The sequence below is a fragment of the Perna viridis genome, chromosome 4 (assembly GCF_037379345.1).
Source record: "Perna viridis isolate PV_CMFRI_1.1 ecotype Kerala chromosome 4, ASM3737934v1, whole genome shotgun sequence".
In the NCBI taxonomy this organism is placed as follows: domain Eukaryota; kingdom Metazoa; phylum Mollusca; class Bivalvia; order Mytilida; family Mytilidae; genus Perna; species Perna viridis.
In genome coordinates, this window is record NC_142448.1 from 7,162,833 (window position 1) to 7,307,011 (window position 144,179).

At 34.1% G+C, this 144,179-nt stretch overlaps 6 protein-coding genes and 1 non-coding gene across 20 annotated transcripts in view; 3 read left to right on the top strand and 4 right to left on the bottom strand.

Moving 5' to 3' along the window:
* Positions 1–2,318: 2,318 nt before the first annotated feature.
* On the bottom strand, positions 2,319–21,591 carry LOC148618684 (ras GTPase-activating protein-binding protein 2-like). Of its 4 annotated transcripts, none has more exons than XM_088577834.1 (12): positions 21,559–21,591; positions 18,762–18,877; positions 17,671–17,752; positions 17,028–17,129; positions 15,669–15,852; positions 15,226–15,313; positions 14,213–14,376; positions 7,684–7,852; positions 6,224–6,399; positions 5,858–5,916; positions 5,075–5,134; positions 2,319–4,666 (listed from the first exon to the last, which is right to left on the bottom strand). In XM_088577834.1, the coding sequence occupies exons 2-12, from the start codon at positions 18,854–18,856 to the stop codon at positions 4,421–4,423; spliced, it is 1,425 nt and encodes a 474-aa protein (XP_088433960.1). In that variant the 5' UTR covers positions 18,857–18,877; positions 21,559–21,591; the 3' UTR covers positions 2,319–4,420. The 4 variants fall into 4 exon arrangements, with proteins under 4 accessions (XP_088433960.1, XP_088433958.1, XP_088433959.1 ...); XM_088577832.1 differs by having other exon boundaries at positions 5,843–5,916; XM_088577833.1 differs by lacking the exon at positions 21,559–21,591 and adding an exon at positions 21,213–21,364.
* On the bottom strand, positions 12,062–12,160 carry LOC148618685 (small nucleolar RNA SNORD16). Its single transcript, XR_015921879.1, has one exon. It is a non-coding gene; the product is annotated as a small nucleolar RNA SNORD16 (small nucleolar RNA).
* A 5,257-nt stretch (positions 21,592–26,848) lies between the features above and the next one.
* On the top strand, positions 26,849–36,390 carry LOC148618686 (uncharacterized). 8 transcript variants are annotated; one of them, XM_088577838.1, is made up of 4 exons: positions 26,853–27,027; positions 30,205–30,287; positions 31,719–31,887; positions 33,607–33,765. In XM_088577838.1, exons 1-4 carry the CDS (start codon positions 26,932–26,934, stop codon positions 33,616–33,618), a joined length of 360 nt encoding a protein of 119 aa, XP_088433964.1. In that variant the 5' UTR covers positions 26,853–26,931; the 3' UTR covers positions 33,619–33,765. The 8 variants fall into 8 exon arrangements, with proteins under 8 accessions (XP_088433961.1, XP_088433964.1, XP_088433967.1 ...); XM_088577836.1 differs by lacking the exon at positions 33,607–33,765 and adding an exon at positions 34,747–35,412 and having other exon boundaries at positions 26,854–27,027; XM_088577840.1 differs by lacking the exon at positions 33,607–33,765 and adding an exon at positions 33,965–34,108 and having other exon boundaries at positions 26,854–27,027.
* A 4,886-nt stretch (positions 36,391–41,276) lies between these two features.
* LOC148618687 (sodium-dependent organic anion transporter-like) lies at positions 41,277–63,382 on the bottom strand. 2 transcript variants are annotated; one of them, XM_088576894.1, is made up of 4 exons: positions 63,276–63,382; positions 45,427–45,830; positions 44,786–44,990; positions 41,277–41,757 (listed from the first exon to the last, which is right to left on the bottom strand). In XM_088576894.1, exons 2-4 carry the CDS (start codon positions 45,816–45,818, stop codon positions 41,335–41,337), a joined length of 1,020 nt encoding a protein of 339 aa, XP_088433020.1. In that variant the 5' UTR covers positions 45,819–45,830; positions 63,276–63,382; the 3' UTR covers positions 41,277–41,334. The 2 variants fall into 2 exon arrangements, with proteins under 2 accessions (XP_088433020.1, XP_088433022.1); XM_088576896.1 differs by having other exon boundaries at positions 63,212–63,296.
* A 15,129-nt stretch (positions 63,383–78,511) lies between these two features.
* On the top strand, positions 78,512–81,823 carry LOC148618688 (uncharacterized). The gene has a single exon (XM_088576865.1). The coding sequence runs from the start codon at positions 78,512–78,514 to the stop codon at positions 81,821–81,823; it is 3,312 nt and encodes a 1,103-aa protein (XP_088432991.1).
* Positions 81,824–90,492: 8,669 nt separating this feature from the next.
* The window catches only part of LOC148618689 (protein flightless-1 homolog), a 55,787-nt gene continuing 2,100 nt past the window's right edge, over positions 90,493–144,179 (top strand). Inside the window, exons 1-35 of one of the 3 annotated variants that reach the window (XM_088577844.1) lie at positions 90,493–90,590; positions 94,982–95,092; positions 96,138–96,290; positions 98,513–98,598; positions 101,390–101,466; positions 101,962–102,046; positions 102,864–102,967; positions 104,525–104,641; positions 105,143–105,201; positions 105,891–106,048; positions 106,477–106,561; positions 108,418–108,571; positions 109,331–109,413; positions 110,828–110,907; positions 111,611–111,693; positions 120,331–120,381; positions 120,821–120,844; positions 123,381–123,493; positions 124,214–124,399; positions 124,887–124,943; positions 125,876–125,991; positions 127,651–127,777; positions 128,686–128,770; positions 129,719–129,806; positions 130,763–130,876; positions 131,155–131,263; positions 132,775–132,858; positions 133,543–133,639; positions 134,263–134,443; positions 140,467–140,683; positions 141,746–141,783; positions 142,103–142,226; positions 142,782–142,871; positions 143,305–143,397; positions 143,941–144,054. In XM_088577844.1, coding sequence (XP_088433970.1) covers positions 90,528–90,590; positions 94,982–95,092; positions 96,138–96,290; positions 98,513–98,598; positions 101,390–101,466; positions 101,962–102,046; positions 102,864–102,967; positions 104,525–104,641; positions 105,143–105,201; positions 105,891–106,048; positions 106,477–106,561; positions 108,418–108,571; positions 109,331–109,413; positions 110,828–110,907; positions 111,611–111,693; positions 120,331–120,381; positions 120,821–120,844; positions 123,381–123,493; positions 124,214–124,399; positions 124,887–124,943; positions 125,876–125,991; positions 127,651–127,777; positions 128,686–128,770; positions 129,719–129,806; positions 130,763–130,876; positions 131,155–131,263; positions 132,775–132,858; positions 133,543–133,639; positions 134,263–134,443; positions 140,467–140,683; positions 141,746–141,783; positions 142,103–142,226; positions 142,782–142,871; positions 143,305–143,397; positions 143,941–144,054 — 3,606 coding nt within the window. In that variant the 5' untranslated portion in view covers positions 90,493–90,527. Of the gene's footprint in view, positions 90,591–94,981; positions 95,093–96,137; positions 96,291–98,512; positions 98,599–101,389; positions 101,467–101,961; positions 102,047–102,863; positions 102,968–104,524; positions 104,642–105,142; positions 105,202–105,890; positions 106,049–106,476; positions 106,562–108,417; positions 108,572–109,330; positions 109,414–110,827; positions 110,908–111,610; positions 111,694–120,330; positions 120,382–120,820; positions 120,845–122,132; positions 122,157–123,380; positions 123,494–124,213; positions 124,400–124,886; positions 124,944–125,875; positions 125,992–127,650; positions 127,778–128,685; positions 128,771–129,718; positions 129,807–130,762; positions 130,877–131,154; positions 131,264–132,774; positions 132,859–133,542; positions 133,640–134,262; positions 134,444–140,466; positions 140,684–141,745; positions 141,784–142,102; positions 142,227–142,781; positions 142,872–143,304; positions 143,398–143,940; positions 144,055–144,179 lie in introns of all 3 variants that reach the window. The other 2 variants (XM_088577845.1, XM_088577846.1) reach the window with 2 other exon arrangements.
* On the bottom strand, positions 112,293–113,644 carry LOC148618690 (uncharacterized). The gene has a single exon (XM_088577848.1). It carries the CDS (start codon positions 113,566–113,568, stop codon positions 112,318–112,320), a length of 1,251 nt encoding a protein of 416 aa, XP_088433974.1. The 5' UTR covers positions 113,569–113,644; the 3' UTR covers positions 112,293–112,317.

Consider the following 144,179-nt stretch of genomic DNA (forward strand, 5'->3'; position numbering starts at 1 on the left):
TTGAAATCATGTGGTCATATCCTGATGGCCATCTTGTTTAATCAAGAGGAACCAACATTTTATCAGTTGTTTACGTCCTCCCTTCCATTATTTCTGCAAAGTTTGGTCACGATTGGCTTAGGAAAAGCAAATATATAAGCAAAAATGTGTTTCCCAGTAAGGTTTCAAGGGGAACTTTGAGTGGCCGCGGCCATCTGCTGAGCCACACAAAAAGTGGATCGTTTGAAGAGGGCATAAAAATAATTAACCCTATCAAGTTTTAAAACATTGGCACCTGTGGTTTCAGAGGAGTTGCTCTTTGAAAATTGGCCAATCAGAAGCTTAACTGGCTACTGTCGGGCATCTTGTTAAATCAAGCAAAACCAAAAGTGGATCTTTTGTAAAAACATTTGCATGCATTATTTCTGCCATGGTTGGTTAAAATTGGTCAAGGGGTTTTTATGTAGTTGAGCAGAATGTAAAAAGTCTACGGACGACTGACGTCACAAGCAAAGTGATTGCATATGCTCGCTGGGACCTTTGGTCCAGGTTAGCTAAAAAGTCAATTTTTTGGGGTTGTGGACCATTTGACCTCTTAAAACTCGGAAAAATGTCAACCCTTTCATTTTAGCCTTGAATTGTAAATAGTAGGATAGTAGTGTATCTACACGATTTCTCTTAATATAACCGCTTTCTAATCCGAAACAATTTGGTCTGTGACCTCTGGGGGCCCTGCTTTGTCTAAATGTAGTAACATTAACATATCAATAGAGTAAGTTATAAACACTACCATGGCACTGTGGTAAAATTTACTGTCGTGGAACACGGCTTGGGGTTCAGTGTTACTTCATTAAGTCTCCCAAATACATTATGATCCATTCAATTAATGATCGTGATGTCATATACCCGCATTGACAAAGTGCCGACGCGGTAAATCCAAGCCAAGATGGACTGGGTTTTAAGTCCCTCGGATGGTGTACGTATGTCACTAGAGTTAAATAACACTGGGTGAACGATCGGACTGGGTGTAAGAACTGCAGTCTTTCCTTACAATTTCCAAATGGCTAAAGCAAAGAAAGTTCCCTAAATAACTGTCCGCTATATGTTTAATTTGGTTACAGAAAAGCATATATAAACTCTGCGGAGCCTACCAATCCTGATTATGTTGAAGTAGTTGGGATGTAGTGTTAGTGTTCGGAGCAAGAAAAAAACATTCACGGTCCAAATTTTGGGCTTCTTTTTTAAACCTAGAACTCCTTGTTCTCTCTTCTCTGATATCGTATTTCTTTACACTTGATCATGTCAGTTGTTCGAGCATTTGGAACGTACGCAAAAATAGTCATACGCAGAAATTACCCCTGTTCCTCATAGTGCTGTGAAAAAAGTTCTCATCTCATTTAAAAAATTTGAACAGTTTCTGAAAAGAAAAACATTTCTGTACATTTTGCTTCTTGTGATGTGAAGCCTAATCTCCATGATTTCTAAATATACCCCTATCTTGTGAAAACACTGGGATTTCCCATGCTATTTATAGACACTTCACTTCCGGTGACCAGTACTGCACTGCAAGTCTGCTAACACCACATACCATTCTGAGGATTGAGAGCTGACACGTAGAATCATGCCGATATATAGTCGTCTGCAGGTTAAACATCAGAGAAGCCACTGAATATTGTGAAATTAGCATAGAAGCCTATGGGAAGTGGAATTAGTGGTTTCTAGCCTTCAATGATTGTTGAAGATATTATAGTTTTAGATATCAAAAGAAAATATCCTATTCACAAATGACGAAAATCACTTTTTTTTACAGAATGACGGCCATCTTGAAAATGGCCAAATTTTAAATACCAAACAAATTTTTCTAATCTAACATGGGCTGAGGAAGCTGTATACCAACTTTGGTGCTTGTATCATTAAGTGAAATATTTTTTGCAGCTATTCACTCCTCTATAAATAGATTAAGATATATTAACATTATATAGCATCAATTTTTGTAGTCAAATGAAAAACCTTGAAACACCATCAAAATCAAAATTCACTCTGTATCCTTGATAAGTTTTTTCTTACCTGCTAATGTTTGGATGTTCCATGATGGCTTCTTTTATTCTTTTTTTTTAAATTGAAAAATATCTATTAAGTGTTTTTTTTTTGCAACTTTTAAGGTTTGTGTCTTTAAGTTTTCTGATTTAATTACATATATACTTTAAAATTCAATACATTCATACATTTGTTCTCAGTCTCTTATTTCTTGCTGAGTTTTTGTCCTGTCTAGTTTCAAATTAATAGTGCACTAACAGTTTTCCCTACTGTTGCTTAAATGCACAAAATATACACAAAAATAGTTTATCTTTTTTATTTTGAAAACATGTGCAGGGGAGACAATACAAATGAAACTTTACAAGTAAACTGGGAACCTATGATGTTCTGTACATTACATCACAAAAGCAGCATGTTGCTGCCATACAAATCTTTATTATCTAGAGCAGTAGAATTTGATAAGTGATGGAATTTCTCACAAAATTGTAATACAATGCAAGTCTAAAAATAAGATGAAAGAAAAAATACAAGTATTTTTGTTCAGTAATATATGCCTGTTGTTGTAAATGCTATTAAATAACTGGCAACAAGTACTAACAATTTATAAGGAAGTCTTATAAATTTCCATTTTTTGAATCATTGACCTTGGTGAAAATTATGATATATTTAGTAAAATTCAAGTGATTCTTTTTCGAAAAAAAAAAAAAAAAAAAAAAATTGCTTTATTTTGCTACTAACACCTACTGCCCTAGATATATAATATATTATATTCATTAAATAATGAGATTTTCAACATGAAAGACTAATGGCATCTCTGTTTTTTTTTTACGTAAAAAATATTGTTCCATTTATTTTTCATATCTAATAGTCTTTGGCAAACACTGGTATAAGATGCAGCATAGAAGCTGGTAGTAGCACTATTTCTCTGTAAGTTTTGAGTCATATAAATAAGGAGGGGACTGAATATCACAAAGCAGATTCCCTGCTAAGATGTACATGAGAGAAGAAAAATAAACTGAACAAAAATCCACAGACAAAATCAGTTACTGCAAAGTAAAAGAGTACAAACAAAAAATAAGGAATTGAGCCAGTAGAAGCAATACATCCGGCGACCCCAACCCTGCACAAATTGGGACTAGAAAACCAGGAATGTAGCCATTTCTTCACAATAATAAATTACAATAGGTATAAAATACTGTGAACAGTTAATGAGGTATCTACAAATGATAAATAAGCCTATGAGAATGGAACAGCTAGTATTCGTGTTTCACTTAGTAAATAAATTAACCATTTGATATATGTCAAAGACTCCACATATGTATATCAATACAGGTTGCCTTAGTCATAATCATGGAGTTCCAACAGCAGATTTTATCTGACAGTTTATTGAAAATAATCTAACACTTCTTGTTTATTATACATGTACTTACATTAAGTACATATGACCATTTGATATTATGCATTTTGTTATTTTCCTAATAGGAACACAATGACACTATTGAGCTTTTAATTAATCTATTGCTGTTATCACAAGGATGAATAGGGGATCAAGTTAATATAATCTAAAATTCTTTACCTTTAAAGAATACATTCAACATCTTTGTCTTTTGTTATCATGATGAGTTGAAGTTCCTGGACTTTCACATTAAAATTGACAAAATTAAAAGTCCCAGATTTCACTTCATCACAAATTTGAACCCCAATTTCTTGTGATTTTTTTGGTCAATCATCAGCTGTTCACAGAATTTTTGGACCTCCATATCTAGTCCTTGGACTGTTGTACACATAATATGAACAACCCATGATTTATTCAAAATATAAAACTTTGCATAGTTCTTGCACTGCTATTGGAAAAAAACTAAACAAAATTGCAATATTTTTTTTTCAATTCTTAGTTTTCCTCATAAAAATAAACAAATAAAATAGAACAGAGAGAAGGATTTACTACAATCGTGATTTTATAACTTCTGCATTGAACATTGTGTGTACCACATTCAATCAGCAATCATACCATCTGAACACTAAGAAAATATGCAATTCTGTTTTAGATACAAAAAGAAAAAAAAACAAAAACAAAAAAATCAAATAAAAAAAATTATGGCATTACCAATGTGTTACCAACTGAGACCCGTTGTGATGTTGCCTATGTACATAAGTCACATATATTGGATAAACATTGATGAGACCATTATTAAACAGGAATGATATACATATTTATAAAAGTCAAGGTCATGGGAACCCCAGCCCAACATTATCATTACAATAATGCATCTTCACGATTCTATAAATAATACACAACCAGCCACAATGGACTAAAAAATCACACAATGAAGTGCTAGTACGATGTTTTTTTTAGTCAGAATTGCATACCTTCTGTAAGCACCAAATAACTGATTAGAAAAGTTCATCGCCTCGGTCCAGACATACCCCCTCGTCCCCCCATGCTGCCTCTGTCAGACCTAGGTCCTGGCCCAAGTCCTCCCCCACCCCCTCTTATGCCACCACGACCTGCATTGTTGAAGCCTCCAGTTCCTCTTCCTCCCCCAAGACCACCTCTAGGTGGTCCTCCTCCACGGGGTCCACCAAGAGATCCACCTCTTGGTTTCTTCTCCTCTACATTTAATCTGTGTTCACCGTTGAATTTGATTGGCTATAAAGGAATAATTTTTAATGAATACTTTATCTATATATGTCTTTAATGTAATATTGATCATTTTGGTTAAATAACCATTTCTCATGATAAAAGACTTGGAAAATAAAGGTAATAACAAAGTTTATGAACTAATAATCATATTTGGTGGAGAGGGGATTTATTTAATAGTATATGAACTGGCAAAATCAATGATACACTGGAAAAATTAAATTATCCACTATGTTGCTGATTTGGTACAGACATTCCAATCCAGGTATAATGGCTAGCCAAACATTCCATAGTGATCATGATAGTTTATGTGTTTCCTTCCATTTTCTGACAGCTTTTTCATTCAAGAAATGCATGTTCTATCCTTAGTATTCCTATTTATAAATGTGAAAAAAACATAACACGTTTATTACTCACCTTCTGACTAAGGACATGCTGAACTGTATCTGGATTATCAAATACCACAAAACCAAAGTTCTATAAAAATATCAACAATCGATGTATCAAAGAGTCAAGAGCTTCCAATGATAGATAGAAAAATGTTATATACATATTGCTGAAATATTATATTGAAGTTTGTACACACTTAATTCCATTTTATTTCCTAAGTAAAAAATACATATATATCTTACATCTATTAAAATACTGTGAATACCAAACATTTTAACATTAAACAACTACACAAATTAAATGATTAAAATATCACTAAGATGAATATGAATGATGAAATGACAAGGGTAAAACGGGACAATTATGTTTTTTTTATAAATCAAAATGCAGTATGTGACAATTAAAACAATATAGACAGAGAATCAAATAGTGAATGTCAGTTGCTTTGTATATAAATTTTACCACTTCTACCACTACATTCCCAAACCCCCCCTCCAAACATTCAAAGATTCTATCACTATACTAGAGATACAAATATATCAACACAGATATTTTTGTTTTGCTTCTGGCCTAAGTTTGGATGCTTTTGATAATTTCACATATATGTTAGATTTTCAACTTCAGAAAACAGTGGTCTTCCATAGTGAGCCTTCACTTATTCTAGTATTCTCCAAAGTTTTGCTGAATCATTAGTAAGGGAAATAATATGGGAGACAAAATTTTAAACACAACATCAAGGAGTTTGATATGATCATGGTATTAGGGCTGGAGGTAAATGATAATAATGAGTTATACCTTTGCACTACTTACAGGGAGTTTTCCACCACTACTCTTAGTATTTATTCGTAATTCAACTACAGTGCCAAATTCTGAAAGAAAGAAAAAGATTACTTTAGGTAGATATAAAACACAAAACAAAACTTAATAAGTCTCTTAGTTAAAGGAATTTCATCCAATTCATTGCAATATACATCTAACAACAAGTCAAAATACTTATATCTTGATTTACAAAATTTCTTGACTCAGAATATTATTGGTCTTTCACCAATTATGGAAGTTATAACAACCTCCTTACAAATAAACCCTTTTTTTTTGGTTAGCAAATGGGCAGAAGATCAGTTAGTCACCAAAATTTTATATTTGTCTTATTTTAAACTACCAGTGAATTAAACTTACTGGTAAAGAAGTCTTGAAGTTCCCTTTCTGTAATATTGTGTGGTAGGTTTCCAACAAACAACTGTTGGTTGTCAGGGAACCGTGATCTTGGGCGTCCACTCTGACTGTCATTGTCTCCATCATCACGGGACATACTAACTCTATCTCTTTCCCTAGGTCTGGTTTCCCTTTGTGGTCTATTTAACAATACAGATACTAGTTTTTTACAGTGTTAACTTAACTATTGAGATTAAGTGCAGCTATGCCTTAAAACCAGGCAGAAGCTTATTATTAGTGATTAACACACATATTAATCCCAAAAATCTTTTAAATAGAAATTCTCTAGAAGACCAGTTTTAAACCTACAAAAAGTTGTGTCCCCAACATATGTCAAATCAATCCCAATTCTTCCCATGAGGGCTTGAGAATCATGGTACATCATAAGTCATTTAATAAGGACATGACCCATGTCATGCCAAAAACTGTGTTTAAATATAGTGCTTTAATTTCTGTGTTTAATTTCCTATGAACAAAACAATGTCATTACCAAAAATGCTATCCTTAATGATTTGACAACAATAAATTGAATTATACCATTCAACAGTTTAGTTTACTTAATGGATGAGTAATGAGCTTTCCTTACTTTGTGTAGAATATTGCCATTAAACAGTGAGAGATAACTGCTTTGCTTCTACTACAGAAAAGGATTTTTACAATTTAACATGTCAAAAATTGGTTCATCATATATAGCAGATCCCAGGGAAATGAATACAGAGAGAGTAGGTTTTAGGATGTTACAAATATATGAATAGTTTCATTTTCTTGAGATATTATAAATCACCCCCTACCTGGTTTGAAGACAGAGCTGTATTTAAAACCCTTCATCTTCATTGTTTTTCTGTATTTTTTATATGTGCAAAATACAGGTGATAACAGTCAACAGTCCCCTATTTACAAGTCATAAATTATGATGGTCACATTAAAAATTTCAGGAGTAAAAAAACCAGAACTTCTGGGCAGTAAATGTTGTATTCTAATTTTCAGCTATGTGTTTACCAGTTTAAAAAGATTTGGCTGATATTTTTTATCACTTAGAAACAGTCAAAACAACTGATAGATGGACAAAAGAATCTCACTAAATCTAAAGATTCAACAAGCACAGGTATAAAGTATCAACAAAAGCAATTCTTCTAGCAAATTTTGGAGTAATGCAAAGAATCATTGCCTACAATTGCCTCCAAGCAAATATCTTATACAGAACAAGAAGTTCTATAGGAGTTTTAGCTATCACAGGAAAATGACAGATAACATGTTTTATGGCATGTAAAATATGCTTACTTATTAATTAGTTATTTTACTAGACAATTTTTCGGATCTATCAGATTTTCAGATTCATTAAAATCCCTTTCTTTTTGCATTAGGGACACCCAGGTATATTACAAGAAAAAATCCCCAACAATCATCACATTATTTTAACTTACCTGGCTTGTCTTTGTGGTTGTGGTCCTGATCCCGGAGATCCTCCCATATCTGTTTTAGCTTCCTGTCTTGATGGCACTGGTGTTTTACCAAATGAAGGGGATGTATTTACTTGCCCAGCACTAGTAGCATTTTTGCTAGCAATACCAGCCCATGAGAAGGTTTTAGGTTCTATTGGAAAGAAAGATCAAATGACAATTGAATAACTTCCAAATGGATGTACACAGTTAACCTGGCTTGACAAGAAACCTTCTATTTTTTTAAATGTGTTTTTTCTTGGATATAAATTCCTTATGCTCAAAACTAGAGAACATTCACATCACTTTTCATCAAATTCAGTCTTTTTGATTCCGAGAATTTTTAATTTAAACAATTTAAAGTAACATTGAAAATACAATAAGGTGCTGAAGAAGTGCAATAACTCAGACATGGCTCAACAGATCAACAGAAAAATTTAGATAGATCTCATCAGGCTGAACATTTTTTTCCCTGCCTGACCCCTATGTTTTGTTTTGAGTTAGGGCAATCATGTTTTTCAATAGATCACAAATCCCCACATCAAGTCTATACAGAATATTCTAAGAAATATTCACACCAATATTGCTTCCAAATAGTCTAGTTTTGTCATAAGAAAATAGTTTTAAGAAAAACATGAAAAAAATAGCAAAAAAATAAATAATAACCCAATGAAAATGGGTAACAACTCCAACATGGCTTCACAGATCAATATGAAAATTTGACAACAGATAGATCTGGTCATATTGAACACTTTTACCCAATCAGATTTTGGCTAAACCAAATGCTTTTGGAAATGTATGAAAAAACTCCTGTCTGACCCCTTATGTTCTATTTTTAGTAATGGCAGCCATGTTTCTTTGACTGTTCAAAAATCCCCCCATCAGTTCTATGCAGAATATCCCAAATAACATTTATAACAAGTTTGGTTCTAATTGGTCTATTAGTTTCAGAGAAAATTAATGGTGATGATGGAAACCAAGTGATGGCAATAGCTCACATGAGCTGAGCTAAAAATACCATAAAACTGATAGGAACAAAAATAGAACTTAGTTTTTTGTTTGTTTGGTTTTTTTTTTTGGTTTTTGGGAATGGACAATAACAACTATTTTTGACAATGTTAGTTAAAAAGATTTCTAATCAAATGCACTGTAGACTCAATAACAGTCAAGAGAACTTGGAAGATATGTGAATATTTCTCAGTAACAGTTTGCTTCAATTAGTAAGGTGGTATAAGACAGAAGGCAACTGTCACCAGACCTCACATCTCAGACGCAAATTACAAACATCATTGTTATTCACAAAACTCCACTTGAAATATTGTAGGGATTTTTAGGCTATATCAAATTTAACAGACTATAACCTCTAGAATTCTTTTTTGCATGAAATCAAACAAAATTTAATTAGGGATCCTTGAGCCTCATTAATAATACATGAAAAACAAATACCATCTTTAAAAAATGATAGCGGACGCATATTCTAGCCTTGTTAATACAAATATCTGATTAAGATTTTATTGGCTCATCAAGTAAAATATTTCCAATTATTTAATAAAGCTAAATCAGTTAAGTTGTCATGATTAAGCATCATGGATGTCACAAAACCAAATGCCTCAGAAAAACTTATTATAACAAATTATATCAAAAGAAACCTAACAATTCAAGGCTAAAATTGCCATTTGCCAAAAAATGAACAGTACATATTTAGTACAGTCTTCACGAAAGTGCCACACCAGTTCGGTAAAATTTGTGAATTTGTGTCAGTTCAATAGTTTAGTTTTTACCATCAGACTGAATGTCAGGCAATTATTTCATATGACACCGGAATAAATTTATTATTTGTACAACACGATTTTATTGGTTGCTAGGTAATATCATCCAATGAAATCACGTGATACTAAGTCAATATACATGGCGGTGTTGTGTGAAATATATTGGGAACCACCACATGAAAATGTAAACAAGCCATGTCTCTTTGTGATTATTTGAAATATCATGATGTTGCCAAGCCTGGGAAAAATGTCCCTAATACAGCAGAAAGAATATGAAAAAAGAAGAAAAATAAGAGGATATGACAGTAATTGGGAGTCGGAAAGGCCATAGCTCGAATATGTCGTCAATGGTAATGTCATGCTTTGTAAATGGTGTATAACTTTTTATGGGGCAGCAGCTAAAAACACACACCCATTTATAAAGGGATCTACAAATTTCAGACCATCAGGATAAGATGATCATGTCAACATGTTGCAAACTGTTAAAATAGAGTCATCAAAGATATAATAGAAGTCAACAATGTGTCGAGCCTAAAGCACATGATTGAAACAAAATTAAAATAGAAACATACATGTACCAAACGAGTAATGACAAAGAACATGTGAAAACATGAACAAAATATAATAGAAATCTACTCAAAAGGTGTTACTGATTGCTTCATGTGGTGTTCGTTAATTTTCCCTCCAAAAGTTTGGTCTGGAATAAATGTGTTCAGTCTGACAAGTTTTATAAGTGCCGGACCGAATGTCCTGCAAGAATTTTCAACTTTCTTAAAGACTTAGTACATGTGTATAAAAAAAATGCTTGTTTAAAGTCCTCTTTGACTCCTTATTAAGATGAGTCATAACCCACCTTCTGTAGTGCAAGTCAGTGATCGATTTAAGGGGAAATACTTGCTAAATGCAAGTTGAAAATCAATTTTGCTAGTAGAAATTATTTCCACTTGCTAAAATTTGATAGTGGAATTATATATGTCATGTAAGTAAAGCAAGCGTAAATTTTCAGTACTGGCTAAATTTAGCTAGTGGAAAAAAATTCTGAAAATCAATCTTTGGAGTCTTTACTCTTGGAGTAGAATTTCATATTAAAGTGATTGGGGATCACTATACTCAGTCACATTAATAGGATACTGTTAAAATTTGAATAAAAATATTTTCAACGACTTAATTGACACAAACTGTCATTTAAATTGTCTTAAATGTCTTGCTCATTCATTTAGCCAAACGATTGAATCGTTAAATTCCAGTGAGATCTGAATTCTCAGTCCCAATATTTATATTGTCAAAGTCAGCCATGCTTAACAGTGATCAGGTTGCTAAAAAATGCTGCTACATTTAAATGGTTTGTCCAAAAACCGAAGAACCCAGAATGCATTTCGACATTTGTTTGGATATCTCAGATTTATTCTACGTGAACAACATACAATACCCAGAATTGATCAAGCAGAAAATTGTCACTGGAGTTCGACAGAACTTACGAACTTCATTTGTAAACAAATCGTCCCGTAGAAACCAACATGGCAGATATTAGTATAGGATTTTCCTGTAAGCATTTGTTACGCACAATTAAAGCCAGTAAGAGACTGGCTGGTACTAACACGTCATACATATATGTGAACTATCCTCAGATTAAATAAAAGAAAGACAGCTCTAGTGGTAAGTCCAGACAGTTTAAAAAGTAGCTCTACAATTTGAAAATGGGCTGTATGTGACCTCGAGTATACATTTTTACCCATATTACTGTCCACAAAATGCTTCTATTTTAAGGCACGAATTTTTCATTTACTCCTTGCACCGTTAACGTCACGACCCTTAATCCTTTGAATTTAAATTACTGCAAGGTAGACAGACCAGTACCACAGAACTTGAAAAATTACTTATATGAGAAAATTCTTAAGTGTTTGTGATGTCATCAATTTTTCAAGACTTCGATTGGGGTAACCATGGAGTATTCTCAGACTTAAGTATTTTTCAAGTTTTACAGTGCTGGGGCCATACATGATGTCATCAATATAATGGTTATCCCACGATTTAAGGCATTAGTCAACAAGAAAATTCATTACAGTTTGCTTCAATTTGTAAGGTGGTATAAGACAGAAGGCAACTGTCACCAGTCCTCACTTCTCAGATCCAAATTACAAACATAACAATCATTCAGTGTTGATCAGCACCTATACATTACCTTTGGAGTTTAAAGGGTCACTGGTGTTGAAATAAAATATTTGGATTTTTAAACTTATTAAAATGGCATTAATGAAATAAAGAAAGTAAAGAATGATAATGAACTTCAGATTAAATCGGTATTGCAAATTAATTAACTTGATCTTGAGGTCAAAATTTAAGGTCAAAGGTCATCAATCATGGTATATGACATATCATCTTGAGCGGGTTTACTCTCATGCCAAATATCAAAGCATACACTAAATGACAACTAAGTTGAAGCCCAGACAAGGATATGTATTGCAAAATCATTAATTTGACCTTGAGGTGAAAGTTCTTCAACCATGGTAGGTGACACATCCATCTTGAGTTGACCTACCCTCATGCCAAATATCATAGTGTTGGGGCCCCAACAAATCCAACAAATTATCAAGAGCTCAGCAACAGTTTGCTTCAATTAGTAAGTTGGTTTAAGACAGCAGGCAACTGTCACCAGCACTCACTTTCAGACGCAAATTACAAACATCATTGCTCCAATCAACAATTTAACAAGACTTGAATGTAAACCTACTGATTCATAAATGAAAAATATGTGTATAAACCTCCATAACCCCTGAAATAAATACAAACCATCTTTCTGTGGTTTGAAACAGTGTTATACAACTTCATAGAGATCAACCAATACTCAAGTTAGGCCAACTTTTTTTATAATCTGTTTTATGGGATTTTTTTTTTTTAAATTGGGTCGAGGGGAGCAAATAAAAATAAAAGATAAAATCTTGGGGAGTCAATGGAAAAAAATAAAAATAAAAGTAATTGTTTTTCATTTATATATTTTTTTTTTGCTATATTCTAAATGTGTGAAAAGTAAAAGCTTTTAATACCAATTTTGATCTACATTTCACTTCTTTAATTATTAAGACTGATTGATACTGTTTTCACAATGAAACAGAGAATACACACAAATTTTTACTTCCGAAAATATTTTTTGAATATTTTTGATGGGTAGATACATTTGTACCCCTTTCCAAGTTTTTGGCAACATTTCGGAAATGTTTTGAATGTGTATTTCAAGTCATTTGTAAACATTTCAACCCTTCTGACAATATATTTATGCCTAGGTAAATACATCAGAATCCATGCAACATTTGATCTTATTGTGACTTATCAGATATGGTTATTATTTGGAGAATCACATTTGTATTATGTCCTAGGTATGACTGGATGTCGGCATCTCATTGATATAATGTGTTTTGATAATGGTTTTATTGGTAGGTGAAATGATCTTGATAAAAAGCTGCAGCTGAGATGTGCAGTGTTATCCATCAATCTTTAGTTTATGTAATTTGATAGTTAAATTTAAAAAGGTCAGTGTTGTTTACACTAATGACGTACATTATTATAATGACCAGAAATCAGCTGCCCAAGCCAGATAAAATGGTAATTATAGGCAAGATGTTTACACAGTACAGTATATAAATGTGATTCCTTTAATTTATCCATAAAGGATAATCTTATCTCTTGGTAGTTAGATAGGAGCTTTTCTAGATAAGATGATTATTTTGAATTTGCAATTGGTATTGAAATAGTTGGTTACATCAGTATCAATTGCAGAGGTGGGATGTTGAACAACTCTTGCTTTGAAAAATGTTAATAATTTGTGCAGAACTTTTTTACTGTATTACAAAATATGTTGAGATTTAGACATAACTTTTAAGCTAATATTGCCCGCTGGTGTGTTGGGCAGTGTACGAGGAAGTGGTTTGGTTAAAAAGCATTTATTTCATATTCATGAAGTTAAATATATTAATCCTTGTGAAGCTGTTTGCATAATAAAAATGTTAGTGATACCATGGCAGGACACTTTTGTTATGACAACCGCAGCTTTCTTATCATCAATCTCAATCTCATCAATTATTTCCTTGACGAATAGAGAAAGATTCACCTTTCTGTATTCCCCAAGTATATAGTAACGAACGCATTGTTGTTGTGGTCAACCATTGACTTTCAGTGTTTTTTTATTACCTAATGATAAATTCCGAGAGCTTCCGATAGCTTACTAAATTAAAACGATCACTGATTGGTTGCTTCTTTTTTACTCGTCCAATGAAAACTTGCAATCTATTTTCTTTAATTTTTAGGATTTTCTCCCAAATATTCCAGGAGTCAGCAGAATTTATGAAGATAAAACATTCATGTACTTTTATTTTTATTTTATTTTTGACTAAAATAGTCGGCAGTCCCGTAAAACAATTATAAAAAATGTTGGCCTTATTGCACATAAACGAAGTGACTACATATGCTGAAGACGACATGGATAAAGACAATAGCGCCTTACCAATATATGACCTCAACTTTTTTGCATTCCTTCAAAAAGGTATGGAATGATGATTGCCTCTCACAGTGCTAAATTCTTTCTATCACATCTTCATATAATGCCCATCCTTTTTTTTTTTTTTTTAAATAAAATTTCATTAAAACCCCTAGAGTAGTTTAGGAAGAGATGCATTTACAAGAAATGTAGAAACATGAACCGACAGACAAGGAGGTACTTATATACCCAAAACTTTTTAGTGGATAATAACCTGACTGATCAGCTTCAACTTCTTCTGGCTCAGGCTCAATAGGTTCTTCACTCTTTAAGTCAAACATTTCTTCGGACTGTGAAACAACCGGCTCATCTTTCATATCTTCTTCCACAGGCGGTGGGGAGGGTGTGTCCACTCTCTCATCTATATGTGTTCCATTACTACAAAAGACCAGTTTTAGTTGTGGTTCTAATGAACCTAAATTGGGGAAAAATCGAATAACCTTTCTGGGGAGGGTGAAAACAAAAAGGGTCAGCAGGAGATGAAAATCTTAGATATTTTTATTTTGGCCGAACAGACAGTGACTGTAGGGGGATATGCATGAAATGGATTTATAAGTATGTTATAGTGATGCTAACGCAACTGCATACTATACAAGATTAACCTAGCACATGTGGTTCATATCAAACTGACCTAATCAGAAAACTTATTTGGCAATTGCAGAGAATTAATTCAGTGGGAAATGAGCACCTACATGACAAGATGATGATGCAGTCATTCTTTAATTTCATTGTTCCTCCGACCTCAAAACTTCAGTAAAAAACAAATGGGCTAATTGGCATATTAAAAATCACACCAAACATTAAATACGAACATCAATACAGAAAGGTATTGATGTTTATTGAAGAGTGGCAAACTGTATCATAGTATATATCAACAAATATCTTTATTTTTACAAGTTCTTAATTTTATTGTTAACCAAGGAAAGACTACAGTACATGAAAAATCCCCCAAGAAGATTAAGACATCTACATTAAAACACACATAATCATAATAATCAAGTAAATGTAATGCAACAATGGAAATTACTTGAATTATGATGGTTATTCTTTTTATATTCTATTATGTATAATATTTTTCCCTTATCCTTATTTTCATAGTCCATTATTTAAAACAAAACAAAGCACCATTTTATGTATTCAGAGTAAACTTGATTTCAATAAAATTCAATATAAAGAACATACCAGCACAAAAGAAGCAATACCCTCTTTTTTTGTTATAAAGCATACCTTAATGTTGGTACAGCATCATAGAACTGTTGGACATTTTGCTCCTGTACAGGATCTGGAGTAACATCTACTGGGTCAATATCTGAATCTACAAAAACAATTACATAATTATTATTTGAAACCATAAAATTTTGACCTGTACAAAAGATCAAGATCCAGGTCATTCAAAGAATACTTGTATGTTTAAGTAGAATGATAAAGTTTGAACAGAATTGAACCTTCAGGGAAAACAAGACAGGCAAAGGCAAATAAACATACATGTAGAACCATCTGACACACTTTTGTTCTGCATGACCTTTATCAAATGAAAGTCTAATCTTAATCCAAGAACACTCATGTTAACTATTTGTGATGGAAAATCTATAGTGACTTAAATTTGTTGACTATTTGATTAACTGTGTGTTTAGGGTATAAATATATATACTCCTTAAAATGATTAATACCTATGTCATCAGCAATGCCTTCTTCACAATTTTCCATGTCACTATCATTATCATGAAAAACTTCATCCTGATAGCGGAAAATGTCATTGTGGACATAGTACTTTTTAGGAGACTGTGGTGCCAGAACAAAGGTTTGCATGAACCTTCTCATTGGCTGGCCACTGTTTGATAGTTCTCCAGTCACCTGTAAAAACAAATCCTCTTTAAAAAGGGATACAACCATGATATAACTATTCTCTAAAAAATTTATATCAGCAATGTTTGAAGCTCTTTAACATATATGTTCTCAATAAAAATACAATTCTTTATTTTAATCAACTCACTATTTTTAGCTTTAAATAATTCCAATCTAATAAGCATATGCCTTTTTCTGCATTGTGATCAGTTGTTCACCTTTCATGACCTCAGAGATAACAGTTTTACAACAGTGTACAAATTTACAAATTGTAAACAACATGGCTACCATCACTTCGACAAAAGATTAGAGCCTTAAAATGGTATTATTTGTTTCCATTTATTTTTGGCATCGTATATTCAAAACAACAATTTTGAAAGAATATAATTATCAGTAGCCAGTAAATACTTTGAATGCTGAAACTGACAACCATTTTACATTGTCAGTTGACTGCTGCATTTGCAATGTCAATTTTGGCTGTCAAATTCACTGAGAGAAAAAAACTATTATTATATTTCAGATAGTTTGGGATTTGAATTATAAGGATTAAACAATGTTTTTCCAGAATTTATGAATGTGTAAAATCTATTCACTCAAAAACCTGACATAAACGTCTGAAGGACTTTGTTTTGTGAGTGAATGGTCCTATTTACACATCAATAAATCCTGAGAAAAAAAAGTTTAATCCTTTAATAAAAAACAAGATTTTTCCACTAATATTTGTATTTACTATCAGATCAATTATGTCGTTCATTTTTATTAAAATATGAATAGACAATTTATTAAAAAGCAACATTCCTTCCAATACTGACTTTCATTGAATAACAATGTTGAATTCAGGATAAAATTATTTTTTATGCACAATCACTACATTCTGTTTATAAGATTTTCACTTCTATATATCCTCCAGTTGGATTACAATAAATATATCGGTATTGCATTTAAAGATTCAGCAACTGACAAGATTTAACAGTTGCCATATAACCCCTGATTCAGAGTCATCTCGTCAGTATTTTACTCACTTTACGATTGTTTAGTCTTTAAGTAGAATAACAACTTAATGCAAACAAAGTACTTTCAATTTCTCAAAGTGTTTGTATTTGTCCTACTCAAGAAAGATAACTCTGAAAACTACTACAATGCAAATTTGCGATTGTCCTGATATTATCAATACAAGTTATCACCTGCACTACAACTGCATTTCCAACTGTGGCTTGGCTGTCAACTTGCCTAATCTTGGCATGGCAATCTCTGAAGTTTAACGACATTATTTTCTTATGAATTTCCTGAAAATAACAGAAATGTACAATTTATTTCGTGTATAACTAAACCAATACATGTCTGGACCTGCTTCACCATCATATGTTTGTCAGCATATAAGTGTCTTCAATATTTATATAAACACTTATTTAGTTAAAAAAAAAAACACATTAAGGGTTCAAAGTTCCATGTGTAATTTCCTAATGATAGCACATACTGCTGAAAAAATTGCTAAGTTCAACATGCTCAAAATGAACGAAAAAATAATTTTAAAGACCTCCATAACAGGAGTGCACATCTTCATTATGTATATACGAACCGTGCAAAGCTTAAATAATATTGCTTGAATACTTTTAGAGTTTCAGATTACAAAAATGTTTATCAAGATTATAGTAACAATGGCAGCAAAAAGAACATTTTTAAAATATCTGTATCAATCTTTTATATAATACTATCTAGTTCAAGCTCTTGTTTATTTAGTAGACATAACTGGATGCCACTTCCAATTTGTATTAAATATAAAAAGCATAACATGTATACATAGCATATGATCAATTTTGTACATACAGCTTGTCCCATGACTGGTGGCTGTTCTTCTCCCGGCTTCTCAACACCTCCATGAACAAAACTTGAATTGTGGCTGTAGAATCTGAAGATGAAACATATATTTGTCCAACTTATACATAAAATTTTGAAAACGTAAAACATGTCAATTGAAAAATAAAGTAATACTTTTTAACATACATGATGTACTAAAGAATTTTTTTTTATTTATTACAAACTAGTAAGCTAGCACTGACAATCATTGTACTTGTCTGACAAACACAAGATCTTTCTCGAGCAAAGGTTGAATGGGACAATGATCTTGCCAAAGGGTGTACATCTTTTCAAAATGGTTAGGCCAGACTTAAATACATGTCTACCAAAGCCTGAATGCTAAAATTGGGTCAGTAGATAGGTGTATATATTTCTTTTCTCCCAAATCTTTCCAAGTTTGACAGGTCATTACATGTTTTTTTGTTGTCCATGTTGTAACATCAATATTAGACCTCTGAATTGACAAAACTCATAGTATACAAAAATCTGGATATCAATAAATACAAGGGAAAAAAGTGACTGATTATATTCTATGTATAATTATTTTTCAGTTATGGTTTTTTAAGTGTCAGATGGGCTGATTTTAATTTTGGCCCTATTGTAAATTCAATGACAAGTACAAATTGGCTCCACTAAACAATGGAAGTTTGATTGCAACAAAAACACTCTTCGGACGAAGCCATTAAATTTTCCTCAGAAATACTAGTCTTCTAACTGTAAATACCATCATTTGTCAATGTTTTCTGACATTTGCTTACACATTGTGCCTAAATCTCTTCTGTGTATTTCGAATTGAAGTTCTAGGGGAAAAGTCCCAAAGTTGGGCTTTCTTTGATCAACTACCTATTTAATTTCACTTTACAAACTGACTTCGTGATGTCGCATCTCAAAAGATCAAATTCCCTAATCATTAAACACAGCTAATTAGTTAAGATAAGGATTTTTCTTCAATTTTATATCCATAAACATTTGACAGATTAGTTTCGATATTCATGACTCGCATAATAACAGTCTTCTCCTTTAAATGATGAATAAATTCCCAGTAATCAGTATTCATTTACCTGTGAAGATGCAGTGGGGCCTCATTAAGCAAGGTGTAGTATTGCCTTACAAATTCTCGGCCAACGCACTGTGGACTTGGGGTTTCCATAACCATGACTTTGTATTATCAAGTAATCTGAAAAGTTACACACCAATGTTTTATTAGATTAGTAGATTCCAACAGACTTCATGCTGTCAGTAGCCATTTTGACACTAGCATGTTCATGGCACCTACTTTAAGGAGTTACAATCATTTTCAATGAGATGTCTTCATACAAGGATACTGTCACTAAGGACTAAAATACAATTTTAATAAAATTAAATAATGAATTGATGTAGTCCAAAGAACTACCAGTTAAAATTTCAAGGTACAGTACAGAAAGAGACATACTGTGACTGATCACTCACATGGTAGTGTACCATTTTCAGAATGGCAGTAAAAAAAAGTTTTAGTCTTTGAATATGTTTTTTTTCCCCATTTTTTTCCGCATTTAAATTGGTGGAGCTTACCACTAACAATACAAAAGAAAGTAACAAAAAATATCTTTTTTTATTGAAAACCACTATGGGAGAGAAATACCACTGTACCAGACTTCACTTTCTGCACTGTATGTCTCTTCCACTATTGGGGACCTTTTATCAGTGATTCAGTGTCATATTATATGATTGAAATGATTGAAAGTATAAAATGTTCAACATGCATGTGCATACAAATACAAAGAATAATCTTCGGCATTATCTTTGTATTAATACAACAAATATGAAAAGTACAGATGCAAACAATTAAATCCATAGATGATTTTAAGTCACTTTCATTCCAGAAAAGTTCTTTGAACATATCAAGGAACTCCTCTCGGGTTAGAAGGCATAAGATTGCAGACCCATCGAAATTTTTTTAAGCACATCTGACATTCGGTCAGACACAAGGTGATGACTTGTCTGACCGAAAAAACTCTGAACAATTTATCGACACGCTAACATTTTTGATGGGGGGTGGGAATCTCCAAGTACATTTTATTATCAAGCTGATTTTAAAACTACTGGGTATGGGCTCTTGAATTTGTTAATTTGTCACCATTATTCATTTTGGCTGGAGAGTATCTGATGAGTCTTCATAAACGAAACATGTGTACTTTGTTTTGAGTTCTTTGTATTATATATTGTTGATTTTTTAAATTTGAAATAAAGTATTGTTATTAAATTATAAAATCTATTCTCAATCTCTGGCATAAAACATAATCATTTCAAAATTCAACATTTCATCTTGATAGTCAAAACATTCACTGTCTTCATAATCATCATCATTGTCAAATGAAAATTTGTTTTATCAGATGTTCAATTATTAATCTTTATCAATCGAGTAGCGAGACACCGGAAGGGACGATATATCAAAGGACGAAATGACGTGTAGCGAATGAACCGGAAGTTACATATTATTGTTTACAATCAAATTGATTGACTATCTCGCTAGACTGTAGACTAATTCACGTAATTATTAAAACGTTCTAGTTTTATTATTCACAAAAACCACTTCAGTTTTGAGAAAATCTTCTTTAACGTAAGAAAAAAACATCGGACACCCGGGCCGACAAGCAACGTATATTTACCGAACCCGGGACAATTTTACCGGACAGGTCCGACGGTCCGGCAGGTTTCGATGGGTCTGAGATTGGGTTACATTTCAATAGGAGCCAAGGGAAAAGAAACTTTTAAGATTTGATTACTGTCTGGTATTTTTAAATGATACATATATTATGGAGTACTGCTGATATTTAAATGTTTGAAGACATTTTCCAAGTAACTGTTACAGTTCTTGAAGCCTTAGAATCTGGTTTCCTTTCTTTGTTTAGTTTAAAACTATAATTCAGTTTCCACCAGATTTGGCATTAATACCAATGTGAAATTCGTAGTTTTTCAAGTTTCGATTATAATAAATTGAGAACAATTAATCTTGCTATTCCTTACATAAAAGAAATGACAGTTTATTTGTAAGGTCAACAGGGTCAGGACATGAAGTAATAAACCAAGCAGGTACATCAAGCCAACGCGAATAAGATTTGGGGCAAACAGACCACGATTCGGTCGCAAGTATGGAAGAACAATCTAGAAAGAGAGCTCTGACAGTGCTGTGGAATTTTCATATTACTGTTATGAAATGGATCTTACTTCCAAATGATTCTGAACGTATCCATACCAAACATAATTGAGGCATGTTACAAGTGATGAACCAGTTCACATGGGTCACAACACAACAGGATATTGATATTTGAATATCTGAACAACACGGGAATATGAATCGGATGCAGGATTAAAATTTGCACGAAAATAATGGGAGAAATCTCAACCTATCGCATGTGTAGCGTTGAAACACTGAAAACGAAAATAAAATCACGGAAGCCATGTCTGAACACACGAGGGAAATTACCGGCATGTTTTTTATCGATAATTCAACTAAACTGAACTAAACTTACCTCAAAAATGATGAATTTTTGGTGATATGTGAATAAAATATTTACAAATACATTAGAAAAAGGAGTATAAGGTTCTTAAAACGATAAAATAGTGAGTTTGTCGTCAATAAAAACTACGAAGTATGCACATGCACTGTGCGCGAAGTTGGTCTGAATTCGTCCAAATTAGCGCACATAACGGGGACACCCTGTTTGACTATATGTGCACCCCATTTCACTTAGAACTATGGAACACTTTCTCTTTGTTTCTCGAAAATAAGTAATTTCTAATAACTTGGTGACATAAGATCGATAAATAGATTCATAATAAAGATACACAAAGCCGCTACGTCTGTCCTGTACTTACCCTTCACCTTCAATGAATATTCATTTTCTCTCTGTTAAGCAGAAGGGGATCGGACTCAAGGATCACACCGGAACTAAGTCGTTCATGTAAATCGCTAAAAAAACTCTTTCCCTTAAAAAGAAAAGAAAAAAAAACGCATTGAAAACATCACAAAATCTGGACCTGTTTTTCAAAAGAATGTCTTCTTGTGTCTGACAAATATCTGTTATAGATAGAACTTTTGCGGACGTATATTTGTCAAGTAGTCTTCTATAGCTATAGATTATTTTATATATAAAAAAATGAACCTTTGCATGGGCACAATTGTTATACATTAGGTTTATTACGTTAGGGACAAATATTACAATAATATATGAACTTATATCATGTAAAGTCATATAATATCATTTAATATTTCTTCATTTGTAACTTTGTTATGGACGATCTCTTTTAGTTGCGGATCCAGAGAATCACCAGAGAATCGGGCGTTATTCTAATCTTACGTCGCTTGACAATTAAATAGCCCTTGTAAAATCATTCACTTTTCTTCGACTTTGCAAGCTGGTTGAACGCCCGACGCTGTAAAAAAAATAAAAAATATGTTGCTGCACATGTGCTTATCAATTACGTGATTTGTTATGGAATGTCATCACCGAAAACTTAGAGTGAACTGTTTTTAAAACTTGATTCATAATTTTTCAGATTCTGTTTGGAAGCTTCCTGATTTTTTTTCATATGGATGACGATGATCTATATTCTTCCATACGACTAAGCTCTCCCTATACTCATGTGGTTCAGTGTTTTTAGTGCAATTCAATAGGTACTCTCGGGGACGATTTGATTCTTGAGATAGCGAGTGCCAAATCTCCCCATATCCTCTCACATTATGTACATTCAATGATTCCTTAATTTGTTTGATTTTTTGTGTATAATTGTCATGCATTTATATGGTCAATACTCATCAAATTTATATACAAATCTCATTTGATAAGGAAATAAAGAAATGAATGACTGAATGAGACCTACGTATGTATTCAGTAAAAATCGTACACTTTATTGATTTCCATTAATTTTAAGAATCATCATATCCATGCAAAGACTGACAGATTTCACCCATCCTCGTGGCACCATATATATATATACCTACTCCCCGATGGTACCATTACATAGAATATATGGACATATTGGAAGTGACACGGTCCCCGACACCTTTATACACATGCACGTATTGGAAGTGACCCTGTCCCGAAGGTACCCATACATAAGTACGTATTAGAAGTGACCCATCCCCTGACGGTACCCTTTCGTTACAAATGCAATCAAGATTTTTTTTTTCATATTTTTAAAAGAATTTGGAAACAACTGACCATTGACGCCACTTTTCTCAAATTAGTCAAGGGATTTATAATGTATTTAACACCAAAAAAGAAATTAAACTAGCGGCGGATCCAGAATTTTTCGAAAAAAGGAGGAGACAAGCATTACGGAAAAGGGCGTTTAAATGATTTCTTTTTTTCTATTTAATCAAACACCCCTGGGATATCCGCCTATGTAAACTTGTCTGAATATATTTTTATGTTCTCAAGCGTGTTTAATATTACTGTTCTGTCTTTCTAAGCTGACGTGCATGTTTTAAATATCATTAAGCTACATATAAATCTTTCGACAGGGCAATCGGAACTACTGGGCCATTTCCACTACACAAAAAATAATCATTAAGTCATGAAGCCTCCGATGAACTGCCATTCGTTGACCGGGATCCACAGCGGACTATATTGTGCAGCACGTTGACACGATTTCCGACAAATTTTTTTTCAAGAATTTCTCCTTCCTGCATCCGAGGTTATTTTTTAGTAACCAGAAATCCGAGTAATTTTGACAGTGAAAAGGGTTCAGAATCAAATATGAGCTTTCTAAAACCAATTAAAGCTTGCTCACCGTAAACATAGTTTATTTTGTATTCCGATATAGGATATATTTCAGAAAAGCATGACTTAATTTTTGCCTCTCGTAGGGCAACCCATGAGCAAACCGAAACACACGATTAGTATGCAGCTACATGTATACATACTATTCAAATCTTGATCTTACACACTTGTTGTAAGTCTTGACAATATCTGTGTTCCAGATACTTAATACAGTGGGAGATCTGCTAAAAACCCTGAACCTATCAAATAATGAACTGTTATCGGAACTGCATGATCGTCCATTTTTACCCCGATTATTTTTGATCAATTCCGTGGGTATTGCGGGTACCAGTAGGTATATCGGGGACGTAATTGAATATTTCGGATAACTGATATCCTTCTTCAGCATAAAACTCGTAAAACCTTATGAGCATAAGACTTATAAAACTTAATGAGCATAAACTCACAAAGTTCAAGATCAACACAGATTCAGAAGTTGAATCACGTACGCTGTGGGTAATTGTACCTTTATCAAAGGCACACATAAGCAAATGATAAGGAGCCTGAATGAAAATAACAAAGGGGGTCTTTTTACCAAAATTAAAAATAAAATTTAACTGTGGAAAACAAATAAAAAAAGTCAAAATATAGTAGTACGGCGTATAGACCCTTTTGTGGTAAGTTGGTGAGCATGCTCAATATACACTTCCGCGAGGTAGGGCTTGGGTTCAACAAATGAATTTTCCTCGCGGAAGTGTATATTGAGCATGCTGTACGCATGCTCATCGACTACCCCAACGTTAGCATAAAAGGGTCTGTTGATGTATAGCATGTAGTGCTGTACCAGCCTTAGACCAAGACCTAAAAATGGGTATTTTTTCTCGTTTATTCAAAGCTTTCTCGAGACACTCTTTTACATTTTGACCAGTTTTTATTATGTTCTATGATCGTAATGACGATGTTGTGGAGATCCTCCTGGGTGTGTACGGCGGATCTAAGATGGCAACTTAGAGGGAGGTCTGGTTTACATTTGTAGTCACTGCGATGACTATTCATACGCCTGTTGAAAGGTTGTTCTGTTTCGCCAACGTACTGCATGCCACATCGGCATTGGAGAAGGTATAAGGTATTTTCGGTTTTGCAAGTCACGTCGCAAATAATGCTAATGCTTTTAAACGTTTTGGTGTGCAGAATCTGGGTACAGGTCTTACATCTTTTATCTCCACATAGTCGACACTGGCCTGTTGTATTTTGTTTGGGCTGAGATGAAATCTCTTCTCTTACTATGGCATCTCTTAAGCTCCTAGGTCTACAAAATGCCAGGACCGGGGCCCCAGGAAAGAGCTTGGAGAGCTTAGGATGTTTTTGAATGTCTTCCCAATTTGAATGCAGTAGCTGCGAGAGTTTTCTAAAGGCTGGATGGTATGTAGGCACAAAAGGAACCCTTTTGTTCTTTTTCTTAGGTTTGCACTCGAGGAGATCTTTACGGCTGATGTTGTTATCACGTTCAAATTCCCGATCTATATCTGTATATTTATAGCCACGCGATAACAAATGACCACGGAGTTCATCTAGACGTTTGTTGGTAGTATTGTCAGATGAGCAATTCGAAGTGCCTGGCTGTAATGATATGCTTTTAGTACAATGTTTTGGATGACAACTATTGGGAGATAAGTATTGGTGACTATCAGTTGGTTTGCTGTGAAGGTCCATTGACATTTCTCCGTCTTTTACAAACGTAGTAGTATCCAAAAATGTGATTTTAGTGTAATAAATTTCATGGGTGAATTTGATTGATGGGTGAACAGTGTTGGCATGTTTGATAAAATTGTCTAAATTTTGTTTCGACTCAGTCCATTTCATGTCAACATCATCGATGAATCGAAACCAAGAAAGGGGTTTCGATAAAGATGTTGAAATTATTTGATTTTCTAATTTACCCATGAAGATTTTAGCATACGAAGAGCCATTTTCGTTGCCATAGCTGTACCATTGATTTGAAGGTAGTGTTCGTCGTTGAAAGCTAAGTTGTTACACTTCAAAACTAAAGTGGGTAAATTTACTAGGCAGTTAGTAGGTAGGTCCAAAATATCTCGTGATTCCCAAGCTTCTCTGCAGGCTTCTTTACCGTCATCGTGTGGGATATTAGAATAGAGTGAAGTGACATCAAGGGAGACCAGAAGTGTTTTGGGAGGTAAAGGATGCATTGATTCCATTTTCCTCAGATAGTCCGTGGTATCTTTTAAATATGACGGGAGCTTTTGAACAAGGGATCGGAGATGGTAATCAACAAATTCAGAAAATTTTTTCGGTTGGAAGATTTTATAAAAAGCTACCCAGCGACCCTACTAAATCTTTCAGTGAAAAAATTACTTCAGAATTGAACAAAATGTTCAAGGACGGCAGCATTACTGAAGAACAGTTAGAATACTTAAAACCAAACTCCAAGGCAGCTCCAGTTCCGTACCGTTGACGTTCCTCCACTAATTCTGGAAGGGCAAAAGTAGTGCAGGCCTGGAAGAGACCAATGCTCCGGAGTTTGACTTAAAACCAGAGGATCCAAGATCCGGACGTTTTTACCTTCTGCCTTTAATTCACAAAAAAAAGATATCCCTGAACGACCCATAGTTTCTGCTAAAAGTCACCCAACCGAACATATACATATATAAAATATATAAAGGGTCAAAATTGCGAAAAATGTCACTTCATTTAGCACTGTCTTGAAGTTTACATTAAATTATGCTCCCACTGTCAAATATGCAGCCCCATTATAACCTATACTAGTGGGCTAGATATTTGACATTGAGGGCAAGCCCTTGTGATTATTAAGGTACTTTATTTTACTAGTTAGTATTATATAGTCCCTGTTTATTTATGACATGGTTTTCGGCATTACGTTCTTTGAATGCTTATAAATATGAATTATTTGTCTCACTTGTAAACATATCATTTCTCCTCCTCTCCCTCTTTGAGCTCCCACCCATAGCTCTCTCTTTTCTGCAACACCCTAAAATTACTCTCTCTGTTTACCAACCTGGTATAGCAGAAAATAAATCAAAGACAATTTTTTTCTATAGTATTTTATAGTAGACTACATAAAAATCCTTGATTTATACAGGGACTATATAATACCAATATAATGTTCCTGATTTCATAACAGAGACCTAACTAATTTAGAAATATAAAGTTTGATAGTGTGTCACTCACAGGAACGACACACCGCTCAATTAGAGAATATTGACTATCATCCTAGACCTGTACATGCTATCACTGATGGCACACTGGTAGTCGAATCAAATAGAGCTATCTAATCCGTATCAGCATTATAGCATGCTCAAAATCTTCTAAGTCATTCATATGTTTGGAAGTATTGTAATTTACTCAAAATGATCAAGAATGGTTTTAATTCGTGAAGAAATGTGTGCGCAAGTCAGTTTCTTTGACAACACAGAAGCCCACATCGCAGGTATCGGTCAAAACTCGAACTATGGCAGAAAGTGCATACCACCACGAAGCGCTTCGGCGTCAGAGAGTAATAGAGAGAAAGAAAGATGCACAGAGGCGTTTGATCGATGGTCCACAGGTAAACAATGCGCAAACATGAAACATACCTTTTATCTGCTTTTATTTTGCTGTGTTTTGTCAGCTGTTAGCATATATATGTTTCTCTAGTATTGTCCGTTATTTATTTCCATGATTTGTTGTTATATTATGTTACTCTATAGCTCAGTAGAGCATATGTTAATTATTATCTATTTCATGCCGACTCTAAATGAAACTTATTTATTATTTATTTATTTATAGTTTGTGGGGAAGATACCCCTTTTGATTTTAATCACACTGTCTCGTGTGGGAGATTTGGTCCAGTTGTACGTAAAAGCAAATATTTGATGTAAATAGTACTTATTTTGTATTTTTTTTTACAGAAAACGTTGTAAATTTAACTGAAAATCTCCCAAAAATCTTTCATTTGTATGTGGGAGATTCTTAGTTTTTCATTATGTCATTATGTGGGAGTCTCCCATAATGCCATATTCAGGCTATTGTATGAGAGTTACCTTGTTTACCTGGTCTTCAGACCACCTTTGTTGGTAGGTTATTCTATACATCCACAATTCTTATATTTACATGTAGGTGACAGTTTTTCTTGAAAATTTTGTGCTAGTGGCCTTTTGTATTTTTTTCATGTTGGACATTTTCAGTGTTATTTATGATCTTGTAAGTTTCCACCATATCTGCTCTTAATCTCCTATATTGAAGTGAGGGAATTCCTAGGTACATGTATCTTAGACGTTCTGAGTAGCTTAAATGACTTGTGTTTCTAGCCAGCACATCTGCATATTCTATTTGAATTGCCTCTTTTTTGTAAGTTACTGATCAAATGCAACTTCCATATTCTGGATGTTGTAGGTTACTGATCAAATGCAACTTCCATATTCTGGATGTGGGCATACAGCATTTTTACAGTGTTCAGAACATATCTTTATCCATATAACTTAAGCCTTGTTTTATCATGCCTTTATCCTTTTATAATCAATTACAATCCCTAAGTCTTTCTCTTCAGTAGCTTGTTGTATAGTCTCCTCTTCCATTTTGTACTGGTGATTTGTATGTTGGCTGAAATGTACATGTTTGCATTTCAATTTATTGAATTTCAAAAGCCACTTGTCAGACCAATTTACCAAGTTGTCAACATCCTTTTGGAAATTGAGTCAGTCGTCCTCATTATTTGCTACTGCATATACCTTGGCCCAAAACAGGTATGAAGAAACCAGAGGTAGGTTAAACAATACTTCACCAAATGGCAAATTTGTGTCTAATTTAAGAAGGTGTAAGCGATAAAAAGTTGAAGTTGAATACTGATATATTTTTTTTTAATTGTGGCAGTTGTACGAGTGTTTATGTAGTCAATTATACATGTATCAAGAAATGCAAGATAAGTTCTCTTTTAATTTGTTAAAACTGTTAAAAACATCAAGGATATTTAAATAAAGTTAGGTACATTTTATTTTGAAACTTCACTAAATAAACTCAATGAAAGTTGAAAAAAATGATTTTTTTTATTTGATAATGAGAACAAATTAAATATTCATCTAAATCCCACTCCTTTTGAACCTCTTTGAAAAGGTCTGAATGGTCACATGATTTTGCAACACCATTACCTAAGTGAGTTTGCAGGCAAACAGAGAGAGGGGGGAGTTCAGAGCATAATGAAATGTTTTTCCAGGGGTCATATATTAACAAATATAGAAAGGGAATGGGTAAATTGAGGTAAAATCACTTGGGAAGAATAACTGCTGCATTACTTTGTTTTCAAACATGCAGAAGTACTTAGCACACGGTATACAGTACATGCATGCTTTTTTTGTTTGTGATCACATACTGACTGAAACCATATACCTTCTACACTTTTACGTCAACTAGAATTTATTTTTTTCATAATTATACCCCCCAGCAAACAAGATTTGGGGAGGTATATAGGATAACCATGTCTATCTGTCCACATTCTTTGTAAGTGCAACTCTTAAACAGGTGTAGGGATTTTGAAAGGATTTTGACAAAATTTTATTGGAAGGTTTAGTATCATATGTAGATGTGCGTGAAGAATTATAAATACTGTTGGCATACTCCAAAGGGAGATAATTCAAATTAAAGGTTATACATGTTAAAACCTTATATTTTGTAACCACTCAGAGGATTTTGATGAAATTGTATAGGAAGGTTGGGTATGATATGTGATGTGCATGAAGAAATATAATCCAAAGTAGATGATCTAAATGAAGGGTTTTACATCTTTTGATGTAAGTTTAGAAAAAAAAGTTTTGCATCATATGTAGTTGTGCATGAAAGAACCCAAGTACTATCAGAGGACACCTAAGTGAAATAATCCATATTAATGGCTTTACATGTTTAAACCTTGCTAGCATAACTCCTCCTAAACTGCTCAAGTGATTTTGATGTTATTTAAAAAAATGTTGGGTATCATGTACATGTAAATATGCATGAAGGAATATCATTACTGTTGGAAGACTCCAAATGGAAATAAATCCAAATTAAAGGTTTTACATTTGGGTCCATTAATTGGATTTGAAGCAGGGGGTATTCTCTTTGTGAGCTTGTACCCAGTATTTCTACTTTAATTAAACTTTACTATACATCTCAACTTAACTAAACATTTTGTTTCTGTTAAAGATACATGTACATGTTTGAAAATACATAGTAGAGATCCTTACTCAGGCTGAATTGGTTTATACCTGTGTATGCAACCAACATACCCTGGGTAGATGTAACTTTATTTTCAATAATTTTACCCTGGGTATCATGTTTTGTCTTATGCATACCCTTGTTTTAATGAAATATGTAATCTTACGACAGAAAATACCTCTCAGTCCTTGCAAAACCTCATAATTATGATTGGAACTTCTCTATACAATTCAACCATTCCAAAAATTCTGTGTAGATGTTTGAACCACTGATATTGTTGATATCAGCAATATTACAAAATCATTGAACAGAAAGGAGAACAATGGGGCCTTAAAACATTTTTGGGGTCCATTGAGAAATTTCACTTTTATTTCTAGATAGGAAACAGTTTCAGATCAGATAGTCTTAGTTGGTCTTTCAGTTGTTGCCTTTTTTTATATATAAAATGAATATTTTTCAAGAGTTATTGATTTGGTTAATTTAAGAGGGATATGAATGTATAGTTTTCTCAAAAAGTTTCCTTACGCATTGTAGCCTTCCACTTTCTGTTTTTCAGTGTAATGATGTCCAAGGGAATGGAGATTATGCAGCCAATGATACAATATTATATTCTGGACCAGGACATTTTGAACAAAATAGGTTTGTTGAATTCTTAAGGAGAAACTTTGTGTTTATTTATCTACCATAGACCAAAGAGTAACAACCACAGGATTCAAGTTGCAATTTGTCCTGTTGTCATAAACAACTGAAACTTTATATGAAAAAAGTAATTTTTTTGCATAAAATTCTTAAAATTCGTGTTAAGATCCTAAAATTTTTTTTTTAGTTCCTAACCCTACAACTGAACACAAAAATTAAATGGAAGAAAGTTATATAAATGTGACCAATAGTACCATTAAAAAGTGTTCCTCATGATTAAGGTAAAGTTTCTGTATACACCAAAGAGAGGAAATATTAAGAATTCAGTAATATTATTAAAATGTACATGTATGTATTGGAACATTTTAATATACAATTGATGATAGTTTTGTGCAATTTGTTTTACCTGCTAATTTAAATGCATACTAAGTTTTGTTATGTTTTTTTGCATGACCTCACTGTTTGCTAGTATTTGGTATTGTATCACATAAAATTTTTTAAACAATTCTAAATCAAAACCCAACAACTTTCCTAAGTACATGTATTTCATTGCAAAATTTATTGTTCAGCCTATTTTCTTCTTAGAACAGTATTTTAGAGCATTGAATAAGATGGTAATGTGGTTGTTTAATTTGGAGAGTGCACCTTCTTTGATATTATTTAGAATGGCAGTGGGCCGTTCTTTAATATTCTGTGTGTAAAAAATACAAAAAAAATTATTTCGATGGAACATTTTCAGCTGGAATGTTGTAAATGACTCATGGGCCCCTCAAGTGATATTATTGAGATTTTTTAATGGAGAAAATTCATTGATATCATAATATTTTGATTTAGAATGGGATTGGAATCATCTATATATTGTATTATTTGGGTTATAAATTTGGAATTAACAGCAATGTGGTTTGAACATTTCTTTTCAACCTACATGTATTATATATCAAATAGCACTGTTAGAAATACAAATTATTAACTTAAAAAAAACTAATTTTTAATTTAAGAGTACAAGAAGTGTTAAGTGAAATTTAGGGATAAAGAATAGTAGTTCCAATAGAATTGGTCAGGTATTTTTTAGGGGATGTTGCCTGAATAGGTCAGGTATTTATTAGGGGATGTTGTCTGAATAGGTCAGGTATTTTTTAGGGGATGTTGCCTGAATTAATCAGGTATTTATTAGGGGATGTTGCCTGAATTAATCAGGTAATTATTGCCTGATAAAATCTTCTTTTTATCTCTCTTATGCTATGGTGAATTGCATCTTAGTAATTGTGTGGAGTATAACATTAACATGATAGTTTTCTAAGAAGATAGGTGTAAAATTAAAAGATAAATTTAAATTTGCTAGTTACTGCCAGTATATTTATAAATAAGTTTATATATAATATATCATTATGACCATTGTTTACGATACTTGTTTTGTTATCATTTTTTTAGAAAAGATTCAATGGTGAAAGAACCATTCAGTAATCAAGAGGGTGTGGTTTTCAAGGAGGTGGTTCATGACCCCAATTATTATTATCGAGTCATGGCAGATCAGGGAAAAGCTCCACTGCATGTTAACCCAATATATCGTGTAATGTATCCAGGAGCTGTTCTGACCAATGTACGTTAAGCCATTGCATGCATTAAAAATTTCATTTATTTACAACTTTTCAAAATTATCCATAGACTAACCTTGCTGAGGAGAGAAAATGGAATCATTCATACTCAGTATGTGGACTGCAGTATTTAACACCCAAGTGGTTGCCCAAGGATTTGTTGATAATTGATCTTCAGCTTTTGGGTGACTGGATGTAAACCATTTTATTTACATGATGTGCATGGTGTGTCTATGGTTAAATTTGCTTCATTGTATGGTTTCACGGTCACTTATTTATAAAGGGCAACAGGACATTTTTCATTGTATATTTATAGCTTCACTTGCACTTTAATTAGTCAGTGTTGTTTGTTTTTGCTCAGCTAAGTCATAGTAAATTTTCACAGCTTTTAAGCATGACTATTTGCCAACTGCTAATTACCAACTTGATCTTTGAATTCAAAAATAATGTTTTCTCAAATTAAGGAAATCATGGTGTTTTTTTTTCTTTTCTAATATTCTTTGTGCATTATCCAGTATATATTTGAAATGAATTGAATTATGCTTGATATGTGCGTACAAAGGCAGTTGTTATGATATTTTTCCACAGTTTCATAATATCCTGAAAATGTTTACTAAAAATGTTTTGAATATAATTTGATAAGCATATGGTTATTGAATCAGCTGCATCGTTAGTGTAATTAATTTTCAAATTGATTTCAACTCTCAGATTCTTACAGTTTTTCAGTCATTACCAAACTAAAACTAATGACATTAGATAAAAACTTTTATCAGCTCACTCAGATTTTGTTCCCTATAATTTCTCTTTATTTGAGACAGCATGAGTTTAAGCTGGTTTTATTGTTTTGGACTAATTTGAGATTTTTGAGTGAACAAATGAAACAAAACTTTCTGGTTCAGCAGAAATATAGAATAATATATCACTGAAAAAAAAACAGCCTTGAATAGTTTTGTTTTATATTGTGTTTGTTTTCAATGTAAGTTATGCTACTTGATAAAGTAATTTATACCCCAGAACCTGGTATGAAATAGAGTAAGTAACCAGGCTACAAAAATTAATCTGTTTCCTAATTTTTCACATTTGATGTACAGTTTATTGGAATAAATTATGGGAAGATATAATTTAAGTTTACAGTTCTTGAGTAAGGTTTTTGAAACATTATATTATTTTATTACTATAAATAAAAAAACTATAACCATATAATGTGCTAGAATTTCTTTACAACAAACAGTGGCATAGCCAGGTCCAAATCAATGTGGAAGCCTTTCATGGCAAGTAAAAGTGTGGGAGCAATTTATATTAGTTTGTTTCTATTACAAACATGTTGATGTCTTGCTTCTTGAAATACATTCTAGCTACATGTACTCCAATGACAAAAAATCCAAATAAAATGATGTTTTGTAGGAAACTACATAATTCACATTTAATATGAACAATTTAACAAAAAAAGTGATATTTATAGGGTTTTAAGGTGTTTTTTTTGCACTGTATATAGAAACCTCGCACTACTAAGCTATCTCTGCTGTATTATCTACAATAAATAGCTCTTTATAATTTCCTGAAGTTTTAACAACTGCTACAGAATCTAGTTCACTGTTAATGCTACTAATCACTTAAGTTTCCTAAAAATTAATGCACACTGCATTTTTGCTGCCTGCAAACTTTGTTTAGTTCAGCTCTGAGCACTGATGTGGCTACCATTATTTACGATTCTGCAATTTCAGGGCAGGCATTAAAAGATTCCGACTGCATGAAGATGGTTTTAACATTCGATACCGTAACCGTGCCCATTATGAACCTCATTGCGACAAACTTTATTCAGTTATGTACCCTCTTAAAGAAAATTCTGATTACACTGTTGATGAAAACAGGAATAGTCGTAGGATTAATTTAATGTCAGATAAATATGACATTATGAAAACTGTCAACGGGGATGTTTTTAAACGATAGTAGCAGTTCCAGTGGACTATATTCTGTGTTAATGTATGTCTTGAAGTTTTTGGTGGCTTTTGGTTATAATTAACAGAATAGCTTAAAATAGTTGAACCTGACTAACTTATCCTTCAACCTAAATCTTTTCAGAGAAGATAAAAAAAGTTTTGATATGGGCCTGAAGACTAAACCAGAAAGAAAACCAGTACTGAAAACTCCTAAGCCTTTACCAGACTCAATAAGGAATATAGATAGAGACTCAGTTTATAAAATTTTACATCCTTATGAATTTAAATAATAACTTTTTTATGAATGTAGCTCATTACACAACATGTCTTGTATATTGTCTTTACTTTAAGTCTTTGTCTTACTTTGGTGATCATTTTTTATTCAAAACAATAACCTACTGGAGGAAATATTTTTCAAGCATGGAAATATTTGGTGCTATGCATAATTTATAATTACTCTGTAGAATGATATACATGTAGCTAGACAGAGTAGTTAAATATTAGGAAGCTTGACTGTTTGCCAACTTTGCTCAGTATTATTTCTAACAGGTTTAAAAATATGTGATATTTTTAAATATTCTTTGATAGGAGTCAACTACAATGGCGTATTTTAGCGGAAAAATTTCAAAGTCTTAGTTTGATTAGGTTATGTTTTCAATTTTTCATTGGTACATTATTTAAGCATTTGTGGGATTTTTTTCTGTTATTTTGTAGTAATTTTTGTGTAGTTATATACTAGTCATATTTGTCATATTTAACCATATCAGTATTATTCTTAGGAGATTATGGTTGAATGTCTTTTTTCAGCCAGTGACACTAATACTTTAAACTTGGGTAGCATTAGTAGAACTTAGTCTAGTATGAATTATTCCCCTTCGTCCAAAGCAATGGTTTAATGGGATATCAACCTTATTTCCCTTGCAGATCTGTAAACGGGGAGATGCACAGAATTTATCATAGGAGGGCAAACAACAACCCAGAAGATAAAGTGTCTCCTTTGATTCACCCCAAGGAGCTTCTGCCTAATCGTAAACAACTACCTCCGCGAAAACCACACCTTAAAGTTTAATGAAGAATGACACTACTTTAACAATATTAATGTAACATAATGTAAATAAGTTTTAATGATATAAATATTAACGACTTCTGATGTGTTCAGCTATCTAGATGGTTACCCATAGCTGTTTTATTTGATTTCAATATTTGTTTAGTTGCAATGGTTAGAAAATTTACTGTATTAAACCAGTCTTTATTTCACTTGATTTCTCCATTTCTTCTTAGACCATAACAACATTATTGATAAAATGCAGAATTTTTTTGATATGTGAAAAAAAAACCAAATACATAACCAATAAAATACTGCAGATTTTTTAATGTAAATTGCAACTATAGGATTCATAAACTCAATATATCATAAATGACATCAAAATTATGAATTCTAGGACTAACTACCATTGGTTAGGAATATCAAGGGAGCGAAAACAATATGATCACAGTCGTAATGGCCCAATAATGGCTGGTACGTGGTGTGACCTCAAGCGGGAGCTTAATGGTATAGGACAGTGTCTCCCATTGGCTGGAAAAGGACAATCAATCACCATGAGAGAATTACAACAAACTCGTTTCATAACACCTAGGTCATGATTTGGCAAGTTCTAGTATTTTGGGTTCAAAGGTCGTGTTTCATTCATGTAGCATGTATTTGTCTTCAGTTCTTGATCATTTGGTGCAAACATTCTCAATCAGTTTTGTTTTTGAAAAATTGAAAATTGTTAGTTTTGGTTCATCTTGATAATGGAAAAACAAATTTTTGATATGAATTTTTGGATAACAGTATGTAGCCAAGAAATATAAAACTTCACCATGACCTAGTTGACACGTTTCTATTGAATTCATTTTTTCTTCGTTAGATCATTATTGCAAAATATTTTTGTAATGCACAAGAATTAGATATATATTTTTATCAGTATTGGTGGTTTTTGCTGCAATATTTGTCTGTTACACATGTATTGTTTTTGAAGTTCCACAATGTTTGTCTGTTTTTTTATGATAGAAGTAGTATTTATTAAATCAGTATTACTGTGATACATATGCATATATATAGGCATATTATGATATGCATTTTTTTACTATTTTCCTTTGCCAGTTTGTTCACTTGTAATCATTAGATGGTTCAAGATGATCATGATATATTTTAAGCCAGTTCACCTTAGCCAATCATAGAAAAGTTTAAATTAGAAGTCAAATAATATTCAAAAGATTCATTGAATTATCTTTTATCTTTAAGGCTGGTAATTTTGTCAATTTTTTTTCCAGTTTTATTTGCAAGAAATATGTAACATTTTATGAAGATTTTTAGTTTTATTTGCCAAAGAAAAATAAAGAAACATGCAAATGCAAACTTTTTCTAACAAGTAAATCAAGGCTCATCTCCTGAGTGATATATAGTGTGTTTTTGTTATTGTTATCATTTTTCTTTATACATTTGTTATCTTTTGCTCAATGTTTACTTACACCAAGAAGCATATTGTGATAATTGCTTATTAAACACCTTCCTGCAAGTCTTAATTTGATTTGATGTTAATCTGGTCCAACCAGTGTTGCCCACCAACTTACTCCAATGAGGTTCTAACCTGGTCCAACCAATGTTACCCACTAATTAACCTCAATGGGCTCTAACCTGGTGCAACCAATATTACCCACCAACTTACCCAGTTGGGTTATAACCTGGTCCAACCAATGTCTCCCACCCATTAACCTGAATGGGCTCTAACCTGGTGCAACCAATGTAACCCACCATCTTACTCCAGTTGGGTTCTAACCTGGTCCAACAAATGTTATCCACTTACCTCAGTGAGGTTCTAACCTGGTCCAACCAATGTTACTCACCAACATACCCAATGGGGTTCTAATCTGGTCTAACCAATTTTACCCACCCAATTACCTCAATGGGGTTATAATATGGTCCAATCAATGTCAACACACAACTTAATCCATGTCCGACAACTTATTACAGTTGTTCTAAGGTACAGACCATTTTCTACCGGAGGAGACCTGGGATTTTATTTTGAGTTAAGTTATTTTTTTCCTGCAAGAGCAAAAATAATAGTTTTTTTTAGCTGATGCTGGGGTTAAAAAAGCAAGTTCAAAAACTACACTGTTAAGTAAAGGGGTAATATTGAATCGATTTTGTTGTCCATGGCTGAGTTAAAAAAATGCTTAAATTTGAATATTATTTATTTTTTCAAAATAATCCCAGTCCCCTCCTTCAGTATCAAATTAGTTCGTGCCTAACCTTGTCCAATCAATGTCGCCAAACAACTTACCTCAGTCCGATTCTATTCCGGTCCAACCAATGTCACTCACCCACTTACCCCAGTGGAGTTCCAGGAGATGAAACTATCATTTGTTGGAAGATTAGGCAAAAATGAGCAAATGATAAGTCTGGAATTTTTAAAATAAATTCTGAACCTGCCCATGTACACCTCTTTGTATCAGCTTTGCATCGTTGCTAGAACAAAATAACTTGAACCTCCTCACCATTCAGCCTCGGTTATCTTACGTCAACTATTTTTCGACCAAACATCCCTCAATCAGTTTACTCATTATGCCCCCCACCCCATCCCCGCAAACGAAGTTTTGGAAGTATATAAATTTCACCCTGTCCGTTTATCTGTTCGAACTATTTCCTTAGCATCTTGTAGTATTAGTAGGAAACATCGTTGGATGTAATGTAACCGTATGGAAATATGTACTGTCATGAATTTCTGTTTGAAAAAAAATGTAGAAATGCCTGTTTGAACTTCAGCAAAACTTAGTCTCTTGTGTTGTCTGAAGCTCCTGCTCATCCTCTTGTAGGATTGTTATGAAATTAAATGGTGTGTTAAATTTACCATATTGGGATGTGCATATTGCCAGGAATGAATGTTTAAAGTAAATTTGCAGTTGCAATACCAAAGAAAAAACAAAAACAAAAAAATAAACAGTAGTGATTGTAGTTTGGAGTTGGAAGTTTTAGAAATGGCAGCGAGATAGTGCGTCATAAGTGCAAAGTATATTCCCAATACAAATTGCATCCAATATGAATCACATGTCCACATTTTTCTTCAAATGTAAAGGGTTCAACAAGCTGCAACATAGTCCCGTTTAGGGTAATGTTTAGGTTTTTCTCAAACTTTCTATTATGCTAAGCCAACTCTTACTCCCCAGTAGACTATAAATCAGTTCGATCAATAATAAGGAGACTAAACACAGAGCTGAGTGACTCGATTGATTCAAAATGGACTACAAGGTATCCAGATTTCCAGATCATTCGGGGTCCCGTTGACAGATTTTATTGTAGCCAATAGTGTCATCTGAATTGATAGTACATTCCCTATTACTGGAAGGAAATATTCCACAAAGAAATCTGCTTATTTTATGAATTTAATGGACTGAAATACCACACGACTGAATTGGATGTCCACTTGAAGGTATTTAAAAACGCTTCGATTAAAGCCTGTCGTAGAAGTTTTTTCGGAAAAAAAACACACTCTAGAAGCCCTGTTTGTCGCAGGAGCCCCCGCGTCATTTGTTAGTAGCAAATCAAATGTGTAAGACACTAATGATGCCCCCGCTTGCTAGATTTGCCAAATTAAGAACATGTTTATTTTTGTATGAAGACATGGTTTGCAGATTCAGAAAGGTTATGTACTGTTGGTTGATGCAGTAAGATATTTGGTATGTCAAGTTAAGCACTGCAAAAATACTTGCAGTGAGAAAAAGAGGACTGATGGACCGACTGACGGACACATAAAAACGTTAATACCCCAAATAAAAAATCCCTAACATTGTTGGATTGGGATATATTTCTGACAAAAATTACAAAGTCCAACTATCACCCAGTTCCGTAATATGCCACAAAAATCATGATCCTATGACCTTGCACACCATCATTATGTGTAGAAACATCCTGCAAAAATATTTTAGACGTAGTTAAACTACAGTAGGAGATAGCGGACAAGTCATATAGCCATATTTCTGATGAAAACGACTAAGTAAAACTATCACCAATTTCCGTAATATTTCATGAAAATCAAAATCCTTTGGCCCTGCACACCTTCATCATGTGTAGAAAATCCCGTAAAATATTTAGATGCAGTTCAAAAACTGTACCAAGAGATAGCCGGACAAGCTACGATCCATATATTTCTGAGTAAAATGGCTAAGCGTAACTATCACTAATTCCGTAATACCTGTAAAATATTTTAGATTTAGTTCAAAAATTATACGAGGCGATAGCCAGACAAGCCATATTCATGTGGAATCCGGACGGACAGACAGACACGAGTAAATTAATATGCCCCCGACTGTTTGTCGCGGTGGCATAAAAAACGGGGTTCAAGGTCAACATCAAAGGCTCAAAATAGAGTAACAATTTCTCAATTTATTCGAACCTGACAAAATGTGAACATAGTTTTACCTAGGCATTTCTGCGAAGACTAAAACAGTCAAGTGCTATATTTATTTTTTTAATTGTCAAAATATACCGACGCTTGAAAAACCCAAGAAATTCGGAAATTTGAAGAAAACAAATGCAGTAACTATCGACAGTTTGTGTTTAAGTTTTGTATTTTTCATTTGAAATACAATCAATGGTATAAGATATTTGGTGGAAAGTTCAAATGGAATGCTAAAAAAACAGCATCAAGTGTAACCACAAAATCCCACCTTCAGATTACATGTTAAAACAGAAACCAATACGGTCCGTTTATGTTTTCTAGTTTTACTCTAATTTAAAAAAAAATCTGATCTGCTATCAAAGCCTTTCACATAAAACATAATGTGATATACTTCTGCTCAGATGAATTTAAAAAAGAATTAAATGTAGTGGTGATGATTTACATTCAATTATTTTTGTGTGATAAAACATACAAACGTACCATAAAATTCTTACAAAAACACATTCAATTCTCTCCATGGAACACCTTAAAATACACGTCATAAACAAAATGAGATATCCACTTAAAGAACGCTCGCATTTACTGACTGAAAGCTAGCTCAGAACTTATAAAGGAATGAAAATACCATCAATATTACCAGCATTAGAAATAATCGGTCACTGGAATTCCGGTGGACTGGATTTGGAGTAGTAAAGGGAGTCCATTGCGTTTTGAGGAGGGACTTATAAATTTTGTGGGGTCAAAATATTTATTGTCAGCTTTACTTTTCCATGTTTTTCAATTGGTAGAATATAATTTGAGAATGTATTTATAGATCAGTTGAAAGGTTTCGTGAGGTTTCATAACAATCTCTTGTGCAGAGGGTATATTAGTATTCCTACTTGCGAATAAGTCAAGAGAAGATAGGTTTCTTGATTAAAATCATATCGACGTCCGCTCTGTGAAGTAGAAAAGAAACAGAAAAAATAGTGTCATGAAGGGTTTTCAAGACTTAAATGTTTTGTTTGTTTGTTTGTTGGGGTTTAACGCCCGAGCAGCAATATTTCAGCTATATTCAGGCGATGAAAATGAAGTGGATGATAAAATGAACATGAAATGATGAAATGAAAAATGGGATGGGACACAAGGATAATGGGGTCATGAAATTTTGATTGTCACTGGAAATTGGGAGAGGTGGGTAGGGTCGGGCAATTTAGCCTCCTGTGGCGGGGAGAATACCACAGTAGGGTTCTTTGACATGCGAGGAACGTGGCATCTTTCCCAACACGGTGCACCACTATGGTTTGCGGTCAGGTTTTCCGTATTATAGCCTGACAACCCCAGCATGTAACACGCCAGGGGTACCCCATTCCACCACCTGGGGCACACAACCCAGTTGCTCTGTGGGCAGAGCGCCCTAGCCCCCGGCTAGGGTTCTGAGCACTATTTAGTCGCCTTTTACGACAAGCTTAGTGCTGCTGCAGGCCTATTCTTTTGACACCCGGACCTACATGGGTCTCAAGACTTAATGTAGTAAATGCGTATAGAAATCAGTACCGGAATTCTATATTCTGAAAAGAAGCTGGTTTCATGAAGCAAGGTTCTACCTAGGCCCATATAACCGTAAAACTTCAGACTATATTTGACGACGAAAAAAAGTATGAGCATGTGTGCTATAAAAACAACCTAAAATGCATTTTTCTCTTGCCTTAGGTTAATGCTTTCCAAAATTTAGTTTAAAAAATCATAAAATTGGTGCATTTACATACTTTGAACGGCTGCAGCAATTCTGACCAATCGTCAAATTTTACTTGGGATAAGGGAAGACAGCAATTAGAAATTTTGAGTGCTTTCGGATACACAGAAAGACCCGACTTTGTATATATAATGTCAGGATTGAAGTACACACGTTTTTGCTGGTATACTTTAAGATTATGTTTTGACTCCACTTTTCCAAATGTAACGGGTTCAACTATATTTCCTTGTTTATGTTCATAAAGAAAATTCAAACATCACTTAATTCAAATTTATCCTTTATTAGTACATAAATTGATATCAGTTAAATTCAGAATGCACAATTTTCCAGGTTTATTTAGAGCGAAGAATCATTACTTTGATTGTTTCCCTCACGTAATATAGACCTTCTTTTCAATTTCCGAACATGCTTGACTATCTTGTAAATGAATGTAAAAATACACACAGAAATCACAGAAAACATCCCGAAGATCAGCGAAAATGTAGCTATTTTCATGGCTTTAACATCGGAAAAAGAAACGTATATCAGTGTTAAACTCAGAGAAACATTTTGTGTGGCTATCTCTATTGCAATTGTCCGGGAATGGACATGTGACATGCAAGCTAGCTGGGTTCCTCCATAACTGACGACCAAACCAATGCCCGGCAACATGACGGCTAAGACTACCATCCTCCAGTCCGATTTCATCATGTCGGGATATAAGTATAGGTTTAAACTTACAATGATGAGAATAACCAGAAATCCCAGCAGTCCTCCAAGCTGTAAATACAATAAGCAACCAGTTTAAATTTTCATCGTAATACCCCGTTACCTGGCTCCTACGACAAGCAATTCTGAGTTCCATATATATTGTCGTGTATATTGGGAAGGTTTGTCCCTCAAAATTAATGAAAATGAAAAACTAAAATTAACATAGATTTTTAAAAAGGTATCTAAGGAAACTTCGTATCTTTTGTGGTCACTTTACGGTCGTCCTACATTTTTTTTGTAAATAAATTCTGATCCGGTGTTATTTTTTTGTATTTTTATATTTGTTTTTGCATGTAAATAAGGAAAATACTTTTAACACCGTAAGAACAACGCACAACAAATCGTACAATCAATTGACGAAAACAAAAAACAAAAGAACCAATAAAATGGCCAAGCTCTGTCTAAAAATCAGTGTAATGGTAAGCTATGAGTTGAAAGACTGCTGCAATATTACAATGAAGGAAAGGAAAGTTTACAAGGAGAAATCAAAATTGTATTGTTAAATAAGATCCTTGGAATTATTTACTTTAGAAAAATATACTTGTACTTATAAGTACATTTTTCCCATATGATATTTAAACATTACATAATATCCGGTATAAAAACTATGTGTAAAACATTTAAGTAACTTTCTGAATGCTAAGTAAACATCCCGGATACCAGCTGATATCCTAAATACCCTGGATAACTTGTTACATAAAAAAACCCTATCCGAATCATAAACAAATTGCATTGTTAACCTTTTTTACCCCACAATAATCAAGCACCATATTTGAAATAATGCCCCTAAAGGTACTCTAACAATGTAAGCGGTTGGATTTCTATTCCTACATACCACAACCACTTCCGAGCGCCATATAGACCCTTTTGTGCTAACTGTAGACTACTCGTTGAACATGCGTAGAACATGCTCAACACACACTTCCGCAAGGAAAATTCTTTTGTTCCACCCAAGCCCTACCACTCGGAAGTGTATACTGAGTATGCTCATTATCTTACCACAAATGTTTCTATCGCAAACTGTTCATTCCGGCGTTCTTTGCAATCGGCAGAATTATAGTAAAACATTTAAAACATTGTACAGTTTCTATACTCTAATACGGGAGAATGTGACTAAAGGGAAGAAAAACAAATAAGCTACTTGCTGAGAAAATCCAGCAATCCTGGACTTTGTAAAAGTATTTTAAATGAACTTCGCATTTGCTTTTCAGCATTTTGGATGGGTACATTCGGTTTATAAAATTGCGGATTTTAATTTGCGAAACGAAAATATTAAATTTGATCAACGAATTGCCTTTACCAACTTTAAGTTCGTTTTGTCAAACAATACTGTATTCCATGAAATTAGTGACCTAATTCATAATAGCTGGTCACTTTGATAACTGTCTATATTACAAATGTTTTCTAGGTATTTAACAACAATTTAGGATTTGTATCGCTTGATTTCCGATGGGTTAAACTTCTCTTATATAAATAAAAGACTAAAAATATTTTAAAACACATGTTTAGCTTTTTCATATTTACGGTGGTTTTCAACATGCTCGATGCTAGAGGTAAGGATGGCATCAGTCAGTAAGTAGCTTGAAAGACAACCTCAAGCACTACTGGAGTACTTCAAGGAAACCCTTCCAGATACTTGAATGTCTAATCATGATGGAGTGATAAAATATCATGATAAAATATCTGCAGATAAACTTTGACATTATTTTTTTCCAGTGAAAAGAATTTCTATAAGGATACTAAAGGATGTTCGATTCTTATAAATCTACGGATGTTTAAGTTGATAATGCAGATATACAGATAATATGTCTAGGATTTTTAATCAAATAAAATCAAAATGAAGATATGTCCCTTTATTTTGACTGGAATAATTTGAATTGAGAAGTGTGGACCGATCCTTATTAATGAAGTCATTATAATCAAGGAAACCAAGATTTTAGCGAAAATAAAGAGAATGTGATCCAAGGACAAAGACCAGACATGGAAAAAATAACCAAAATAATACGCACACTCAAAGTAACAAATGTAAATAAGCAACTCGAATTCTACTAAAGAACTGAGAGTATGGGCAAGGTGCATCGGTAGGGTAAGCGTCTTTGCTTTTCTAGAAACACCGCCGAGTTGCTAATAAAAGTCAAGTCCAAGGTAGCCGAAAGAGGAAAGGAAAGTTATGATACGTTGAACAAGTCAGTTTTCATGATGCAGCAGGATAAACCGTAACGATCAACGAGTTCATGATGACGAACATAAAAATTCTGTTATGATGACTTCAATCTTATAGCAGCAAGCCCTGTTCCTAATTGTAAGAAGTCTAGCGCGGTACAAATAGTTTGCATAGTAACGACAAGCTCTGGCATAACGTATGAGTTGTGATATGAAAACTCCATACGCAGGTGCTGAAGGGATGTTGCCACAGATGAAAGGAAAGTTGACAATACGCAATGAAAAGTCATCACGTTTGTCGTATAGTTCGGTCAACAATTTTTCTTAATTATCGATCTTTAAATGTACGTCAAGATATGAGGCTGACTTCACAGTGTCTGTAGTATTCTTTATCTCAAGTTCTTTGAGGAAGATGCGATGTATAAAATCTACGTAACTATAATTGTTTAACGGTAATACGTCATTTATATGGCGGAAACTGAGATTTATCTAGCTACATGATGTTCCTTCTTATGGATCAGATCAGCTATAAAGTTAGCCTCATAATAGTAAAGGAATAAGTCAGCAATTAGAGAAAATAAACTATCATGTCCAGATAAGAAATAAACAATCAAATTAAAGTATTTAGTCAAAAAATGTCATATCTTGAAATATATCTTCTTATCTCGTTTATTATGGTAGATCTACTATAACATATTAATATTACAAAAAAACCCTTTACAGGTTACATACAATACCATTGAAACAAATTACAACGAATCATAAGTTATTTTATGACAAATAAAATAGTTTGCAAACATGTATGTATTTGACCAACATGAACCACATGATTTTTTGTAAAATGGCACTAGATTCACGGAAGAGAATATTTTACCTTTACGATGATGCCAGCAACCTTTGGCAGTTTACGTGAAATGATCATTCCAATAGCAACAGGGACGATAGTAATAACCAGACCAATAATTATCTTGATGTATGGTATCTTGAGATCATCAGTTACGAAACCTCTAGTGTATATCCAAAGATTCAATGGCATCATACCGATAGCCAGGGCTGTTGCTAGCCAAGTCATACAGATGCTAAAAAACATATGAACAGTAATGTTATAAGTGTCCTTCGCTATAAAATACAGTGAGGCAAGGAAATCGTCAATCCCTCCGGCTCAACCTGATTAACTGAAACCGCCTGACGAGTCTCAATCAAAGTTCTTAAATGTTCCTTTACACTGCTTTTCCGTGAACGTTTAATAATTTGTCTGATAATGGCTGATATAGTTGCGACTGATGTTTCATTTTCAAAATAACATACCGTTCATATAGTACTTATGTAGTGTAAACAATGTTTCTTTTTTTTTAAATTCTTTTGCAACTATAATTGTTATTGACAAGTGCATTGTATATTTTGAGATTTGAACTGACTTATACTTTTTGCATCTTGAGCTATAGTCATTACTTCCAAATGCAAGTCGAATTAGCGATCAGGGTTGATCATACAGTGCATTCATTTCAAAATTACCTCAATACCACATCTCCATCGCACCAAAAGGTAATCAGATTCGATAAAGTACCACCTGGGCATGTTGTCAACAGTAAAGCTCCCAGTGCATCATAAGATGATAAACGCAGGACGTGTACCAAACTAAAAGTGAGCAAAGGATACACCACGAACTGGATTAGCATTCCGAGTAAAATGGGGACGGGTTTCTTTATTTGGTCTAATATCGTTCTTGGTTCTATAGTACATCCGAGGGAGAGCATTATAATAAAAATGACAGCTATAAGCAAGATTTCCCATATTTTTTTTATTATAGCTTTTACCGGATCTGGCAATATTACATCATCGAATGTATCACTTGTGTTGGCAAAGGAATACGAAACTTTCAGTTCACTCTCTGTTGTTTGGTCCATTAAGGCTTAGATCTGAAAAAAATGCCATTGATGCCGAGAGTTAGTCGAGACTTACACTGGTAGAATTGAATGGTTGTGCACGAAAAAGGAAGACAAGCTTTAACTGGATTGAGAACAAAATCCGTTTTTCATTTAAGCTGATGTTTATATCTTCACACTAAGATTAGATGATAAAGAAAGATAAGGAATGCCACTGTAATATTTCCTCTGTCTATTTGTCTAGCATCTTATTCAGAATGCACCACCACGTGATTGAGGTTTTTAGACAAGAAAGTACAACGGCTATTCCTTATTGAATTAATTTTTGTATGTCCAAACATCTACCAGGTGTATATAACTATCGGGATTGATGTCTAAAATAAAAGTAAGGGACCGGGCAAAATTTATCGACACATAGGACCAGTGCAAATAGCAGTAGGACAGACACTTTTTTGATATAATGCTTTTGTTGGGACACCACTTTTTTTACTGATAATATCCATAGGACACACGTTTTTTTGTTTTTTTTTACGAACAAATACTTTGATTTATTATTTTTTTATTAACTTGTTATGAAACAAACTATTATAACAAAAATAGTCTACAAAATATAAATGCAGTAAAAATACAACTATTTAACATAATTCATTGTAATTGGAATAACTATATCAGTGGCGGATCCAGAGTTTTAGGTATGGGGGGGGGGCAAAAATGTTTTCTAACAGGATGACCGGTAAGGATCACGAAGTGTTCTGAATTTGCAAGAGGGTTTGGGGCATGGCCCCCAGAAAATTTTGAAATATTAAAACCTTAAATCCTGCATTCTGAGGGTATCTTGAAAAATTTTTCAACAATTTTTAAAAATTGCAATTTTCCAAGGGGGACCCGGGCCCCTCGCCCCCCTTGGATCCTCAACTGCATATGTAGCTTCATATCAATATCTCATTTGTAAGATCTTTAATACACTGTATGTGTTAATATAATATTTTCAAATAAATACTTCATATGAAAACCATGATAGGACACCAACTTTTTTCTTACCAAGTTGACATAGGACATAATTTTTTTCCAAGTCAGATAGCCATAGGGTGGCAACTTTTATTCAGGCTCTTATGGTTTTTTTTTGCACCGGTCTTATGGGCGATAAATTTTGACCGGTCCCTAAATTAAAAATTAAGTAATTCAAGTCGATAAAGAAACAGGGCTCTTTAGGCGACTGATATCTTAAAACAAATCACAAAAGCCTAAGTACAGATTCGTATAAGTAATTATAGACACATGTATACACTAAGAGCATGCATTTATAGCTTAGTTAGGCATTATACAATACAAACATAATAAAGCATACAGACATAAACAAATAAAACAAAACATTAACACACAGCATAAATAAAGAACTATGCATATTATAGCACACAAAAGCAAAAATAAGCAACATTTGAAAGAAACAACATAAAGCAGTAAAAGCAGTTGTAGTAGGCATAGTATACATGAGCTGTTTCGGTAAATTTTCTGCATGTTTTTCATTCAATCTGCTCTCTGAAAGTTTGTATTCTTATAAAAAATATACCACCAAACGAAAAGTCTATCCTAAGTAAATACTACCGCTGGGAAAGAGAAGAAAACTTGATACGTAGACTAGGTACTGCAATACCCTACGGATGCAATGACAACATCAAAAATATAGGAAATATTTCAAGTCAATATAACAATAACGTTATTGTAATAAATATGTTCGGCAATAGTTAAAGATGGATAAGAGTCATGGCTTTTGTCACTATGTATATTTCCATCACCTTAGACGCATGGTGTCTCGATAGATGACCTTCTCCCTTTCATACAAGACTCTCTTGGACTTTACTTTACTCTATACCTATCACTTCACTGCAGAAGTGATGTGTTCTCCATGACGTAGTTTTCTTTTTCTCTACGCCGGAAGTGACATTTTATGAGCAATTCGGTGGCTGTTTCTAGAAAAAAATGCAGAGGATTACCCTACATGTGTATCCGGTCCATGCTCTAAAATTTAGTCGAGTTTGCGTTGCTTATTTTGCCTTTGTACCTTTACATCTTGATGGTTGTGACCTAGGATGTGAACTAACTATTGTATTCTTCTTAAAATTTAATACCCTCCCTTTGGATTCACAAATTACAAAGCCGTGTTTGTTCGATTGGTCAAATATTTCCGTTCTTAAATACACGAAATATCTGCCATAAGACGTTAAACATCAATCAATCAATGCTGCGGATGACAGTGCATTGATCATCAAATACTGAGTTACCTACCTTTTATTTTAGATTTTACACACAATACTCGTCCAAATTGTATATTTTATTATTAATTATCCAACATAAGTTAGACTGGTCCTGTTAGATGAAGAAGGTAACATTGGATTAGGAAAGAGTAACAGAATTTCTAAATGAGTGACTATCGATTCAAAATTTAAATTCAACTTCAAATTTTATTATAATTCAATCATTGTCCCTCAAGGGGTACATTCAACATTAATATTCATCGGATGATAAGACACAACACATCATAGAGACACGCTGTATGATATAAGACGAGCTAATTAACAATTTACATTTTCCTAATTTAATAATGTTTTGTGCGATATTGCGGTATATATTTAAAAATACCACGCCAGTTGAAAACATCTGTTTTTGTACAAAAAAGGAACCTGCAAAAAACAAATCGACAAGTTGACAAATTCGAACTGATAGACAATTCGTACCATCTGTTACCATGGAGAAGGTTGAAACATTATCTTGATAATTGATTGCCATTGGAACAGTGATGCTGTCTGAAACCATTGATAATGCCCGCAGGTAAGGGCGTTATCAGTGTTGAGGGTAATGTCACGTCCCAAAGGCAGTCAATTTATCGATAATGTCATCTATATAAGAAAATATTGTTTATTTAATTGAAGAATCTAAAGAGGGCATTATCACATAATGCCCTTCTGACATTTAAACGCACATTAATAAATATCACATGACCGTGTTTTAACTAAAAAAGATCATCTTTTCTTCTCTGATATGAAATAAATGATAAACGAAATTTCATCATTAATGAAAGATTGTTTTTTTTAAATGTTCATTTTGATACCAGCCACGTTATTAATGACGCTAATAGATGGTTTCTTAAATGATGGATAATAATAAAATTGTTAAAATCTAAGCAGTAGTCAAAGGGAAAGTCCGTATAACAAATGAAAAAAATCATGGTAAAAATCGAAAAGTAAGAAACCAATGCAATGTTCCTTACTTGGTGCAGGCATTTTCAAAATATAAGGTGGGTTAAACCAGGTTTTATAGCACGCTAAACCTCCCGCTTCCATAAGGTTAATTATTTCCGGTATATTTCAACCCAAGTGAGCAGCATAAAATTGTCACCAGTCGAAATAGGTAAAACCAGTAGTCAAAACAGAACAGAAGATGTGAACAATTAGTGAAAATAAAAATAAGTAAGTACAATAAAAATGAGTAAGTCTTGAATTTTGTATGCAAGGACTGCCAACATTTTAAAATACATATTCAAGGTATGCCAACTAACAAAATACAATTGCTATTTTAAATGCAGGTAAAAAAGTAAATTTACAGTACAATAGAGCGACAATAGAGAAAACTTTATTTGAAAAACCTCACTACAGAAAGGTACTACACACTCTCAATGAGGGACTATAAAAATAACACTTTAATGAGGAAACACCATGGGGCTTTAAAAATAACCCTTTAATGAGGAAACTTCAGTGAGGGACTATAAGATGTATGTGACATAAATGAGGGTATGATATCTTTTTTTTTTATAATTTCGAATATACATGACTATTTCTGTCATCAGTTCTTTAAGACAATAAAGTATCACCCCCAAATGATGTATGTTGTCATCATTACTGGACCTTGTATTGACGATTTTGAAGTGTTTCACAAGATCAGTATTTCCACTTTTAATCAAGGCCAGCTTAAATTGTGGAATATAAGAAACTAGTGCGTTAATCAAATGGTCAAGAAGACATCCTTTCCTGATTCTCTCAGAAATAATCCCAAACGGTTCATCTTCCGTCGCTCGCGACAATACACATCTGACTCTGAGATGACGTTTCCATCTTTTTTGTAAATTCATCTCTGGCTTCTTGTAAGATTTTCTTTTCGTACTTGTCCATAGTTGTTTTTGGCAAATCAAAGCATTTATTGACAAATGATACAATGCATAAGAAAAAGATTCATTTATACACACACTAATTATTATGCTTCATTTCAACTAACGGTATGTGTATATGAACGTAGCCGAGATGATCAACTATTTTTGGAAGAGGGGGTTTAATTGTAAATGTAAATGTAATCCATCAATTACACAATCGCAGTAGATGCACTCAACGATGAAAACTGAGGAGTCTAACATAGTAGCAGTCATTCGTAAAAAAATAACGATGAATAAAGTAACCTACTACAATACAATAACATCTTCACAGGTATAAAAAGGATTTATTAATTTGTAGTAGTGTAAGATAATAGAAATGGACAACACAAGACGATGACCTCCAAGTTTGAAAGACATAATTAACTCTGTTGAAACATTGGATGAACTGAAAAAAAGTCTATCGATAATGAATTATTAAATCATTCTTGGGTTCAACAGAATGAAATTATTTCTACTGTTACTAATACCTTTTTCGATGTACCATCTTTAACTTTATGGGCTATAGAAAACAACGTATTAAGTCAAGATGCTGTTGTTAATACACTAAACTTTATTTTAACGTGTTAATGGTGCAGTATCAAATTTAATCTGCTAAGCGAAATACTCTGGCACGAGGAAATTCACCTTTTGTTGGATGAACTAGTCACCAATAACGAAAATGTATATTGTGATATCCAGATTAAACAAATCTCGAACAATGATAATATATAGAACGTATCCCATTGATAGTAACATACCGTTCAACGGCAGTCTTCCCAGACATCGGTTTAATGCAGGAAGAGGTCGTTTTCAATGATGGATATGTACAGAACTCTTCCGACATAAATGAAGCAGAGTTACCAACGCACGACTTTCCGTCTCAATCGAGGAAAGGTGATGCTGGAGAAATCCCGACACGATGATGATTCTATATATCTTAAAAAAGTGGGGAAGACATTTGCAAAAACCTTGGCAGTAGAAACGATATATAAAATGAAATTCACCAATGTATGGAAATGTCAAAAGCTGAAACACTTTTAACACAGATACATGGAATGTTCCAAGATGTGTTAACAAAAGCTCGCGAAGACGATGGTGATCTAGACCACGTCATTATTAATCACCCAGCACTAAATAATCCCATCGGCTTACCTCTTCAGAAATGGTCGAATCTGAACGCCAACACTGTCATGGAAAACATTGAAAGAATATTGAATATTAACAAAAACTTAGCCTTTAGCGACCAGGCCCTGGTTACTATAGGAAATATAAGGAAGTGTTCCCCGTGATTCCAGTAGGGTTCATATCACCAGGTTGACGGGTCCACAAAATGCACTAGCCATTAAACGGTCTGTGGTGTATTTAGGTTACAGACCACCAATTCAACCAATGAGCATTTGGAACGTACGCAAAAATAGTCCTACGCAGAAATTACCCCTGTTCCTCATAGTGCTGTGAAAAAAGTTCTCATCTCATTTAAAAAATTTAAACAGTTTCTGAAAGGAAAAACATTTGCTTCTTGTGATGTGAAGCCTAATCTCCATAATGATTTCTAAATATACCCCTATCTTGTGAAAACACTGGGATTTCCCATGCTATTTATAGACACTTCACTTCCGGTGACCAGTACTGCACTGCAAGTCTGCTAACACCACATGCCATTCAGAAGATTGTGAGCTGACATATGTAGAATCATGCTGATATATAGTTCTCTGCAGGTTAAAGTTAAGGTAAAGTCCAGAGAAGCCATTGAATATTGTGAAATTAGCATAGAAGCCTATGGGAAGTGGAATTAGTGGTTTCTAGCCTTTAGCGCAAAAATTGTAACGTTAACGTCGCTAACATTCCATTATGTTCTTATGACGTTATATTGTATGGGCTCACATATTGATATACAAATATAGATTGAGATAAACGAACATAAAACACAACGCATTGGTTACTTTGCAACCCCAAACCTATACGATCATAGATATTTGTGGTGCCATGTACTTCAAGTGCTCGACGAGAAACTACCGAGAAACAGATAGAACATTGCCATCGTAGACGAGCTAATTACCGGAAATAATGGTTTCACACGTGTTGCAATCATTAGAAACTCTACAGGACGAACGTCACGTCCTGTCGTGAAGCTGTATCTACTGAAGATTCCAACTAACATGGACCGTGATGATTCTACAACGACTGATGACGATGATATACCATCCAAACGAGAGGCTGCTATCCGAGCGAGGGAATAGATCAAGAAATGGACAATGGGTGAATTGAGTTAATTCATATTATAATCTATAATGAAAATTTAATTCAGTGTATAAGTACAAGTGAACATTTTCAATATTTTATTACGTTTACTGATGGACAATAATTCTTTTCATTTTCACATTTGAGATTTTTATACATATTGTTTTAAAGTGATGTTAACATTTTCATATTACATTTCACATTTTTGCCTGCCCGGAGAATGTCGTGAATTTAGCGCGAAAATTGTAACGTTAACGTCGCTAACATTCCATTATGTTCTTATGACGTTATATTGTATGGGCAGACATATTGAGATAGATTGAGATAAACGAACATAAAACACAACGCATTGGATACTTTGCAACCCCAAACCTATACGATCATAGACATGGTCCTTATTGAAAGTATCCAATGACGATCATCTCAGCTTGGCTTCAGCCATTGAGAGTGTTTTGTTGAAACTTAGTAAAATTGTACACTTGGTCGAATGAAAGAGGATAACAGAAAACGACGAATCATGGATGAATTACACGATAAAAGTGATAAAACATAGAAAGACGACAAAACGTTTTTTACAGGCACGTGGGAGATCGTTCCATGGAAAGATATAGCAAACGCATGGCCGACACTTTATGCAGAGAAACCGATGTTCCGACCGACAGACCCAACAACCTATCGGACATAAAAACGTTCGAAGATCTGTAGGATAACATTATGGTGTAATCCTCATAGTTTGGAAACAAATTTTGCCTTGTTGTCAACAATTCTTCGAGACAAAATCAATACCTATACATCACAACAACAGACGACTCGGTCGGACATTTCGGACATTTCGATGAAATCGGAAGCATCAATGGATTCTTTGGCTGTGGATATTTTTGCGAGACATGTCTAAAACCTTACAAAAAGATAATTTCCAAATTTATTTAATACAAAAGAATATCAGACTTACATTGGCCTGTATCCGGATCCGGCATTTGACAGATGCGATTTCATGGAAACGGGAGACAGAAAAGACCTCCAATAGTACGACACCAAACAAGACGAGATTTTCGATTTCTTACGACAAATGTACGAATATTGCGCCTCGGACGTAGACATCCTACGTAGAGGTTACTCAACAGCTGTTGATGGAAGTCACTTCTAAAATTGGATCGACGGCCGTGGATCCTTTCGATTATGTGATCATTGCCTTGGTGTGTCAGGGAATCTATCGCCATTTGTTTCTTGAAGAGACGTACGGAACGAAGGTACTGGATCTTGAAACGGAAAAGTGGATCAATTGCCAAACGATATTCGATGGCGAATGAAACGTTCTGCCGCCCAACAAAGTATGGACACAATCGTCGTCGGTGGACGTTGGAAGGTAAAAGGTCGGGAAACGTGTTTTCGAGTCCCACAGGCATCGTCCCTTCTGAAGGTTACAAAACCCGTGATAATATCACCATATAGAAAATCAAGCAGAGAAGAACCTACGAATATGTCACGCCCTGAACGCCGGGGAACACCGTTGTCCCCGGAACTAAGTACAGGCTAGACGGATTCGATGAGGCCACCAAGACGGTCTACGAGTTCCTGGGTGTGTTTTTTTTTAACTTATGAATATGTATATAATATATGATAAACTTATATATATAATTTGATCCGATGGAGCAGTGTAGCGGACTGAGTCGTCACACTCTGAGACGTTTGTATAATATTGAATTGTTGTGACGTGTATCGTTAATTTGATCCTCTATCCTACATGATAACACCTAGATGAGCTGTCCCGTACAACCATACATCGTGTACAAAGTTACAGCTCTAGGTTAGTCTTACGAGGAGGAATGACCCGTCTGACGAAAGCTATATTTTTTATATAGCCTAGCTGGCCGAGTGGTCTAGGGCTTTGGACTTAGTGCAGGCGGTGTTGCCATAGATGTCATAGTGATAGTTCCGCGGAGGGAACGACCAAAAATTTGCTTCACAACCCTAGAGACAGTTTCTATGGAGGACGCACAAATGCCATCAAGCTTTTTTACGAGGTCAAAGAACCCGGAGAAACCATAGAATATTACAACGATACGAGGTGAGCTTCTTTTTATAAATGCATCCAGTTGTAATTCAATGTAAAAAATGTGTCATCTTTGTTTGAACAAGTATGCGAAATATCCGATAGGACACCCAACCATCATAACGTCTGATTTCAAACATATATCAGAGTACAATGGGTATAGCAAAATTGAGTATCAAGGCACCTCGTCAACTGTATCATCACGTGCTGCCTTATTTATCGAACGAAAAATAGAAATTTTCACCCTGCATAACGTGTGCAGATAGGGAAAACGAAAGTGAATGTCGATATAGTGACAACGAAAGAATATTTACCGGGACCTGGTGTACTCCGGAAATCCAACTAGCCTGTTCAAAAGGATACGAAATCGTTAAGATTTACCAAATTCATCACTTTGAGGAATCGAGTATCTATGACAGTGTTACAAAACCAGGAGTTCTGTTCATGGAATACGTCGATATATTTTTGAGACTAAAGCAAGAGGCTTTTGGCTTTCCTTCCAAGTGTCAAACAAAAGAAAAAAATGAACTATATAGCTAACTATGCAAGAAATGAAGGGATACAACTTGATTTCGATTTGATTAAAAAAAAATCCGGATCTGTGTAGTCTGGCTAGGATCTGCTTAAATAGTTTTTGGGAAATCTGGTCAACGCTTGAATATGAAAAAAGTCCTCCTTTCTATATGAACATGAAGTAGACACGTTTTTCCAATTACTTTCAGACTCTGGAAAGGATGTTCAAGATTTCCATATCGTCAGTAATGAAATCATATAGTTGGAATATTTCGATGATTCGGCTTTTTTACCTTTTGACTTTAAAACTAACGTATTCATTGCCAGCTTTACGACTCTCGAAATAGCTCAAAGGAATTATTTTATGTAGATACCGATTCAATAATATTTCACGATGTAAACAAACAAATTACACAGCGTCTACCGGTGGGCAATCATCTTAGAGAAATAACTAGCGAGATATCCTAAAGGAGAAGGACATATAACGACAGTCGTCTGGCCCTAAATCTTACGCTTACAGAACGGCTTCAGGTAAAGAAGTATGTAAGGTAAGAAGGTTTACCTTAAATTGGACAAACTGTAACAAAAAACAAAAAAAAAGATAAGAGTAAGGTAAGAGGGTTTACCCTTAATTGGAAAAATTGTAACAAAAACGCCTGAGAAACTATCAATCCACGAAAAATATCAAGAATCTCTAGAAAAAAGAAAACTATGCGACAAGATAGAGGAAAGGGAATTTAAAATGGTTTACACGAAGGTTGTTAGACGACCTTACATCTGTGCCTTTTGGATATTGACATAAAAACTAGAAACCCTCAAAAATATACATTTATTAATACAGCATATAATTTGATCAATTTTGTCTATTTTGAAAAAGCATTCCGATGTATGTAACCAAAAAAAATCTTATTGTCAAGCGTTCAATTACAATTACCTGAACAAAAAGATAATCTTTGTTTTTTTATTTATTTCAAAAACAAACAAATTGAAATAGAAAAATTAAAATTTTATCCAACGAATTTGTTTCTTCCTTCTTTTTATGGGTTCTTTGTCTAGTATACCGGGTAGTTCTCCTTTCTTCTTTCGATCTTTCTAATCAACAGTTTCTTTTTTTCTGACTTTTATTAGTAGTTTTGTCGCCTAATCGTATAACAGTGGGTTTGTATGGTTTTAATGCTTTGGCATATGTCTGTTTATTTGGAAACAAACCCTTGCATATATTTAGAGCAATTTCTGAAATAACTTCCATCTGTTCTTTCGAAAGTGTCGATAGCTTTGCATTGTTGTTTGATACAAACGTTTTAAGAGTAATGCATATGTCCTCATCTGACGAATCATTCTGTAAATTTGTGATAAATTCATATTGCACAAGCGTCTTTTAAATGGGTTTGTATACAATACAAGTATCTCCCGGAAAAATTTCCTTTCTTAGCTTGTATTGACGTTCCTCTTGTCGTTTTCATGGAGAAATTTTCGCAAGTAAATATCCATATTTGTAATGAGTGGCCTTCGTTTAAGTCTCCATAAAGTATTGCGTCTGTCTAGGTAGGGTCTGAGATGCAAACGTCACTATCTGTCTTGTGTCTCGCGGATTGCGAAATAATACAAAAATGGCAATGTTTAAAGAAATACTTTTCGAGTATTTGTCGACTGGATAGAGTGATTGTGAAATCACTAAGCATGAAATATTCCTTTCATGTGATGTGACTGAAAAGATGCAACAGTTCTTCCGACTGTACTGTTTTACTTATTAAATCATCCAGTATTAATAAAGAATGTTTCTTGTGTTCTGAAAACTCCTCCAATCTGTCTTTGTGAAAGATGGGATTTTTAAAAATGTTTCATTTCATCAAACATTTTTTTTTATATTCTGGATACGCATACAGAATTTCACAAGGAGCCACAGTAATCATTTTCGAGGCATTCACGATGAGTCTCTTGGTAAACATAGATTTTCCCGATTTTGTTGGTACAATAACAGCAATGGTCGTTGGAGATGAAAATGGCGATACGGTTTTCTCTGAATCACCCTCCATCATAATATGTGTTTCATTAATTAAATGGTTATTTTACTTCTTACATGCCGTTTTATGTCTTCCCCAAAGCATTTAAGTATAACATAATGAAAGAGTCATTGATATGCAGGTTGTTGCCAAACAGTTCATATACGACATTCAAAGGCACGAAAAAACAAATTCGCATCAGTATGAAAAACAAACACATATTGTCCACATATATCAGATGTTGATGACTGTATTTTTTTTATATACGCAAATATTTTTTTACTATTTCCCGTAATAATTTTTTGTATTGTTTCTTCGTAAAATAAGGCGGTATCTCCAAGACTGTCGTGGTACTCTGAGGACGTTTAATAATAATAAAGACAAAATGCAAATTAAATGTTCTCCTGGGTTGGGTATTGAGTCTGTGTTAACAATATATATTTGTGGATAACGTCTTTGAATAACTTTAGGTAATGTGTTTATAGCACATATTTCAACAAAAATATTTCTCAAACATTGGAACGAGGAAATAGCATTCTTCAGTTGAAAATTTTGATGTCTCTTGCTTCATTGCATGTCAGAATGGCTCGGGATTGGTAATAACACATTTTATAACATCGGTTGTTGCTTGATTGAATCTCATTTCCATCCTCGTTTAACCATGCTTGGCGAAATCTTCGAAATCTTCCTCGAAATCAGAAGGAATCAGTAAAAATGCAAGAAAAGTGAAACCTTTGCCAAAATCACTCCTTGATATGGTAAGACCTGCATCTTTATTCCATTTTTCGCATATAAAGTCTGACGTATGCCGCTGTATAATTTCTGGATGCTCCGAAATCCAATTTTTGAGGAGATCCATAAATATCTACACCATTTACTTTCAAACTAACTTCGGATAAATTAAAATGTTGAAAATTAATTGGCAGTGTAATTTCCATTTGCTGTTTTCTGTGAAATTAATCCAAACAGGACTTTCGACGGTAGAGATTTGGGATACATAGAATCCCAGTAGAATTCAATAGAGCCCTTGGGTATAATGTTCTGTGTAACATTGCTTCTATCTATAACGTATATTGCTGGGGTTTCTTTTATCTGTTGGCTATGATTCAGAATGACCTCTGGATCGAGTTTTATTCTCGCCGTTTTGAGTGCTACATCTAAAATTCTCACTTTACAACTAGGATTGCTTTCCCCAAACATTAATACGAAACTGGATCTAAAAAGTTATATGAAAATATCTACTCCATTGATAAGATATTTGTCGAGATTCAAAACATCTGCCATGAGATTTCTTTCTAACTCCAATGTTCTAGATTCTTTTGTAAATTCGTATCGGTTAACGAATCCTGAATTTGCAGATACTGAATTCATCTTTCGTGAACAAGTGACTTTGCAATTGAGATTTCTGTTCGTCCGAACCAGCACATAACATAACCTGTAAATTTGCCTTCCATGAAAATTGTATGCGTTGGCAGAGACCAGTTTATTGTTCATGTACACATAAACCTGAGAAATCTTGGCCTGTAAATGTAAATTTACTATTCCAACCTTCTCTTTTACAGCCAAATTACTCCCATCACCTTTCACAATCTGTAGCTTCACATATAGGCGACTTTTCCACAAATCAATATATCGTTCCCAGTACAAGAAACTACAATTTCTGTAGGCGATGATTTATTTATAATCGAAAATATAGGACGCTCTTTTGTATAAATTTCTTTATTTACTGCCACTTGATTTGGAGCAAACATCGAAAGTTCCATCGGTTGTCCAATTCGTTTGTTATCCTCATTTAAAAAAGCCATCACTTTTTCTTTTTCTTACTCGGTGGCTGATTCTAAATGTTATAGTAGTAATCTGGGTTTAGAGTTCTCTTGTTAAGCTTCCTTACTATTTTTCTAATAGTTTGTTCTTCGATGTTGAACCTTTCCCAAACCGCTTTTTTATGGATTTTGTCGCTTTTTTCTTTTTTATACGTTTTTCACACGAGGTTCATTTTTTCCCTTTCCTCCTTATATTCTGATTTTGTCCTTTCTTCTGCAGCAGCCACTGGAGTCACTAAATCTGTATGCAGTTCATCATTTTCTTTAATAACATGTGAATTTACGGAAATAAGATAGGATCCTCGGTAACGTCCATTGAGACCACGTCCAATTTGATGCCGTTCATGTTTTTTTCTTACATACTGATAAAGACTGTATATTTTTTGCTTTAATTGGTATATAATATGGGTAGTTTTATACTATGTTATTTTGTTCTATATCACTTAGATACACTCTCCTTAACAAAGACCTCGCACCCTATAAATGTATCCTGGCATATTTCTAAACATACAAATAGTTCACTTTTTGTCATCCCAATCTGTTGTGGTAAATTCCGTAACAGATACTACCTAATATCCTTCAAATTGTATTTCCTTCTTTTTAATCCTAAAGTCGTCAGGAGTATTATTTAGATAAAAATTATTTCCGTCATCCGAAGACCAAACCATTCTGAAACTCATGTTGTATAATAATGAACATATTAATTGATGTACTCATTATTTTATCAATTTCACCGAATTCTTTGGTACTTACAAATTATTTTTTTTTCTGGCCAACCCGTCCATTTTACTGATACTTCCGGTTGTTTTCTATGCAGATGTCTTCTTTTTATAACCTTTTCCACTTTGTATACAACGTCATCTGATGTCATGTAACTCATATCTGTAAAATGTTTTTTTGACCAAGAATCTTTCTGTTGATATATGTCTTGATTATCTCTTTTAAATATTTTTCTTAAAGTATTCCATAGTCCATTTTTCTTGAAATCCCATTTCAAAATTGTGAAATGTGAAATTCTAACAAAATCTTCAATCTTATACTTAAATACAGATTTGTGTTTCTTTGTTTTGTTGTTGTTTTTTTTCGTATTCAATGACAACTGTTGATTTTTCCTATTCTTCGATCTCTTTTCCCTGACTAAATATTGAATATAACGAATTTTGTCTTCATTCTTTTTGTGACGGAAGCCGGTGCGATGTTACCAAATGATTGATGTGCTGTATAGTTATAAATATGAAATGAATCCTGCAGAACACTCCAGCGTTATTCGTATAGAATATGTGTATTCTTGATCATATATATTTTCGTTGCTGATTTAAATTCTCCTTCAAATCTGATGCTTTGCGGCTTCCTGTTATGGTTTTTGAATATGTTTTTAAATGCTTTGGCCACCATTTCACTCTTTTTATTTTTTAATGGGCACACAGTTTCATATCTCGAAAATATGTCAATTAAATCTAATAAGAATTTCACTGCGTCGTTGTGTTGTGAAACATTTTCCATCGATGCAAGATCTCCGTCCCACATAGAGTCGTTACCTTCAACTATTACTCTGCTCCTTTTAAATTTCTTTCTTCTTGATTTGTGTAAACCATAAGTTTTTTTTATATAAAATGTTTAACAAAGCAACGACCAATATTAAACTTTCCTTAACTATCTGGTATAATTTGTCAGGACCAGCAAATGTTCCATGATTGCAGGAATTGGTCCGTATTTCTGATAAATATTTTTCTTTGTTTCTTAGATACTCCAGCCATATTTCATTAATAATAATAATAATAATATCATTCATTCAAAGATAGGGTAGTTCAGATATATTTAGTCTACAATTTATAATAACTTTAATAACATTTACATTAATTAATTACTTTCTGATGATCGTTCATTTCAATTATTGTCTCTCAATGAGAGATCGTATCATAATATTAGGTTTATATAGATACCCCTCATTACTATATTAGTCCCTCGTTGAGAAAATATGTTGTTATAGTATCTGTTTATGAATTCTCTCATATATTTTTTTGTTTAATTGTCCATCATTTAGAGTTATATAGGAGTACTTCATTTATGGATATCATACCCTCAATAATGTCACATACATCTTATACTACCTCATTGAGGTTTCCTCATTGAAGGGGTATTTTTATAGTCCCTCATTGGTGTTTCCTCTTTAAAGTATTGTTTTTATGGCCCCTTGTTGAGGGTGTGTAGTACCCTATATGTAGTATCCTCAGGCACACAGGTGTACAAAAGTGAAACTTTTTACTTGAATATCAAGAGTATTTCAACAAAACTTCTTTGAAGTTGAAATTAATCAAAATAAGACTAACCATAATCACTAAACTTGACTAAAACTTAAATTTCTAACATAAACTTTGTATTTATAATAAATGGCAAAGGGAACTGTACAAAATTGATTAACCAATACTTCTTTGGCTCGTGTCGTTCAATTATGTTCCTTTTCCAAAGAAAATGTGTGGTAATTAACATTTCAATTGATCTCTAAATACTGGAGCTGAAATGAAATTTTACGACGACAATAATTGATAAAACGATGATAATAAATCTACATTCCCGGTCTTGTATTATTTGTGACTTGGAACTTTGTATAAGTTCAACATTGTAATACCCCGTAGTATTTTTAACTGTTTCTATTATGTTATAATTACTATATGTCTCTGATATAAGTTTGGCCAATAAATCTACGAGATAATCATATTTTAACTTTTTCCTTCAGTCATTTTATAAAAAAAGGTAGTTTTTTTTCTTTCTGCTCTCTTCCGATATTTAAATAATCTCACATTATCACAATAACAGCTCAGTTAAGTTACTTTTGTGTCCATGTGTTATACTATACAATTTGTCAATGTCCATATTTGTAAGATTTACCATGACAGCATATTTGTGTGCCCTATTGTCCAGTGATGCATCATCAGCAATTAGTCTACATAATAACAACTCACCATATCCATTCTAATTATACATAAAACTGTCATCAGATATATGATTTACAAATTAAAAATAGAATAAGAAATAAAAAATGCCATAACAGAACTCTGCATGTTGAACATTGGCGTTTATAATGTCCTCGTTTATTTGTTGCTTTCTCTTTTTCAGAAAGCTCTAAAACCACGAAAGAAGTTTAACTTTGATATATTTAAAATATAACAATCAGACATATTATCTGTTTTGTATAGAACAGGTTAAAAAAAAATTAGCAGGTATTCTAATACCGATAGTCCAAACCTGGACATTCCATAACAGGAGTTCAAAAATGGGTTTTAGTGTCATTGTATTGTTGGCGCCTCTGTTTACGAATGATTTAAATCAAAGCCCCGATGGCGTTGAACCTCGTAAGTCATGAGATATTCATAGGTTTTATAAAAACTTTATAATCCGCTGTTTCTCGTTCTCCAGAAAGATTAATTACTTACAACGGGATCAGCGCTTTCACTACTAGTAGCACTACACATCCACACAATACTGATGATTTAAAATTTTAATTTAAATTTCGTTTTCTTTTTTTTCTTTTTTGTTTCGTATCATTTCGTTATAATTTTGTTTCTCAATGTGTAATCTTAAAACCTAGTTTTAGTTTTAAACGTAGCCAATCTCGTGGAATCCATATATGGATACCAAAGGCATTAATAAAATATAAACTTCTATTTATGTATTTGAATTTTCCTTTGACAATGAATCATGTAAATATAATTTTCATCGTATGCTGTGAAAACGGGCAATGTATTTATACGAAGTAATCAATTTGATTCATTTGAATATTCATCCGCCAGATCTCTTTCGCGGTGGAAGTACTTTTAAGGCGGTTATCAACCGGAAGTCGTTTTGATTGACATCAGATGGGTTTAGACTCAGAAGTCACGTGACTTCCGAGTAAAAACGGTACACATATACCACTGAATACGAGGAACTGCTTTTACCTTGGTCACTGTAACACCGAATGCTCACATTGATATATATATATATATATATATATATATATATATATATATATATATATATATATATATATATATATATATATATATATATATATATATATCTTATTTGTCTTTCATATCAAAGCAATTTACTTGGACTACCCACTCATTTTCTCAGGAAATGACCTCAAATTAACAAATACAGGCGTTAGAAAAACCATGAATCCGGCGTTGGAACTGCAAAACCTGCTTTAGGGGCTAGTCACCTTGATACAAATTTATTCTCATGTTGATATGAGCCCTCAAATTAAATGTTCACATAAATGATAAAGCAGGGTTGTGTATTGTCTCATGTACTGTTTGATATTTTTATAAATAGTTTAGTACTGAAATAAAAGCATTGGATATTGGAATCGATAATAGATGGTGAAAAATAAGTATCCTTTTATATGCTGACGATATTAAGTCAATTGCAGAAAATGGAAGTGATCTACAAATGTTGTTAAATATTCTTCATAAATCGTGTAGTAATAAATTACTAAACATAAATTTGGAAAAGATTAATATTGCACATTTTAAAAATCAAGAGACTTATCAGAAATTTACAAGAAAAGGGGTCCCTCAACCTGGGTTTATTAGGTGATAAAAATATAATCTTACTCTTATCTCTGCACCTTAATTATATCTAACTGTCGAGTCCTGCTTTATTTAAGGCGAAACTTACATTAGTCTCCTTAAGAATGCACCAAATGTTTAGCATAAAAAGTCATACATCAAGAGTAAACTGCTCATCGTTTCATATACATGTATCATATAAAATGAATAGATCAATCAAATAAGCTCTCCAAATGCAACACGCTGAAAAGAGTAACAGATGCTGACTTGTACTCTACCAATATTGATTTTTAAAGGAAGGCCATAACGCTCATTTCCTTTTTCGTGTTTTAATAAAGCTTTGTCGAGCGTAGCATGATACAAAAGGCATTATGCTGAACATAGGGGCTTACATTTTGGACACAACAACGGGCTTGGACACAATATTACACACTATATACAAGATCATTTAAACCTAAAAAGAAGGTTGGCGTTGATTTATGAATCCAACCACTTTTTGGAATTAGGGACCAAAGAGGATACAAAGAAGTTTTCAAGCTGCTTATCAAATATTTTACCTTTAATCCCTATACCTATGAAAATAATCAAAATTAGACAAACAAACCTTTATAAATTATACTGCCTTCTAGCACGTTCCAAGGAAAAATGAGAAAAAAATAGATAAGTATTATTAATAAATGAGGACGGTATATTTAACCACAACAACCACGTCATGATGTTGTATTGTAAGTAAGAGAATAAAAAAATCTAAAACTGCTTCTGAAAATAAAAATAAAAACAAGTATAAGTTTTCCAAAAAAAAAAAAAAAGCTTGCGCATCGATATAATTTCTATTTCTTTTTAGTGTAAGATTTTGATTTTAACAATGACTGGATGTTTGTGTTCGGTCATTAATGAAATAAATCATATACATGTATTTGGCTTTCACAATTTGAGATAATTTATTATTTCAAATTTTCTGTTGATTAGGAATTACGTGCTTACTTATTAATTGATAGTATTCATAAGTGTACCGCCGGTTTGAGTTATTGAGTATTGTACCTCAAAGTAGTGGTAATGTACTGTTTTGTGCATAAACGAATGGTCGCACTTTCTATGCCGTGATGCCTTTGTACTACCCTTAATTTTTATATATCAAACACACAAGACATGCAAAGCATCAAAAGAATAGCAAAATAAAACACACATAAAACACGTTCTACACAAGATTGGGAAAAAATTAAAATTGCTAAGAATAAAAGTATGGAAAATGGTGAGTATTGTGCGTCTATTGAAAAAAGGACACAAACGTCTTGAAAAAATGGTTAATTTAGGAAATTAGTGAAAAAAGAACAAAAAACCAAAAACAAAAAACAAAAAAACAAAAAAACACTGGTTTACGCCAATTCACGAATATGCAAAAATCAAGACAATATCATGGCCCTTTGGGTGCGACACTAAAATGTCACTCTGTTAGTCTTTTCTAGCTTTCGCAACAAATTTTATAAAGGTCGTTCCCCACAGTGTGGGGGGGGGGAGGGGTATCTTACTGTAATACTTATTATTATTATTATTTTTCTTCTTATAATTGATTTGGATAGAAATGTATGCGACACTTTGTTACGTCAATTAAGCCTATATTTCTGATTCACTAGGACTATGCGTTAAGGACTGGCATGGAATTAACATGTTAGGTCTCACTAACCAGTTCCGGGTCAAATGGCTACCCGCCTATATAGTACCAAAACACACTGAACCTAGACATATGCATTGTAATTGCATTATTTGTGTTTATTATGATTAAAAGTAGTCAAAATAAAGCTGAGAATGTGTACTTCAAAATCATATATGTAATTAACTACAAAAGTGTATGAATATTGTTTACATGTGTGAGTAATTTGCCTCCATGCTGTCAATTAGCAGAACAGGTAAAAATGAAGATTTTCAGTAGTATTTATTCAAATAAATTTTGTGAAGAATTTCTACAATCATCGTACCATTTGCATAATGATTTTGGAAGCCTTATTTTCCAAGCTTTGCAACGGTATGCAACTTTAAGATGTCATTTGTCCTGGGAATTCACAGTGAAACTTTGAAAATTACTTTTTTAACATGTAAAGTAATGGAAACGTTAGAAGTGGTTAGTGAGACCTGAACGGGCTTTGAATTATCTTCCCTAACACTGATTTGTCGTTCTGGTGCCAATAGAAAAAAAACGTTGTAGATAGAGACAATCTGAAAAGTGCATAATGTGTGTCTTGTACTTGGCCAACAATAATGTCCTGTCCGTCAATGCAATCAAACTAAGACTAAGACTAAGACTATTTTTTTGGATAATCAATATTCCTAGAATGAGTTATCTAACTTCTAACCAATCAGTTTCCGTCAACTTTTGTAGTTCGAAAACCGTCAGGCTTAGACTTTCACCATTCATCCTAGATGATACATGGTGCTTCCAAAATGCGTTCTATTATTACATAAACTGTTTCTCAATTAAATGAAACTCAAAACTATGTTTTTGTGGAATTATTAAAGACAAATATTTGATATTGGAGACTCGATTGGTTTTTAACGAATTTATTTTGTGATGCATTTAAAAAATTTTTTTACATCCCTTTAAATATTACTATCATTAGTAAAGAATGTTTTTGATGAAATTGACTTCAATGTTTAACTAAAAAAATGTACTAAAATAATTGTTCCCTTAAGTATTGGAAGTAGTTTTCAATTCTATTGACTTCACATTTTATGATACAAGTAGTAATGTCGGTTTGGTAGTGACTTATGATTTAACTGTGTTATCACTTCCTGTTCATCTTCGGCGATTGTAGTTGCATTACCAACGGGCAGTTGCATAACTACTGCAATCATCTTCAAACTCCTTTTCGGACACCGACAAAAATTTCAAATTTCAGAAACTTAATTACAGCGAAACAGATCATTTTATCTTTTAATGTAAACTTCCCGTTTTACTTCAAGCCAAAAAACAAACAAACAAACAAACAAACAAACAAAACAACAAAAAAAAACAAAACAACAAAAACAAAACAAAACAAAACAAAACAAAAAACACGCATAGGCATGCGTATCATACCCGTCGAACGAATCCCCCCCTTGAAAACCAATAAGCACTATTAAACTCGCAATTCAGATTCAAGTCTGACTATTAAAGTCAAGATTTTAATTGAGTTGATCCATAAGTGCATGAACTGGTACTCACTGCCCACGTTTTTATTGGAGTTCATGTCAAGTGGTTTGTTAAGCTCGGTCATATCGGTAAAATGATTTAGTAATGCCGATTATTTCCGGTGCAGATTTCGTCCGGCATTGATTTACTTTTATATATCACATTACGATTTCCGGTCGATTGCCGAAGCGCAAAACCTTATTTTGGGAAAACATTTCATTCATCAATTTTAAGAACGTATTCGAAAATCTTGCTTACATTAAATCATAAAGGTGTGAAGGGAATACTGTCACACCTAAGATCCTATCACTTCTGTTGCAAGTTCAGCGGAGGAGTTTCAATTACAATTGCAAAAAAAATATAAGACGTTCAACAAGATTTGACATCTCAAATTAATACTCATTGTTAAATATACCAGGACCTTTATTCTACCATTACTTAAGATATGCTGTAATAAGCAGCTGCTAGTCTACTCCTTCTTCAGAGCAACATATTACTAGCATCGGCCCATGTTTATCACAAACCATCATTGTTTGGGGAAAATTTGTCTCATTGGGAAAAAATTAAGCCATATTTTTTATCAATTTAGATCGAAGATCGGAATTGATATAGTAGTCGCCAGAGCCTTTATATTTATAAAGCCTGATAGCATCTGCAAATTATCCTATACTACCGCAGTTAAATAGTCCCCTTGGCATACCCCATTTAGGTTCAATGCAGATAGGTCATTTTTTAAGGTATTTCTATTATATCAAATTCAATTCTACGTTATTCACGCCAATAAACAAACCAAATAAACAATTTTTACTGTGAACTTAATATGCTGTTTAGTGATCCAATTAAAAATAGTTGACATCTAACCTCTTATCGGTACCTGTTTATTTCTAAGCAACCCGTCTTTCACTGTCAACATATTCAAGGTGTCTATTTATTAAGTAGACGCATAATAAACTTTAATGTTTATCTGGAAATGAAAACCCTGTGAGGCTATTAATATTCATTGATCATAGAAATGAAATAAAAAGAGGAATGTCGAAGTTGTCACATCAGATATATTCATGCAGGTCCTAGCGGATCCAAATATTTACGAAAAGGGGGAAAATAGAGGAAGGGGTTCCATGCTATCATTTGCCACTCATTTTTGGGCCAAGTGTTGTACAAAAGGGTAGCATAAATCCCGAAACCATTCAAACGTATCGCTCACTGTATCTTGTATTTTTATTATGATTACCGCCACGTGACATCAGAAGCCCGGAGGTGACAATTAAAAATGAAACATTGCTTAGATGATAGCACAGGAATTTTGATAATGCATTTCCCGGGATGGTGTCGGTCTGTTGTCTAGTGATATTGCTTTTTGTAATAATCATTCTGTTCGGCTTTTTGGTCATGTGTGAAGATAATAGCGGTGCGGGTGTTCCAGGGCATTAAAAGTACATAGCTAGTATCTGCACCAGACATAGTTGTTGGAAGTATATTTTAAGACTTTGGCGTTTATGTTTAGGTACGTGTGTCTGGGACTAGGCGCCTAAGACACTAAGCACTTTAAATGACACATAGATGTCTATGCGGTAACTTGTTGCACCTGAACTATAAGCTTTTCAACTGAGAAATATAGCTAGTTGAGAGGGGCATGTATCCAAGGAGATTAATTATATCAATGATTGTGGCGGCTGAATTTTGAATAATTTGTCAGACAGTTTCGACCTGGAGGTCGATAAATTGAATTTTGTTTTGAAAATTTAGAAACTGGGAAAAGCCAAAAGAGTAGTTTGTTGTTCAATTACCCAGTATATCGGAGAGTGTTATGTTCATTCATTTAAGTGTTTCATATAAACCGACATCAAACCTGAATATATTACGCAAACTGGCGCACTGCTACGATGCGTTATAGATTTGGTGTGTGTTTCTGGTAATGACCTTCGTAATCTGAATGGTGAATTTAAGAATTAATCAAAGAGTTCTATATCAACCATTTACAACAATAAGCTTATGTTTAGATACATTTGAATTCGATCTGTATTTCCTTTCATCACGCCCAATTTTTGCAATTTGACTGTTATTTGCGGCGTGAAAATTCAAACGATCGATATAAATTGATTCAGTACATGAGTACTTTGATTTCAAATTGGGAACTACCTCCAGGGTAAAAAAACTTATTCGGCAGTAATTTAATGCAAACAATATCACTGAGTCAAGTGTAGAATTATTATAATATATATTTTAAAGGTTCTTTAAAGCTTTTAATCAAAAATAAAGTTAAATATGTAAGCTATAAAGTACATAGCATACTGAAACATACAAGCATTACATGATACATTTGAAGGTACAAATGTCAGTGATTAGTTTTATTTTTTCATAACTTTCATTAGTATTACTATCATTTGTCTGTATATGTTAAAGAAGGGTAATTATGTAACTTTTGCATTAAACAACTATATTAGGGGTCATTATAGAATACTGTTTAAACTTTAAAATGAGAATTGACCATTTTCTATGATAATGGGAAACTATTCTTGTAGCTCAAAACCCTTTTTGTTGTATAGATTGCTTATAATTTTAAACAGTAAAATTTTAGTTTAACATGATTATGGATTGTTATAGTTGAGGTTCACTTTTAAGCTTGTAAAAAGCAAGTGTATGGAGTTTTAACCCCCACACGCCTTAAAATATTGAAGTAAAATTATTTAAACTCCCCTCACCAGATTTTTAAATCATATTAGTTTTTGGTGAACAGAAAATTCTGTAATTCAAACACACTTTACACACATTAAAGGAAATCTGAAGTAATCCCTAATTCATAAGCTTAGAAGATGATGTTGGAATAAAATATACTGTATTTACTCATTTGCATTACATTATGAATAATAAATAAAGTTACAAAAATGTATATTGTTGTATTATTGTTTTTTTTAATCCATGTTTAATAGTATATCATTAATGCCTTACATATTTGAAAATTTTGACTTTTTTTGCTATGTTGATTTGCTTAAAACTTTGAAGTAAAAGTATACAGATGTAAAAGAAATTGAAAATTATGTCGATCTTTAAAAAATTGGTTAAAAAATAGGACTTTCTCAAATACAAAAACAGTGCCAGGAAACGGCTAGATTGTAGGATTTTGCACCAAATACCCCAGAGCTTCCCAGACCCCCGGCCGTGAAGGTCGTGCCCCGAGTCAACGTACCCCCCCCCCTTGAACATTCCTGGCTACGGGCATGCGTATGATATGTTTTAAAAGAGGTGTGTTATAGCGATCTTTGGCTCGCTTATGATATTGCCCAGGGTACCAGTTTATGCAGCTGGCAATGAATATTCATAAATATTGTGGCGTGCTAATGTGTAAGACCTATATAGACTTGTAACGCGCCTCAGTGCCTGAATTGGAAACTGGACAAAGCTAACCGATCATGTCATGTAAACTTCCCGTTCTCGAACAAGCAAGAAACACACGTAGAACACGTGTATGATACTTAAGAGGTCCATTTTCATCTAGTATGAAGCTAGAACTATGACGCTATGGCGGTAAACACGGCGAGGATCTGCAGCATTACGTGGGATACATACATATTTATGCAAATCATATGCGAATATTAAATACTGGAATTACGAGTGCAAGAAGTCGCTAACAATATTGCGGCTTAAAAAGGTGCTTTAGTTTTCGAGTTTAATGGGCCTAGAGGGTATACGGCTATATTATATGTCAATAGAAAGTTAAATTAATGTACTCTTTGGATATTATTCTTTTCAAACTGTAAAGTGGTAGAGTTTTTCTGCTATTATGCATTACTTACAGGAGAAGTCAAAGATCAGTCGACCCCAATACACTTTAATTTGATAAGTAATTTAAGTTTAATCGTTCATTGTAGGCATTGGGAATTGGGTAACATGTAAAGATCACATGTATAGAATTTAAAAAATGTTTTGAAAAAATTGTTGCATTTTAGTGCATTTTCAATGATTAAGAGATAATAAAACACCAAGAATTTTACAATGTATATCTACATAACGTTATATTTAAAAGCAATGTCTCACAAGTCAGGGGAGCTCGTCATAACCCAGAGCTTTACCTCATATTGCGTTTCTTACTACGTTGTCAACTTCATATAGTTATTTTACAATCAAGAAAATCATCAACGACGAGGTTTTCACTACTAACCACATTTGCATTAGATGTACAATTCAAATTACATGTCAGACATTTTCAACATTACTTTTAATTTATTAATAAGGAAATCCGGGTCCGAATTGATGATGCCGTTTTCAAGACGAACATCCATAGAAATATTTTGTCATACATTTCCGACACCTATTTATCCAATCTTTCTCCAAAATTCTCTTGGGTTGTCTTCTAAATTGACTATATCCTCTTGAATTTTGTACCAGTGACGGCGCTCGGCACTCTGACAAGCCTTGTCAAAAAGCTTACTAGCTTGTATAAATTCCTTGTGTAATTTGTTTCTACAGCCTTTGGCTTTAATTCGTCGCCTTTCGGTATTTCAGACGTTATTCAACATAACCTTCGAATCATCGATTGTTGCAATTTTGATTGTCTCCTCTAAATTTGAATTAGGCTTAATGTGAAATAAGCAGGATTGACGAAAAGTAATTGTTCGTATTTTTACAAGATTCTACCAAGTCATAGCATTTTTAATCAGTGTGTAGCTCTTAGCTGCGTTGATGAATAAAAAAACTGGAGTGAGAACCACGAACACTACCATCCAACTTTCAAGTTCAGGTATATTAATTTATTACAAAATTTGTCAACATGTTTTCTTGCTTGTCAATATTTATAAGATTTAAATTTAATGTCCTGTATATGAATGATTATATTTCTTACATTGTGTTAGTACGGTTATGGTTGTTAGAAATGCTTGCTCATACAAACTGTCATCCTCCCAAATCGGGGTTTTGAATCCACCTTCGCTCCCTCAAACGTCATCAGTGAAGATGTCTTCCAGAAAAAGGTTGAAGAGCAGAGTCAGGAAGCTCTGAAATGGAAGGACTTACCCATCGGGGTAATCTGCAAGATTATGGAGGTGATAGAGGTGGATGGAAAGTTTGGTAAGTCAAAGATCCTCACCTTGAAGGGCAGACAAGGAGAGAGCACCAAAGTATGGGCTTGCCCTACGCTCAACAAAGAAAAAGATCCCTTGCAAGGAGCATACGTTCAGAGCACGGGATTCAAAGTGAGCAAAAAGTCCAAACAGGAATACCTCTCCTACGACCTGGTGAGGAAGTAAAAAATATAACCGAGGGCTAGGGGTATGAGGTTCGAAATTTCCCAATCCAAATTACTGGATGGGGAAATTTTGTTTTTGGTCACATGAGACTTTGATCTGGAGGATTCTGGAATGAGCGGGGAGCGAGGCGTAGTCGAGCGAGGCGCGTTTGGAAGAATCCTCCCTATGGCGCATGCGTAGTAAGGTCTTCACTAAAAGTGGTGGTGGAAGGTTTTCGCAGCTGCTGCTTTTCGTCGTAGTAGAAGCCAAGACATTTCAAAACCCCTGCAAATTCATATTCACCGTTATCATCATCCTCCAGGGCTTTGCTCACTGCATCTTTGATCTTGGATTGGTAGGATCTGACGATACTCACGGTATCTTCATACTTTTTACGCTTTTTGCGGATGCGCTTGACTAGCATCGTCAATACCACCATCGCAATGGAATTCATGACAGCTAGTGAGCTTAACGAAATGCATGCCACAGCGCCAATCCCCGTGGCGGCGGTGCTGAGGGTGTCGGTGGTGCAAATGGCGTTGAGTACGGCACATGCACCCAGAGCAAAAGACACCGCTTTATCCACTCGTTCATAGGTTTTTGCTAGTTGGACATACTTATGCATTTTGGATTTGAGCTCTCGCTCGATCGATTCAATCCTAGCTTCCCTATAGGATTGCTTCACAGAGTCAAGGTTTCACGCAGCACACTTTTCCACCCTTCTTGAGGTACTATCCAGAACCCACAGCCTTTTGGATGGCTGCACTATCCAAACCGCTCAATGTACCCACGCCAAAAGCAGGTAGCTCGGTTTTGGCTAGCACGGGTAGCGCAGCAGAGGCGAGACCTGCGAGCATGGGGAGGAATCCACCTTCTTTCTGCATGTTATGCCTCACCTGCTTCGGACTTGGAGGGTTGGGTTGAAGCGAGTCAAGATCTGGCTATCGTTCCCAGAGACGATGAAGGAAAACCCATGCTTGGGTTCGGTATTGGTGATGATTTTCAGCAAAAGTGAAGCGTCCATTTATCTAACCTTACTCAGAAGACGACGCTCATCTTCTGGCCATCTAATTCGAATTGGAGGATTCGATCGGAGATGACCAGGGCGAAGGCTTGGGTATTGGCAGGGATCTGGATATCCACCGTCGACTCTTTCAACCGCTCGGACTGATGGCTCATGTCAATGACGAATAGGGGATAAAGATCGATGAAGTCAGAGGGATTGATACCGCCATTGCTCAGCAGACTTTCCATGCTTTAGAATTTTTTGCGGAATTCGGCAGCCTCCTTGTAGACCCTGGCGATGCCGGGGTCGTTGAGGTGGTCGATCTGCGGAGAGTCGGTAGCTGATGCAACGAAAGAGATACATGGCACCGTTATGGACTAGCGATACAAGATCGACCTCGCCATAAACGGTACCATCATTCTTATGAAGTCGGCCTTCATCAAGAGATAGCTTTCGGCGGGATTGAGTCATATACAACGAGTACATGCTAACTGCATTAAAAATTCATGTCATATATTAATATTAGGGGGGGGGGGGTGTTACAGATGCAGCCTGTCCTGTGGTATATGTTTGTTTGTTTGTTTGTTGAACTCCGAGCAGCAATATTTCAGCTATATTCAGACGATGAACATGAAATTGATGATAAAATGAACATGAAATGATGATGAAATGAAAAAGGGATGGGACACAAGGATAATGGGGTCGACAAATTTTGAGTGCCACTGGAAATAGGGAGGGGTGGGTAGGGTCGGGCAATTTAGCCTCCTGTGGCAGAAGCTATGGTTCCTACTCCGGGAGAATACCACAGTAGGGTTCTTTAACGTGCGAGGAATGTGGCATCTTTCCCAACACGGTGCACCACTATGGTTTGCGGTCAGGTTTTCCGTATTATAGCCTGACAACCCCAGCATGTAACACGCCAGGGGTACCCCATTTAACCACCTGGGGCACACATCCCAGTTGCTCTGTGGGCAAAGCGCCCTAACCCCGGCTAGGGTTCTGAGCACTATTTATTCGCCTTTATTTACGACAAGCTTAGCGCTGCTGTAGGCCTATTCTTTTAACACCCGGACCTGCACGGGGCTGGATGGAGGAAGAGATCCTGGGTCTCGATATTGATGCGTATCACTGCGCCGGCATTATTTAGCTGCGCCCCGGCTTGAGGTTCGTATTCATGAACCTGATACTCCTGGAGACTTTCATCAAAAGTCAGTCCTTCGGTGATAGTGAGCATATCGGCCATCATATATTTATCTATAGCGCTGGACGAAGTCGTGGATGGTGTGATGCCCCCGCCCGAGATAAGATTATTGAGACGGGTCTGCTGCTGCGAAGTCCTCTTGGACTTGGTGGATGGTGCTGGAGGAGTCTTCTTGCGGGTCACTCGACGGACGTTGTGGTCCACCGCCTTGGTCGCACCTTTCTCAACGCCTTTCAGGGCTGCATTGGAGGCGGCGCTCACAGCTTTGGTACTCAACGTCTTGGCGGTGGAGGAGGTAAGCACCCGCCCCGCAAGATTGGTGATGGTATCGAAAGGCCTCGCCCGCCAACGGCATACCTTCGGCGATAACCGTGATTCACTACTAAAGGCATCGTAAGTTTATTTAGAGGAGCTTTCGATGCAGCTTCTCGTACTCATGCCTGCTGATATGACCGGACTTCCTCATGACGTCGAGGATGGCCACAATTTCGTTGCGTACCCCATTATTTCCAGCCGGGTAGGCGGCAGCGCAAAGATCGAGACGGTCCAGCAATTGGTGGAAGCACGTGGGGAGGAAGACGGTCGATCCTCCACTCCCATACTTATCCTGCTTATAGAGGTACGAGACGATCTCCTTCCATTTCCTGCTTTTGCTGGCCTTCGGGGTCTGTGAGAGTGAAGAGTTGCCTCGATACATGGCATGGGATGCCCGTAGGATATCACCATACGTATGCAGATCCTCCACCTCGAATTCTCCGGGATGCTTTATGACAATGAGCTCCCATTGACCGGGGGTACCCTTATAGCGCTCGCCATCGACGAAGATATCGTCTCCATCGAAGGTGACTGGCAGACTTCAAATCATAATGGCACCGTCTTCCACTCACAATCCAAAGGTATGGTCGGCCTGGGGAGTCATACTGAGCTGAAGATAGTGGGTTGCTCGCGGACCGAGGTTGGTTCGCAGTGCTTGATCGATGGGTAGTGGGTCGTCGTCGTCCTCGGCGGTAGGCACCGGGACGGGTAGAGCGAGTGGGATATCTTCGATCATTTTGGTGATTTGGGAGGCGGTATCCTTTTGCGTCTCAACCACGAGCTTGAATATCTTGGAGAGGTCGCAGCTGAGTCCGATCCTATCTAGGCGGCGCTGCACATCGCTAGCCTGGATGCTGCGCTTGGTCTCCTGCAAGTCCCTATCAAGCGCTTGAGCAGATCGTACTCCCCCACCATCCTCACTTTTACGCCCGACCAGAGGGTGGTGAATTTGGGTATGTATATAGTCTCCTTGTGGATACGGTGCAAAGCTTTGCCGCGGGCAATCTTAGCACCACACCGGTAGCATGCCTCAGGGAAAAGCTTCGAGTGCCTCTTACATTTATCACTGCCCGATATGGATGGGTACATGCACTGATGGCCGCGGACGGTCTTAATGCAGCACTGGGGTCCTGGCGGTTGATTAGGTTTATGGCGGGAGTGGGAATTATAGGTTCTTCCTTCGAAATCCTGCTCATCGAGGCGCTGAGCGTACCTTTTGACACCGCATCTACTGCAGCCATACCCCAGGATTTCGTAGTGAATAAGCACACGCTCCTACTGGTGCTGGCTTGCTCGAAGAGGCAGATGAAATTACCATTCTCATGGATGGATTGCCGCGGCAGTTTGAAGTAATTTTGGCAGAGGTCCACGTTACTATGGCGACCACACACGTAGTAGTCTTCGCACTTGTTCTGCTCGCTTAGCATCAAGTCGTCGAAGACCATGAGGTTTTTGCGGGTGGGGTCGAGCTCTCGAGGATCGGGCACGTCACTCATCTGTCCGAAGAAGAAAGGTTCGATACCGCTGGAAGGGTGGCTTCATCACATCCACTACGTCGACTAAAGAGTGGGTGTTTAGAAGACAATTATATTTTTTGACTTCAATTTTCATATGTTTTTAGATAACGTTTTTTTTTAATTAGTTTTATTTCTTTTCACTTTTAATTTTCATTGATAATTTTACATAGAAATCGAATTGTAACCTTGATCTAGTTAAGATAAGATAGTCGTTGTTTGTCTGGTCATCCAGTACTTGGAACTAATTAATTATTTTGATAGCGGTCAGCTGTTTAACATATTTAATGATCTGTATCAGACAGACAATGAGAAGGTAAAAGTTCAAATTGGTAATTTGGGGAGTTACATTTAGGTTAATTGGGTTTATTTGTTCAGATTCGGCACATAATTATGGTCAGTTAGAAGTCAGAGTTCGATCGGTAAACATTGTATTCAAATATGTGAATGTATATATTATGTAAATAAACGTAGGATTAGAAAGATCGTTTTTAATCGAAATCATGGTCGTAGACAAAAGTTATAGTGCTCGTCGTCTAGCTTCCCAATTACATAATTGAACAAACAATCGTTAAATCGCTTCCACTGCGCAATCACTCTGCTCCATTTTCTGGTAGCAGAGCGTGGTTAATATGGACAAAACGGACTTATCGAAATCGTATCGAAATTATAATTCATAATCGGAATTAATATTGACATTTAGTGATCGTTAATCGAAAATGAGCAATTGGGAGCTAGATCTTAGAAACGAAAAAATGGAAGAGACAATGATCGACTAACAAAACGAAAAAATCGAGGATATTAAAAAGGACAAGGCAAAAGCTAAATCGGCCTTCACAAAATTGAGATATAACCTTCTCCAGTTAATCGATGAACCGGGCGAAATTCCAGATCGTGATATCATCAAAGAAATAAGACAAAAACTAACAGATGCAGAAGAAAATGCTATGAACATTATGCAATTATTATATGACGAATATAAGAAGAGAAACGAAATATTAAATGTACGGAAAACAGCTAATGAACTAGAACAAATGGAATCAGAATTTTCTGAAGCGATAAATGAATGTCAAAACTTTTTGATAAGTACAAAAGACAGTTCTAGTGTTCCATCGCGTGCATCGAACTATAGAGAAGAAATAGATAGACAAAATGTTCCAGTTACCGACGATAGTGGCGATAGACGTGAAATTAAAGATGACATTGGACAATTACCAGATCGGATTAATCGTGACATACCAGTTGAAGTTCAAAGTGACAATCGTATCGAAATCGGAAATGACATGTGGAAGCAGTTGAAACGAATTGCGATTCCAATATTTTCGGGTGACAAACGAAGTTATGAAGCATGGAGGGCCGCCTTCATGTCGTGTGTGGACAAAGCGCCGGCTACACCTGAATATAAACTTTTACAGTTAAGACAATACTTATCAGGAGAAGCATTAAAAGTGGTTGAAAATCTTGGATATTCGGAATCAGCGTACGTGGCTGCAAAAGACAGATTGGAGCGTAAATATGGAGGTAAACGACGACAGATCGCACGTTATATAGAAGAGTTAGAAACTTTCAAACCAATTCGAGTGGGAAATTCAAGAGACATTGACAAATTCGCAGATTTAATTGACGTAACTGTTGTGAATCTAAGGGATGCCGGTCGTAGTGAAGAACTTGGTAATGGATCGTTATACAATAAATTACAGCAAAAGTTACCCGAGTCTATGCTTGCGCAGTACCATAGATGGGTATTCGAGAAACGGAGACCGGAATCAGTCGAATCGTTAAGGGAGTGGATAATTCAGGAAGCGGAATTCCAAACTATCGCGAGCGAAACTATCCGAGGATTAGACAACTTGTACAACAATGACGTCAGGCGTCCGAGACCGGGTACAAACAGAACTTTCGTCAGTAACACTGAAAACACAGATAGAAATGCTCGTAGACGACTATGTAAAGTATGTAATGAGCCGCATGGTGTGTGGAACTGCGAAATGTTCAAAAGAATGGATTTGCAAAAAAGGTGGAATGTTGCAAAGGAGCATAAACTTTGCTATCGTTGTTTAGGAGATAATCACCTCGGACAAAGGTGTCCAAGAAGTAGAACGTGTGGAATCGATGGTTGTAGGGAGCTTCATAATAGAATGTTACATTATGAAAGGATTAACAATTTTAATCAACGCAGGCGAGTGGACAGTAACAATGTGCACAGACATTCAGAAATATTCAAAAGTGTTACAGAGCCGAACACTGAAGGGGAGCGTCAAAACAGAACGATGATCGCTAAAGACCGAGAAAAGGTAAATAATGTAATTTTAAGAACTGTACCAGTAATTGTCAGAAGTGGTAATCGAAAGTTGAAAGTGAACGCACTACTCGATGATGCTAGTACAAAGACTTATATTAATTCGGATGTAGCCGCAGAGTTAGGTCTCCATGGACAGTTACAAACTATGACAGTAAATGTTTTAAATGATGAATGTGAATCGTTTGAAACAATGCCAGTTGAATTCGAAATTGAAAGTGTGAATGGCAGAACAAGAAATCGAATCGTAGCTTTCACGACAAACAAGGTGACCGGGAATATGAAACCCATAGATTGGCGACAGCACAGTTCTAAGTGGGAACATTTGAAAGGCATACAGTTTCCGGACATAGGTTCGAAGCCTAAAGTTGATATGTTAATTGGTTTGGATTATGCCGATTTACATTATTCGTACAAGGATATTCGTGGTAAACCAGGCGAGCCGATAGCAAGATTAACTCCCCTTGGATGGACATGTATTGGGAATCCAGACACTGATGACAATCTGACACATTAAAATTACACATACTTCGTCGGAAGTATCAATGAATCAAATGAATACGATTTATTGTTAAAGAAATTCTGGGACATTGGACACGTCAAACCTATCGATAAGAATGAGATGTTAAGTGCCGAAGATAAACAAGCTGTCAAAATCGTTGAACAATCAATGTGTTTCAAAGATGGTCGCTATGAAGTAGCCTTGCCTTGGAAGAGTGACCCTGCTAATTTACCGGACAATTATAATATGGCTTATCGCAGACTTGAGAATACTGAGAAGAGGTTAATTAAGGATGCGACTGTGAAGAACGATTACGTTAAAACTATTGAAAAGTATCTTGACAAAGGTTACGTCCGTAAAGTGCCAGCTGAAGAAGAGGTGCCGAAATCGGGAAAATGGTATTTACCGCACTTTCCAGTTGTAAGACCAGACAAGGAAACTACAAAGACAAGGATCGTATTCGACGCGTCTGCAAAGTGTGAAAATGCATCGTTAAATAGTGTCATTCATCAAGGTCTAAAATTACAGAGGGATTTATTTGGTGTTCTATTGCGATTTAGAAAGAATCCAGTTGCGTTAGTTTGTGATATTGCTGAAATGTATCTGAGGATAAATATAGCTCCGGTTGATAGGCCATTTCACAGGTTTTTGTGGCGCTCAATGGAATTAAATCGAGAACCGGATGAATATGAATTCAATAGTGTTGTCTTCGGAGTTAATTCTTCGCCATTTCAGGCCCAATATGTTGTGCAGAAGCATGCTGAGTGCATGAAAGCGTCGCATCCGCGAGCTGCGGAAACAGTACTTCATTCGACTTACATGGATGATAGCATGGATTCAGTAATGAATGAACATGAGGGAATATTATTGTATAATCAATTGTCTGATTTATGGTGGAAAGCTGGAATGTACGCACGCAAATGGTTATCAAATTCAGAGGCAGTGTTAGATTTTATTCCGAAGGAAGATCGCGCGTCCGACGTTAATCTTGATGATGGTAGTTTGCCTACTGTGAAAACCTTGGGAATTATGTGGAAAGCGAATGTAGATTTATTCACATTCAAAGCGAATCCTCCAGGCGAGGACTTTGTGTACAGAAAGCGAAATTTCTTGAGAAAAGTGGCTATGTTATTCGATCCTCTTGGATTTATTTCGCCGTATATAGTGAGAGCTAAAATGTTGCTTCAAGAAATGTGGTTAACTGGATATAATTGGGATAATTTACTAGATGAAAATTTAATATGTAAAGCAAAATCTTGGTTTAAAGAGCTAAATGATTTGAATCAAATCAAAGTTCAAAGGTGTTTACAAGTTGTGGATCAAAATGAGGAAATTATTCATACTAATATTCATACATTCGTTGATTCGTCTGAAGAAGGATATGGTGCCGTTTCGTATATGAGAATCGAGTATATGAGTGGATTAATTTCGACAAGGATTATTGCATCGAAATCGAAAGTTGCACCAATTATTGCAGTTAGTATTCCGAGATTAGAGTTGATGGCTGCTGTTTTAGGATTAAAACTTGCACTTTCCATGGCGGAGCCGCTTAGAATACCGACGGAACAACTTGTGTTTTGGTCAGATTCTATGGATGTTTTATGGTGGATACGTGGTCGAAGCAGAGACTTCAAGCCGTTTATCGCGAACCGCATTGGAGAGATACACATGGCTTCGAGTCCAACACAGTGGCGCTACGTACCAACGAAAGAAAACCCCGCGGATCTGGTATCGAGAGGCAGGACTGTTATTCAGCTGAAATCGGACATTATATGGTGGGAAGGTCCAGACTTTCTATCAAAACAAGAATGTGACTGGCCTGAATGTCGTATTAACAAAGGACTATCGTGCGACAAAGAAGTTAAAAGCGCTAAATCGGGTGCTAAATTAGAGACTGTCAAGGACAGTGAAATATTTACAATGAAAATTGTGTTTGTATCGGAGAAGGATTGGTGTTTAAATCCAGAACATTATTCGAGCTGGTTGAGACTCATTCGTGTTCGTTCATGGGTTAACAGATTCGTTGAAAATTGTAGACTTACGCGTGACTTGCGTAGAAAAGGTGGACTTAGTGTAGATGAAATTGAAGAGGCAGATACTCAAATCGTGCGCGACGCGCAGAGATGTGAATTTCTAGAGGATTATAATTCAATTATGAAAGAAAAACAGTTACCGTCGGGCAGTAAACTTCTAAGTTTAAAACCGAAAATCGATGAATATGGACTACTTAGATGTGACGGGCGTCTTGAACATGCAGATTTCTTGCCGTATGACACTAGGTATCCTATAATACTTCCGAGGAAAAATCGCGTGACAAGACTAATCGTGAAATACTACCACGACAAAGGTAGACATGTGTGCGGGACAAATCAAATATTATCCATGATGTCATCTAAATATTGGATTATATCCGCCAGAGAGGAAATACGTGAGTGTGAAAATGAGTGTTATACGTGTCGTAAGAGAAAGGCGAAAACAGCAGAGCAAGTAATGGCTCCTTTACCGGACATTCGTTTCAGAACGCCATTACATGCATTTGCGCGTATCGCAGTGGACTATGGTGGTCCGTTTATAACAGTGCAAGGTCGAGGAAAGAGACGTGAAAAGAGATATTTGTGTTTATTTACGTGCTTGGCATCGAGAGCCGTGCACTTGGAAGTTGCTTTTGGACTAGATACTGACTCTTTTCTTAATGCGTTTTATAGAATGGCCAGTAGACGTGGAATGCCACAAGAAGTTGTTTCGGACAATGGAACAAACTTTATCGGTGCAAACAAGGAATTACAGGAACTAGTTTCACTATTAGATAAAGACAAAATATGTGACAATACGTCGAATAGAGGTGTGAAGTGGCATTTCAATCCTCCTCTCGCGCCTCACTTTGGAGGCGTACATGAAACGATGATAAAAGCCGCAAAGAACGCAATTTATTCCATATTAGGAAATGCGGACATTACTGACGAAGAGTTGTTAACTGCATTTATCGGTGCCGAAGCAGTCATTAATTCGCGTCCGCTTACATACCAGTCGGCAGATTCCAGAGATGACTTACCGTTAACGCCTAACCATTTCCTACATGGACAAATCGGAGGAGCGTTTGCACCAGAGACCGTTGATACAACTGACTTTAACCCACGTAAACGATGGCGTCGAATCCAGGAATTAGTTAGACATTTCTGGCAAAGATGGATTAAAGAGTGGCTACCAGTACTAAATAGAAGACATAAATGGACTGAAACTGAAAAGGACTTGAAACCCAATGACATTGTGCTTGTAATGAATCCCAATCTTCCACGAGGACATTGGCCGTTAGGCAGAATCATCGAGGTGTACTCAGGAAAGGACAATCATGTTCGAGTCGCCAAAATTAGACTTGGACAAACTGTTTTAGTACGACCAATTACCAAACTGTGCCCGTTGGAAGTTAATTGACTTAAATTTAACGTGCAATAACTATCAAGAAGCAGTGACTTTAATTTTCTCCGTTTACATGGACTATCGCTATAGTTATGAATTATAGACTATCGAATATTTTCATTTATTTCGTTTTATTTTTTTATTTTTTTTGTTGTTGTTGATTGGCTATGCTCAATCAAGAAGGGGAGAATGTTTAGAAGACAATTATATTTTTTGACTTCAATTTTCATATGTTTTTAGATAACGTTTTTTTTTAATTAGTTTTATTTCTTTTCACTTTTAATTTTCATTGATAATTTTACATAGAAATCGAATTGTAACCTTAATCTAGTTAATATAAGATAGTCGTTGTTTGTCTGGTCATCCAGTACTTGGAACTAATTAATTATTTTGATAGCGGTCAGCTGTTTAACATATTTAATGATCTGTATCAGACAGACAATGAGAATGTAAAAGTTCAAATTGGTAATTTGGGGAGTTACATTTAGGTTAATTGGGTTTATTTGTTCAGATTCGGCACATAATTATGGTCAGTTAGAAGTCAGAGTTCGATCGGTAAACATTATATTCAAATATGTGAATGTATATATTATGTAAATAAACGTAGGATTAGAAAGATCGTTTTTAATCGAAATCATGGTCGTAGACAAAAGTTATAGTGGTCGTCGTCTAGCTTCCCAATTACATAATTGAACAAACAATCGTTAAATCGCTTCCACTGCGCAATCACTCTGCTCCAGTGGGGATAGCGATCCTTGATGGAGAGAAGGTCGCGGATATCGTCTTTCGAAAACCCTTTCTCCAACGCCCGCCGCAGTAGCTGGTAGATGGGCTGCTGACGGTACCCCGAAATCTTGGTCGAGACCTGTCAATCGAGTCGATGAGGCTGCCTATCACCACGATCTTTGCTATGCCAAGCACAGGGATACGGCCGATCTGCGATAAGACGATGCTAGCCTCCCTCGATACCATCCCCAATCCCACTGCACGTGAGCGCTTTGAGCGTGGTATCAGACCCATCATCGGTACCAAAGCACGATTTGGGCTGGGTGGGGGGAAAAAAGTACGATGGTCGGATGAGCTAGCCGAAGAGCTGCATAAGCCAGTCCGACGTAAATTTCAGAAACGTCGCGTGGTGGTAGGTGGGGTGGATTACACCTGGGCTGCCGATCCCTTAGATATGAGCTCCTTCTCCCGCGATAACCGAGGCTTCAAGTATCTCTTGAATTTTATAATCGTGAGGTGAAGGATCTGCTCCTGAAGCACGATGTCGACCTCTATTCAACCGAGAACGAAGAGAAGTCAAGCCTGGTAGAGCGCTGGAATCGCACCATGAAGGAGAGGATGTTCAAGTACTTCTCGGCCAATTTCACGCGCACCTATCATCCCGTCCTGAACGATCTCGTCCGCCAGTATAATACCACCAAGCATCGATCTATCAAGATGACCCCTAAGGCTGCCAGCCAGAAAGAGCATGAGACCAAGGTCTTCTGGAATCTTTACTGAGACCTCCCACCCATGCAGCCGCAGCGATTCGACGTGGGCGATAAGGTCCGGATCACCAGGAAGAAGGACACCTTCGAGAAGGGATATACTCCGCGCTGAACTGAGGTCTTTACCATCGCCCAGGCCTTGAGTACTCAACCGCCCACCTATCGTCTCAAAGACTATGAGGATGAGGAATTCCTGGGATCCTTTTAGGAGCCCGAGCTCCAGCGCACTGACCAGGATATCTATCGCATCGAGAAAGTCTTGCGCCGGCGGACCCGGGGAGGGGTGAAGGAAATCTACGTCAAGTGGAGAGGCTACCCCAAAGAATTCAACTCCTGGATCAAGGAGTCAGACTTGCAATGATCCCAAGCAAGCTTTCAGGTCTCGATCAAGGGAGACCGGAAAGTTTTTGACTATGTATGCTTCAGTTCGACAAAGACCCTTAATGCGTCCAGATCCGCCAGCAGGCGATCGTAAAGGGCTTTGGTGATAGGTTCGTTGTCGATCTGGGGAAGTGGGAGATTTAGCAGGTGATACTTTTGCATGTCTAGGTCCGCATTCACCTTGTCACCGATGGTCGAGACGCAATCTGACTTATCGACTCATCTTCTACGGCGATTAGCTTTTCGGTAAGGTCTTTGATCGATACGTCATACTCCCTCTGCATCCGCTTGATGGTCATCTGGATCTGCTTACATTCCGAATCTAGCTCGTCGATGTCTTTCATACCATCTTTCAACTGTTGGTTGACCCATCGCTTTGTCACGGCGTCTGAGCTGTCTCGGGGCAAACCGAGGCTGGTGATCCGATTATCGTTCATATCGTGATCCTGAAGCATTCGCCAGATTCGTGAGATCCAAACTTATGCATTTATCTATATCCGAAGATCACCTCCTCGAGCTTCTGACCTTCCGATAGGAGCTTCAGTACGTGCAAGCAAAAGTGCCCGCAGACTACGTCTCCTCGCCGCTGCAGCTCATCGGTATTATATCGAATCTCCGGCCGCAGATAGTTGACCATCTCATCGGGTGGGAGTAGGCCGTAAGGGTCGAAGTAGACTGAGTCCTCCACGCTTATGCCAGCACGTCCAGTGCGTGGCGGGGCCATCGCGTACTCGGTGGGTTGGGGTCGGGTGGTAGAGCATCGCGCATGAATACTCCTCTGAATCGAGGGATGCGTAGGGCCGTGGCAGCTTCCTCGAGCTCTACGTTGGAGAAGGGCTTGTGGTGAGGAGGATGCCGTGCACGCGTATGCTGCTCATTTATCTAGGGAGGGATGGGCATCTACACCCGTCAGAGTCTACTAAATGTAGGAGAAGAGAGATGGGCATCCGCACCAGTCAGAGTCTGTCAAGTGGAGGGAGGGGGGGAGGGGTGAGGGCGACCACCTCAGCCGTGGGTGATTCGGTAGTGTCCGTGGCGAGGGTGCTGATGCCGTCTGGGTGGATGTGGCGCTTATCGTACTTGGCCGAGAGATCTACATGTATCTTGTTGTTCTGCTCGGCGTAGATCTGGTGGGATAACATTCATCGGTCGGTGGATCTCCTGCTGGGTGTCGAGGCATCGTTTGTAGTCCTCGAAGGCGATGCTGCGCTTGATGACGCTCTTGGTGACGCCCTTCGCCTTCTTGTTGGATTTACCGTCGTCCATCTTGAAGGCGTATAGCTTCACTCGGAGCCCCATGAATTCGGTCATGGCCTTGCCGCCGCATTCGTCCTTGAACATTCCGCTGATCTTCTTATTCACGCCGGGGGATGCTCCGTCGGGTAGTTGGATGTATCGAATTTTTCCTGAACGTGTGGCGCGATATCATGTCAGTGTTGGTGAAAAGCAGGCGGGCTTTGTTGCCGTACGTCTTCTTCACGAAATCGTAGTGGAAGTCGTACTTCAGGAGCTTCGAAATATCCAAGATGCACGATCCAGGTAGACGGGCTTATCGAACTTCAGCTTGGTCTTCTTCATATGGACGGCTGCCAGATTCTCGGTGAAGATTACTTGAGATTTCGATAGTGGAGAGCATATTTTTCACGCTTGTCTAGATGAGGTACGAGCTTGCGCACCTTGCTGATCTCCACGTTCTCGGGCGCGAGAGGGTAGTCATTATGGGCGTCGTGAAGATCCTGCGGGTATTGAGGACGCATTCTACCATGGCGCCATGTTCGTGGTCGTCGGGATACTTAAGAATCTCGTCGACCTCCTCCGGCTCCATCCACTCGAAATCTCCCGCGGGAAGGGGCTGCGCCATCGCCCAACCGTAGAGGTTGTTGGCATAGAGATAGGTGAGATATTTGGTGGGCTGGGAGCTAACGTAGTCGGCCATGTAGGGATTGGTAGCCTTGCCGTGGCCTCCTCTGGTTGCCCTCTCGAACACCATCAGCATATCCGGATCGGAGAGCAGCTCCAATCTGACCCCGGTGGTTTTGAGGGCGGCGTCGTAGGCTAGCCCGGGGAACGTGAAGATGTGGGCAGGATCGAGCATTCCCAAACCGCCTTGAATTTATCGGGCGTAAGATTCTTGGCTAGATTTTCCAGCGAGTTGGGCACGAATTTGCACAAGTGCTTCGGAAGCTGGAAGCCGCGATATTTCCCGGTGACATGGTAGTGATCCCGTACCTTATCCCATCCCAATTTATCCCCGCAAATGTAGCAGTTCGAGCTTGATGTGAAGCTATGCTTATCCTCGTCGCTCATCACCATCGGCTTCTTCTCCTAGCATATCTTGCTGATCGTCTGCACTTCCTTCTCCATGTATTGGACGAACTGTTTTGGCCGCATCCTCCCCGCAGTAGACGACCGATTCCTTGTATTCGCCGTGGGCATACATCACGCGATAGCAGAAACCTGATGTCCGTTGCCGTCGGTAGGCCTTCGTGTAGGACTTGGTTGGGTCGGGCTGGCAAGTGTCGAGCTTCTCCGTGAAGCATTCAAAGTCCGCATAGATTACGAATGGGACTCTCATCAGCTTCTTGTGATTATGGAAGGTTATGATGGATCCTTCTTCCGGCATCTCGATCCTGATGGCATCCTTCTGACTGCAATATTCCATATGCTCGTCCAGGATATCCTGCCTGGAAAAGTGGCGCAAGCATCTACGGCAGATGCCTCTCGAATTTATCGATTGCTTTGAGGGAGACCGGGATTGATGCCTTTGAATTTTAGCTCGTCCTCCCATTTCGCGTATTGGTTCGCCCGGTTGGTATTCTTCTGATCCACCTCCTCGTGATGCAGGGCTGAGAGAATCGCCCACTGGAAGCTGTGATCGTCCTCTTTTTCCACATTGATGATCGTCTTCTTTTTCGCAAGTGCTGATGGGGTTGGTATGAAGGAACCCCCCTTGAGTGGCTTGAATTGGTCGAGATGGATTTCTAGCTTATCGATGCTGCTTTAAGTCCATCCACTCCCTTCGTCCATATAACTAGCCATACTTTCCCTGATCTTCCCCATCATGGAGACGATCTCCAATTCGAGGTTGTCAGATTCCACGATCATTGTCGTTCGTGATCTGAAGGGAGTGGTGATGTAGATATTCTCTCCGGTCACGAAGGAGCACTAAATGCACCTTTAAACCCTTCTTTCGGGTGAGAGCATCTGAGATGGCGGTGGAGATGGTGCTCGACTTACCTTGAGAAACTTGTGCCTTTATTATTTATCCACCCTCTCGCAAATATTATATTTGGTGCATTATTGCAGGCTATCAAGTTTGACACCACCCACCCACTGATTCAAACAAAAAAAAATCAAGTGATTGGTTACAAACTTTTTTATTGTTTGGACTTATATGATATTTTATAGGTACCTTGACTCCATTTCTAACATTCGCCTGTTTTCTCCGATTCCATCCCCTTAATCGAAAACAGTATGGACAACTTGAATGGTAGACTATCATCGTCGTCAAATGGAAAGCGATACAATATCATTAACTCACTTAGACACTTCGGCATTTCTGGAGAACCAGAATTGACACGAAAGTAATTTCGGTAAAGTTTGTTCGCAGTGTAGTCTATTGTTACTACTGTAATGTTTGCATCTTTCATCCTCGTTCTGAATCAATCGAGCGATACAGTACCTGGGTTGAATGAGGTTCGGGATCTGAATACGATAAATACCCCTGTCAAATAAGTAATCTTTTAACTCCGTTGAAGTAAGATTAATTATGTTATAAAATTCATTAGAATCAATTATTTTGTTATGAAAAAACAATATTCATCGGGATACCAGAGGACAGGCTATTACACTGGTTCCTGTATACTGAAGATCTTTCGTTTACTTCGAAAACTGGGGTCCTGCATCTTTTATTGTTCCATTTACACATTTCTCATTTACAATATTATTTATATAACCTTTTGGACATACTGAAATACATGTAGATTGTAATTGATGGCTTTGTGATACCGATATATCTGTATACTGTTTCAGTTTTCTTGGAGACATTGTAGTTTTGACAGCAGTCTTTTACTCCTCACAAAGTTCTTCACAATAACAGTACCGAAATGGCTTGTTGGAGCAACTATCATGTACAATACGTAGGTCGTCTTGAAGTATGTTGGGTCTATCAGTCGTTTTGAAAATATTCGTTTCTGTAGATATTTCTGGGTGTTGTTTTTCCGCGGATAAAATAATTTGGCTCGTTATTTTCATTTGGTCCTCTCTCTGTCTTTTCCTGGTCGGTTGGTTGTAGTTTAATTCCTGATGCTCTCTTACTCACTATTCTCCTTGAAAATCCTTTGCAATTATTCAGTTTGTTATGTCTCATAACAACCGTCCCAACAACACTGTTGTAATCTTATGACTGCATTGCAAGAAATTGAAGGAAACGATACAAAAAACTTAAACAAGTAACTGAACCCTCATTTCTAAAGTCTTTTTTAAGTGTCTGAGGTAACAGTGACTTAGAGTCAGGTCCTTCAGATTAAATAAAATGCGAACTTGATCAGCAAACAAACATTATAACTATGTCTCGCTACAAGAAAAAAAATCCCACTTTTTTCAGTTTAAGACTATTTCGACGCTGTTTTGTCACCTCGAACGAAACTGATAGAAAGACAATAACGCTCTTTGACATTTGGCAATGGAGTTACTCACAGATCAATAGCCGAGCATTGTACCTATGGAATGGACGAATGTGTGTATTACTCCAGGTGTCATTTCCATGTAGTAAATCCTGTAATAATAAATTACATTGTATTTGCAATGGAACACCAGTAGTCTGTAGAGGTTGTGTTACCCACCTAAGACAAATAAGGTAGCGCTCGTATTAAATTTACTCTTTACTTGTTGATATTCCACCTCCATTCCACTTTTAAATAGCCGCTTTATTTTCATACGCAGAATATATAAAAAAAAACTAATTGAGCGTGAAAACTAAGTCATTTTTGTGTATTGCATCGACGTTGCGTACGTTTCGTACATTGTTAGTGTCACATTCGATTGAACCGGAGCTTGTTACGCAAACTGATATATTGCTATTAGAATGTGGATTTATCAAAGGCAATATAGATATTAAAATGTTCGAAAATGGTTGTTGTTTTAGATCTTTGAAAGATGCCGTTAATTATAGAGGGAAAGCATTATTCGATCACAAGAACGTCCAGTTCGATTTTTTTTATCATGTTGACAATATTCTCTATGATTATTTTATTCCAATGTAAAGTCAGATAAATGTTAAATTACTCGACAAATGTTAAGTCCTGCATCTGTGCTTGGAGAATGATTAAAAGTAACACGCTCGTCGCAACCAGACAGTTAAGTTATGGATTTCCTGTATAGCATCATATAATTGATAAATCTCATCAATATTGTCATATGAATTGAATAGAACCATACATTTATTACTTTACTTCCTATCTACAGAGATTTGATATGGAATAACAGTAGCATATGTACAAGAATAAAACAAAAACAATTGAAACGAAAAAAAATAACCTACACATACTATATGTTTTCCATACCAAAGTGCACAATTTCTTAATAATCAAATATAATGTGGGTTTATCCATATATCTCAAAATGTATGTGGATATTTATTTTGGTGTTCGGCGTAGGTCCACCTGTATGGCAAGCCAAAGTGGACAAAAAGCCCTATTTCTTTATATCAAAAAATGATTTTTCTAATATTAAAAAATAATTTTTAATATCAAAAATTCATTTCTTAAAATTTGAAAAATAAATTTATAATATTAAAAAAATAAAAGAATGATTTTTTTTTATATCAGAAATTGATTTTTTAATATAAGAAATGAATTTTTGATATTACAAAATCAATTTCTAATATTTAAAAATCAGTTTCTAATATTAGAAAATCATTATTTAATATATATGTAAATAAATTCTTCTATCAATTTTAGTATTAAAAAACTATATTTTAATATTAAAAATCCAATTTTTAATATTGAAAATGAATTTTTAATATTGAAAATTAAAACTTTGTTATTAGTTTGACGCGTGTAAACATTTTCAATATTTAAAAAAATCGAATAATTGTACAATGACTTGGTGAATATTAATAGGATAATTACTTGGAAAGAGTGAATAACCAAAATATTATTACGTGTGTCGAAGAACGCCTAAATTTAACGGGTGCGCGGAACTTACGAGTGAAATCCTCAAAAGCATTCTTGGCGCGAGTGATCATACCGTAAATCATACATTGTGTATTTTTATTTATCATTATTTTTTTTTTATTTTATAAGTTCCACCGTAATTGTCACTTCAGTCCTAGCTTCAATGTCCACATCGTTTGTGCAATACGAAAAAACAACCTATACTCTGGGCAGGGAGTGTATATAAAGTCCCTGACTCAGGGTCACCTTAAACCAGAGATTAAATAAAACTGATGTTTTAATGTTTTATTAGTCCCAGCTTAAATCGTGACATTGAGATATTTTTGAGATAACAACAAAAGAAAAAAAGACTGACCTTACGCAAATATAATGCATATTCTCCAAATCAGGGCAGATGCAAAGTGACTTGATGAGCATTTGTTTTAAACAAATGGATTTTAACAAATACATATGTTATATTTAAAAAAAAGAATAAAAAACAATAACGCCTCCTCCCTTAGAAGTCGGATTTTAAATAAACTGAGCCACAAGATCCTAAATATAAATAAATATAAATGAAATAAAACAAGTTATATTTAGAGTCGGCATGAAACATAAGCTCTTTTGAACTAGTCTAATCCCGGAAATTCCAACACTCATTTTCCTACATCGATTTTCTAAATTTCCATCATGGCGGCCACTGGAGTACTGCCGTTTGTTAGGGGTGTTGATTTTACTCGTAATGACTTTCAGGTAAAGTTTTTACAATATATTTATAATATTTACATAGCTTCACATACAGAAAATATTTTCACTCAAAAAAAATAGGTAATAGTCATGGTCTACCTATTTTCAACTGAGTTAGGACCGAGGGGTCGCTTCCTTCTAGATTTTGTACATGTAACATGTTATGATGTATCAAATATCTTCATATGATTTATAATGGACTATCATATCATGATTTATAGGACAGTTCTTCGTGATGTAATCACTAACCTGTAATTTGGTTTTGGTTGGCAAAAAATCCATTTAGTAGCATGGGGCATCAACTTTAAATCATCATAACTTTTTAAAAAAATTTTAAGATGATAGAAAAATTCTTTTTGTTCCCTTTACTGCCAAAAAAAAAACTCTTTTTATCCATGGAATTTTTAAATGATTATTCAGTAATTAGACTGTGTGCATAAATTTATAAAAATAATTTTATTATTAAAAAATAAAATATAATATAAAATAATTTTATATGAAAATGAGGTTTACATGTAAAAATCATTTCAAATTTATTTTTTCAAGTAAAATATCTATACATTCACATACAAATTATGAAATATTTTATCTAATTGAAACATTTAACAGAAATTGGATATAAATTAACAAAGTTATTAAGTTTTGAAAATTGGGATTCTGATCATGAAATTGTCATTTGTTTATTTAGTTATTTATTTGCCAACCAATATGACACTTACTGATATGCAAATTAGTAAATATGATACCACTAATGAGATTGGTGAACTTTCCTATTGTTTGTGGTAAATTTCATGAATAACATTGGATCAATCCTTTTGTCACAAGATTTACATCATCTTCAGCAGGCTATGAATTACTTTCAATCTAGAAACTGCAACATTACTACTACAAGAAAAGAATAAACTGGAAAAGTTGGAAAGAAAATTCCTGAAACAGGTTCAGACAGATATGCAGCAATAGCAACAGTGTATGCTCTTTTTGTAACCATTCTAATTACGGCCCAGGAAGAATTCACTCATTACGTTCTTCTACATATCCAACCAACCAGAATGTTTAGAATATGAATTCGCATTATGTCAACTAGACATAGTTGAAAAGAGAAACAGTTGGTTCATTCAAGTCAGATACCTGGATGTACTACAGAATGAGCTGCCAACAGCATTCAAGCTAATGGAATGTTTAAGCTAAACCATGTTAAAGACAAGATGGTTGATGAATACTGGGGGAAGAAATTTTGATCTGAGAAAAAGGAAAATAGATTTTTTTAAGTATCTCATTCTCACAATTTAAAAAAAACTCATCCCAATAACCACACATCTGGTCATTTACAGAAAAACATCATTCAAGACATAAGGCATAATCTATAATTCGGTGTATAGGAAGAGTGAATAGGAATAGTCTTGAATAGGAAGAAATCATTCTTAAACCCTAGAATATTTTATCACATTGATATGAAGTTGTATCTTATTATGGACATGTTGTCTAATAAATGAACAAATAAAATAAGTTTAATCCTGTAATTCCATTTTCTTCACTTGCAAATGTACATGTACATGTAGAATTAGTAATTGTAATAGAATATAGTGAGTGATCAGATTATCATTGAGAACTTGTTTCTTAGTAGCATGTTTCTAGTCTCATTCCTAAAAAAAAGAAGATAATTCATGTAAATCGTCTCTGTTCTGTCATTATGATGAGTGCACTGGTATTGTTGGTGATACATTATGGGACAAATCAACCTGCACAGACATACATTGTTTAGTGGGCATTATTTTCAAATTGATAGTTATACAATATAGTAATTGATAAATGAATAACTGTATCTTGAAGTGGCAGTCCATTGTCCAGTAGGTTTCCATGGTTTTTTAATAAGTTATTACCCTTTGCTTGCCCTTATCAAAACAAAGTGTCACTTCATACCCCCTTACACACAAAAACTGTGATCTAAACCTGTCAATTAACAATTTTCTTGTTTTACCATTGTAAACAATACAGGGGCCACTCATTGACCTAATAAATTAAATAGTTAATCAAAGAACACAAAATGTTCTTTACCTTTTATGATTAATTACTTTGATTTTGAACTCAACTTGCATATCCTTCATTCAAATAGGTTCTGCCAGTTTTATTCATTATCCGAGTTATCAAAACAGGTGAAATATTCACTGAATTGCTTGGAACTGATGAAAATTAAGTGTACTTGATAACTTCTCCCAATTTAAGATTCCTCTTGGCTTCTAAAAAATTGTAATAAAATTTAACATTTTTAAAGTAAAATGGGATTTTATAAAATAGATACCTACCATCATAAATTAAAGGTCCCTCCCAGCCTCCCCTTCATCCCCTGTTATTTTTTTGTATTGCTTCTTGCTTACTTTTGAAATTAAATGGAGGAATAAAGGGTACATGGCTACTATAAGATCCTCCCATTGGATGATATTTTTAGATAAGGGACTCCGCCTGCTTGACTTGCGCAGATGGACTTACTCAGAATTTATGATGGTAATGTATTTATTGTAATAAAATTGCCATCATTTTGGTTGTTTATTACCTGGAAGTGGTAGAGTTATCTCTCTTCAGTCAAACTGCACAGCAATTTCCTTTCTCTCTGGCGACTTTTAACAATTCTTAAAAACTCTTTGGGACTGAATTCTCCATGTTGCCTCCAAGATTATGCCCTGACTGATGTTACGACAGCTACAGTTTAAGCTCACATTATCACTGGCATGTACACACTGCAATTTCACCAACATAGATTTAAACAGCAGGCCATAAGCAACATTTATCTGATGTGCAATACTGACACCAAAGACATCTTAACATTTCATATTATAATGCTGTACATTACAGCCTGTGTGTCAGAAGCATTTACACTCTACCCAGTTGCTTGAAGTGCATATAATTGGTAACTAACAGAATTGCTTAGTGATGATAAATTGATAACTGATACAGTGTTAAATTGACTGTTCAAACCCATCCCTAACATCATGGGTGAAGCTACTGATTTCATCTTGTTTGTTGAGGAACCTTATCTATGACCTGCACAAGGCATGTGATTGTTGGCTAAGAGTAGGACTTGCACTCAACTACATATAAACTACAGCATGTATAATTTAGAAACTTTAATCTATTAACAGTGTTCCAGCTTTCCAGTAAATTTAACACCACAACATTTTACTAGTATATATCTACAATTAGTACAGTGGTCTGCTGTCATCAGAGGAATATACCAGCAACAACAACAACAGCTATTAACCAAACAAATTGCTCTATATATTCCATTTTCCAATTATTATATTTTATAGTTTTATTTATGCAAATGTCAGCTTTTTTGTATGTACACTGTATGCGATCAGAGATGTGTAGTGGGAGGTAATGTCTCAATAATTTTTAATATTGCTAAGAATTTTAGATCAAGACATTAATAATGAACATAAAACATTGGAAATGTCTATCCATGTATAACAGAAGTATTTCCAATCTACTTAAATATTCATGAACTCTGAAATCCTTTATTTGTCTTGTACAAAACCATAAACCAGTTTCCATGTAATGTGAAATCAATCTTTTTGTGAACATTTTATTTTATGGTGTGTCCAACCATCCACATATCAAAGGATTCAATATCACTCAAAAAGGCTTATATGAGTTTTGATAATATTCTATGGAACAATTTTTTTCTTTTTTGGAAGAAATTTGCTTTATGTTTCAGGGGCTACTCTGGCTTTCAAAATTCTATCGCTAGAAAAATCACCATCTGTCAATTTTTGTCACCAATTTTCAGAAATTAGAGCCAAAATGGGTGCCAAAATTTTTTTTACTAATTTCTAAAACATGAAAGTATTAACTCCAGTGATGAGTTATCAATTCATCAAAATAACCCCTTCATTCATGACATACATGTACATGTACCCAGGATTCACTCTTGATGCATATATAAAGCAGGTTTTTAGCTCTAGTCTTAGTCAGGATCTAAAACCATTAGTCACCCTTTACATGTATATATGAAATATGCAAAATAATAAAATACTACTCAAGAAAAAGGTGTTTTATATCTATACAAGGACTTGATATTACTATGCTCCTATAGTCCCTGATTTTAAAACATGTTGACCTTTGACAGTTTCGTTTTAGAGTTATGGAATGTAGGCACCTCAAAATGGGTATATTTTTTGGTATTTGGCTATTACATGTATGTTCTATTGCACAACCTTTCATTAAATTAGGGCAACCCTCTGGTTAGCATGAACTTGAACAAATGCTCCTGTATTGAACCTACAACAGAAATGAAATTCATCCTTATTGACGAGGCATGGAATAAATTATACTAACTTTTATATACTACAGTTGATTTTTGTTGTCTAACTCTATCAATGGTTTTCTTCATTCTCTTTTAGGATGAAAAATTTCCTGCAGAGATAGCTGATATGTCTGGTTTGAGATGGTTGAGGCTTAATAAAACTCACCTTGATAAGATGCCGGAAGAAATATATAAATTGAAGAAATTGGTATAACCTGTTATTATATTTTAACCAATATTTTATAGATATTTTAATATACATCTTTGTAACATGTACTCATACAGTTTACATGTGTTTTAAACCCCATTTTGCACATTAAGAAACTTTATTATATGACTAATGAATTTTATTGGTTTAATTGGTTCTTTGTAAATTATGATGCAAACTGGCACACAAGGTAGTCATCATTTGTGAAAGCTTCAGCGTGTTTCCCAAATATATCAGGTAAAATACTTTAGTTTAAAATAGATACTAATGATTTGTCAATATATTGAGATGGCTTTATTTCTGCCAATGACTGCTCTCATTACCTAACATTGACGGTATATAAACAATTGCTGTGATGGCTGGTCCAAGTCATGACAAAAAAAATATACTACTAACTTGAAATGAAGATGGAATTAAAGGTATCTTTACTACTAACAAAGCTATCAAAGGTACCAGACAAGCCATTGATTTCCTTGCGCTGACTTTAAAGGTTATTTGAGTTATTCAGTGAGAAAAAAAAATAACAAAACAAAAAGAAAAACACACACACACAGGAAGAAAACTAATGATATGATTTATGATAAATGTCCCAAATGCTACATTTTGGATCCTTGTATTGAATTTCACCTTTGAGCATGTTAGTGTGGATGAGCTTGTTGTTAGATGGAAGTTTCAGAACAGATTAGTCATACAATAAAACAATTGATAACTTCTGATTTTAGTAAATACATGTATCATGATTTATCAACTCTTGAGATCTTTAAATACTTTGGTCATTATTAGATCTTTTTGTTTGGTAAATCATGATATTAACCTCATCCAAACTCATTAATTATAAAATCTAGCTTACATTTATAATGTATGATTCAAGATTATTTTCATGCATGTTGATCGATTTGTTTAGCCATCTGTTTTCATAGAAATAACTTTTTAACCTTGGGTACACGTATTTGAGAAAATTGACAAATGTACTTGTACAGTTTTTATGATTATTAGTTATAATCTTATGATTATTATTTTTCTTTTTACAACATGTTTTTAATAGGAACATTTCTCATGTATCAAGAATGATATAAAAGAGTTAGGAGATGATATGGCCAAGCTGTCTTCATTGCGTACTATAAATTGTCGTGATAACCAAATCACAGATAAAGGTATACCTGGAGAAATTTTTGAGCTAGAAGATCTACAAGTTGTGGTAAGTTGGAAGTCTCATCCAGTCTAATAAATATGAAACAAGAGGCTCCCAGGAGCCTGAATCACTCCCCTGGTTGAATTTTGCCTTTCAAAGGCCATAGATAGATCTCTTTTACCCCATGTCAGAATTTAGCTAAACCTAACGGTTTTGAAGATATATGCTAAAAACTACTGTCTGACCCCTATGTTCTATTTTTAGTAACAGTGGTCATGTTTTACAACAGATCAAAAATCCCCACTTCAATTCTATGCAGGAGACCAAGGAACATTCATATGAAGATTTGCCAATCAAATATACGTAAGGATTTTACAGTCCTACCAGTCATAAATTTTTGTGCAAAAACTTGAATATTAGCTGGTTGACCTTCACAAAAAATGTTTTAACAAGATCACTAACTTCATTAAAGTAAGTATTGACTTTTGGAAGGTTATGGCCCATACCATTCCAGATAGGGGCCAAAAACAAGCATTTTAAGGAACTGAGCTACATGTATATATATTTTGGAACTCGTGAAAAAGCCTATAGATGTCTTTATATTGTTTCACGAACGTTTATACCACAATGGGACATAAAGGGGCCAGAAACTAACATTTTGCTGATGTCCAGACAATAACTTGACTATAATAAGCTAATGAAACTTTTTGGAATTGTACCACAAGGTGCCATACAAACACCGGAAGACTAGGCTTGATATTGTGGGTTGTTATTGAACCAATTAGGAATTAAAGGCCTAAAGGGCAAAACAAGACTTGGATAGATTTTGGGGCTGTGAATTGAGTGTGTATAAGGGTCCGAAAGAAGCCATTTTCTGATTTCTGGATGATAACTTGAGTTTGTATGATTGGATCTCTTTGAAACTGCACCTCAAGGTGCCATAGCCCAAAAGGAATGTTGGGGTTGATTTTGGAGGCTTTTACTGGAAGTATTTAGGAATTAGGGGTCTGAAAGGGACCATTTAAGTTTTGGTCAAACTCTTATCTTGTGTCAAATATCTATTCCCAATCAAATATCAAAGCTGTATCAAGTTTGTGTGTTGTCCATATTTGCCCCAACTGTGCAGTATGCAGTCTCTTGTATAGTATCAAGCTGCTTGATGCAAATCATTTTATTATAGCATGTCATCACACACTATGTCTCAGCATAACATCATCTTTGTATAACCAGTTTAAAGACAGGGTTGTCATTTGATCTTTACTGTTGCAGGCCTTTTTATAAAGTACATGTATGTCTTACAATTAATTTTTTTGTTGGCCTTATATTCAAGTATATAACTTAAAAATAATGCATGTTTCTAAGACTATTTGTTAATACATTATGGCTTTGATAAGTTAAAATAAAATTGTTAATGCCATGTTATGAGGACCTTAAAGTTTACATTTTGTCCATCCATCAGTCCTACTGTCTGTTTGTATTTCTGTCACCAAAATTTTATTGCACGTAATTTCTAAGACTTTTATGTTATATAATTGAAAATGTAGATAGATTAATTACCAGTTAAAGATGTGTATAACAGGCCTTTGAGGATAACCTTTTTTTCCACTTGTCCAATAGAACCAGCATATACCAAAACTTACTTGTCTGAATAGAAATGGAACTTGTAACAAAAATCAACTTTGAAAAGATTTAAGAATAAACTTTATTTCTCTGACATTTTTGTCAAAATTTCTTAAATTGATGTTGACATTTGTAACATGTCATATTGTGTCTGCCAATGTTTATATTCCATCTCAATGTTACCATTTCAATTTCAACAACTGAATCCCTGTTCCTGTCACACCACAGATTTAGATGGATGTTTTATTTGACAGTTTTGATTTGTTATAAATAACAAATTTATTATTTATTTCTTCCTGTTTGCTTATTAGTTTGGTTGTCATAAAAGACGGATGTAATCTATTTGTACAAAATAATTCTACTTGTCCCATTGGGCAAGTTTCATTTGAATTTTTCTTGTCTGACGTTTTTTACTCTAGTATCGGACAATCAGACAAGTGTTATTATTGAGCCCTGACAACAACTTTTTGTATATCTGTGTAAAACATAATTTTTAATCCATAACTATGAGAGTCAGATTTTGTGATCCCAAAGTCTGTACTGAACTGTGTTGGATAATTGACTTTTTAAAACATTCCACTGGGTAGGTCCCTTTCAGATTTAGTCAGTGTTTTAGTTATTTTTGATTAAAATCTTCATTGTTAACACATTCTTGTTTTTCTTTACAGGATTTCAGTCATAACAAGTTAGATGATGTTCCTCCACAGCTTGAAAGTGCAAAAAACTGTATTGTTCTTAACTTAGCACATAACAAGTGAGTTAACTTTCAATTAGAAGTGAAGCTATTAAGAGGCTGTCCATGAAAAAACCATGCAAAACCGTCTGAAAGTGATATTGGTGGTGACATATAAACTTAAGTGCATCTGGTAGGACCCCATGAGAAACTTACAATTGCAATATATTTTTTTTCGAAAAATTAAAGATGGCGGAGATAAGGCCACCATTTTGTTATAAGGAAATTCCCTTGAGAAATGGTAACTGTTCATGGTTGAGATATGCAAAAGTAAATCTAAAGTTAGGTATTAAGCCTATAATTGCCATTTTCTAAAACTTTGTGTTCAATGTGGCTGTTTCTAATGAAACAAATTATGTCCTAGCCGTAAATATGATCATTCTTTCATCTTTCGACATATACAAATAGCTGTAGCCTTTTGATATTTGGCATGTGGGTAGATAATCAAAAGAATATAGCTTTCCTTTTATAGCACCTTAAACACTTGCAGGTTTTTTCTTTAAATTTATTGTAAAACATCTATAAAGGCAGCAACAATTTCTTCTAAATACCAGATAGTCATTTGATATGTACATATAAAAGTTAAAATCTTGAATGATTGTCTACTTGGTGCTTAATCAGGTCAGAGGTGTATTTCCTCCATCATCTTCTACAATACTTGTAATGCATCAGTCACGTCCCATGGCAGGGTCTGTATCATACTCTCGCTAATCACACAACAGTGAATCACTTGGATAAATGTATTTAAGCTTCTTTACCTGAAACAGAAAGAACAAAGGCTTTATATTTTTTTTTATAAAAAAATTTACTCTACATGCACATTTTGTACTAGTATCAATCAATTTAAAAGAAGGAGTACTATAAAACCCATATTTAAAACATACGCAACTACTTTGTATAGTTTAATACCTCATTACATGTACTTAGCATTTAATTGTTTGATTAAAAATACATGCACATGTACATATATTTATACAAAGAGTAATCAAGGGAACCAAAGTTATAGCGGTAATCAAAAGAATTTAATCCAGGGACATAGACCAGACATGGAAAACAGACATACACAACAAAGAACATAAAGTAACTAAAATCATACATACAAAGTAACAAAAGTAAATGAGCAACTCGGACTCCACTAAAAACTGGGAGCATGGACCAGGTGCATCGGTAGGGTAAGCGTCCTTTGCTTTTCTAGAAACACCCGCCAAGTTGCTCATAAAAAGTCAAGTCCGGGGTATTTTTTTACAAAAAATGTACATCAAATATCACAAGCATGTGCATTCTATATTGTAGAGACTGGATTCGTATACATGTATGTCAGAATGTATTGACATACATGGACATGTAGGGTGATCCATGTAGACCCCATGTGGCTCATCCCTCTTATAAAATTCTAAAAATGTTATACATGTATTGTGCATGTTACGACACTAAAAAATATTTTGAAAGAATTTGAATAAACGATCAAGCATATCTTTTGTTTGGCACTGCAGTGAATATATACATGTACATGTACTGGTTATTTACTTACTTTGGGTAAGTGTAGACACAATGTTAGTGTTTAAATAAAGTGACTTACAGTTCAGCTGGTTTTGGCACAATATTGCACAAAATTTGAAGTTCAATTTAAGTTGAAAGAAGCTAAATTAAAGGGCGATAAAAAACAATTTCCTTAAATCCCTATAACCCAAAACCATAAGAGATATCTGAAATTGGATTAAAAAATTTAGGTAGGGATTTTCGTGAGGAAGTTACATGTAATAAATAAGTTACAAAATCTGACCAAAAAAAAAAAAAAAAAGAATTTAAAAAAAAAATAAATAAAAGATTTCTGTGATGTGGCCCCACTTTGGACCAATAACCTGTAAATGCTTAACTCTTTGTAAAATCTTTTAATTGCCTTTCTACAGATTTAAATAGGAAAAATTTTCAAAATTGAATGAAAAATAAGTGTTCTTAACCTTATATATTTTACCTCTTTTTCATTTCATTATTTTTAAACTTATACACATCTTGAGCATTTTGAGTATGCTTGTTTCAAACATTGTTTATTTATGTGTCTTGTTCATCTGAATTTTAAAAAGTCAATTATTGAATATATTAACTAGTTATTTCATTTGAATGAATTCACTAATGGAAATGAACTATTGTTTATGACATCAGTATTACAGTGTAAATGTAAATAAACTGTAGGTATAAGGCATATGGCTGCTGTAGTAGTCCCCATCACTTTATAGTTTTCCTTTACTTTAACTCAAGGATTTATACCACAAAAGGATTTTATTTCTTTTTCTTTTTTTTTCGGGGTGGGGGGGGGGTGTTCATTAAAAATCTTTCCTCTGTTTGTAAAGGACCTGAAGGCAAATTAATCTTTTTGAAATTGGTCATACTGGGATTAAATGTAGGGTGATTACTGCATCCAAGAAGGAATGAAGGGCTGAAACATATCTGTTTATACATATATTTTTGAAAGAAAAAGCCGTATAAATTGTACCTGTATTAGATGAATTCCCTCTTGTTGGATACATTTACACAAATTAATTCAATGAATATTTTTTCACATATTTCTTGAGGCCAAACATTGGTCTCCAGGTTACCCCCCCCCCATTATGTAAATCCTCCACAGATTCTACTGTTCTGCATGAAATTATCAGATCCCAGGTAATGGAAATCTACTACATGAATTATCAGTGTATCATTAAAAATCTTTTTGCTAAAATTTGAGTAAAATTATAGTTTGCAAAATCTATAGAATTGTAATCTGTAATTTATTGATTTTTGAAGTAATTCTTAACTGCATTGTTTATTTTAGTATTTCAATGATTCCAAACCAACTGTTCATAAACCTGACTGATTTGATATTTGTTGACCTTAGTGATAATAATTTAGGTAAGTGTATGAATGTAATTATAAATATAGTATTCAAAATATCTGGCTTGTGATATGTATGTTTCTAATGGACATGTATAAGTGTACACATAAAGTACAGTGTACTTACATATACATAATGATGTACATATATGAGGTAAATGTAGTATCAAACAGGAATTCTCTTTGATCCACAGTGACAAACTATTTAAGTATAATTAAATAGATCTTAATATGAATTTTACCTGTATCAAGCATATGAATTTTATATGAAATTTTCCTTAAAAAATCACATGATTGAAACTTTTCTTTATCATGAATTCTTGTATGCTTGTGGATGTATCTAAACTACATTTGAAATCTTTTTCTACCAGATTTAATTTACATATTACTTAGAAAAATTAAAATATCATATTTTGATGTTGAAATTTATAACATGATGAGTATTGAATACTTACTCAAACACACTTGCTAAGAACTGGGGAATGCCAGTATCATCTTGTTCACTTTTTTCAGAAACACTACCACCACAAATGAGAAGGTTGACTAACTTACAGACCTTGATTCTTAACAATAATCCACTGATCCATGCTCAGCTCAGGTATCTTGTCACTCATTGTAAAATAAATTAAAATTATGTGGTAATTTATATCTGTATGTAGTGAATAGTTTTATGAAATAACTAGAAGGTTTGAATTCACTACATGTATGACTTTTTTGTCCTGACAAGTTACTCATTTTTTATGACCTGATTTTTTTTTAAGTTTAATGCCAGACTTAACTACTTATTGACCATTAAGGGTAATTACAGGTATGCAAAAATGTCTTTTTATAGCCATTTCCATTTAGTGACTGAGACATTTATATATACTGGTAGTTATATGTTTTTCAGCCATTCAATAACAGGGCACTTCACTTAAATCTGATAAGAATTGAAGGAAAATGTGAGCTGAACTCATACATCAAAGTTCTTGTCCTGTCTTTGCCACATTGCTGTCTTAATACTGCAACAAAAATTTAAAAACAATTACTGTTTTAAGCCAGAAAAACAAGGTTTTTGATTTGGATAAAGATCATTACAAATTCAAAACAGATTAACATTTATAACAATAAAACATTATATACAGTCTGTGACATTACATCTCTTATAGGGTAAAAAGATAATATTTACTGTAAAAATTCCCTCTGAAAATTAAGTCCTGGTCCTGATTCATTCATTTTAGGGAAAATTTTAGGAGAGAGACTTTACAAGAAATCTAGACTCGAAAATAATATGTTAAACATTCTAAATAGAGGAAAGAATATTTTTGAAGTTTGTAACAGATATTTCTAACATATAACTTACCATTGCTAAATAAAGAATACATGACAAAGGGTATTATGTATTGTGATGAGTGACATTAATTTTCATTTGACAGGCAGTTACCAGCTCTTACAGCTCTAGAAACCTTACATATGAGGAACACACAGAGAACAATTAACAATTTTCCACTTGGAGTTGACACACTATCTAACTTACAAGGTACAAAATATTTGACTTTTATTGGATTGTATATAAAAGCACATGTTGTTTAAAGCTGCATTAGCTGCCAAATTTGTTCAGTTTTGATTATACTGAATTTTGTTGATTCAATGCAATAAGGTAGTAGTAATGCAATTGAAGCAATAAATGTCGATGATACCTTCAGAATATTGTGAAAACAACATTTTTTAAATCAGAGAAGATCGATAGCTCTGATCTACTTATTTTTCGCCATTACTTCTAAAGATCGCCGACTGGACATTCACCTGGGTTAAAAATACTTTAACCATTGTAAAAAAATAACAATAAGGGATACACAGGTAAGCACGTGTCTTGTTTTCATTTCATTTCATCTACTTCTTGATTAGTTTTCAAATAAATAATGACCACATTTGAGCCACAATAGGTAAATTTCAGAAGGATCCTTGCGTTATATTCAGACTTTTTTCATTTACAGCTTGAGTCCATCCGTCTTCCTTTACCTTTGAATGACCACTTTCGCTTTGCAATCAGATTTGTTATTAAAGAGGCGACCCTTACAGCACATGCACGGATTTAGGTCACAAGAAGTCACATGCACACTGATTTATCTAGGTCGATTTTTTTTGTCTTGCAAGACAATAAATATATTGACACCTATTTCATGTATTTAATGCATTTTATTTGTGGATATCAAATGAAGTTATACAGGAAAGTTACAATTTAGTAGAAATATTTCAAAGTTAAGGTATATTTCAACAGCAACAAAAATGTACGAAAATGACAGCTAATGCAGCTTTAATTAATTCAAAATGAAAAAATGCAAATTTTGAAGATAAGCAAAAAATTACATTATTTAACCATGTTTCTGAAAAAGTCTAGATTTCAATATTTTGCTAACTTATGCATACTATATGGAAATTAGTTACACAATGGTAATGCTGATGGTTATATATAAGTTAAAGATGGATGATCATGGAGTAGGTGACTCAACATGGTAAAATGGGTCTGTCACTCACAAATGGTCATTTTTGTCTATTTCTGGCCATTTTTTGCTACATGTAGGGTTCAAAAGGAGCAAAACAGGAACCAAAGTTCATTCATCCCACAGCATGTACCCACTGGAGCCAACTAAAGTTCCTTACAATCATGAGTGGGGGTCAGGAGTTCCTTGAAGGGTCATGTTGTGAAAAAATGAGGATTTTTTTGTTTTTTGTTTTTTTTGTTTTTTGCCTCAGTTTGGTCCTAAAACCAGAAGTAGTGAATAGAAGGGGTCGACATAGAAATAGTGTTGACATACATCATTCTTATTTAGATTCCAGGCAAACTTCTTTCTGTTCTCAAGTCATTATTTTTTAACAAACTCTAAATCAGATAGCCTTATTTTAAAGCACAGTCATACTGCTTGCAAATGCAACACAAATTGTGCTTTTCTAAACCAAGATTAACACTGCCAGAACCAATAAAGCGGAACCATGGCCAATCCCAGATAAATCCGGGTGCAGCACGACAAGGGTTAAAATAATTTTATGTATATACTGTATCAACTGCCTATACTGTATTGTTATTGTTCTGTAGATGTTGACCTCTCTGGGAATGACTTACCAAGGGTACCAGAGACATTATACAAGTTATCTCCCCTGAAACGTCTAAATTTATCCAACAATCAAATCTCTGAATTGTCACTTGTTATAGGTAAGTGAGTTTTTAGTAACATTTTCAAGATATATTTGGTTTCAGTAGTAGAGAATAAAATAACATTATAGTGAAACTTGGCTGAACCACTTATGGATTCAGAAATTTATTTCTTATAGACAAGATTCAAAATACATATAAATTGAAATTAAAAAGAGACTTTAAAAAGCACCTGTTTTAGACAGATTTTCATTTTTTTCTGGATTCTGTTTAGACATTTTTTTCAAGATTCTGTTTAGACATTTTTTTCAGGATTCTGTTTAGACATTTTTTCAGGATTCTGTTTAGATATTTTTTCAGGATTCTGTTTAGACATTTTTTTCAGGATTCTGTTTTCACTGATAAAAACTAACTTCAAAAATACAAACTTATGTGCTGAATGTTTGTAGTGAAATAAAGGTAATTATTTATTTTATCCTCTAGTATAGAACTTAAGAAGAATTGTTCTATTGTTGAGAATATGTATCAATTTTTCACTGAATGTAAATGATTATTTTGCAGATACATGGGTAAATTTAGAAACCCTTAACTTGTCAAGAAACAAACTCGCTGCTTTACCTGTAAGTAGAATTTATGAATATTATAACCTGTTTAAGGTAATGTCAATATGGCTGACTTTGACTTTTAACAGTCTTCTTTTTTAAGATACTTGGATTAAAGAGATCATAGCTTTAGCATCACAACAAAGTACTGTGAAAGTACTATTGTTTGTGGGGTACCAATTTTCTTGGTTTTTTGTGGGTAGGCGAAACCACAAAGTTTGGAAAATGAAAATGAATTCTCTTAAATATTTGTTTGTACTGAAAACCCCAAAACAATGAATTCAAGAATCCACAAACTTATGTTTCTTCCCTAATCCACGAAAATTGGTATCAGTGAATTAAAGTACTTTCACAGTTATCAGTTTACAGAGTTTTTGTGTTCACTTGAAAAAACAAAGCTACTTCCTTAAATTGTGTAAATTGTATATCTTGGGGTAAAGTTTCATATAATATTTAAAATTTGGATTTTGAATCAAACTCAAAGGTTTCCCCAGTTTTCTGTAAGTAATTGATTGGTTCATCTTAAGTTTGAATGAAGGAAATTTCCATAAAAATAAATAAAAGTATAGATTTTATTAAATCAGGGGTTTTACATGTGTAAAAAGTATTGTACTTACAGCTTAGATAGTTATTTTGCTATCATCAAAGAAAAACAAACATTTTATGAAATATAAATGGTTATCAGCTAAAGGGTAATTTTTTTTCAGTCATCTCTCCACAAATTGATAGCATTGAAGAAGCTTTATTTGAACAGTAACAAGTTGGATTTTGAAGGTATCCCTGCTAACATTGGGAAGCTACACAATCTAGAAGTGTTCAGTGCAGCCAATAATAATCTGGAAATGATTCCAGAGGGATTGTGCAGGTATAACAAATATTGCTGTAAGCCACTTTGAGTCTGTCTGTCTATCCACACATCTTGTAAATGTAAATACTCCTAGTGTTCAGGTTACTTTGTTGAAAGTAAACATTGTCATCATGTCTACTAGATGAACACATGGGTTAAACCATGTACTTCAAGTTTGTTTTCAAAAACTTTGATAGGTAGAGAATAATATAAGTAATATTCCATCCTGGGCTTAAAGAACTCTAGAATAGTCTCCATTGGGTTAAAGTTGTAGGATGACTCGTTCAACTGAAATGAACATCTCACTATACAGTACTATTTACTCAAAAGGAGTAATTGAATATTTTGTACCAGTTATTTTATCCAGGTAGCTAATCATAATAATATCCCATTTTAAAGATAAATATACATAAGTTTTCAGCTTTTAATTAATCGCTGTGTTTTAGATGTGGAAAATTGAAGAAATTGATTTTAAATGGCAACAGACTAATCACACTTCCTGATATTTTACATTTACTGCCAGAACTAGAGGTTTGTATATTAATCTTATTTAAAGCATGTGTTTATGAAATAAAGAACTAATCTGATGGTAGGTGTCTGATTTTGCTCTTTTTCAGTAGTTAAAGTACAACACCCTAACTGTATATAAAAGTTTCCTCTAATAAATATAATTTATAGTGAGCACATTGAAGCATTGTGAGGTCTATGGTTATAACTTGTTTTTTTTTCAATTTTCCTAAAGGTTCCCCAATATACCTATGAAAGAAGTAACAAAAAGTGACTGTCCTTATTGGGATAATTTAACATGTTCTTTAGCTAAACAAATAAAAATGTTAGATTAAAAACCATGTCTCAGTAAACTGTTAACTTAGTAAAAATGTGTTAATCTTATCTGATAGTCTTGAGGCCTTTTCTATTTTTTTTCTATTATTAAAAGAAAGGAATATGGTTTAAAAAGTTCAGAAATATACTTATGTATCTGTTCATCTGGCTGTTCAAGAACCTAACCTATCTCAGGAAAGCTGTTTCGATTTGGATAATACAAAGTTTTTGATTTTTTTTATGTGCATTTGTTTACGTTAAAAGTTAGGTATAAATTATTATGATATTAACCTGTAAAGGTACACATTATGAATCTTAAATAAATAGGATGTTGCTGGAGCTGCTCATGGGATAAAATGAAATTTCAAGCACAATGAAGGTCACAATGTTCACTTTTATAGGCAATGCCTACTCCATATTTATTTTTGATTTTATTGAAAGTTGTTTGTTGGCCCATAATTAAGGAGAAAAAAATTGTATGTTTCTTTCCTCTTACCCACCCAACCTGGAAATATTCTGATTGAAGTTCCTGAAAAAAAGTTTCTGGTACCCAGTTTGTTCCTATATTTCTGAAAAAGGTCGTATCTAGATCAATTCTAAGTTAGCTTCATAAAAATGTCTGCTCCCAGTAGCAGTAGTGCAAGTACAGGAGATAACTCAGTTATGTGTATAACAGTTAATATTAAAAGAATATTAATCATACAAGTATGTTAGCTTGTTTTATGTGACATAAATAAATAAAATAATATCCCAACCTACCAAGCTGGATTTTTTTGCCTTATTATGATGAGATTTAATTTAAGATGTAACACACTTTCTGATTGGATAAAAAAATTTGTCTATCATCTAACAGACCAGATTTTGTTATATGACTGACGCCATCAAACTTTTTTAATGAATTACTCCTAGAATTTGATATCAAAATTTGATTATAAGGAATGACTGTTATGTTATTTTTGGTCTAGTTGAATTAACCTCAATGCCTGTGGTGCACACTTAAAAATAGCCTGCTACACAGATATTTTGCACCACATGATTGAGGCTATATCTTCATAGATGGAAAAATTATAACAGTCATTCCTAAAATGCTGTTGTTCATGTTATTTTTCATCAAGGTATGCTCTCTAGTGTTTAATGATTTGGCCTTAATATACCAGTATATAGTGTATAATTTGAAAAAAAAACTCCTGTATACATATTTAACATGGAAATGAGTCAAAATACTGGTAATACAATTTAAGCTTCTTTGGTGATATTTTGGCAAACAGTTTTTGGGTTGTAAATACCTGTGCCCATCAGTCATGCTTCAGATTTAAAGTTATAGATTATTTCTCAAGATTCATTTAAATTGATTAAAATTACACAATCATGATAAGGACTTTTTACAATACAAACTATTTTTTTGTTTTGACTATTGAATACACTAAATTATTTTCTAAATTTTGTTTCAAGGTCTGATTGTCACATATTCTAAGTTATGGTTATAATTAGTGTGATATTTACTAGACTGTTTTTTATATCACAATATTTCATACATATATTTAACATTTTTTGCTGTTGTATAGACGCTTGATGTGAGAGAAAACAATGGATTGATAATGCCTCCAAAGCCAGCTGAACTGAGGAAAGGGAATGAATATTACAACATAGATTTTTCCTTGAATACACAGCTTAGACTTGCAGGTGCCCCTGCTCCACCTTCAGCAGATCAGTCGCCTCGTAAGCATACCATTGCCACTTTTTTTCCTGTGAATACACCATTTATGATACCAGTTTTGATACCAGTAGCTCATGACATGTAAGGTTGTGTATCATATGTAGATGTGCACAAAGGAATGTAACTCCAAAGGGGAATAATCCATCTCAAGGGTTTTTCATGTTGAAACCTCATAAGTGCAACTCCTCCTTAATGGCTCAGAGGATTTTTTTGACATTTTTTTGGGAAGGTTTGGTATCATATGTAGTTGTGCATGAAGGAATATAATAACTGTTTGTGGACTCCAAAGGGAGATAATCCAATTAAGTGTTTTGCATGTTAAAACCTTCTAAGGGCGACTCCTCCTAAACCATTCAAGAGATTTCAATGAAATTTTATAGAAAGAGATTGGGTATCATATGTAGATATGCATGAAGAATTATAATTACCGTCTTTTTACTCCTTAGCGAGATAATCATAATAAAGTGTTTGCATGTTAAAACCTTGTAAGGGCAATTCCTCTTAAACCACTGAAGGGATTTCAATAAAATTTTATAGAAAGGTTGGGTATCATATGTAGATGTTCATGAAGGAATAGAATTACTGTTGGATGATGACAAAAAGAGATCAACAAGTGTTTTATCTTTAAGTCCATGTTAAGTAGGGGTTATTCTCTTTGTGAGCTTGTTAGCTCACAGTATTTCTTGTTATTTCAGGCTTTAGAGGACTTTTTTATGGTGTAGTTAAGCCTATTCTGTACTTATTTCCTTATTTCTTTCCAGCTCAGAAAGGTGATGCTGTTGCTAGAAAATTGAGATTGAGAAAGAGAAGAGATGGAGAAAAGGAGAGTGAGAAAGTTCTAAAAGTGAGTAACCTAGTCAGGTAGTCTATAGTCTGTACTCTGCAAAGTTTTCTTATTAGATTTGCATTGATAGAAATTATCGTTGGGTGACCAATGGAACAGATTGGTATTTCATCTCTGCATGTTTTTAATTGTTCACCCTCAGATTTATTTTAGTCCTTTTCCATAATATAGTGCTCAATATTTTGATATAGGTATACCATGTTGTGGGACATGATAGAGGTATACCATGTTGTTGGACATGATAGAGGTACACCGTGTTGTTGGACATGATAGAGGTACACCGTGTTGTGGGTCATGATAGAGGTATACCATGTTGTGGGACATGATCGAGGTATACTGTGTTGTGGGTCATGATAGAGGTATACCATGTTGTTGGACATGATAGAAGTATACCATGTTGTGGGACATGATATAGGTATGTCATGTTGTGGGACATGATAGAGGTATGCCATGTTGTGGGACATGATAGAGGTATGCCATGTTGTGGGATGTGATAGAGGTATACCGTGTTGTGGGTCATGATAGAGGTATACCATGTTGTGGGACATGATAGAGGTATACCATGTTGTGGGACGTGATATAGGTATACCATGTTGTGGGACATGATAGAGGTATACCATGTTGTGGGACATGATATAGGTATGCCATGTTGTGGGACATGATAGAGGTATACCATGTTGTTGGACATGATAGAGGTACACCATGTTGTGGGACATGATAGAGGTATACCATGTTGTGGGTCATGATAGAGATATACCGTGTTGTGGGTCATGATAGAGGTACACTGTGTTGTGGGATGTGATAGAGGTACACCGTGTTGTGGGTCATGATAGAGGTACACCATGTTGTGGGTCATGATAGAGATATACCATGTTGTGGGTCATGATAGAGGTATACCATGTTGTGGGACGTGATAGAGGTATACCATGTTGTGGGACGTGATAGAGGTATACCGTGTTGTGGGACATGACAGAGGTATACTGTGTTGTAGGTTATGATAAAGGTATACCGTGTTGTGGGACATGATTCAAAACCTAAGCAACTTCAACTTCCTGATTGAAGACTATGTTTACAGCGTACTGTTTTAAAACAAAAGTATTATTAATTTTTTTACAGTTGCTTGATATTTTTTCAGAAGTTATACAATTTGATGGGATATGATTTTAGACTTGCAGGACCCCAAATTCTTGCTTAAGGAATTTGTTTATATTTTGACCTTATGGTTTAAATATAAAGTTTTGATAACATTTCTTACTTCAGATATTGATTACTTTGAATTAAACTTTCTTTAGGTAAGTCATATCATGGTATGTTTTTTCAGACTCGGGCAATTCAAAAAGAGGGTTTTGATAGTAAGCAATGGATCACAGTTAACCTTGTTTTATTTTGTTTAGCAATATAACTTGTATTGTAGGGTATGAGAGATATTGCCAAAGATAAGGCAGAAAAAGGGGATTCTAAAGCTGATGCTGATGATGACAAAGATCCTCTTAGGTTAGTAGTATATTTTGTATATAAATGGTTAGATAAAGTAAAGATATGGTAATGTTTAGGCCATAGTAAAAAATATCTTGGATTCTCATCCCGTCCTGACACATTTTTTTTACCCTCCCCAAAAAATTATATTTTGATTTTTTCCCCAATTTAGGTCAAATTCTTTCAAATTGACAGCTGTTTTTCACTTGAATTGGTAAAAAAACTTTTAAAAAAATAAATTCGCCTGCCCACCCCTAATATTGAAAATTGTTGGTTGAGAATTTAGGATTTTTTTTTTATATGATGGCCTAAAGTGCAAGTTGAGGCTTCATGTATCTTTTTTTTTTAAATACGTTTTGATTGAGGGTGCATACCAGTCCTTGTCTATATACATTTTAAAGATGGACATTTTTGCATGTTGAGTAATTTTCACTACATGTTCATAAAACAATGTCTATGAAAACAACTCTCATGCAATTTTTTTTATAAATGTTAAGATAGATCAAACCTCAAATTTCAGTTTGTGGACCTTTATTTTTTTTACAGTATGTTTTTTCAAGGTCATCTTTGAGAAAAATTAGGAAAATATATCTACTAAAAGTATTATGATCTACCTTAATGAAAACATCTGACCACTAAATGGTTGACCAAGCCAATTGTGAAATAACACCTCTGATAGTTTTTGCATCTATAATGTACAAACCTTATGTTTGATTTACAGACCAAAGAAATGGAATGAGAACCTTGAGAGACCACATCTGGATTACAGTGAAATATTTGATGAAGATGTTGGACAGATACCAGGTCAGATTACCTGTATTATATTGTGCTTTTTATAGAAGCAATAACACTGCTGCTTGCTAGAACAAATGCCCTGACAATATCAAAAGAATAATGTCCTGTATTAGAGTTGAAAATAAAGTGAATAATGTTTATATAGTGAACTACTACATGTAGTAATGATTGAAGTTAAGACAGTCATTTATATGAAGGATTATATTTGCAGTGATAACTGTCTTCTATTTAAGAAAATGGCTGGAGACTTCTATACATTAAATGATACTCCTTCAAAGTAAAACAAATCCAGTATTGGGTCGTTTCTTTTAGGAAATACATGTAGTTGTTTCAAAAAATTTTTCAACAAATTTATAGAATTTTAGAAATCTGAAACAGGTTCATATAAGGAGATTCTTATCTCAATGAGTTCTATTAGTTTTAATTGTATAATGACTTGATTAGAAGAGTATCTTTCCACAAAGAACAAAATTTGGCCTTTTTTCTGTCCTAAAACTCATTGAATGTTTCAGTCAAATTGTGTTTATGTTAAAACATAATCTAGTTATGCATTTAACTGGGTCCTTATCAAAAGTTATCCTGTCTGGTTGATGCTAAAAAGTCCTGGAATTGATGAACAATTTAATTAAACTTTCAAATGCCAAAATATTGCAGTTCATAAAGAGTTGCACTATGTTCTTCTAGGTCACGTTTTCTACTTTCATTTCCAATATAGATTTTGCCTGATGGAGACAAGGCTAGACAGCTTGGTCCTGCTACTCCAAGTAGTTTTAGGTTGCAGTATGCTATAAAGTCTCCTTTGTAGCTGAGTATGTGGATATAATCTGTATTATTGTCAAGGACAACTACTCTGTCACTAGGTGTCACAGTTATACTGAATGGATTAAATTGTTTATCTTTAGAGTTAATGTCATTGTGACCCTTGTAATACTGAATACAGCCCTCATCTGGCTTGACTACAACAATTCTACCCCTCCAATCTTTTCCTCTCTGGTCTGATATCAAAATGTTACTGTTACTGGTTGTTACAATATTCCTAGGAGACTTGAATAATGGATTTTTTATTTGTTTTATCAATGACTTATTTTGATCTCTCTCGTACTTAATTAAATGTCTTCCACTCTGATCCATTACTATTACTACTCCATGCCCATAACTACCACGCCCACCCACAATTACATTCTGGTCTCTTGTCACATGAGCACAGGTAATTACCCATGGATGTATATTAAACTTGGTCATTCCTACATGATTTGTTTTATCACTATATAACATTAAAGTTGATCCACCTACAACTATAAAAGGGGACCCTGTTGATGTTCCTGCCAGGCCAAATACTTTTGTTCCAAAATATGATAGAGTAATTGCTGTATCACCGGAAAGCATTGCATGTATAAGTTCATTTGGATCATTACTTCCTATCCATAAAGATCCATCAACTGAAGCTACCATGTAATGGATGTTCCTTGTTTTTACAGTATACCTTTTCCTCAGTTTAAACTCCACATTGTTCTGGTTTCCGGGCTCAGCTTCATCAACCCGTTCTGATTTCTTTTTCTCATCAATTTCAGTGTGAACAATTTTATGATCTTTAGTTGCTGATTTTTTTGAGTGAATTTTTCTACAAGAGTCACAGAGAAAAAGTTGACAATCTTCACACTTCCACTTGAGTCCAGTTACAACTTCACAAATCTGACAATCCTTTAGACCTGACTTGATATCATTGATCTTATGATCTTTGGCAAGTTTTAGGTGAACTGTTTTACATGGGTTGCATATCAGCAGATTGCACTCTTCACATCTCCACTGAATTCTGCTTCCACTTTCACATAACTGGCATCCTATAGGAACTTGAGCGTTTTGTATAGATTTAGAATAAGACATCTGTGATTTTATGATTTAACTATAGAAAACACATCTTCAAGTCTCAACATTAGATACTTTACAATAGAAATCAAGGTAACAAAATATGATAAACCTATATTTATCTATAAATATTATATTGACTTTGCTGTTGAATACTGATAAATACTATTTGTTATCTTTCTATACAAGTTTTAAATGTGTGATTTATAGCCAGATTGAGCTACAGCCATTCTTGATAATAGTGCAGTTAATCACTTTGAGGGAGGGGCTTATTGTTTTATCCTTGCCCATCCATTTCTGATTTTTTTTTTCATACCAGTTTTCTGTTTGTCCAAGCCACTTCCTATTTTGACACAAATTTTATGTACATGTAGATGGACCATTTTTTTGGGAATTTTAGTATTTTTTCTTTTTTTCATTTTATTTTATTTTTTTTGGTTTTCATAGTCATAAAAAAAACTGAGTCACCAAAATGTAAGAATCTTAGGTAAATTTAGATCTGAATATGATGATTTTAATGAATAAAAGCATTATATTTTTTACTTAAAATTAGAGAAAATACTTGCATGTACAAAATTTTAGTGTATGAGTTTTTACTACATGAACTTTAAAAATATCTGTACTGTACTGAATGAATTTATCTAAACAGTTACAATTACATGATGCATTTTGATATGAAAGTGCCATATATTAGTTCAGTATTTGCACATACAACATTATATATGACTGAGCCTATTTATTTAAAGGACAATGACTTTTAATAAGTTGTTTCTAGTTACAGCTTTGTTATGTTTGCTTTAAATTTCTACTAGTGACAGGGCTCAAGCTACATGTTTTGTACCTGAGAAAAACAGGAAGAAGTGACTTCTCTTTCAGAGAGACACTAGGGGGAATTGGGGATGAACAGGGAGAAGTGAATGCGTACGCCCATCATTTACTGATGCTTTTTAAAAGAGTAATCGAGGGAACCAAGGTTATAGCGGTAATCAAAAGAGTGTAATCCAGGGACAAAGACCAGACATGGAAAACCGACATACACAACAAAGAATATAAAGTAACTAAAATCATACATACAAAGTAACAAAAGCAAATGAGCAACTCGGACTCCACTAAAAACTGGGAGCATGGACCAGGTGCACTGGTAGGGTAAAAAATATATGTGTTATATATTACTTACATGCACACAATGTAAGCAAGCATTTTCATGTATTCATTTTCTTTTATTGAGATAAATGTTACCTTGTCTTTAAGCTACATATTAAGTAACTAAATATTTTGGACAAAATGAAATCAGCCTACTGACTGAATGATTGACTGTATCATATATTCATGAAATTGAATTTCTATACCTCTACCCCTTACCAAATTTATTACAACAAAATTAATATATGATTGAGCAAAGCAAAGCTTCTTGCATTGCATTGTCCTTTTTCAGCAGCACTGGAATAGAAAATTTCAGCACTGATATTCTGTTGGAATTATCATTTTGTTCTGTTTTTTTTTCTGATCCCACTTAATCTATAATGATTTTCTTGTTCGAAATATCCAGTGTCTTGATATAAGATGACCAAGGGTATCAATAATCATGTTAAAAATTTATTACTGACAAATCAAGACTGAAACTTTATTGATACATATTGTAGTGGTCGGTATGAACTCGTCTCAAGCTGAAGAAATGTACTGTCGAAATGATTTAACTGTTCTGTTAAACAACAACAATCCCAAAAATTGGCATGAGATTGATACTAGCAGGAAAACAAAATAGAGGTTGAACAAAAAAAATACTTAGTATGTAGGCAATCTTTAAAATAAGAAGTGGAAGAGTGTGGTTTGATTTGGGATTAGATTCACACTATGGCAATAGGAATCCTCAGATAAGGCTTTATGTACTATCCAATAGAATTAGGTAGTAGTTAATCTCCTGTTTGGTACTTCTGACCTTGTGCAGTATTTAAGTTTTTCTTAAGTGTTCTATTTATACATCACTCAAATGAAGAAAAGAATAAATTTTTATACCCCACCCAACAAAGTTGCAATGGGTATAATGTTTTCGACCTGTCCATCAGTCAGTCCATCTCCAGTTTTCCAGAATTTTTTCTAACACTTGCAGATATTGACATGATTTTTAGTATATAAGCTCACCATGATAAGTTATAGGACAAGATTAACTTTTGTTCTGCTCCGATGATTTTTACCGAAATTACGAGCCTTGAACTTTGCAAAATTCAAGAAATAACAGTTTTCCAGACTTTTTTCTAAACATTTGCAGGTATTGACATAATTTTTAGTATATAAATAGTTCATGATAAGTTACAGGAGTAGTTTGTAGTTAATTCCGCTCCGATGATTTTTACCGAAATTACGGGCCTTGAACTTAGTTAAATTCACAGAAATAATTTTTTTCTAAATGATTGCAGATTATGACATGATTTTTGGTACATAAGTTCACCATGATAAGTTACAGGTCAAGTGTACGTTTTGTTCCACTACGATGATATTTACTTCGGATTAACTAAAACTCAAAGAAGTCAGTCTAGAGTTGAAACTACCATTCTGAGTAACAGAATTTAGTTAGAAGATAAAGGTCTAAAGCCTAAAAAAACACTCTTATTCCTCTTTTTTATCCGGGTCCTTCTACATGTATTTCTCTTACAAACAAATTCACTAGAGTATCCAACATGGGAACATGTGGGGTATGTGAGCGCTCACTAAAGTTTTTTAAAATTAAATGCTGGAATATTCCACTTCATAAACACTTGCTTTATATTCTTTAGAGTCATTTTTCCTCCTTGAACATCTAATGAAGACATCTGAAGGAGATATTGCTAGTGAATTTGGTCTTATTATGCGGAGATGTTTTAGGCAGTAGTATGTTATGAAATCTCCTTTACTATTCAGTATGTGTAGATTATCTGTATTAATGTCTAAAACTATTACATTGTCTCTTGGAGTTACAAGTATACATGTAGGATCAAATGGTTTGTCAATACAATTAATGTCTTCATGACCCTTATAATATTTAATGCTACCATTGTCTTGGTTGATCACAATAAGTCTTCCTCTGTAATCCCAAACTTTCCAGTCCGTTACTTGTTGTAACAATATCTCTAGGAGCAAAGAATGATTTGTTTTTGAAAAACTCAAAAGGTGTTTTGCCCTTATCTTTTTCATATTTTGCTAAATGTTTTCCATTTTGATCTGTTCTGATCACAATTCCATGTTCTTGACGTTGCCAGTGCTGATGTCGGCAACCCAAAAGAATATTTTGGTTTTTAGTCACATGAATGCAGGTTATTTCCCAAGTTTTGGTTTTAATGTCAAAACAAGATAATTCTTCCCCCTTTTCACTGATTGTCATTACAGTCTATCCTTCAACTACAACATAAAGAGTACCCAATGGTGATACTGCCATGTCAATAATTTTGAAATCATAAGCTGATTGAACCTTGGTTTTTTCCCCATGAAATTTAATATGTAGGAGATTCTTCATATAATTACTGCCTAACCACATTGAGCCATTATATAAAACAGCCATGTTTTGTAATAAGCTTGTTCCATGACTATGCTGCTTCACTACTCTAAACTCAGGAATGACATGAGCATTGTCTTTGCTTTGACCTAACCCTTGATAACCTTCATCGTTGACAATGTCAACAACTGTATGATTCTTTGTCGATGGTATCTTTTTGTGTCCTTTTCAACAAAAATTACAAATATAAAGCTGACAATCTTCACATTTACAACTGAGTTTGGTTTCAGTGTCACAGTTGGCATTTTCTTGGAATCTTAACTGTAGTGATGTCTGTGATACAGTGATCCTTTGCAAGTTTCAGATGAACTTTCTTACAATTGTCACATATAAGCAGAATGCACTCTTCACATTTCCACTTGATTCTGTTATCACTTTCACTTGTATCCTATTGGAACTTAAGCTTTTTGAATACATTTAGAATAAGCCATTGTCACGATGTTTAGATTTAATTTTTCAAAACTGATCCCCCTAGCATTCTATCCCAGCTGTAGAATGCAAATATAAATCAGTTATACTTAATATGCTTATCTATTGTATATCTACAATTGCTCAATTTGTTTTGCTGTTGAAAACACTACATGTATATTTTATTAACAATCAATATATCAAAGCCTCTGTGGGTCTTAAGTACCAGTCCACATAAAATTCAGACACCTTTTGCTTTTTCAGTCTACATATGCTGTATTTTCACATAATTATAATCCTTTCTGCAATCAGATCTGCATTTTATAGAAAATCATACATTTATCTCCCACTAAAAGCAACCAAATGAATCCAAATCAAGAACGATAACTCTTACAAAGTGCTAATTTCATGTACAATCTATTATTTTTATCTGTAAAGCACAACAACCAAATGAAAAACTAAGACTGGTTATGTGATCAGTAAATGATTCTGAAATAAAAATAAAACTGGACTCTGTGGGGTTTTGGCATGCATGAATCACCTTCTGGCTGATTTTTGAAAGACTTCTATTTTAATGTTTACAGTAACATGGGTTTTCAATGTTAAATTGCATAACTACCTTTCTTGATAAAAATGCAGATGATCATCAATTATGGCCCCACAAAGTTTGGGGTATTTAGAAATCACTCCGTCTATCTGTTCTTTTCTCTGTCAACTCCACCTAAATCACTCGAGGAAAGGTAATTTACTGTCAGATGATCCTTAGGGGAGATAATATCCAACTTCAGAGTTTATATGTTGGTGTAACTCTATGTAAACTGCTCATGGGATTTAATGAAAGTTAATGAAAGGGTTTGACATTACATATAGATGTACATGAAGGTAGATATAACTTTGTAGTCAGAGGATCTCAAGGGAGATAATCCAATGCAAGGATTGTACATGTTAAAACCTCTTAAGTGCAACTTGTCATGTACTGTTCACATAATTTTTTTGACATCATACATGGAATTGCATGAAGAAATATTATTACTGTCTAAGACCTCAAAACGTAATGATTTCACACTGTTCATCTCCTGATATTGTTGTATGAATTAGTACTGTAACAATGTATTGCCTTATTGCATAGTTATAGTAAGTCATTTTTGCCTGGACACTTGATTTTTGCTATTTATAGACATAACAAAACCCTGAAATTCATCAAACTGTGAGAATCTTAAATAAATCATCATCTGAATTATGGATAGTGGGACTTTTCACCAAGTTATCAATGTTTCAATATTTATATATGTGAACAAAAGTTATTTACCAGTATATATTTCACGTTGAAATAAATCACAAACTTTTAGTGTATGCTTTTTCACTACATGTTTTTTGCAAAGACTTAAAACCTGAGCCCATGTATGAATATCGTTTTTTTCACAAGCTGTCATATATCAGTCTTCTGCGTTCTTTTACATTATATATGACCGAGTGACATTTTACTATTTTGATCAAAGGGCAATAACTCTTTTTAATCTCAAGATCTCAAGTTGTTTATAGTTTTATCATGTTTGCTTTAACACAGTAATTTATTGAACATTAAAGGTATGTAATATTTCAATCTGAAAGATAAAAACATACTACTGTTTGGAAATCAGCAGAAAAAAAAAGCGAGATAAAATAACTTGAATAACCTCTGGTCAACTTTAGTTCTAAAGCTGATCAGAGGTTATTCAAGTTATCTAATCTAGTTCACTGGAGAGGTACAGGATGTATATTTTGACATGCAATTGTTTACCTTAGCATCCCCATCTCCATTTTAGAAAAAGAAATATTTTTACTCAGACTTTATTTAATGAAATCTTTTTGAGACCTGATTTCTTCCAAAAAAAAAAATCCTTTGAGATTTTAGTTGTGCTTTCAAAGTTTCAGCATTAAAAAATTCTTTTAAAATTTACAGTACTCCTTTTTTGGGAAAAAAAAAATTTTTGTTGACCTTGTCCTTGACCCTGAACAAATTTTTCCCAAAATTGATAGGGTTTGCACTCACCTGGAATCCTGAAGTTTGGTTTGAATCAGATGTATCATCTGGAAACCTCAGTTTTATGGAAACAGTTTTTTTTACCACTGTTACCTTGACCTTAAATGAAATTTCACCCAAATCCATAGGGATCTCACTAACCTGGTATGTAACAATATCCCACCAATTGTCCAGGAACCAATGTTGACGCATTCCCGCATGTCCACTTGCCTGCCATCACCAAACCAGTAGCCGAGTTCATCCTCATTGCAACTCAGCTAATAATTCTTCATAACAGAGATGTTAATGTTCTAAAAAATGAAGCAATATATGTGTAAATATTTTAAGTTATAAATGTTAGAAAAATTAACCTAGCCATTTGATCTAATTATCAGTCCATTTATCCATTTAGCTTTTCTTTACATCTGAAATGTTGATTAATAGAACAATTAGTTTTTAAGAATATAGTGCATGTATTTGTTTTCGTGTACTCGTTATCCTGTAAGACAAAATAACCCAGAATATAGTAACTGCTGTTTTATACTGTGGCAGACACACATCCTTTTCAAAAGGCAAACATACATGCCCAGAGTTATATTCATTGGACGTAATGAACTTATTTTGCAAATCTGAAAATGAACTATTTGTCGCAGATAGTAAGGTTTGACTTTTTGACATAAGAGAGTGCTACAAAGATAAGATTGAAAGTTGATGCACCAATTATAATTCTTGTTTGGTACATGTATCTCCTGTGAACATCGTTGACTTCTACATTGAATATTCCATTAAGATCAATTAATAATGTAATTACATATTCATTGAGTTTAATATATGTTTACAGGTTTACAATGTTGGGAGATTGAGAACTTTTTACCAAATCCTGTTGAGGAAGGTGAGAACTTTATTGTCTGTTATGACCTTGTATTTTCTTTAGCCTTAACACTGCAGAATATATAAGTGTAACTACAAATTCTTAGTAAAATCATGAAGCAAAAAATGGCAAAAAAACCTGAATAAGTAGAATAGAAATTCATAAAATTGTTCTACATTCATTTAAAATATTTCTAAGAAAGTTGGATAAGGCTGTACACCAAATGACTTCATTTTGTTTTACTAGTGAAGGAAAAGAACTTGAGAAATTCTGGAGGAAATGATTTATTTGGGGGAAAGCAACTTTTTTTTAAAAAATTGGTGGTAGCCATAAGCTTGAATTGATTTCTGTGGTAAAAAAAAATGTTGCCTGATGATGTGATCTATTATGGAAACAGGATCAGATATTTTTCCATCCTGGATCTTAAATGGTAATGCTACACTTTAAGATTAAATTTCAGTTGTGACAAGACGGTTTAGAGGATGTAAGTCAATACCTGTGTTTGGCATACATGTGTGTATGTCTTGGGCAGTGTATGATGCTTAAACTGTAAGACAGAACCACAGAGTCATGTACTTCTCACAAAAATAGCAATGATTTAGATGGTGGGGTTATATGTGGTATATACAGGAGGTACCACAGATATGTATACATTTGTAATACATGTATATGACCCTAACATCTAACAACTTGTTTGCTATTATTGTCAGCAAGGCATACAGCTGTAACATCACTCCAGATTTGGCCAAGCCTATGTATGCCATCTTTCCCCACAAGGCCTGGAAACAAAGCCTGGTTCTTTAAGTGTTTAATGTTCAACTTATTAACTAATGTATATAAGCCATTATTTGTGCGTTGTGTTAAGACGTCATGTTTTTCCAAGATGTGCATGGTTGTCTTGTTTCTTGGTTTATCTATACAATTAAGTTATGCATTACATGTAAGATGTGGTTTTATTTTAGCTTTTAAGCATTACTAATGGCTTCTCAAATGGTATAAGTTTATAAAACATTCAGTATTATATTTTTATATTTTGTTTTTACGACCAACTCTCTTTGTATCTGTTGCCTGTATTTTGGTATTCCATTGTTTATCTCTCTGTTGAGTTAATTTTATACAGTGTTTGTTTTCATGGAGATGAGTTTCATTTCAAAATATCTTTTTTTGATAGTTTCATTTATTTTCGATGTTTGTTTGGCTGGAATGGACTGATAACCCCAAGTATTTTTTTTTCATTCTAAGTATATTATAGGAGACTATGATTATTTATTTTTTTGTCTCTATTAAATTGTTAGATATATAGTTTAATACCCTAAAACATGAAATGGCAAGGTATTAAGTAATACTTCCAAAAAATTGTAGGTCTGTATGTCTGTCTATCCCAGACAAAATGGATCAATGATTTCTCAAAACTTGGCAGTTATTTAGTACCATAAGATACAGATTAAGTTCAGTTTTCAAAGTGTAGTTTTCAAGAAAGGCCATTTAGAACATTTTGCCATCCCCCTTTTTTCAACATAATGTGGCAGGGTATCACTTAATGTTCCATTAATGCCCTATTTTTACTTATTGTTAGTCAGTTTATAATTATTGATTTTTGTTACAATCTGTTGTCATTATTACACGACACAGTTGTTGTATTTTATTACATTAGAAAACAAGTTTGTTTTAATGACATCAAGTTTTTATCTAGTTATGGTACATTTATCTACATGATTTCATGTACTGGTTGTAGTTAAAAAGGACATGAAATTGAATGATTTTTCTTTTAGGTTTAGTCTGGAAAAGGGAGCTTGGTGTGTCTCTGTATAACACAATGTCCTTAAGAATGTTCACTGTATTTTACACTAGATTGAAGAATATACAGATTATTAATATATGTGGTTAAATGGTATACATGCTTAGTATATTTCATCTTTATGTTAAAGAGTGTAAAATTTCATGTTTTTAAATGGAATATCCAAAGCTAAGTTTGTTACAAAGATTATGTAGCCACATGTCAGTGTTACTTATTTCAGAATTATAGAGAAAGACCCATATAGAACTTATTTTGGGGTCTGCTTATGGCTAAAATGTATTGAAAAATAGTAAAACATGATCAGTGAACATCCTTGATTGGAACTAAATGCATGGTTTTCAAACTTTCAGTATTGTAAATTTTGATTTGGAAGCATGTTAGATTGAATTGTGATTTCCACAATTTTAATAATTTTTGTTAGAACTTAGAACTTTATTTTCCATGACCAGCTATTGGTATATATATATGTTAAATCATCAGCCAGAAGTTTAAGTGATTTACACATTAAGTTTCATCTTATATGTGTCACTGAAAGCACATATGTTATATTGTGTCAGAAACTTTCCTTTTGATTTATTATAGTACGTGTAATTAGTTAACAGATTATTTTTATATAACCCAGTTGTAATGAAGTGCTATAAGTGTTTAGTGTAACACTTGTGATATTTATACAGTATTAATGATATAAAGCCAACTGAATTATACTGTAAATTCAAATAGTTACAGTTATAGTTTATATTTTCAATTACTATTTAGCAAATAGTTCATGATGTTTAGGGTCATATGGCAATATATGGACTGTTCGGTCGCTTCCAAAAAATTATATGGACCTCAGCTATATTATACCTTTTATATATAGTTTACTCTAGATTATTTCTGTGGAGGAAATCAGAAAACATAAACAACTTCTTAACCTATTAGGTCATGTCCTTAATTTGAAAGCAAGGAGGTCCATTTCATTTTCTACAGGTCCATATGATGTTATATGGACTTGTTATAATATCTAAGAAAGTAAACAAATATAAATCTAAAAATCAGAAATTTAGGAATAGTACATGTATGTCAATATTTTTTTATTACATAAAAAATGGTAAAAAAAATATTTGTTGAAATTTTTTTGTTCACATACTTCTGTATTTACAGTCAGCTTCTCTGACTATCTTTAGTTAACATTAGATTAGCTCCCATGAGCTGATACTTAATTCTTGTTCTTATTTTTTAGCACTGATGGGTAAGTTTTATGAAGCAGACTGTTATATTGTTCTGAAGACATTCATCAATGAATCAAACAGTTTAGACTGGCAAATATGGTACTGGATTGGCAAGAAGGCTACAGTATGTATTTTTATAAGGGTGTTAATCTTTATGGATTCTATGTACTGACAATTTCTATTGATTTTGTCAAATTATACCCTATAGATGGTGAAACTTAGTACCGTTGTTGAAAATAACTGAATTGGGGATTTTCCAGATTATTGGCAAAAAGTATAGATAGTCATAAAGTGGCGAAAACAGATCTGAAATTAGGTTAACAAAGACATACATTAAATAACATCAGATTTATATTCAGCCAGTCAACTTATTTCTGCAGGTTTTATGTCATGAATTCAGAGTAATAAAGAACAGATTTACTGAAATCGTTTGATCTTAGCACAGGCAGAATTTTATTCCTATTTCTTATTGTGGATATTATTCATTTGAATAAGTATTTAGATTTCGACTACTTCAGTTTTTTTGTTTGGCTTGTGAAAAGCTGATCAATGCAAAAATAACTTGATTTAACAGATACTGGATATCTACATACAGAAAGTTCAGAAAAGTGCCAGTCAATTGGATAATGCCAATGTTTTAAGAGGCTTCATAGAGACAATGATTTAGTGACATATTTACAAAAGGTTTTCAGAACTTGTGGTTTCCAGACTACACCCATTTATAATTGAATCTTTAGTTAAGCTTTTGGAATATACTGAAAATTTGAAATAAAGCTTTACATTTTCCAAATTCTCGTATAATATAATAAGTTTTCACCATAAATGTAACTTTCTTTTTTCCTAGCTTGACAAGAAAGCCTGCTCTGCTATTCATGCTGTTAACCTTCGTAACCTTTTGGGGGCAGAATGTAGGTCAGTACGAGAGGAAATGGAGGATGAATCAGAAGAATTTCTTGATCTTTTTGAAAATGGCATCTCTTATATAGAGGGAGGCAGGACTTCCAGTGGATTCTATAGTGTAGAAGCTGCAGTAAGTGAGAGAATAATTTTGATAAATTGGAAAATGAATTTTAAGGAATAAAGCATTTTAAACTAACTTTATAATTTGAGGTAGAATACTTTCACTGTTTATGATCTTAGAAATTTAAGCTTGACAAATTAAATTTCTTATTATCAAGTTATTTTTTTTCTGTCAGTCTTTAAAACAAAAAATTATTACCATATAATCATGAAATTTATTATTGGTGAAAACTACATTCTCTGTATTATAAAACAGGTAGAGACCATCCTGGCTTAAGCACACTAACATTTGACTATTTGTAAATGTTCCAGTCTTCTGGCAACACAGGATTTGCCTACACCTTAAGAAACTCTGGTAATGAGGTTTGAATAAAAGTATGCTGTAGCTTGTGTAAACAATATATTGCAAAATTTGAAAACTACTGATAAAAACTGATGTCTTCATTTTTAATTGATGTGACATTGTTTAAAATAATTTTTTTGTTGTTTAATTTAAGGAATATGAAACCAAGCTGTTTAGAGCATCTGGAGCTCATGCAATTCACTTAGAAAGGGTAAGTAATAGGAGTCCTATATTAGCATAGAACAACAAGGCAACCATAATGTACTGTAAGTGGGTAGAACAACAAGTCAACCATAATGTACTGTAAGTAGGTAGAACAACAAGTCAACCATAATGTTCTGTAAGTGGGTAGAACAACAAGTCATCTTAATGCACTGTAAGTGGGTTTATTGTATTCTTCATTGTTAAGCTACAAGTCAACCATAATGTACTGTAAGTGGGTAGAATAGCAAGTCAACCATAATGTACTGTAAGTGGGTAGAACAACAAGTCAACCTTAATGTACTGTAAGTAGGTAGAACAACAAGTCAACCTTAATGTACTGTAAGTGGGTAGAACAACAAGTCAACCTTAATGTACTGTAAGTGGATAAAACAACAAGTCAAACTTAATGCACTGTAAGTGGGTTTATTGTATTCTTCATTGTTAAGCTTGATTCTTACAAGTCAGAATGAATAGAAAAGCAATTGAATTTGTTCATACCTACAAATATATGTTTAACACATCAGACAAAACCAACAAGGGACCTGTTTGACCTTAGGACAAGAACAAAATGGATTCTGTACTTGATCTATCCATTAAATAAAATGTTTTATGAAATTGACCACAAGTGATTCCCATGTGTACCATTTTTATGAAACCTTTCCACAGTACATTGGATCTTGTGTTGAAAGAAATGTAGCTGTCAAAAATCTGAACAAATACTTTATTTTCACTTAAGAAATGTTAAATGAAATAATTATTGAGAATATTCTACAATTCACTGTATTAAATGTTTGTACAGTATTCACTTCAGTTGGCATATGAGTGATCTGTTCACTTGGTTAATTATTATCATCCTGAAATATCTGCCAGTTAAAGTACAATAAATTAGTCACAACTAAATAAGAAAGTCATTGTAATACTGTGATTATATGTTAATAGGTAGATGTGTCAGTGAAGTCATTGGACAGAAGATATGTCTACTTACTGGATCATGGGATGGACATATTTGTGTGGGTGGGGAAAATGGCACGAGGGACAGTAAGAACGAAAACAAGGTAGGCCGTGATAATAAAACAAGGTAGACCATGGTAATAAAACAAGGTAGGCCTTAGTAATAAAACAAGGTAGACCATGGTAATAAAACAAGGTAGACCATTGTATTAAAACAAGGTAGGCCTTGGTAATAAAACAAGGTAGACCATGGTAATAAAACAAGGTAGACCATTGGAATTAAAACAAGGTAGACCATGGTATTAAAACAAGGTAGGCCTTGGTAATAAAACAAGGTAGACCATGGTATTAAAACAAGGTAGGCCTTGGTAATAAAACAAGGTAGACCATTGTATTAAAACAAGGTAGACCATGGTAATAAAACAAGGTAGGCCTTAGTAATAAAACAAGGTAGACCATGGTAATAAAACAAGGTAGGCCTTGGTAATAAAACAAGGTAGACCATTGTATTAAAACAAGGTAGACCATGGTAATAAAACAAGGTAGGCCTTAGTAATAAAACAAGGTAGACCATGGTAATAAAACAAGGTAGACCATTGTGTTAAAACAAGGTAGGCCTTGGTAATAAAACAAGGTAGACCATGGTAATAAAACAAGGTAGACCATTGGAATTAAAACAAGGTAGACCATGGTATTAAAACAAGGTAGGCCTTGGTAATAAAACAAGGTAGACCATTGTATTAAAACAAGGTAGGCCTTGGTAATAAAACAAGGTAGGCCATGGTAATAAAACAAGGTAGACCATGGTATTAAAACAAGGTAGACCATGGTATTAAAACAAGGTAGGCCTTGGTAATAAAACAAGGTAGACCATTGTATTAAAACAAGGTAGGCCTTGGTAATAAAACAAGGTAGGCCTTGGTATTAAAACAAGGTAGGCCTTGGTAATAAAACAAGGTAGACCATTGTAATATATGATGTAATCCATGTTTAAAAAAAAATCTTTGTTTTCTTTGAGGGTTTAATATACCCCTGCTCAGAAGTAGTGGTGTCGTACTGTTTTACCCTTGTCCTGGTGTCCCTATGTCCGTAGCATTTTTAATTTCATCACAGTTTTCTCAGGAACTACTCGTCACAGTGGCTTGAAATCAATATACTGTGAAAGTACTTTTGTTCATGGGGTACCAATTTTTGTGGTTTTCGTGGGTAGGTCAAACCATGAAATTTGGTTCCCAACGAAAGATGAAAAGGAGATTTCCATTGATGTGTATACTAAACACCTCAAAACCACAAATTCAAGAATCCACGAACAATTATTTCTTTCCTAATCCACGAAAATTGGTATCCACAAAGTACTTTCACAGTAGTGGGATTCTTTTTTTTTTAAATGAAAAAATTTTCCCGTTTTCAGAGGACTGTTTATTTTTCTTATATCATGATTGAAAGTGGGGTATCACTAGTGAGCCATCACTCACAGATTTTTTGTTTTATTATGCCAAAGAAGACACATGCTGTGAAAAAAATAAGTTAAGTTTCTGATATTTTAATTCAGAATTTATCTTGTTAAGTTTTTGTATTTTTTTTTTTCTATTATCTTAATAAAAATATTTCCATATGCATAAGATCTACTTGATATGACAATGAAAAGATCATTAATATTTTATATACCAGACAGAAAACAGGAAATGTTCTTCTACAGCTACTTAATGTATGAGTGAAGATTAAATGGAATTATTTGTATATCTTAAGGGTTTATTTTATAGATTGGTGGCCGAGAAAATAAACAAGAACGAGAGGAAGAACAAAGCAGAAATCCACATGGAATATCAAGCTAGGGAGGAGATAGACTTCTGGAAAGCTCTAGGCTCACAACCAGATGATTTCATTGGGGTAGTTGTTACTTTATAGCTGTAATAACATCAATGTGTATCTGATTGATATTAATTAGACATTGCTCATACTTTGACAGACTTGAGTCAATATTATCTTTTATGTTGACTATTCAAATGCCTTCAATATACATATTAAAAGTTTAATGAAGTTAGTGATACATACATGATGTTGTATTTATTGCATGGTATGCAGACGAAGTCATAGAAAATATAACTAAAGCAAGAAGTTCTGCATCATTCCTCATATCTCCATAACTGATCTAGAAAAGACCACAGAAATATCCAAGTTTCTTATGAATGGCTTAGTCATTAACACCACATATAACCAGTAACTAGGAACAATGTTTTTGACCTGTCCATCAGTCCATCTGTGAATCTGTCATAACATGTTGTCACATGAATAGTTCCTTCATTTTTCTACCAATTTAGTTCAAACTTGCATGAATTGTTATGGATTGGATGGGATTGATTTTCACAGAAATCAGTCAAGGGGGTCACTTTTTTGGAGAGGGACTAAGTTAAAAAATAATTATATAGGCTTGTGCCTGGATAACACCTCCATTGATTTTCACAGAAATTGCTCAAGGGGGATAATTTTTGGTAAAGGAGACTTATTGGAAAAATAATGATTTAGGCTTGTTGCATAGATAGTGGCTCAATTTCTTTTACACATTTCTTTCAAACTTTGATGAATGGTGAATAGTGAAAAAATCTTGAATGGGAACTATTGTCACAAAAATAGGGTATAGTAGATAAACTTTTCTAAAAAGCATAATTGTGGGTGTGTGTGGGTTTATTGTGAGCATACTAAGATTCTTTAATCTATTAACTTACAATATGAAAGAAATAATTTTTTTTTGAGTAAATCTGATGATAAGGGTATTATTTATTATCTCTATGTTATAGGAAATTATACCAGATGACTTTGAATCTGCTGAACCAAGACTGTACAAAGTTGGTCTTGGAATGGGATATCTAGAATTACCACAAGGTTTGCATTAAAACACTATTTACATGTAATTCAAAATGGTGACATAGGATAAAACCTCACTAGAATAACGATAAAACAAACAACGAAACAAAACAAGTAAAAACATTTGGGAAATGTAAAATATTAAAACAGAAAATTATGTATGAAATTGACATTATGAATGCTACATGTACATAAATATCTAGCTTATAGTATTGGTAAAAAAGATATTGTGAACTTGCAAAATCTGAATTCTGATCTATTAATATCATGTCCTTTAAACAAAGTCACAGACACTCTTAGATAAAGAGTTTCCTCAAATCATCCATATTTCTCACATATTGCCTATACCTTTGTAGTGCAAGATATGAACATATCATATTATAGGTCTACTATGATTAATTCTATATAATCTTTGATGTGGTCCACAATAATTTGGTTTATACTATCATAGTTGTTCCATAGAAATCATATAGTCCTTCTAGGCATATTAGAACAATGTATTGCTGGAATTCAAAGGCAATACTTTCTCTGTTGCAATGCAATTGGATTTTTATGAACTACAGACATTGAATAAACAATAATAGTTACTTTAGATTTTGCTACTGAAAATATCATATAGAATATCTACAAAAAGTCTGAAAACTGTTGGTGTGTTGGTGCTGACAATATTATGTAGAATATCTACAAAAAGTCTGAAAACTGTTGGTGCATTCATATTCAAAACTCTAAAGAAGGTGTAATGAAATTACAGTCATTCCAAATAATTTGACAGACATTTTTGAATATTTTATCATGTACAGGAAATAGAAAAATATATGTCAACAAGATCAAAGGAAAAATGTATAGATTACAGGTAATTGTGAATATTGTTTCATTATCATTCTATTGTGAAGAAAGTGTAAGAGGACATTTGTAATACACAACAGTTTTATTCACTTGTTAATTTTTCTTTTATATTTATCTCAGTTGAATTACCTGGTGGAAAGCTAGTACATAAGTTATTAGACACCAAATCTGTCTACATACTGGACTGTAAATCGGACCTGTTTGTCTGGTAAGTCTACGGACTGGACTGTAAATCGGACCTGTTTGTCTGGTAAGTCTATTGACTGGACTGTATATCGGACCTGTTTGTCTGGTAAGTCTACAGACTGGACTGTAAATCGGACCTGTTTGTCTGGTAAGTCTACGGACTGGACTGGAAATTGGACCTGTTTGTCTGGTAAGTCTATGGACTGGACTGTATGTCGGACCTGTATGTCTGGTAAGTCTACGGACTGGACTGGATATCGGACCTGTTTGTCTGGTAAGTTTACAGATTGGACTGTAAATCGGGCCTGTTTGTCTGGTAAGTCTACAGACTAGACTGTATATCTGACCTGTATTCTCAGGATCTTACTATTGGCAGTTACATTGACACAACATTTTTTTTCAGCATATAATAGTTGTATTATGTATTTAAATAGACCATGAAATGTGTTTTGAGATCATTAATGGTAGATTGTACACTAAAACTATAGCAAGTATAGACAATATTCTATGTATATATGGTATACTTTACTATGGTACATATACAGTAAAGTTTGTTGATGATTTTCACCCCAAAATGTCAAAACATTCCCAAAAATACCAAAATTAGTAGTTATGAAAAAAAATCTGTTACTTTAATACATTAAAGAAAAAAATATATATTGCATGAGAATTGAATGCCGTTTTAGTATATTTAGACTTTGAAATATAGTACCTTACTATTTATGACATCATGAAAAGTACAGTTTTATGAATACATGTAGTAGTAAAAAATCAATATGATTGTATTTTATTGCAGTTTAAAAACAAACATATTGCGTTTTAAGAAAATATCACAGTAATATTTACTACAGAATTTATTAAATAGGATCTTTTGTTTTTATTCAGAAGGTCCTTGTTTTACACATGCACCCAATGCAAGAAGGAGGTGAATAGAAAACAGACATAGAATAGAGTTAATGTAGTGCATGTATGTTTCAGGATTGGTAAGAAATCAACTAGACTGGTCAGAGCTGCAGCATTGAAACTGTCCCATGAATTAAATGTCATGATAGATAGACCAGAGTTCTGTACAGTCACCAGATGTTTACAAGGGTAGGTTCTCAACAGAGCAAAACATGGTTCATGGCTTATATAGTTTTAGGTGGGGTTGTAAATACGGTATACATGTCCATCTTGATGTGAACTTATATAACAATATACATCATTTCATTATAGTATGATTTAACAAGGTTAATATATTACAGTTACTCTCTTTTTACACTAATTGTAATAATACTTTAATAATTTACAGTTTATATTGAGACGACTCAGAAAATGATATCTTAACAAAAGCTTCATGAACTTATGTACTCCTATTAATGTATTTACAGAACAGAATCTCAAGTGTTCAAGACGAAGTTTATAGGCTGGGATGATGTATTAGCAGTAGACTTCACAAGAACAGCTGAATCTATCACAAGGAGAGGAGCTGATCTCAAAGTAAGTATAGATCTGAATAGTGGGTTATTATGGCAGGTGTTCAGTTTCAGCAATAATATCAGGGATGAAAGTTTCCGTGGATCTGCGGATTTCCACTTTTTTTTTTTGGCGATTTTGGTCATTTTTGAGATCAGTGTAAATTCATTGAGAAATTTTTCCGAGGGGGTGAGGTCTAATATTGACAATTTTTGCTGAGTTCATCCATTCAAAACACTTGGTTGTGTCTTTGATTAAATAAAAATCATCCAGAAAATTATGTCAGTAAAATTGACCAGTTTTCTGCATGATTTTTGGCATATTTTATTTGAACATTCCTACATGGCTTTTGTAAACTGGTTCAGTAGTGGATACCCGTATCAGATTCTAAGAAAGACTGAATCTTGATCCAGCCTGGATTGAAAACTGAAGTTGTTATCTTGGTTGGCGATAGGGTTTTTTAGTAAAAAGAAACCAGTTGACATTGTTCCTTGTGGGTCAACGACCTTTCTAAAAGAAAGTTACAAAGAACGAACATTTAAAATGAAAATATGAGAGAAAAAGGACGATCTTCAAGTGAAGGAGATTGATTTTTGTCTTGTTTTTTCAAGTTGCTTGATTTGACCATTATAAACTGTTATGAATATAAAAAAAATCAGTAGTTTTCATTTTTTCAAATAAATTAGTAAGTGTAAACCATACTTAGGTTATGCCAAAAATGGGTTAAAAAAACCTTAAATCTCTGGATTTTCTTGGGCTTAGCCCCCTGGGCCCCCACCAGGACTGCTAACCTGGATCCTGTTTGGGAGCTTAAGGCAGCCCGCAAACCTCCAGCCAGATCTTCAGATTTTTCAACAAAAGTCACTTTCATCTCGGAATATATAGTCACTTAATACTAATATCAAATGACATGTCTGTTGTTTTTGATGATGTATACTGGAAGTTTGACTGTATTTACATAGTTGTCCTCTTGGTGTTGAACCCAGTCACTTTTTTTTGCTGTAACAATTTTGAGTTCTCTAATTTTAGATATCAGTTAGAACATATTTCATAATTCACAGGCCCTTCCTTATGTCTTTTGATGCTCCCTCACTACCCATTATTCCCACAATATAAATAGAAAATTAAAAAAAAAAAAAAACACAGATCGGTACCTCATTAATTTTATTTCTGGTTGTGAACAGTGTTAAAAACACTCTCATTATAGCGAGGGTCAATTTAAAACTAATTTCACCCAATCTCATTAATTTTTTTTTTTTATAAAAGGACCTTGGATCCAGGAAATTAAATTTTGATAGCCTTATTGTAGTTCCATTAACTTAAGATATCGCTGCCCATGATAAGCCATCAATACTAGTGTAACTAGATATCACTACCTATGTTATGACATCTATCACAGTGTATCTAGACATTGATGATATGTCGCAGTGTAACTATTGAATGAACTTATTGGATGAGTAAAGTGTAACATCACCTGTACAGTTTAAGGTTTACATTTTTGTCTTAGTAAGTAATAAATACTTCTTAAATTGTAGGTTATTATGGAGAGAGACAAATTGAAGACAGATTTATCAGCTTTGTTCATGCCAAGACAACCTCCTATGTCTGCAGAGGATGCTGTAAGTGTTCAGATTTCTGTTCCCTCATTGATTACAATGAAAACTTCAAAGTTTAATAGCATTCAGGATTACTCATGGATTTAGCTGCAACTTTGAAAAGTTATCTTTTTTGTTCCCTCAGTGTAAGAGTTAATGAACAGTTTCAATCTTATTGTCACCTGAGTATAGCCAGGTCACCATTACAAAAGCCAAATAGACATTATTGTTCTTGTGTATAATGAAATTTTAATATCTGCAATACATAGTAGCTTGGTATCTTTCATAATATTTGACAGGTCTGGGTCTGTCTGTTCCCTGGTTGTTTTCAGACATTTACTTGAGAAAAGATGAAAGAATCTTTGCATAATTGTTTATTATTATGAAATGATCATCAAGTTAAATTTAAACTACATTTTTATTGATAATTTTATACTTAGCTAATTTTAGAATTCATCTTCTGTCCTTCTGGCCAGTGGAAAAAAATCATGGCTTATTAAAAAAATACAGAAAATGACATGGACAAGTACTTGATGTACATGCAAGGGGCAAATTTAAGATTACCAGTTAAATGTGTTGTGAGTAAAACAACTGATCTTAGCATAGTTTTTTACATGGGGGATTAAAATTAAATTAAATAAAGGAAAATTTGAGATCTCTGCAAAAATAATAATACATTTTGTCTAAATTTTCTGCATTTTCTCAAAGGAACAAATGATGCAAGATTGGAATGAAGATTTAGATGGAATGGAAGCTTTTGTTTTGGAAGGAAAAAAATTTGTCAGACTACCTGATGAAGAATTAGGTATTGTAAACATTGTGTTTTGTTATTCAGACAAATTTGATGAATTGTTAATTTTCTGTTAAAAACCTTCAATTAGATGGGCAAATGCTTAAGGAGGTAGACCCGGGGTAAGGGACATAACTCTTAAAATCAGTGATATGTTTGTATTATATACAATTTCACCAAAGCCTTTGAAGCTTTCATTTGTAACAGAATGAAATCAATTCAAGTTACGTAGATGCTGACATGAGCTTAGTGTCAAATGCTGAACACAAACGTTCCAATTATTTGTAAGAGTTGTGTCCCTTACCCTAGGTCTACCTCCTTAATAAATCAACTTAATTTCGCAAGACCAATGTAGAATTAATGTATATGAGAAAATGATTGGAATAAGATTTGTAAATAATGTTGAAAAATTCATGTGTTTATTAAAATAGATTTTTTATTTTGGAAAACAAATCCTCCAATTGATCCTTTTTTGTGTCAGAATCTTTCCTTTGGTCTGAGGGTATACCTGTATCAGTTTTAAGGTCAGAGGCATCTATATCATGAAGTTTCTCTGGTTTTTCAACATTTAAGTAAAGGCTTTTCATCACAATCCTGACAGTTGGATGCTACTTAAACACTCCTATTTTATCTTACAGGTATCTTCCACACAGAGGATTGTTATGTTTTCCTGTGTAGGTACTGGTTGCCTGTTGAGTATGATGATGAGGATGAGGAAGATGAGGAGGAAGAACCACCGGAAGAAGATTACAAATGTGTTGTCTATTTTTGGCAAGGAAGAGATGCTTCTAATATGGGATGGCTAACTTTCACTTTCAGGTTAGTGATTTAAAGTTTTAACAAGTTTAACTTTTAAAAGCGATTTAGAGATAACTCCTACAAGGCCACTAGCTAGAAAAAAAAAACACAACTAACCAGTTGGAAAGCCCAGTAACGAGGCTTGAACCCTTACAAGAGTATAAGTGTATACTAAAAGTTTAATCTGGTATGTAAAAGATCTTTTCTGTATTATCCTGTAAACATATCTCTAACATATAAGGAATGACGCAACTTAGAAAAAATTATGGAGTGTAAAATGATTTTGGCTGTTTGCATTGTTGATGTACATGTATGTATGTGATTTCATTTATTTTCATTGATGAAGGAATAAGACATTTTGGGGGTAATTAAATTCATGATTTGTAGGTCAGTATAATAGGACAGATTTTTTGACGCAGTTGGTATAGTTTCACTTTTTACCCTTTGACCTAAAAGATGCTCTTCTCGCCTGATCGCAATTCTGTTTCCCGATAGGTCAAATACTGATAACTTAGTGGCATTCGAAAAAACTGTATCGGAAATTGAAATTGTGTGCCATGTGTTATTTTCTTGAATGAAATATAGAAAATTTTAAGTTAAAGGAACAAAATTTTACTGTGTCGGCCATCTTTGTTTAAAGATAGTACTTGATTTGCATTATTGCCAAATCATTGTCATATTGATACAGCTGCAGAATGGAAATCCAATATGAAATAGTATTATTTTTTATACTTGATATATGTTAATGTTACTGATTCAAAAGGTGCTCATATAGGCCAAATTTTATTTCTTTTTCTATCTATCTTTCCATTTACAATGTATATGATACATCTTTGGGAATTAAAAAAAAAAGTGTTTATTTTTCTGAATACAAGAAAATAGTTCCCATAGTCAAATACCTTGGAATGTGATATGTATGCGCAGTTGCTACTTTATCATTATTTATTACAAGGACAATTGGTAAACACCAGAGCTGAAAATCACTTCTATTATAAATATTTACAATGGAAAGTTAATACAACTCAGGCTACATCGATGGATAGAAATGAAGTCCAAAGAAGACCAATGAAATCCAAATCTAAAATTAGCTATAAACATAAGGTTTTTTAACTTTATTGTGTGAAATATGAATAATATGATGCATTTAAGTTGTTTCCATAACATGTATTTTGGGTTGTGGGTTTCTATGGCTGAAAACATCATATCGCAAAATGAAGACCAAAATGGTAGAAATGAAGACCAAACCTAAATTTTCAATAAATAAATAATCATTTTACTTCTTTTGCGTAAAATATCAATAGTATGATACATTAAAGTTGTTTCCACAACATTTATTTCGGGTTTTGGGTTTTTGTGGCTGAAAATATCGTATCGCGAAATGAAGACCAAAATGATAGAAATGAAGACCAAAAAAGACCGAACTTGAATTTTGCTGTAAATATGTATTTATTTTACTTTTTTATGTGGAATATCAATAATGTGATGCATTAAAACTGCTTCCATATCATATATTTCTGGTTTTGGGTTTCTATGGCTGAAAATATTGTATCGTGGAATGAAGACCAAAAATCATGGTAGAATTGAAGATTAAAGAATTTCAAATCTAAAAATGGCTACAAATACATTTCTCTGTCTCTGATTGTTATGTATTTTATTACTGTATTGATGCATTGAAATGCTTTCAATAACATACTTCGGTTTTGGATCACATGATGAAAAGGGTTAAAAGAAAATTGATCAATAAGACCAACTGCCTTTGCATTTACAGAAATCTATTAGGAAAATAATAAGTATTGAAACAAAAAACTAAAATAAATATATATTGCAGTAAACAGGACAAGGGAGGCATTTCATTTTAGCCGAGAACATAAATTCATCAACTGAGTGGACCATGATGTATACTAGCCTGATACTTTGACAAGGTTTACCACACAAAAGCGGCAGTCTATTATTATAACCCATTGTGTACTTGAACACATTATTCTGACCCCGAACCAGCCAATCAGTGACTTACAACATCTTAATGCTATAAGTGCTTATCATACTACCAGTTACTATTTCTTTTTACTTATCGTACGAACAGTTACATTTTTTTTTTAATCTTCCACGGTATATGTAGTGTTGCTAGCACTAGAACAAAGAGGTGGTTCCAAATATCTTACAAAGTGCTTGTGTCTATACACACCAAGTCTGATTTACCCTATCAAAAAGAAAAGATGTGATGGAATGCATCAAATGCGCTGGTGTACAACCTTAATACGAAATAACGTTTCAGGCTTAGTCTGTATTCACAAAGCTGTCTCCGTGTTTTCTCCCATGTATGTTGATTTTTTCATATCCCAGTTCATATGAATGATTGAATAGCAGTTCATTTATCAAATATATATCAAGAGACCAATGTTGTGGTGTACTGACAAAAAACTGCAGAACAAAGAACTGACACGACAAAAGAAATCTAGTTTAAAAAAGTAAAAAACATGTGATGTTGAGTTTCATGAATTGTTGTAACCCCCTACAATCTCAATCCACTGCCATGCTTGCAGTTTTATAGACTCTATTTATAAATATACATAATTTAGTTACGACATTGACACATGTAGGGTTGTGTGGCAGTTTTTTTTTTTGTTTTTTTTTTGCATACACAAAAAAAGGTGTATATTTTAATATACATATATGATATATATACATAAAATTATAAAACTTCAAAATTAGCCTTCAATATATTCTTTTTATGCTTCTAAGACATTCATCAGTGTAGAAATTCTTCAAAATCACCTAATTATTATTTTCCTTTGTTCTTGAGAGATGAATTGCGTGATACATTTTACTTTTAGCAATACATGCATCTCCTAATTAACAAGTGACACAGGATGTTAATTGCCGATCATGACACTCTTGTGTAATAGCCTGAGGGCGTTTAGCAACGAACGACTACCACTTAGCCATGAGCTTCAAGACATAGACTCTCAAAAATTTACCTGAGCTCACCCCATTGGATATATATTGTATATATACTTTGCTGTGTCTTTTAATATGCTTTTTGCTTTTCTCTGTACCAATGCTCATTGTATGAGAAATAAAGTTACATATATAACAACTGATACTGAAGGGATAACGAAAATATTCCAAATGCTCGCTGTAAAGTATACAAGACAATAACATAAATCCTGCACATTTTGATTGCACAAAAAATAAGGAAACGTGATACATTGTAGATAAAAAATAGACCAACAGATACCTATAATCGAGCTGCGGTAAAAGGTCTCAAAGTTTGGTGGAACAAAACGTCATTATTATTTTTTATTTTTTATTTCATACAATAATTAGGCACAAATTAAAAGAATTAAAATATATGATATGTCCACAACACTAATTAAAAGTTCTAATGAAAACGTCGTAGATTGTGCGCTTGTCATGCCTCCAGCACAAGGGGTTAGTAAATAACAGTTTATAGGTACATGTATGTATGCATGAGTGAGCATTATTTTAGAAAAGTTTGGACTCTTGAGAATGGACTAGGAGAGCTATTTTGATAGCTTTCAAGCTTTGGAGTTAGTGTGAGAGTTAGAAACACATGTATGCATGGCTTAATCATAAGCCAGTATAATCCCGTGTATACTGGTGTCTGGTATATACAGGTAGTAAAAAAATGACTGCATAACAATCGGACATTGATTCCTGTTATGTGAATCTTCCATTTCCTTCTCACCCTTCAACTAAGTAACTATAGGAAGTACCAAAAATAGTTATTTACATTCTAGAAGTGCTTGATAGTGTTCACTATATACAACATACATGTACATGTTCGCATCCTCTTTTAACTCATTATTATATACATGGAGGAAAACAAGGAAGAGCTATACCGCATCTTTGAATACTAGTTACACGGAGGGGGCCTAGTTGTATCCAGTTCAAATTTGTAATAGCATGATCTGTGAAAGAAAATAAAGACACATAGTCCTTGGGCTGGGAGGGTCCACTGTGCACCCCTCCCCCCACTCATCAACTTTATGGTGATTTTTAGGTACCTTTATACCTCCCATTATCGAATCAATTTGTCGTCAAAGGATATTTTCGGATTCTATTTCAGTATAAGCCTATATTTGTTCCCCAGTGGACCAAAAAGCCAAGATTTTTTTTACTCAATTATTGTTTGAGCGTCTAAGCCTTCGTGGATAGCATGTGTAAACAAAGTAAACAAATAGTATCATCCTATAGCCTAATGTCTCAGCTTTACAATGGTACTAAGGAAGTTGCGGTAATACAGCCCGTAACTTGACAATGCTTTTATATAATAATGTTTATATTATTTGTCAATCCATCCAAGAGTGAAATCATAAGTTGGTCTGGTCATCATCTTCCAGTGCCATTTTCCAAAAGCATATTTGATTTTCGAGGAGGGTGGCTGCTATTCTTTTCCAAACAATACAACCAGCATCAGGTGTGCATATAACTTTCTGCCATTTTCCACATTGGAAAACTATTCCAAATCACCATTTTTAATAGTTATTGAAGGATTCATATTCAGAGAAAAATTACTTATATTCATACATGTTTATCAGTACAAAATGACAATTGTAGATAGTGTTTAGGCCAAATAAAATTCTACCTCTGTTTCCTGTTAACTGACCTACTCACGCCTTACCCCAACCCCTGCCTGATTTATTTTCAAGTTAACAAACAACAAAAATTACCACCAAACGACCCGACATTTTACCGATGGTAGTAAATTTTCGTTTTCCACAAAGTCTGGAGGTTGATAAGTTGTTTTCTATGAAATTCAAGATAAAAATAAGCAAATAAAATAAAATAAAATACTGACCTAGCTACCAACCCATTTTTTCTCACATGAAACAGGAAAAAGAGGTTTAATTTTGTTTGGCCTTAATCATATTAAAAATGAATTAAGATATTTTGAAGGAATATTTTTATATAAGACTTGTATCTTGGAACATTGAATTTCTACCACTTAAGTCTTCTGTCAGTGTAGAAAATTCCATTTTTTGTTTTTTTTTATCGTCCTAAGAAATAAAATGCACATGAACATAAGAACAAGAATTTCTAATGTCTAAAAATACTCTATAACACAAGTAAAATCATACTTTTGATTTGACAACATAAGTAATAATTTTTTAAAAACACTGTCACATGCATGTTTTTTTTTCAAATCAGTGTTCAAATTTTCTCTTATCTTTGTTTCTACCATAGATGTATAATAAAATTATAGGTCTCTGTTTCTGCCTGTTTTGTTTTCATATTCTGATATTGATTCAATACGTTTACCAGAGAAAAGACAGAATAATACGATGATGAAATTAATCAAATGCATACTAGAAACAAATACTTCAGGAATTTTACCTTTTGGTCTTCATTTGAACCATTTTCCGTCTTCATGCTGTAATACTTAAATTTCGCCCACAAAAACCGAAGTTGAAAGTATTTACATGCACTGAAATGGTAATATCCAGCTATAAAAAGTTAAAAATAAGTATTGTTATTGTTATTGTAATTTTGATATTTGGTCTTCTTTGGTCTTCATTTGGCGATATGTTTTCAGCCATAAAAACCCAAAACCCGAAATATATGTTATGGAAACAACTTAAATCCATCATATTATTCATATTATACACAAAAAAAATATAAAAAAAATGTATGTTTATAGCTAATTTTAGGTTTGGTCTTCTTCTACCCACCTGGCTACATTCATTTCTTTTATTACTTAAGAGTGAGGACAAAAATTGGTATCAGTTGAAAATAAAAAAAAAAGTGCTACAAAAAAGTAATTCTGGTCGAAGGGGTGTTTTCCAATGAAACAGAACTTAGTCCAATCAAATGGTTGGACTTTATCTAAATCATATATGATAAGGAAGTTGGTGGCTATACTGTAACAAGTCAACATGACCAGCAATTACAGTGAAACAAAATTCAATCAAACCTGAAAAGAAGACACTTTGTATACAATATGTTCTTAATGCTTTAAAACTGCAGGATAACTACATGTGTACATAAATTCTTTCATGTACATTATAAATTCTGTTTCTTAGCTTACAGAAGAAGTTTGAAAGTTTATTTGGTGACAAATTAGAAGTAGTGAAGACACATCAACAACAAGAAAACCTGAAATTCTTGTCACATTTCAATCAAATGTTTGTGATAAAACAAGGCAAAAGAAAACTTCCAGCACAAACAGCTCCCAAACCACAGGTTGAAATGTTCTATTTGAGAGCTAATGGGAGTCCTATTGCTACTAGATGCATACAGGTAGGAAGTGAAAGAATCTTGCTGCAATTTATTGTACTTACTAACTGGCTATGTTGTCTCTGAAGGACAGAAAATTTTGAAGCTATGTAGTAGAATGTCTGGATTATTTGGAGCATGAATTATGAAGTTACTGTTTTTATGTTATTTTCTTGCTTACTATGAATATTTATACCCCCACTCAATGAGTAGTTGGAATCACCTTGCCTGTCTATCTGTCTGGCCTAAATTTGTCATAATTAAGGCCTCCAATGGATGGATTAATTTCAATTTTTGCATGTGGCTTTACATGTACATGTATTTTGTAAGAGATTTTGGTTGTTTCCAATATCAACTTCTTGTTTTGTTGGACTTCACCATTTTTTACTTTATTTAATTCTCAAGAAAATCTTTACTGCCATTGGATGTATTTATTTCAAATGTAGTATGAGACTTTAAATAGATGGAACATACACAGCCAAATGTGCCACATATGATAATCATGTGGTGCTCGATTCATATGATTATTATATGGTAATCATATGATAGTCATATGATTATCATATGATTCTCATATGTTAATTTTGGCTTGAAAACATATGACAATCTTATGTTTGGGAAAAACATATGATTATCATATGGTGCTCGATGTATATGATAATCATATGATGCAAACCATATCATTCTCATATGTGGCACATTTTCCTGTGTATATATATATTGTGTGTCAGTTTGGAATCTGTAGTATCAACTTCCTGTTTCATGGGACTTGTTTAAGTGGGGTATACCTAGCAGGCCGATATATGCAAATTTGTTATTATTTAAAGCTTAGAAAGATATGTAACAATAACAATAGTAATGACAAATTTACATAAGTATGGATTATAAGTATTATTTTAATTCAAATATGACACATTCCAAAACCTTATAGTTTCCAGTCTGTCTGATCATTAGTATGGCAGCCATTCAGAAAAAAATGATATTTTATATGACATTATAAAAAAATATTAAGCTAAGCAAAATTTTTACTGTTCACCACATTATTATAAACCCAAAATAGATATTGTTTAACTTGTTTATTTTCAGGTTAAACCAGATGCCACCAATTTGAATTCCTGTTTTTGGTTAGTTTATTTGAGCTTTAGGGTAGAGTTAAAAAATGATCCAAATCCCATCATTACAAAAAATGTCTATATAGTTTCTTTTAAAAAAGTAATTATTAATTGAAAGTACTAAAAATACATTTGCCTATTTTTTGATACATGTAAAATGAATAATGATTAAAAAACTAAAATTGAATAAATTGTAAATTTGAAAAGCTAACGTACAAAGATCTGTAAATAGCAGTAATTAAGGTCCATAATGTTTAGTTCCTTTGGAAACATATCTTATGAAATGAACCTAAGCAGTGATCAATGTAGTAATTCTTTGTTTTTTTTTCAGCTTTATTTTAATGGTGCCATTTGACAGTGAGGATCTAAAGGGTATTGTTTATGTATGGATTGGTGGTAAGGCTGAACACGAAGAGGCTTCATTGGCAGAGAAAATTGCTTACAAGATGTATGCTGTAAGTAAAATGTCACTTAGTTGATCAACAGACATATAGTGGTCAGTTAATAGCATTTAATGCCTGTTTTCTATATCTTTCTCTCTGTAATGCGCTCAAAGACATGGCAGTTCAATGAAATATTTTGTACGCCACTGACATGAGAAAGATGAAAATGCTGGATGTCTATCTATTTTGTTAAAACTTTCATGCCAGCATTGTACAGCTGTGTTGGATGAAACTTAAACCGAAGTTTACTGCCATGATTCTCTTGAAAAAATTTGACCAACTAATATTGCAATAGTAATCCCACTTGGACACTGAAATTTTTTCAAATTTTTTTTTAAGACATGGAACTTGAAACTCTGCTCTTTTCTGTTCTTCTATGAAGAAATTTTTGGTCAGTTCTAATTTTCCAATTTGGAAAAGGACAAAAGCTTTTAAAGTGGTAATATTCCATTAACAAAATCACGAAAATCTGTTAAAGTACATGTACAGTATACTCAAGTTTACCAAAATTTAAATCAAAATTTGTGCTACTAGAATAAAACAACATAACCTTTGTATTTCCACTAGGATAACTACACTGTACAGATGATCAATGAGAAAGAGGAACCAGAAAACTTCTTCTGGGTAGGAATCGGGGGAAAGAAACCTTATGAATATGTAAGTATTTTTTTTTAATCCATTTTAAAATAAAATTATGCAAAAAAATTTTAAATTTAAAAATTTAATTCAGGTACTGCCATGGTAAAGATTTTATTTTACAAATTTCCCAATTCGGTATTAGTTAGTATTGATGTTTGTAATGATAATAGTATTAAGTTCAACCAATCTTTCTGTAGGAACTGGAAGGGAAACTTGTCAGATAGATTTTAATGACATTTTTCTTTATATTATATGTTTTCCACGAATATAAAAAAAAAATTAGAATATACATGTTTTGTAAAAAAATATTGCCACAATACACATTAATACCTTTCATATTACTAAAATTTGGAAGTATATTTCAACACATACACCATTACCAAATTGAATTATGACTGTTATATTTTTCTAGAATGTTTCTTGTCAATATGTTTTTCTTGATATTATTTAGGATGCTTCATTTATGAATAAAGCTAGATTATTTCGATGTTCCAATGAGAAAGGATATTTTACAGTCTCAGAAAAGTGTGCAGATTTCTGTCAGGTATAGGAACTGTATACAATGTACATGTTTTTAATCTTTGTATTATCCGTCTGTGTTTTCATTTGTGTGTCCAATCATTCACATATTGCATGAAAACCCCTTAATGTTGTAAGGATTCCTGCAGTTTTTTAATATAATGTTTTACTTGTTGGAAGTAAGTTCCCTTTGGTTTTGAATTGTTTTCTGGCTTTTTGTTTCTAATGTAAACACTACAAAAAGAGAGGTTTGCAATACATATGCCCTAGCACAATTTAAAAAAAATGATTATCAATTTCCTGATGTATGGTGGGTGGGCAGAAGGTGGCTGCCTTCACTTGTCTGTACTGTAAATGTTTTCAATAAAATTCTGATATGTTGTTTTCTGAAACATAATGAAGGTCTGTATTTATGTTTTTTGCTATTATAGTTTTTAAGTTATGTACCTTTTCATTGAAAAAAATGAGACTTGCTTTCGCTATATTGATTTGAAAAAATTAAATTGTCTCTGAAATAATTGGTGTGTGAGTTTAAAATAATGATACTGGATCTCTTTCCTATTGACAGGATGATTTAGCTGATGATGATGTAATGATATTAGATAATGGAGAACAAGTATTCCTGTGGGTTGGTAGGAAGACAAGTGATGTTGAAATAAAACTGGCATTCAAAAGTGCACAGGTAGGTAACAGTATACTTCTGTACCTGTGTGCGGGAGTACTCATATTTTGGGTACATTTGATAAACCTAGTGATTTAAATTATTTCTTGATTTCATGTATATTTAGTAATTACATACATCATTTA

Bases quoted from the DNA above. Each gene is read 5' to 3' on its own strand.
- LOC148618686 (XM_088577835.1), top strand. From the start codon at position 26,932: ATGGCAGAAAGTGCATACCACCACGAAGCGCTTCGGCGTCAGAGAGTA. The intron at 27,028-30,204 runs GTAAACAATGCG...TCTGTTTTTCAG, and splicing joins GTTTGATCGATGGTCCACAG to TGTAATGATGTCCAAGGGAA. The intron at 30,288-33,606 runs GTTTGTTGAATT...CTGCAATTTCAG, and splicing joins GGACATTTTGAACAAAATAG to GGCAGGCATTAAAAGATTCC.
- LOC148618684 (XM_088577832.1), bottom strand. From the start codon at position 18,856: ATGGTTATGGAAACCCCAAGTCCACAGTGCGTTGGCCGAGAATTTGTA. The intron at 17,753-18,761 runs GTAAATGAATAC...TTTCATCTTCAG, and splicing joins GCCCCACTGCATCTTCACAG to ATTCTACAGCCACAATTCAA. The intron at 15,314-15,668 runs GTATTAATCATT...TTGTTTTTGTAG, and splicing joins AGGCATTGCTGATGACATAG to ATTCAGATATTGACCCAGTA.
- LOC148618688 (XM_088576865.1), top strand. From the start codon at position 78,512: ATGTTAAGTGCCGAAGATAAACAAGCTGTCAAAATCGTTGAACAATCA.
- LOC148618687 (XM_088576894.1), bottom strand. From the start codon at position 45,818: ATGGACCAAACAACAGAGAGTGAACTGAAAGTTTCGTATTCCTTTGCC. The intron at 44,991-45,426 runs GTAATTTTGAAA...TATGTTTTTTAG, and splicing joins GATGGAGATGTGGTATTGAG to CATCTGTATGACTTGGCTAG. The intron at 41,758-44,785 runs GTAAAATATTCT...TTGTATTTACAG, and splicing joins TTGCTGGCATCATCGTAAAG to CTTGGAGGACTGCTGGGATT.
- LOC148618690 (XM_088577848.1), bottom strand. From the start codon at position 113,568: ATGTCTTATTCTAAATCTATACAAAACGCTCAAGTTCCTATAGGATGC.